The 144,179-nt window shown below is 38.8% G+C and overlaps 1 pseudogene; it reads right to left on the reverse strand.

The window, feature by feature from the left end:
* Window positions 1-21,844: 21,844 nt before the first annotated feature.
* Window positions 21,845-95,694, reverse strand: LOC119086612 (annotated as a pseudogene).
* Window positions 95,695-144,179: the final 48,485 nt, after the last annotated feature.

A 144,179-nucleotide genomic window follows, 5' to 3' on the forward strand; every position in this document is an offset into this window, starting at 1 on the left:
GCTTGGTCCAATTGTAGGACTCTTGACTGTGGGAACAGGGGCTATCTCAACACTTTCACAGGCTTTTGGAACCCAACTCCTCATTCTGGGTTGCCTTGCCCAGCTTTGGTGCATGGGGAGGTGGTTAGCCTTTCTGTAACTTGATATGCTATGTTTTGTTGATATTCATAGAAGACCTGGCCTTTCCTGAACAGAAACAAAGGAAGAATAGATTGGGAGGGTGGGAACAGAGGGGTTGGGGGAAGAATGGAAGGGGAGGCTGTGGCCAGGATGTAAAGTAAATAAATAATGAATTTATTTTTAAAAATAGTCATTAGGTGGAAAAACTTAACACATCACAGGAAACAGTTTTGCACATAAGATATATTTTCATGTGAGTATTTTGCTTAAAACGATTGCTTGTAAAATAGAATTACATAGCAGTATGTCTTTGAAACAAACAGGTGGGAGATATGCATACATTGTGATTTTCAAATAGAGTAGAACATGTTAAGCTTTTAATCATTTGGTTGCTGGATTTTAATGCCAGTAAATGATTAGCATAACAAGAAAGTATCAAGATGTCCTCTTCTAAACTTAAAAGAAAGCAACATCACTGAGAAGAGAACAAGAACAATCAAAACAACACCAACACAGCAACCATATCATCTGTGGCATCTTCAGGAGGATATGCAATAATCTGAACACTGTTCTAAGAGCGTGGCTGGTGCCTATGGCTTTTTCAGCCTCACAGGTTGGTGTTCAGCCATCCAGGTCTGGGCACTAAAGTTGGGACCACTCCATTTCTGATGTTCTGATAAATGCCCTGAGGACTGATAACTATTGTTCCAGCCTCTCCTTGTTCCTCTTGAGCTCTGAGACCTCCAACCTAAGGGCAGAAATGTTATATTGATAAGCTTGAGAATCCTCAAGGCCTCTTTGTCTACATTATATAAATGTGATGTCTCTTTGATCAGAGTGGAACTGTTGGACGCCTGCTTGGTAAAAGGGTAAAACCAGAGGCCATTTGGATAAGATATTAGTATAGATGTCTTACATAATGGGAGAGGAAGGTCTGAAGTTCTGTTGGCCAGAGGTGGAGGTGGAGACTCCATTAGTCAGAAAGAGTATGTCTGAGACACCCTTGGTCAACGGGAGCACTATTGAAGGCCTCATATTCATACCCTGAATGCCCCCCAACACTAATCAAAGATGTACAACTAGGGATCAATGGGTCAGAGGTGAGAAGTCTGAGGCTTGCCAAGAGGCATGGGTAGGAAATGAGAACTCAAGAGCTCTGGGGAAAATCCAAGGACCCAGGGTCAGAAGGGAAATGTTTGAGGGCATCTTGGAGAGAGAGCTGAAATCTGAGGACTCGCCAGGTGGTGGTGGTGGTGGTGGTGGTGGTGGTGGTGGTGGTGGTGGTGCACGCCTTTAATCCCAGCACTTAGGAGGCAGTGCCAGGAGGATCTCTGTAAGTTCAAGGACAGCCTGGGGTATAGAGTAAGTTCCAGGAAAGGTGCAAAGCTACACAGAGAAGCCCTGTCTCGAACCCCTCCCCCCCCAAAAAAAAAGAAAAAGAAATCTGAGGCCCCTTTAAAGAGATAGACTAGCATATTGGGCTGCATAGAGGTAGAAGTGTGCATACCCACTCCTTGACATGAGATTAAGGTCCCAGCTCACCTGATGCACTGGAGCACATTCCAGGTACTGCCTTATCAACTTCCAGCTCTTTGTCAGAGCCTGGAACATCTATCCACTATAGTGAATACGTGGCAGGGCAGGCAGCAGTCTGAGATTTTGTCCAAAAGTCTATATGATAGTCTCAAGCTGGTTCTCCTTCTTAAGAGTATGTTCAGCTGCTCAGGTCTAGGTATGAATGATGGAGGCCACATTATATTGTTTTCTGCCTAAAGGCAGTGGACTTTGGTTCTAGACCCTACTTGCTACTCTTGGGTTCTGATACTTTAAGACTACTTGGGCTGGAGAAAAAAATGGATGAAGAAAAAATGTTCTAGGATCACACATTTGTGTGGAGAATGTCTGAGGCCCCTGAATCAGAGGAGAACAACTTGAGGCCCTCTTTGGGCAGAAGGGCATATTTGAAGACAACTGGGGCATAAAGAGAAGGCCTGAGTACCTCCCTCATGGAGACAGTAGATTGAAACTCCTTTGGTTACAATGGAATGATCTGAGGCCCAATTACAGAGACCCAGTAAGTCCACTCCCACATGGGCATATTCAGGTCTGAGAACCCTTTGGATATTGGTGGACTGCAGCTCTATATTAGAACAGGCAGGTCTGAGAATCCTTTTTCCAGAAGACAAATAGTTGGGATGTACTTGGGGAGAGGGGAGAGTCTAAAAGCCACTTCAGTAAGAGAGGATAATCTCAGACTTCTTTGGGTAGGTGGGGAATATCCAATTTCCCAGTAGGCAGAAAAGGAATTTCTGTTATCACTTTGAGAGCAGGTGAAAGATTCAAGACCCTTTAATATAGAAGGATGAGGTAGTCACTTCCCAGTCCTGAATGGAAAAGTCTCAACCTCTCTTGGTTATATGTCTGCTGGCCTATTGGGCAGAAGCTGATGGTTGAATGATACCTTGAGAATTATAAGAAGTTCCACTCACTCACTCCTTCATCAGCACCAAACTTGAAATCACACTGTAGATTACACCTCTTCTGAATGTCCATGTCAGGAATGTCAGCACTCTCAAAAGTCTCCCAAGAGGCTTCATGGCAGTAGTTTTTGACTCTGTGTCTTTGTCCAGTATATATCCATCCACATATTCCTCTGCATGTAGGGCAGGACTTCTCTGTCTAAGGAATCACTAGAATGAAGACAGTAGTCTTAGTTACCATCATCTCTTATGTTGAGGGACCTTGGTCCATAGTGCTATAAGATCTCTTGGAACAGTACTTTCCAGGCCACCCAAATTATAAGTTGAGGTATGAAATCCACTGGTCAGATGGTGAATATGTGGGATTTCCTTGACCACACAAGACAGGTCTGAGGCACTCTTTATTGATGTGAATGTCTAAATCTATGTATATAAGAGAGGGGAAAGACCTTGGCACTTTGGACAGAAAAATAAAGACGATTATGCCCTTCATTAAAGAAGCAATGTGGCAGACTCCATGGGAATAAGGGGAAATGTTGACGCACCCTGGGCATAAGTGGAATTTCTGAGACATTTTGTGCCAAGGTGAAGGTCTATACCTATTTGCCAGAGGGGTAAAAATCTCTGGCTATGTACCATGAAATAGGAAAGAGCATTTCCCATGGGGCATCATAGTAAATACCTTGTGGAGCAGAGGAATGTCCAGAACTGCCTGGTCAGCTTCCAACTCTTCAGTATTTAGACTATCCGTATCTTTTGTGGGCTGTGTGGAATGCCAGGAAACAATCATTGCATTGTTTTCCAGCAGGTTGGATGGTTATCCTCAGTCTAAGAAGTCTTTTGTCAGATGAGATAAGCCCAAGGCCCCTTTGTTCAAAGTGGTCATGTCTTAGATTGTACATAGCGGGGAGAAAGCTGGATGTAATCCTAGATGGCTGGGAATATAGCAGGCATACACAGTCAATAGAACAAGATCTATGGACCTCTTACAAGAGGTGGTGAGCCTGAATCCTCCGTTGGAAAAAGAGGACATTTTCAGGCCAACTTGAGGATTGGGAAAAATTTCTTTTCCCCCTAGACAGTCTTTGTGAGCAGAAGTGGAGTGTCTGAGGCTCCCATGTGCAGAGGGAGAGGCCATGAATCCATTCTATGAAAGAAAGACATTTTTAGACCTCTTGGAAAGAGGGTGAGAATTTTGGGTCCACTGAAACCAAAGGACTAGTTCTAATGTCCTTTTCAGATGAGGTGTTAGAGGTGAGACATATTTAAGTAGAAGTGAAAGGTCTGAGCCCTTCTTCTCAGAGGGAATGATTGAATTCTTGGTCAGAGAGAGAAAATTTTGAAGTCCTTTTTTTCCTGGAAGTGGAAAGCCTTGGGGCCTTAATTATGTAGAGGTGCTCTCTGCCCCCCTCAGGCATGCAGGTTAGATATGAGGCCCTCTTGGTCATCGTGTGTGCATTTGGTATCTAATGGGCAGAAATTGATGATGTTTAGGAGGTAAAGACTAAATCAGATGTAGGGAGAGTAGCAAAGTCTCCAAACATGTAGGGAGAAGGGACTATCCTAGCCTACCTTGTGCAGTGGAGGAAGTACTCCATCACAGTTTAGAAGATTCACATCTTCAGGCACACTGGCAGGCCTGGCAGCAATCTGAGCATTCTTCATCAGTCATGATTGGGAATCTCAGGCTCTAAGTCCTCTTAATATCAGCTACATTGGTGTGTACATGAAGGATGCTGAAGGATGCGACCTCTTCATTTTAGTGACTAGAATGAAGGACGGATGACCTAAGTTTCAGGTTCTGTCAAGTCAAAGCAGAGCAAAGTGAAGTCCCTTGGGTCACACATGTATTTTTCTAGTGGCCATGGTTAGAGGAAAAAGATCTGAGGCCCTCCATTATAGGGACAATTTGGAGGTCCACATGTACATGGGGATGCTCTGATGACCCTTTGATCCTGGTACCCTTGGGTAAATGGAAATCCTGAGATTGCTATAGTAAAAGACAATCATTCATTCTTATAACCCTCCTTGGACAGAGAGGGAAGTTCTTGGGTATTAATTGTAATAGCAGAAAGGTCTGACAAGAATTTTAATCAAAGGAAAGCTCTGATAACCCTTCATCAATAGGGCATGATGTGTGATGCCTTGAGAATAGGGACAGTTTGGGGAGCCCATATTCAGAGGGGAAACTTCTGAGGTCATTCTGAACTGTCTTGCTTAGACAGAAAGTATCTTGCCATGTTTAACCAAATAGCAAGATCCAATCACTCCATTGTGCAGAATGGAAAGGCCTCGCTTACCTTGGGTGCTTGGAGAATGGTATGGTTCTGTATCATATGCTTCCAACTGTTCTTCCCAGCTCCCATCATCCATATATTATATTGGCTATTGGGAAGGGTACAAGAGGCAATTACAGCACTCTTCCAATAGGATGAGTGACTGTCTGGACTTTGCTTCATCGAGGTTGTATTGATTTGTGCTTATCTATGAATGAAAGATAGGAACATTACATTTCTACCAACCATCTTCTGGGCATATGGAATGACTATTAATTTTAGCTTTCTCTATTCTGTCGTCTGATCTAAACCTAGAATCTTGTAAGGTCCTATTGGTGACAAATGTGTTTGCCTAGTAATCTTGGTTACAGGGATTGGCACTAAGGTAATATGAGTTCAAGGGTCACATGTAAGGTGCACTTTGAAGGCAGGGAATTGTCTAGGGAATTCCAAAGGTCAGTGGCTAGATCTGAAGCTCCATTGAGTATAGAGTGAAGGATTGAGACCTCCTTGGCCATGGGAGCCAATTCTGAGGTGGCATTCATCATTGTGGCCAGACACTCATAGGCAAAAATGGCATCTCTGTAGTCTTTGTGGTTGAAAGGAGGTAATCACACCCCTCCTTTGCACTACAATGAATTGCATGTGGGCAGATCTTATTCTCACTTATACAGAGTGAGTAATGTAAGAAATACTTGGTCTGAGCCCTCTTTTGTCAGAGGGAAATGACTTAGGCCTGCTTGCAAAGAAACTGAAAGTTTGAGGGTCTTTTCCACAAAATGAGTACTTGAGACCACCTTGGGGAAATGGGGAAGGTCTGCAGTAGGCTTTGTCCTAGGAGGGAGGTTTGACATTCTCTTCAACTAAGTAAAAGGAGTGAGGTAACTTGAAAAGAAAGGAAGCACTGGGCCCCTTGTCAGAGAGAGAAAACTTTGACACCTGGTTGGGCAAAGGTTTGAACCATTGGAGAGAGAGGGGAAGTCCCATTTACAGTTCTGTTGAAGGTGAATGTCCCTGATACCTTATTTGGTGAAGAAAGGTCCCATCACTGCACTTCAGCTTCCAACTTTACTTTAGAATTTCCAAATCTTCTGTTGAGTCTTAGAGAGTTTGCGAGGCAACCAGTGCCTTCTTCAAAGAGCCTGGATGGCTGTCCCTAGCTAGGTTGCCTCTTCTTTCAGTTTGTCTTCATAGCCCATGTCTGGGCAGCAATCATGGGGCCACCTGATTTCTAGTGATTGGATTGAAGAGAATAGCATAGGATCCAGTCTCTAATTCTATACTTAGGAAGTGGACCCTCAAACCAGCATGGAGCAATGCATTTCCCTAGCCACCAACGTCAAAAGTGAAAGCTTTAAATCTCTCTTATTTGCAGTAGCAAATGTTGAAGGTACTTTAAAGACTTAAGGGGATGCTTGAGGATTTGTGAAATAATAATACAAGGTATGATGCAGTGTTATTCAAAAGAGCATGTTTAATGCCTCCTTGGGAATAAAAGGAGTGCATGAATTTCCTTGGGTCAAAGACAGTGGTTCCTATTCCCCTTTGAGCAGGTGGGTAATGTCTAAGACCACATTGTTAATGGGGGGAAGGAAGAAGGCTCAGTATGACAACTTCAATAAACAAGGAATATGTGAGGTCTTGTGGGAACAGTGGAGTTCTGAGATCCTCTTCTAGGGAATGGGAAGTCATGAGAACACCTTCTGCAAAGGAAAAATCCTGAACATCTTTGTTCATAGGGAGGAAGCCCTCAGCCATATTTGGTAGAATAGGAATATACAGTTCACCCATGGTCAGAAGGGGAAGGTCCCAGGCTGTTCTGGGTGATGGGAAAAGGTCCTGGCTCTGCCTCACTAGCTTCCAGCTATTTTTCCCAATACAAACACATATACCCTGTGTGAAATCTTTGAGAGTGTAAGGCAAATCTTATAATAATTTTCCAACAGGATAAGTGGTTATGCAAGCATTGATGTTTCCTCAAGGTGTGTTCAGTTGAACATATCTGTGAATAAAAGATAGGAATAGCGCATGTTTGATAGCCAGCTTTTGAGGCAGATGACTTGAAAGCAGATTTCATCTTTCTATCTGCTGCCTATGATCTAAAAGCAGAAAGTTGTGAGGTCTCATTGGTCACACATGTGTTTGTATGGCTATCTCCATCAGAGGGGTCAGCTCTACAGCAATCTTAGTTAATAAGGGAATGTGTGACATCACCATGGATAGAAGGGAAGCTCTGATGGCTCTTTAGATGTAAGGGTTGACCTGAAGTGCCAAAGAGCAGAGGGTAGAGGTCTGAGACATCCCTTGGATATGGGGGACAGTTTTGAGTGTCCTTTCAATAGAGTTTGATTTCCCAGATCTCTTTTTACAGAAACTGGATGTTTGAAATCATCTTGCTGGATGGAGGTATACAATTGGCCCACAACCTATTGGGAAGATCAGGACTGTCTGGCACTTGGTTGTATAGAGTGGTATAATGCACTCTTGGTCTGACACCCCTTTAATAAGAAAAGAAGACTCAGAGCCACTTGGTAGGAATGGGAATATATAAGGACCATGTAACACAAAATAAATGTTTTAGGCCCCATTGGAAAAATGGCGTTTAGAACAACCTTAATCTTAGGAGAGTTCTGACATCCTGTTCTATGTACTCAGAAGGAATAAGCTAATACTACTACTACTACTAATAATAATAATAGGAAAATTGGAAGCTCTGAGCCCTATGTAAGAGAGAAGTCTTTTGAAGCCCATTGAAAAAGGAAGACAGAATCTCCTTTGGGCAGAGAGTGAAGATGCCATACACACTTCTGCTGAAAGTGAATATCCCTGGTACCCTATACAGTGGAGAAAGTTTCCAGCATTGATCATGAGCTTCCAATTCTTATTCAGAGTTTTGTATCTTCATAGTTTGTGTTCATTCCGGGAAAGACAAGGCAGCAACAACTCACGTCTTCAGCTAGATTGTTTCCTGCAGTTTGTGTTCAGCTGTCCAGATCTAGGCAGAGATTTTGAAGTCATTCCATTTCTACTGACTGGCCTAAAGGCAGATGGCATGGGTTTCTTTGCTGTGATTGCTAAACTTGGCCTATGGGACCTCAAACCAAAGTGGACTGTTGCCCCGTGTTTATAGAGAGTCTCTCATAGACCTATGCGTGATCAGTTCAATGTGAGACCCATTTGAATATATGTGGGGAGATGTCAGGCCTCATTCTTGAACAGAAGAAAATTTTGGGTTGGTAGGGTTAGTAGGAATGAGCAGAACAGTCCTAGAATACTTCATGCAGAAGATGAAGCTCCCAGGTTACCTTGGGAGTTGGGTAAAGGTACAGGCAATTTCTTATCAGGTCCAAATGTCCTCACACTACAGAATACTCATGTGTTCTGGACTCTGAGCCTTGCTTGCCAGCACTCAGAACATTTTTTCTCTTACAGGTTGGTTGGCAATCCCTGGCTCTGTGTCTACCACAGCCTTTCATTGGCAGCACAGGCATGGGCAAAAAAGATGGGACCGCTCCATTTCTGGTGAGAATCTTAAAAGTAGAAGGTGACTAATCAGGGATCAGATTTTACAGTCATGTCCCAGAGTATCAGTTCAGAGTGATCTGACATCCCTTTGGTCATTTGGGAATGCCTGGCTACCAGGTCAGAAGGGAAAGACTGAGACCTCAGAGGAATACAGCTGGGGTTTCTGGGGATAGAAGTGGTTTCTCTGAGGAAGCCATTGTCAGGGAGTGTTGATTTGAAGTGTACTTCAGAAAAAAATGAACATCTGAGAGAGTTTCCATGTCACTGGCCCAGTCTGTATTCCCTTAATCATACGAGTTTGTAATGGTCCCCTTGAAATGAAATGGTGTGTCTAAAGTCCTCTTGTTCAAGGAAAGTAGAATGTAGCCAACTTCCTTGACAAGGTATTACATCAGAGGTTTTTCACTGTCAGTATTGAGCCTCCAGTTTATCTTGGACTGAAGGCCAAATTTGGGACCCATTTATTAAGAAGAATTTCTGAGACCCTCTCCATAATATCAGGAAGTGTGTGCCCCCCTCACACAAAATGAATGTCTAGGTTTCCTTTGGACAAACTGGAAAAATGTGGGTCTCCATTTGTTTCAGAAGGAAGATCAGATATCTCCTTATCCAAAGAGAGAAGGATTGAGTACCTTTGAAGAGAGAGGAGTTTCTGAAGCCCATGTGACAGGGGAGATGTGGTCAGAGTGTGAAAATCCCATACAAGTCTGAACAAAAATTAAATTAACTACCATACCTCATAAGGTGCTAGCATTCTCTCAACTTCTAACACTTCGTCACAGTTTAGGATGTCCATATTTTTAGCTGAATCTGCAAGAGACCAACTTCAGTACCAGGATTCATTAGCAGCTTAGGTAGGAGGCCCAGTGTGGTTGACCTTAAGAATTGTGTTCAGCTAACCAGAATTGGGTGGAACTGATGATGCCACACCATGACAGGTGATTTTACTCAAGGAAGTGACATGGGTTCCACATTTCCTTGCTCTTCTTCTGTCAACTCTAACCAGAGTGACCAATGCCCCTTGGTCAGAGGTGAAATATCACATGTGCCGTTGCTCAGATAGGAAAGTTCTGAGGGCCCTTGGGGCCAAAGGGGGGATTTTAAGGCCTAAGTTCTCAGATCAAAAAATAATAAGGTTTGGAGAATGGAAACACATGAACTATGAACCAAAGGCTGAGGGTCCACAAACTGGATCAGGCCCTCTGAATAGGTGAGACAGTTGATTGGCTTGATCTGTTTGGGAGGCATCTAGGCAGTGGTACCAGGTCCTGGGCTCATTGCATGAGTTAGCTGTTTGAAACCTGGGACTTATGCAGGGACACTTGGCTCAATCTGGGAGGAGGGCACTGGACCTGCCTGGACTGAGTCTATCAGGTCGATCTCAGTCCTCAGGGGATGCCTTGCTCTGAAGGAGGTGGGAATGGGGGGTGTGCTGGGGGGAAGGGGAGGGGGCCAGAAATGGGGAGAACAAGGGAATCTATGGATGTTATGTAGAACTGAATAGTATTGTAAAATAAAATAAAATAAAATAAAATAAAATAAAATAATAAAAAAATAAAAATAAATAAAAATAAAAAATAATAAGGTTTGGGAAAAGAGAACAGACCCAGACCTTGTTGGGCAGAGGGGAACAACACTGCTTACATTCTTTAGAGGAAGAAGGTCCAGACACTCCCTAGTCAGTCTCCAAGTCTTCAGTGAACTCTAGAAAACCTTATCTCTGAGGACTCTTTGAGGCTTGACAGCAATCAGAGGGTTCTTCTGACAAGTGTGTCACAGTCCCTGGGTCTGTTCCCTACTAAAACTCAAGACAAGCTGCACAGGTGTGGACATGGAGGACAGTCACCTTTCTGGTGAGCAGTTTGAAAATAGATTGCATTGGATCCAGGGTGAGGTTTTTATTCTTCTGCAGTGTGACTTCAATCTAGAGTTCCATGAGGTTCCTTTGGTGATCAAGTGTATTTCCTAGCCACTCATGTCTGAGAGAAAAGTTCTAGTCTCTCTTAGTTGTGTGATAGACCAGAGTCAGCCATGAACACAAAGAGAAGTTCCTATGTTTTCTTGGTAATAGGGTCTCAGTCTCAAGTACCAGTCAGCAGTGTAAATATTTGAGACATACCCTTCAGGCGCAGGGTCAGGTCTGTAGCCTTCTTCATCAAAGGGGGATGTTTCAGACCACTCCAGTACAGACAAAGACTAAAGTTTTCTTTTTCAAAGAGGGTATGTTACACCAGCCCGCTTTTACATATCTTGAAAGTCAGAGGCTTCCATGTTTGTAGGAAATAAGTCTAAGGTGCTCTTCAGAAGATGTTCCAGTGAGCTTTTAGATCCTGAATTAGTGAGATAGTTTCTTCAAAGGGACCATATCTAAGACTTGATGGAGTTATTAGCTGAAGGCCTGAATTATCCTGGTTCTGGAAGGATAATTCTAAAGCCCCATTGTAACTTTGCAGAAATTCTATGGCAAATTGATTTTATAGGGGTTGTATTTGTGGCCTTCTTGAGACACTAAAGAGGTCTCAGGCCACTTGCTTCTCAAGTTATATATCTAAGGCCCACTTCAGTCATTGAGAATGTGTGGGACATCTTTGTTCTGAAGTGGTAAGTATGAGGCCCATTTGTCAGCTAGTGAATGTCTGAGGTTCCATGGTCTCAAAGGAAAGATGTGTCAATGTCCCTTGACAATTAGTGAATGTCCGAGGTCCCCTGGTTCTCAAAGGAAAGGTATATCAATATCTCTTGTCAATGAGTAAATGTCTGAGGTCCCCTGATCTCAAAGGAACGATGTGTCAACATCCCCTGAACACTGGGGAATGGCTGAAGCTTTTAATGTTGAGGAGGTAGATCCAAAACCCCCTTGAGTTACTGGTGAAAGTTGTGAGTTACCTTGTTTCAAGACAGATAAGATTGTGGCCACCTGGGCCATTGGGGAAGATCTGAGATCCCCTGGTTCTGAAGGACAGATCAGAACCCACCTTAGTATATACAACAGTTTGAAGACCTGTGGTTCTGCAATGGTAGCTGTGAAGCCTGCTTGAGAATTAATGGAGTGCATTTGACTTCCTGACTCAGAGGAGATGTGCCTGAGCACACTGCAAGCCCCTGAAACAATTTGAGCTCCACTCCAGACGTTGGGGAAAGTATGAACCAGGAAGCCAAATGCACTTCATTAATTCTCAAGCAGGCTTCAGACCTACCACTTCAGAACCACAGATCATCCAAACTGCTGAACCTCTTGAGATGAACATCTTTAGAACTTTATTGGGCAGGCTTGTAAGGTCTGATGCCTCCATGGGCAGAATGACTATGTTGGGGGCTTCCTAGGGCAAAAGTTGAAGTTCTGACCCACTCTTATTTATGGGACACATCTCTGAATTCCCTTTGGTCACAAGGAGCACATCTGAGGCTCGTCTTGTTAGATGGGGTATGCTTGAGGCTCTCTCTTTCAGATTGAAACATTCTAAGGCTTCCTTGAACAGGGTGACCATCAGAAATTCTGAGGCCCCTTTGGTCCCATTGAGAAGGTCTGATACTTGCTTGGGGGGAGAGGTTAGAACTCCAGCTCCGTTTTTGCAGCGAGATTCTTTGGAGACTGCATGAGATTGAATGTGAATATCTGTGGCCTCCTAGGACAGAAGGGTCAAATATGGGGTCCCCATATTCATATTGGAAGGCTGTGCCTGTCCCTTGATAAGAGAGGGAAGATCTCAGGTCCCCTAGTTGAGATAGGGTATGTCTGAATTTCCCTAGGACAACAGGGAATGATGTGCCACTCGCTTTTGGAACTGGTGAATGTAGGGGTCCCCATTGGACAGGATACAAAGCCCTGAGCCCATCTCTGGCACTAGTGGAAGGTTTCTTTCCCTCTTGGACAGAAAGAGCATGTCCAAAGCCCTCTTTGGTAGAAACAAGGTGTCTGGCATCATAGATTTGGGGTGATGAGGAAAGTATGATACTCCCATTGGGATTGTCACCATGTATAGATGAGTTGAAGATTCCTTGGAATGCAGGGGAAATTTTGATGACTTCTTGAGTATAAGTAGCATCTCTGAGTCTTGTCCTGGTAGTAGTAGAAGTAGTATGGCTGAAAGTCCCGTGGGGAGAGTTGGAATGTCTGAGATTCTTTTCATGAGAGGGAGTGGTTCCCAAGCCCCCTTCTGTACAGATGAAAGGTCTTATGTTCTTTTGGGGAGTAGGCTTTGGTTTCTGGTTCCTTTTGGCAGATGAAGAATGTCTGAGCCAACTTTTTGACAAAGAGAATTGTTTACAGCCCTCGTGCTCTGGGTAGGAAGCATGAACATCTGCTTTGTCAGAGGGGGCCTTTTCCAGTTTGGATTTGGTAGATTTGGAATGTTGAGGGATGCCTTGGGGAGCTAGAGAACTTCTGCGGGCCTCCTCCTGAGATGGTGAGGATCTGCAGTCTCCCTTATCAGAAGGAGAAGTGGTGAGACTCTCTTTGGGCTCAGTTTTAAGCCTTACACCCTTTTGGTCAGAAATGGAATCCTTGCCCCCCATTTTGGAAGAACGGTGAATTTTCAAACCCCCATCTTCTGATGGGACAGATTTGAGGCCTGCTTCTTTAGAAGGATTTCTTGATTTTGTTTTCTCTGATTTAGAATGTATGGAGCCACCTCATGGAGAGGGAGAATGCCTGAGATCTTCTTTAGGTAGGGAACTAGATCTGAAGCTCAATTCTGATGATGTTGGGGTAGAATGCTCCTCTGAGGAGTAGAGGTAGGACGTGAGTCCTTTTGGGCATACACTGTAGATGTGAGCCTACCTTTGACAGAAAGAATAGATCTTAGCCTATCAAGTTCTAAAAGGGAATATCTGATATTCCCTTCAGGAAATGGGACATGTCTTGATACATTTTTTGTACAACTGGAAAGTCTGGGGCTTATTTTTGGATAAGGGCAATGCCTTGGGCAGTCTTTATGAGAAGGAATAGGAATGAAGTCACCAGGTGCATAAATGGACAGGCCCAGAATTTCTTGGGTAGATGGCATAGGTTTTAGAAGCCCTTGGGCTGCTTTGGGGTTTTTCAGAGTATCATGGACAGATGTCAATGGTCCCAGATTTCCTTGATCTGATACTGAAGGACCCAGAACACCTTGGTTAGATTTCAAAAGTCCCAGAGCCTCTAGTATAGATGGAAAAGATTCTAAAGTGCCTGATGTTGATTCTGAAGTTTTACAAATATTTTTGGTAAATGACAAAGTTTCAATTGTCTCTGGTGAAAGTGGGGAAGGTTTCAGAGTTTGCATACAAGGAAGTGGAAGTCCTAGAGAATCTTGGGAAGGTGGTGAAATTTCTGTAATCCTATGGGTAGAAGATGGTATTTCTAGAGTACTTTGAGTATGTGGCAATGTTCCTAGTGTCCCCTGGGCAAATTGAGAAAGTCCAAGATCTCTTGGGTCACATGAGGACTGTTGTAAGGGCTCTTCATCCAAACAAGTGCCTGAAGCCTCTTGGGATGACAAGGAAGTATCTGGAGACCCTGGAGCAGATGATGAATGTCCAAGAGATTCTTGTGCTGATGTAGACAGTCCCAGAGCCCCTTGTGTAGACAATGCATTTCCTAAATAGATTTTCTGAGGTAGTGAATCTTCTGGAGTCACCTTTTGAACCAAAGACACTTCCTGTAAACCTTGGTCTGTTAGTGAAGATGTTATAGGCTCAATTTGAGATGAGGCAGATTTCACAGACCCTTGGTCAGATAGAGAATGTTCCACAGTTTCCTGGGAAAATGTTGGTGATGCCAGTATCACTTTATCATATATAGAAGGGTCCACAGCACCTTGGGCAGATGTTGAGAGTTTCAGTGCAGCGAGGAAGATGCCAAAGTTTCTAGGGACCATGAGACAGATTTTAAAGTTCTGGGAACCTCTTGGTAATATGGCAAAGGTTCTGATGCCTCTAGTTTAAATTGAGTCCTCTCAATTTAAAAGAGTCCTCTCCAAAGGAGCTTGGATTCCTATAACACTTTGAACAGATGATGCAGACTCTACAGACTCTTGGGCAGATGATGGTGTTTCTCTAGCAGCTTGGGTAGATGGTGATGTTCCTAGAGTACCTTCTGAAGATTGAGAATGTCCACAGTATCCTAGAGAAGATGAATATTCTAAAGCCTCTTGGGCTAAAGAAGGGCCAAGATCCTCTTGGGAAGCTGTGGAAGTTTCTGGAGACCATTGATAAGATTTTGAATATCCTACATACTCTTGTGTTGATATGGAAGTTCCTAGAGCCCCTTGTGCAGATAGTGAATCTCCTAAACCCCCTTTCTGTGATGGTGAAGGACCTAGAGACCCTTGGGCAGATCTAGGCAGTTCTGGACACAATTGGGCTGATAACAAAGATTCCAAGGTCCCTGGTACAGATGGAGTAGGTCCCACTGAACCTTTAGAAAATGGAAAAAATTGTAGTTTCCTGGAGAGATTTTGATAATCCCTGAATTGGTTGGTCAGAATTACAAGGGCACACAGCACCTTGGGCAGATATTGAATGTCTCAAAGAACCTGGGAGAGGTGACAAGGTTCCTAGAGTCCCTGATGAAACCATTTGGGGAGATGGCAAATTTTGTGATGTCTTTGGAATACATTGGGAAGGTCCCAGATACCCTGAGGAATGAGACTGAAGTAGTAGAGTACCTTGCACATCTAATGAAGCATCTATGATTCTCTGGATAGAAGGTGATGTTTCTAGACTAATGTGGGAAGATGGCAAAGTTTGCAACATCCCCTGGAAAGAGGGAGAAAATCCAACTCCTGGGACAGATGGGGACTGTGCTAGAGTGTCTTGATCATAAGAAGGGCCTAGCACTTTGTGGGAAGATGTGGAATTTTCTGGACACCCTTGAGCAAATGATGAATGTCCTAGAGACTCTTTGCCCTGCGAAAATTGGGAAGGTTCTCGAGTTCTCAGGGAAGGAGACTTGAGTCTCAGATTGTCTTGGGCATATGGCAAAGGTTCTTTATTCCCCTGGCTAGCTGGTGAAAGTTTCATAGCCACTTGGGCAGATGTTGATGTTCCTAGAACACCCTGGGCAGATAGAGAAGATCCTAGAGACACTGGAGTAGATGGTGAAGATCCCAAATCCCCTATTGCGGAGTTGGATATCGTTAGATCTCCATGTGTACATGTAGAAACTTTCAGTGTTCCCTGTGAAGACAGGGAAGGTCCTCCAGCTTCTTGGAAAGATAACAAAGGTCCTGAACTCACTTGAACAGATAAGGAAATTACCAAAGGCCCCACGGAAGATGATGTAGGTCCTAGAGTCCCTTGTCCAGATGAAGATACTACCATGAACCCTTTTGAAGATATAGATCTTGAAGAGTCTGAAGCAGATTTATCTGTTTGTTGAACCCTTTGGTCAGACTGCAAAGACTCAACAGGTTGCTGGAAATAAACAGAAGGTCCTAGAGTACTTTGTGTATGTGTGGGCAGACCCAAAGTCCCTTCTACAGACAGGGAAGGTTTCCAAAGGCTCTGGGAAGAAAGGAAAGGACTCAAGTTTGCCTGGGTAGATATGGAAAGTTTCAGTGTCCCTTCATCAGATACAACATGTCCTGGGGTAGCTGTAGAAAGTTTGCATGCACCTGGTGCAGATGATGAATATCCTGGAGTCTTCCAGGGAGGTGGCAAAGGTTCTAGAGACCCTTGTGCAGTTATAGAAATTCTCAGAGACCCTTGGGCAGATTTCAAAGTTCCTACCATCTTCTGGGCATGGTGGGTATATCCCTTAGATACTGACATAGATGGTAAATATGTTACTGTGCTCTGTGGAGAGGTGTAGTATGAACCCGTACCTTGTGTATGTGAGGAAGTGCTTGAAAGCCCTTGGGCAGGCAGAGGATATTCTGCAGTCCTTTGTGTAGATGCAGACAGTCCCATAGTCCCTTGTGTAGACAGGCAGGAACTTATAGCTCCTTCAGCACAATGAGAAGCTGCTTGACTGCCTTGTTCTAAAGAGGAAAGTCCCAGGGGCTTTGAAGCAAAAGGTAGATATATGGAAGTCCCTAGAGAAGATAAAGTCTCAAAAGTCTCTCCTACATGTGACAATTGCCTATGACACCTCTGTGTAGATTGAAGTGTTCCTAGAATGTCTGCAGAAGAATATAAGGACTCTAGAGTTCCTTTGAAAGATGCTGAAGGACTCAGAGAACCCTGGGCAGATATACTGTGTTCTAGAGCCAAATGAGCAGAGAACAGAGGTGCTGGATCATTGGGGGCATTTGATGAAAGTCCTCTAGGTACTTTTTTAAAAGAGGAAGGCTCTCTAGGACCTGGGACACATGAAGAGGAATGGACTGGTTCTAGAGTCCTTTGAAAGGTTTTGAAAGAGCTTTGCACAGGTAAAGTTCCCTCTGCAGCTGTGGAGAGTTCCTCAGCCCCTTTAGAAGACAACAAATGTCTTAGAGTCTCTGGAGCAGTTAGAGACTGTTCCTGAGTACATAGTGCAGATGGTGAATGTTCTACATCAACTGGTGAAGCAAAAAAAGATCATCGAGTTCACTGGTTAGGTGGGAAAGGTACTGTATCACCTGGGGAAAATACTGAACCTTGTGAAGTATGTTGGGCAGATGGAAAAAATCTTGGAGCTACCTGGGAATAAGTTGGATATTTCAAAGCACTTTGAGCAAATGGCATAGTTCCTACAGTTTCGTGTGCAGGTGTGAATAGTTTTAGAGACCCTTGGGCAGATAGGGAAGGTCCCTGAGCCTCTTGGGCAAATGGCCAAGATCCCAGAGTTCCTTGTGTAGATATAGAAATTACCAGAGGCACTCGGCCAGGTGGACAAACTCCTAGTTCCTTCTGGGCACTTTGATTAGATCCCAGAGTCACTGAGGTAAAAACTGGATGCCCTTCAGTACCTTGTGCAGATCTGGGATGTTCCAAAATGGCTTTTGCGTAAAGGGAAGCTTGCCCAAGCACCTGAGTAAATGGGAAAGGTTCTAGAGAGCCTTGTGCTGAGGTGCTCAGTTTCAGAGTCTCCTGTTTGTATAGGCAAGATCCATCACTTTTTGGCAAAATGGGAATGGGGTTGGAGTTGCTTGTATTAGTGGGGAAAGTCTAGGAGTCATTGGAGCAGGTATCAATGTACTTGTAGTCACTGGGACACATGGAGACATTCCCAAAGAATCTGGGACAGAAGACAAATGTCTATGTGTACACTGGGCAGACTTGGATGGTCCCAGAATCTCTTGGGAGGGTGCTGAATGTTGTAGAGACTGTTGAGTATATGGCAAAGGACCCAGAGTTTCCTGAGCAGATATGCAAAGTTGAGTAGACATAAAATGTGCTAGATCCCTTAAGACAGATAAAGGAGATTCCTGAGGTCCTTGGTCATGTTGTAAACATCCTGTAGTCCCTGAGGGAAATGGCGAAGGCACTGTAGTTGCTTGGACAGATGATGATATATCCTCAGATTCTAACATGATAGACAAGTGCCCTAGCTTACTTTGGAAAGATGCTGGTGGTCCCAGAACTGATGAAGAAGATGTCAAATGTTCTGGACACCCTGAGCTGAATTAGAAAGAACCCACTGTACTCTGGATAGACATAGAATGTTCCTGAGGCCCTTGGTTAGATATCAGAGATGGCAGAGGTCTTGGAGCAGATGGAGAGGATTCCAGACCACCCATGGCAGAAGGAGAATTTTCCACAGGTTCAGAGATGGATGTCAAAATTTCAAGAGCATCTTGGGCAGATGTCAGATGTCCATGGATCCCCTGATGAGTTAGGGAATGTTTAATAGCTCCTATGCTAGGTGGCAAATGTTCTAAAACATCTTGGGCACATTGAAAGTGTCTTTTAGTCCCTTGGGAAGATGATGGGTTTATCAGAGCCACTTGAGCTGGTTCCAAAGGATGTGTGGTCCATTTTTCCAATGTGGATGGTTTGGGAGCTCTTTGAACAGACAGGGAATGTCCCATATCCCCTTGAGCAGATGGCAAATGTCTGAGAGTTCCTTGTGCAGATAAGGAATTCCCAACAGGATAATGGTCAGATATCATAGATCCTGGAAACCCTAAGACATTTGTCAAATGCCCTGCAGATCCTGGGGCATGTGAATGTGTTCCCACATCCACTTCCATGGATAACCATAGTCCTAGGGTTTTCTGGGAAGACAGGAAAGGTGCCATATCACAGAGACCAGACTGAGAATGCCCTGGAGTTTCTTGTGTGGACTTGGAAATTTTCATAGCCTCTTGTGCAGATAGGGAATGCCCCACAGACCCTTGGGCACAGGGCACAGGTGCTTTCCTCCCTTCTGAGGATGAGGGACTTACCTGATGCCATTGTCCAGATGGCATCGAATTTAGGGTGCTTGAGCCATATTGAGATAATTCTAGAACTCCATGAGCATGTGGCAAATGTGAAGGAGTCTCTTGAGACAACGCCAAAAGGACCAGAGGCAGTGGAGCTGCTGGAAGGGATCCAAGAGCCATAAACCCTGGAGTGGAAATTTCCTGAGCTGCTTGTGCAGAGTGCAAATATCCTAGCAGTTCTTGTGCAGATTCAGAAGTTGCTATTTTCCTTGGGAATGGTAACAAAGGTCCTAGAGCCCCATAGATAGATGGTGAAGTACCAGCAGATCTATGAGTAGATATGAAAAGATCCAGAGGCCTTTGCAAATACACCAAAGGCCTTTGCAAAGACATCCCAGGTAAACATGAAAAAGTTTCCAGAGCCCCCTGAGAAAGAGGGGCATGTTGTAAAATTCCTTGTTCAAATGAGGAAAGTCCCAGATCTCCTGGGAGGTGGGGCAAATGTCCTAAATAACTTAGTGAAGATGGAAAACTGTCCTGGGTCCCTTGGGCAGATAGCAAAAGTTCTATTGTTCCCTGGGCAGACTGGAAACAACACAGAGCTCCTGGGGCAGATGGTGAATGTACTAGAGATCCTTGGCCAGGTGGTGATGTTCCTAGATAACTCTGCTTAGATGTTGATGGTACTGGGGAACCTGGAGGGGATGACAAGTATTCTGCATCAAGAAGGCAGGAGGCAGAAGGATCTTTAGATGCTTTGGAAGACATGGGAGGTTCCTTTTGGACTAATGATATAAGTCCTAGTGTTCTTTGCACAGATGTGGACTTTCCCTCAGACCCTTGAGCAGATAAGGAAGGTTTCACAGTTCCTAGTTTAGATTTGGAAAGTGACAAAGCCCGTTGGGCATGTGGAGAACTTTCTGGAGCCTTTGACAGAGATGGAGACTGTCCCTAAAGCCCTAGGACAGATGGTGATTGCTGTAAACCCTTTTGGACAGACAGAGAAGACCTTTGAGCATCTTGAGAAGATATGGAATGTCCCAGAGACCCTTGGGTAGATTGGCAAGGTCCCAAAGTCTTGTGGTCAGATGTAGAACACTCCAGGGCCTTTTGTACAGATATAGGGGATGTGGGACTCACGTGAGGAGTACATGTAGCTCTTGGTGTTTCTTTGGGATCTTGAGAAGATGCGCATCCCCCCTTTGCATTAGGGAGAAGGTTGAAACTGTATTTCTCAGACAAGAAAATACTTAAGTCCCCTCAGTCAGAAGGATCAACTGTCAACCTCTTTTTGGTAGACATGAGATGCCCTGGGTCCACTTGATTAGAGGGAGAATATCTAATATTTCCATCCTTAGAAGGGATATGCATAAAAACCTCTTGTGTGGATGGGGAAGATTGTAAAGCATCTTGTTTGAATATGGTAGATATTAGGGCCCTTTGTGCAGATAGGGAAGATCTTTGACCCTCTTCTCTAGATGGGGACAATCCTGGAGTCCACATGACAGATATAGAAGCATTCAGAACCCCTGGGGAAGATGGTGAAGGTGCTAGAGCCCTTGGTGTGTGTTGAGAAGGCCCAAGAGTGCCCTGGGCAGACTTGGGAGTTCCTACCACCTCTTGTGTATATGTGGAATTCTCTAGGGCCCCTTCTGAAGAGCGAAAAGGTCCTTGAGCCCCTGGTATAGATGTGGATAGTTTTGTTTCTGCTTGGGCATGTATGGGTGGTATGAGGCTCACGTGGCAATTAGTGGACTGGCTTAGGCTCCTTTGGGCAGTAAGGGGAGACCTGAGCCCATTTTTTAATAGTGGAGGACATTTAAAGCCCCATTGGTTTAATGGGGAAGTTATGAATTTCCCTTGATCAGAGGAGGCATGACTCAAGATCACTTCAGCAGAAGTGGGTTGCTTAGGGCCCTTTTGGGGAGAGGGTAAATGTCCTCGACTGTCTTCATTAGAGGGAGTAGCTCTCCAGCCACCTTTGGCAGTTGTCAAAAGTGTGAAAGTCCCCTGAGGAGAGGTGGTGGGATTCATTCCATTTTGGGAAAATGAGAAATAACTGAGTCCCCCTTTTGGAGAAGGTTTGGAACCCTCTTTGTCTGATGGGGCCCGTTGGAGGCCCCCTTGACCAGAAGGGCCTTGTCTAAAACTCTTTGGGGGAGAACTGAAACGATTGGTGACCCCTTGGTTAGAGGATGGACTTCTGAAACCCCTTCTGGAAGAGGAGACATGTTTGATTTTCCTTTCAACACAACTGGGAGGTCTCTGGGATGCCTGGGCAGATGTGGAATGGCCCATAGCACATTTGTTACATTGGGGTCTTCTCAGAACCTCTTGGGTGGATAGGGACAGTTTCTGAGCATCTTGGGAAGAAGGGGAAGATCCCATAGCTCCGTGGGTAGGTGAAGACAGTTGCAGGGCCCCTTGAATATGTGGGGAAATTACCAGTCCACGTTGGTTAGTGGGAGAGTCAGCAGAAGATGGCCCAGGCACTGTGTTATCTTTGAATTTTTCACTAGCATCTCCAGCACAGTGTCCTGAAGATGTTGCACTTACTCTGGTGTCTAATTGGTCAAAGTCCATAGGTTCCTCAAACACAGTAGACATAGTCAGGCTTCTTTTTACCTTCCCAGGTATGGGTCCAAAAATGGAGGCCACTCTTTTTCTGGTGGCAGGCTGTAAGGCAGATGGTCTGGGTTCCCTGCTCAATGGGTTACTCCTGCACTCAGGAACCTCCCGCGAAAGTGGAACTTTCCCTCCCTTGTTCTCTTTCAGCTCCTTTATTGGGTTCAGGGTATTCTTACTGGATGTACTCTTTGAAAAAGCCCCAAGACTCTGCAGGCTATCTGCAGTCCACAAGTAGTGGACTTTGAATGTTTTGTCCTCATAGGGCTTCTGGCTCCTGAACTTATGTCTACTCAGTCGAATCACCCCCGGAGGTGCAAAGTCCCTTGGGCCTTTGATGCTGGTCAAGTGCTTCCCCCATTTGGGTGAGGTGTTCTCATCCCTTTGGAGGACACTGAAAGGGGTCCCAGGCTGGGAAGGCTGGGAAAACTGCGGTCTATGGTCAGAGGGTAACGTCCGGGCTGAGGCTTGCTGGCCTCTCTCCATACGTCTGGCCATTTAGCCAGTAAGATAGTTGAACAGGGAAAAGGGAAATGGGAAATCGCCACTCTCAAGGGGTAGCGAATGTACTTGCCAATGGTGACTCATGGCAAGTGGCATCTAAGCAGTATCCTCTCAGAGAGGCTCTCCTTTCCTGAGAACTGCGGACATGTCTGAAAGAAGCACACAAAATTCGAGTGACAGTTGGCCTCAGGAATCCAGCAACGTTCGAGAGGGGCCCTTAGAATGGCTGTCCTCGGGCCTGCACTGGCCAGTCCCGAGCTGCCTCACCTGGCCGTTCTGCATGCAGTAGCAGGGCAAACCTCCAAGTTTTCTGAATGAGGAGGGATGCTGAGGACCCTCTCTTCTCCCTTAGGTTCAAAAATGCTAGCTAGTCTGGTGCCCACTGTCAGCGGCCATGATAAGGACTGTTGAAGGGGCACCATGACTGGGAAAGGCTAGTCTTATGCCCCCTGTCAGAGACTGTAACAAGGATTGTTGAATGGGCACCATGATTGTGAAAGGCAAGGAATGCTTGGGAGACTGTGCTCTCAGGTCCCTCTTGCACCAAGATGGTATCTGCTGTCAGGAGGCCATCAGTGTTGCGGTGAGGTCTGATGGAGCCTCATAACTGAATGAGAAAAGGTGATTCAGACCCTTGCTCCTCAGAGACTGTGCGGGCCAGCCAATCACTGCTTATTGTGCTAGGGAAAGAACAAGTAATAGCATTTGGATAAAGCAGAGGATGCCTGGAATTGATATTACAAATGGTATTCTGCATTTTAAGGATGGCCTATCCAGGGATTTTCTAGCTAAATTTGTGCCTTCTGTGAAAGTCTTCCTGTATGCTGAAATACACCTCTAGATTGCTTAATAATACTTACTGCAATGTTCTTATTATGGAAGTACCTATTATACATAGATATTTATTGTGGGGACAATAAGGAGAAGAAAAACAATCTCCTTTGAGTACAGATGCAAGTTGTTTTTCCAGTACTCTTATATGCTTTTGCTAAAGTTCACAGATTCAGAACACACACACACACACACACACACACACACACAGTTGGACTCCTGAATGCAGCCCCTGTGGCCTTAAACAATTGCTCTGTCTGTCATGGTTTACATGTTGGGTCCTGTAACATTTACATATTTGGATTGTTTTTGGAAGGTCATGTACTTCCCCTGAAGGTACAATATGGCTAATGGTTCATATTAGTGGCTCTGCATGGGCCATTCACTTTCATTCCAATGACACAGCTGTGGCAGAGTTGAACAGAATGATTTTTTTGAAACCCTTAGTCAAGTTGATTCTTGGAAAGGTCATGTTCATATGGCCGCTGACATACTCAGAGAGTGTAAATTTAAGGATATAGATGAAGATATTATCTTACTGATAGAGAAACTTGGTTTGCTTGTTGCACCTTTTACCAGTTTTCCTTTGAGCAGTTTTTGTTGTTGCTGGATGAAAGGCTTTTGTTTATTTATTTCAGTGTTGTATTTGTTTTTATGAAGGATTTCTGTTTCCCTTTGCCTCCATAGACACTCAGGCTTGCATCATTCAGAAGCACTGGGGCAATTTCCTGTCCTCAAATTATCTTCCTGTGCCATTTCTTTAGTGATATGGCACATGCTTTCTCCTTGGAATTTCTAAACACTTCACAATGCTTTCCATTGTTTAGCCCCAATTTATGCCACTACTTTCAATTTTAAATGTATCTGGTTCCAGGAAACCCATTCCTTTCCTACAATCTGGGATAATTTGACTTCTTGTCTAATATTATAGCTCACTGTGTTTATCTGCATACTAGAACATATCATAACTCTCATAAATCTTTGACTAACTTATCTGAATTTCTTGTTGGTCTTTTGAGGTCCTTGAAAACATTGGATTTGCATATCATCATAATGCTGCTAGGCATGAAAAACTTGGTGTAGGGTAAAATGGACAGGAAATATGAATATCAATTCAGATAACATACACTTTTTGAGAATTAGCTTGGCAATTCTTTTTTATTTTTAAGTTTTTTCTTTTTTATAATTAATTTAATTTTACATATTAGCCACGGATTCCCCTATCCTCCCTCCTCCCGCCCGCTCCTGCCCTCACCCCAAATCCACCCCCTATTTCCACATCCTCCAAGGAGGCAAGAACTCCCCTGGGGATTCAGCTCAGCCTGGTAGATTCAGTTGAGGCAGGTCCAGTCCCTTCCTCCCTTCATGTAGGCTGAGCAAAGTGTCCCAGCATAGGCCCTAGGTTCCAAAAAGCCAGCTCATGCAATAAGGACAGGTCCTGGTCCTACTGCCTGGGGTCCTCCTAAATAGTTCAAGCTAAATGACTGTCTCACTTATCCAGAGGATCTGATCCAGTTCCATGGGGGCTCCTCAGCTATTGGTTCATAGTTCATTTGTTTCCACTAGTTTGGCTATTTGTTCCTGTGCTTTTTCCAATCATGGTCTCAATATTTATTGCTCATATAATCTCTCCTCTCTCTTGCCAATTGCACTCCTGGAGCTCCATCTGGTACCTGGCCATGGATCTCTGCAACTGCTTCCATCAGTCATTGGATGAGAGGTCTATCACAACAGTTAGGGTGTTTGGCCATCTGGATCACCAGAGTAGGTCAGTTTGGGCTTTCTCTCGACCATTGCCAGTAGTCTATTGTGGGGGTATCTTTGTGGATTTCTGGGGACCTCTCTAGTACTTTGCTTCTTCCTATTCCCATGGGGTCTTCATTTGTCATGGTCTCTCTTTCCTTTTTCTGGCTCTCTGTTCTTGATCCAGTTGGATCTCCTGCTCCCCTAAGCTCTCTTTCCCCCCCGACCCTTGCCCATCATTAACCCCCCATGTCCAGTTTGCTCATGTAGATCTCATCCATTTCTCTGTCACTGGGTGATCCCTGTGTTTTCTTAGGGTCCTCTTTACTAGATAGCCTCCCTGGAGTTGTGAGTAGCAGTCTAGTAATCTTTTGCTTTACAACTAGTATCCACCTATGAGTGAGTACATACCGTGTTTGTCTTTCTGAATCTGGGTTACCTCACTCAGGATGATTTTTTCTAGACCCATCCATTTTCCTGCAAACCTCATGATGTCATTGTTTTTCTCTTCTGAGTAATACTCCGTTGTGTATATGTACAACATTTTATTTATCCATTCTTCAGTTGAAGGGCAACTAGGTTGTTTCCAGATTTTGGCTATTACAAACAATGCTGATATGAACATAGCTGAGCAAGTGCCCTTGTGGTATGATTGAGCATTCCTTGGTTATATGCCCAAGAGTGGTATAGTTGGGTCTTGGGGGAGATTGATTCCCAATTTTCTAAGAAAACACCATATTGATTTCCAAACTGGCTGTACAAGCTTGCTTTCTCACCAACAGTGGAGGAGAGTTCCCCTTGCTCCACACCCTCTCCAGCATAAGCTGTCTTCAGTGTTTTTGACCTCAGCCATTCTGACAGGTGTAAGATAGTATCTCAGTGTCATTTTGATTTCCATTTCCCTGATGATTAGGGTTGTTGAGCGATTCTTTAAATGTCTTTTGGCCATTTGAGCTTCCTCTGTTGAGAATTCTCTGTTTAGCTCTATAGCCCATTTCTTAATTGGACTGTTGGGCATTTTGATGTCTAATTTCTTGAGTTCTTTATATATTCTGGATATCAGCCCTCTGTCAGATGTGGGGTTGGTGAAGACCTTTTCCCATTGTGTAGGCTGTCACTTTGTCTTGTTGACCATGTCCTTTGCTCTACAAAAGCTTCTCAGTTTCAAGAGGTCCCATTGATTAATTGTTTCTCTCAGTGTCTGTGCTACTGGTGTTATATTTAGGAAGTGATCTCCAGTGCCAATGCATTCAAGACTACTTCCTACTTTCTCTTCTACCAGGTTCAGAGTAACTGGATTTATGTTGAGGTCTTTGATCCACTTGGACTTAAGTTTTGTGCACAGTGACAGATATGAATCTATTTGCAGCCTTCTACATGTTGACATCCAGTTATGCCAGCACCATTTGTTGAAGATGCTTTCTTTTTTCCATTGCACAGTTTTGGCTTCTTTGTCAAAAATTATATGTTTTTAGGTGTGCGGATTAATGTCAGGGTCTTCAATTCAATTCCATTGGTCCACATGTCAGTTTTTATGCAAGTATCAAGCTGTTTTTATTACTGTAGCTCTATAGTAGAGCTTGAAGTCAGGGATTGTGTCGCCTCCAGAGGTTGTTTTATTATACAGGAATCTTTTGGCTGTCCTGGGTTTTTTTATTTTCCATATGAAGTTGAGTATTGTTATTTCCAGCTCTGTGAAGAATTTTGTTGGGGATTGCATTGAATCTATAGATTGTTTTTGGTAAGATTGTCATTTTTACTATGTTATTCCTGCCTATCCATGAGAACGGCAGATCGTTCCATTTTCTGACATCTTCAATTTTTTTTCAGGGACTTAAAGTTCTTGTCATATAGGTCCTTCACTTGCTTAGTTAGAGTTACCCCAAGGTATTTTATATCATTTGTGGCTATTGTAATGGGAGATGTATCTCTGATTTCCTTCTCAGCCTGTTTGTCAATTGTATATAGTGGGGGTACTGATTTTTTTTAGTTAATCTTGTATCCTGCTAATTGTTGAAGGTGTTTATAAGCTGTATGAGTTCCTTGGTCTAATTTTTGGGGTCACTTATGTATACTATCATGTCATCTGCAAACAGGGAAAGCTTGACTTCTTCCTTTCCAATCTGTATCCACTTGATCTCCTTATGTTGTCTTATTGCTCTGGATAGAACTTTAAGTACTATATTAAATAAGTATGGGGAGAGTGGACAACCTTGCCTTGTTCCTGATTTTAGTGGAATCATTTTGAGTTTCTCTCCAATTACTTTGTTTGCTGTTGGCTTGCTGTAAATTGCCTTCATTATGTTTAGGTATGTTCCCTGTATTCCTGATCTCTCCAAGACCTTTATCATGAAGCAGTGTTGGATTTTGTCAAATGCCTTTTCAGCATCTGGTGAGATGATCATGTGTTTTTCTTTCAGTTTGTTTATATGGTGTATTCTGATGGGTTTGCCTTTATAAATCACTTGGCCTTTTTCCTTTGCTACTCTTAATATTCTCTCTTTATTCTGTATGTTTAATTGTTTAATTATTATGTGGCGAGGGAACTTTTTTGGGGGGTCTAGTCTGTTTGAAGTTCTTTAGGCTTCTTGTATCTTCATAGGCATTTCCTTCTTTAAGTTGGGAAAGTTTTCTTCTATGATCTTGTTGAATATATTTTCTGTGCCTTTGAGTTGGTGTTCTCATTTTCCTACCCCTATTATTATTAGGTTTGGTCTTTTCATGCCCAGATTTCTTGGACATTTTGTGTTATGACATTTTTGGCATTAGTATTTTCTTTGATGAATCTATTTCTTCTTTTGTATCCTCTACACCAGAGATCCTCTCTTCCAACTCTTGTATTCTGTTGCTTATGCTTGCATCTATTTCCTGTTCATTTACTCAGATTTTCTATTTCCAGCATTCCTTCTGTTTGTGTCTTCTTCATTGTTTCTATTTCCCTTTTCAGGTCTTGAACTGTTTCTGTTACCTGTTTCTTTGCTTTTTCATGGTTTTCTTTAATGGATTTATTGGGTTTTTTTTTTCGGTTTTTTACTTGTCTTATCTTCTAGTTTTTTTATAGATTTCTTTCCATTTTGTTTGACTTTTTCTCATCTTCTTTATTAATTTCCTCCACTTTTTTGTTTATCTTTTCTTCAATTTCATTTTTTCTTGAAAGGCCTCTAGCATCTTCATGATGCTATTCTTAAGGTTGTTTTCTTCTGCTTCTTCCACCTTGTGATGTTCAGGTCTTGCTGTTAAAGGATGGTTCTGGTGATGCTGTATTGCTCTCTATGTTGTTGTGTGTACGGCCTTGATGTCTGCCCATCTCCTCATCTAATAGGTATAGGAGGTGACTGTGTCTGAGCGAGTTGCTGTTGGTCCACTCTGTGTTTGTTGTGCCTGTGTCTCAAGGGGCCCTTCTGGGTCTAATCTTAGCTCTTGGTCTGATTGGAGCAGGCAGCTTCTGTGTCTCAGGGAGCTGCTCTTGGGTCAACCCAGGCTTGTTGATTCTGTGACTCATGGATTCGTCTTGGTCTAGATATCAGGGTTCTTGGTCCAGTCAGAGCTGGCAAATTCTGCATTTCAGGAAGCCTCTGTTGGTCCAATGAGATGTGGCAGATTCTACTTCTCAGCAAGCCATTCTTGGTCTAATCAGGGCTGGCAGATTCCCTGTCTCCTGAGTTTACTCTTGGTCCAATGATGGCTCTGTCCAATGAGAGCACTCTCTTTCTCTGGGCTTGATAGGAGCTCTCTGGGCTGCATGGGAGTTGGGGGTTTGTCAGGGGTCTCAGGCAGATGGGTGTGGGGGCAGAGTGCATAGATTGCATGGTCTCCTGGGAGGTCTTGGAGAAGGGGAATCTTCCCACGAGAGCCTTGCCTGCTGGTCAGCAACTGGGGCCAAGTTGGGTGGGTCTTCCCCCGGAATGGCTGGGGCCCAGGGATGGGACCCAGCGGCAGGCCTCCCTGGGCCTGCTGCTTGGCATTTCTAAAGTCAGTGCAAAATAGCTTTCTAAATTTAACTTACAATGACTATGTTTAGTTCAGATAGTCAATAAAAGATAAATATAATAGTTTATACATACATGAATGACTGCTCTAAAATGGTAATATTTAAAAGATTTTACTTTGTTCAACTACAATAACTTCTATGCATAGTGAATTTAATAAGGAAAACATCTATTTGAATAGTATATTTTGTAGCATTTAACTCATTCATTAACATTCTTTTCTAAAGAGTTTATATTTTATTCACTCTGTCAGCATACAAAGACATGAATTTCACTACTGCACTTTCATACCTATGCTTTTATTGATTATTGTTATTATGTGTGTAATGGGAATGACCATTGTTGTCTAGGTGAGTGCCAAGTTCATTTCCTGGCATGAGCAACAAGTGTATGACCAGGAAAGACAGAAGGCCAAGCCTCACAGAAAACAAAATTAATAACTTATACATTCAGGCTGGGAGAATCTTGAGATAGGAAGTCAGTTAAACAGAAGCTAACATGGATGTTTCCTAGGGCCCCTAGGTCCTTTCCTTTCGAGTATTAGCCCTGTCTAGATACCCAGCCTTGTGGCTTCCTGCTATTTCTCCTGGCAGGTTCTTCTGGGAACAAGAAGACACTGTCTCAGGGAGACAGCCTTAGTTTTTCCTTTCTACTTATGTTCATCTAACCCCACCTCGTGTGTGTGTGTGTGTGTGTGTGTGTGTGTGTGTGTGTGTGTGTGTGTTATGGGCATGAATGTGTAGTGTGTCCATATACCATATACGTAGGTTCACATGTGAATGGGTGTACATGTGTATGTGTTTATGTGCGCAGAGACCACATGTTGATGTTGGGTGTTTTGGTGACTCTACAGTTTATTTACTGAAGTACTGTGTGGCTTGTCTAGCTAGCTAGCCTTTCCTTGGGTATCCCCAGTTTCCAACTTTCTAGAGTATAGTTGGGCAGCCTCACTTACTCACCACTTATTTGGGTACTGGTGGTCTGAACTCTTGTTCTCACATGTGTGTGGCAACTACTTTATCCATTGAACTATCTCCCAGCACCTATTAATTTTTAATGCTATTTTCTTTATTTCTTTCTCAGCACAGTCTTTTCTGACATACAAAAAAAGCTTCTGATTTTTAAATGTTGATTTTGTATCCTGCTGAACATGTCTATACATGAATTTTCTGCTGAAGACTTAAGTACAGGATTATACTATGTACAAATAGGGATAATTTTACTTCTTCCTTTCCTATTTGTATCCCTGGTGGAATGAAAACTGACGCCACACTGCATAAATCAGTACATATGATTTCAAAATTAAAAATAAAATTATTATAAGACCTAGCTATAACACTCCTGAACAAATGATCTAAGAAACCTAAGTCTTACCTCTGACATATTTGCACATCCATGGTTTTTGCTGCAATGTTCACAATAGCTAAGGAATGGAACCATTCTTTTCTCTTATGAGATCAGTAGATAAAATGTAGTATGTATATATAGAGAGAATTTTATTCAACTGAAAAGGTAGATGAAAAGGTGACATTTGGAGGAAAATGGATAGAACTGGAGATTCTTATGTTAGGTCAAGAGGCATAGATTTGGAAAGAGAGAACTACCATAGGTTTTCTCTCATATGTGGATTTGAGATTTAATTTTTATGTTTGTATGTATATGTGTGGTTATGTGGGGTAGGCCATAAAATAAGAAAATGAAGTATGAGAAGAGAAAAGAGACCTCCAGGGGAAAAATTAAAAAGTATAATAGAATACATAGGACATAAAAACATAAAGGGATGCATACTAGTTTCTCTTTTATTGCTGGGATAAAACAACATTATCAAGGCAACTTATGGAAGGGAGAAGTTATTTTCCTTATGATTCTAGAGAAATAAGAGTCCATCATGGTGGGAAAGAATGGCAGGAAACAGTAGGCATGGTACCAAGAATAGGAGCTGTGAGCTCACGTCTCCAACCACAAGTTGGATTCTGAGAGACTGACCCTGACATTGTGTGAGTCTTTCAGCTTTCAACACATGCCCATAATGACATATATCCTTTAACAAGTTCATACTTCCTAAAACACCCCAAACAGCCCCCAACTGGGGACCAAGTATTCAAACATGTGAGAATATAGGAGACATGTCACTCAAATAACCACAGGATGGCTACTGAAGGAAGCAATGAACCAGTAGAAAGAAGTCATGGGATCTGGGATGTCAATACAGGAGGATCAGCAATATGGAAAAGGACAATGGAGAGATGGCTTAGCACTTAAGGGAACCGGCTGCTCTTCCAGAGGACCTGGATTTGATTTCCAGATCTATACATTGGCTCACAATTATTTGTAACTCCAGTCCTTGTGGGATATGGCACCCTCTTCTGACCTCTGTAGGCACCAGGCATGTATGTGGTGCACAGACATATGTGCAGGTAAAATGCCAGTACACATAAAAATAAGGAAGGAAGGAAAGGGAGTGAATGAAAATGCCATAACAAGTCGCACTTTGAATGCTAACTTTTAAGCCTGGTAAAGTATGTGTATTGTTCAGCATCTGTGTGTTTGTATAGTTTCTGTTCTTTTCTTGTTATTGACTTATTATATTTTTATTTCCACTATATTTTATGAAATAAGCTGTGTTTATTGTTTGTGTTCATTAAGACTTAATTTGCACAAATTTGCACAATGTTGTATATTTTAGAGGAGATTCCATGGGGTGCCAAGAAGAATGTATATGTCATAACCATTTAATAAAGTATCCTGTAGGGATCTATTAAGTCCAGTCGATGTATGTTCTAGTCTAGCTCTGATGTTTCTTTGTTAACTTTAGTTCATATGATGTGATGTTTTATGTGGATTGTCAACAGGACTAATAATGAAGAAAAGGAGCCTGTGAGAGCTTATCTAGATAAGGACTAGATAAGGTATGCTTGTCAGGGATATTTTGATTGGCTTAACTGGGTTGGGAAGACTCATCCTAAATGTGGGAGTCAGCATTTCATGGCCTGGGGTCCTGGACTGAGTTAAAAAGGAAAAGGAGACCTGTGCTGTGGGATGATTTGTATGTCCTGTGGGAGCCCTTCTTGGGTTCTTTGTGGCGTTACCCAGCAGGTCCGTATAGAGGATGATTAGGACCATGGGCCTGAGTGCAGGTGTTTGAGATGGTCTGCACTTGGCTGTGCTGGGGGATGGTCTGTATGTCAAGTTGTTCTGATTGGTTAATAAATAAAACCTGATCGGCCGTGGCTAGGCAGGAAAGATAGGCGGGACTAACAGATAAAAGGACAGGAGGGCAGAAGGACTTGCTGCAGCCGCCGCAATGACCAGAGATGCTGCAGCCGCCGCAATGACCAGAGATGCTGCAGCCGCCGCCATGACCAGAGACACTGCAGCCGCCGCCATGACCAGCAGCCTGTGAAGACGCCGATAAGCCACCAGCTATGTGGCGAGGTATAGATTTGTAGAAATGGATTAATTTAAGATAAAGGAACAGTTAGCAAGAAGCCTGCCACGGCCATACAGTTTGAAAGCAATATAAGTGTCTGTGTTTACTTGGTTGGGTCTGAGCGGTTGTGGGACTGGCGGGTGGCAGAGGTTTGTCCTGACTGTGGGCAAGGCAGGAAAAACTCTCAAGCTACAGACCTCAATAGCAACATTCATCTCCCTCTGCTTTCTGATTGTAGATGCACAATTACGAGCTATCTAAAGCCTCTGTGGCCATGGCTCCCTGCAATGATAGACTGTACCCTGGAATGGGGAGCCAATACAAACCCTTCATTTCTTTTGATGCTTTGTCAGGGTATTTCATTACAGAAACCAGACAAGTAACCAGCTCAAATAACCTATCTAACGATGAGAATGAGGAACTGAAATCATTGATTAGTGTTATAAGTGGACCTATAGGACTTTTTCTTTAGTGCTTATTATATGAAATTGAGAGTCCCAAAATTTGGTATCTATATGTTCATAATAGTTACATATACTTGGTAGATTAGTAAAAGTTCACTTTACTAAAATTTATCTACTGTTTTTTACCTATTCTTGCTAATTTTGATTTGAAGTCTACTCTATCGTATACCAAAATAGCTATATCTGCTTGCTCTCCATATCTACTCAGTCAGTAGCTAGTCTTCTATCCTTTTGCTCCTTGTCTATAAGTAAGTTCTATTTCTTTTATATATTCATTTAAATTTTTTTAGTTTACATACCAACCCTAGTTCCCCCTCCCTCCTCTTCCCCTGGCCTCTCCACCTCCCCACCGCCCACCTCCCATCTATTTCTTTGAGACAACTAGACAGTTGATTCTAGTTTCAATTCTGTCAGCTACTCTTCATCTCTTTACTGATGATTTACACTCATTTATATTTAAGTTATTATTTAGAGATGTTTAAGAGTTCTTGTGATTTTGTTGATTCTTTTGGATTGTTAGATTATTGTTTCCTGTTTCTTTTTATCTTATCATTGGGGGTTTACTGCTTTCCTGTGTTGTACGTGATGGGTTTCTTCATGGTTCTTCCTTGTTCATGTACTCCTCCAATAAAATTATACTTTCTTCATGATTTAAACTGTCATCATCCTCTATGTGTTTGTCTTGAATGTCCTTATTACTTTGTAAGTAATAAAGGATGTCTCTTCTTGTTGGTAGTTATTCAATTTAAGAACTTCAAAGATGATCTGTGCTTTTCTAGCTGTAAGGGTTTCCAGTGAGAGTTTTGGTGTTACTGGGATGTTTCTGTCTTTGTATTTCAGTGTTTTGTTCTGTTTTCTGCTCTACAGCTCTTGATATTCTCCTTGATTCTATTTTTGAAATCTTAAGCATGCTATGCTATGGAGAGGTTCTTTGTTCATATCTATTTGGAATTCTAAATGCATCATGCATTTAATATTCATTTCTTTATCTAAACCTCAAAAATGTCTGTTTTAATTTCATTTACCACATTCTTAGTGCCTTTAATTTTTAATTCCAGCTTCTTCTTTTAACACTTGGATACTTAAGGTTTTGTTTATCTTTTTAAAAAATTAAATTTATTTGTGTATTTTACAGCCTGGCCACAATTTCCCTTCCCTCTCAGTTCTCCCCCACTCTGTTCCCACTGCCCAATCTACTCCCCCTCTGTTTCTGTCCAGGAAAGGACAGGTCTCCCATGAGTATCAACAAATATGGCATGTCAAGTTGCAATAAGACCAAGCACCTCCCCATGTACTAAGGTTGGAAAAGGCAATCCAGTATGAGGAGTAGTTCTCCAAAAGCCAGTAAAAGAGTTAGAGACAGCCCCTGTTCTCACTGTTAGGAGTCCCACAAGAGGGCCAAGTTATACAACTGTAGCACATGTGCAGAGTACCTAGGTCAGTCCCATCCAGGCTCCCTGGTTGTTGGTTCAGTCTCTGTGAGCCCCTATGAGCCCAAGTTAGTTTATTCTGTGAGTTTTCTTATTGTAATCTTGACCCCTCTGGCTCCTATAATCTTTTCTTCCCCTCTTCTGCAGGATTCCCCAAGCTTTGCCCAAAGTTTGACTGTGGGTCTCTCAATCTGTTTCTATCAGTTGCTAGATGAAGCCTCTCTGATGAAAATTGGGCTAGGCACCAGTCTTACCTGGGGTCATCCTGTAGATTCCTGGGAGATTCCCTTGTGCCAGGTTTTTCCCTGACCCAGAATTGCCCCCCCTTCTTGTAGTCTCTTTCGGTACTCTCCCCCCCACACACAACCTGATTGCTCAGGTTCATATCCCCACCTGCCCTCAGTCCACTCACAAAGTATCTTCTATTTCTCCTTCCCAGAGAGATCTTGATGCCCCTCCCACAACCACCCCATGAACCCTCCTTTTTACTTAGTCTCTCTGGGTCTGTGGATTGTAACATTGTTATCTGTTGGGGCAAAGTTACATTACATTTGTTTATGCTGCCTTTGTTAACAATATAAAGATGTGTTGCATTTGTTTATATTGAATTTGTTTAATTATGTAAAGACGTATTGCTATTTCACTTTGCTGCCTAAGGCATCTGATTGATCTAATAAAAAGATGAATGGCCCATAGCTAGGCAGGAGAGGGATAGGTGGGGTTGGCAGGCAGAGAGAATAAGTAGGAGGAGGAATCTAGGCTCAAAAAGAAGAACAGAGGAGAACAAGGGGAAGGATGCCTGGGGCCAGAAGCCAGGAAGCCACCAGCCAGCCAGACACAGAGACAGCAGGAAAGTAAAATAGACAGAAAAGTAAAAAGCCCTGAGGCAAGAGGTAGATAAAGAGAAACAGATTAAAATGAGAGCTGAGACAAGGCTGAACATTCATAACTGGTAAGAAGTCTTTATGTCATGATTTGGGAGCTGGTCAGTGACCCAAAAGAAAAGCCTGACATAGTTATCCTTTACTTTATAGCTAATATCCACTTATGAGTGAGTACATACTGTGTTTGTCATTCTTTTTTTTAAAAAAGATTTATTTCTTTATTATGTATATATTATTCTGCCTCATGTATCACTGCAGGCCAGCAGAGGGCACCAGATCTCATTACAGATGGTTGTGAGCCACTGTGTGGATGCTGGGAATTGAACTCAGGACCTCTAGAAGAGCAGACAGTGCTCTTAACCTCTGAGCCATCTCTCCAGCTGTGTGTTGTCATTCTTGGTCTGGGTTACCTCACTCAGGATGATTTTTTCTAGTTCCATTCATTTGCCTGGAAGTCAGTGTGGCAGTTTCTCAGAAAACTGGAAATCAATCTCCCACAAGACCCAGCTATACTACTCTTGGGTATCTACGCAAAGGATGCTCAATCATAACACAAAGACACTTGCTCAACTATCTTCATAGCAGCTTTATTTGTAATATTCAGAACCTGGAAGCAATCTAGATGTCTCTCAACCGGGGAGTGGATAAAGAAAATGTGGCACATTTATACAATGGAGTGTTACTCAACTGTTATCTTATCTTTTATTACATTTTATTTTTGAGTTCCTAGTCATCATTTTCATGCTTTTTTGTTTGTTTGTTTGTTTGTTTGTTTGTGTTTCTTGTTGTTTCTCATTTGATGTATCGATGTAGTATTTTTTTTTTTTTGCAGGTGTGGGCTGGGTGTGAATGTAGGCTCTATCCAACCCATCTGCCCTTTCCTCTGTTCCTTCACTTTCTTTCTGTCTTTCTTTAAGTTCTGTCTGCCTCCCTTGTGACCCTCAGGCATCTTACCATAAGGCAGCACTTGAACCACGATGGCTCAACATGCCCCGCCACCACCCCCTACCCCGCCCAGCCCAATTCCTACTCTCCCTTTCACCTGTGACACTTAAACCCCAGGGAGGGCCTGATGTTGAACTGGACAAGCAGAAACCCAGACAGCTATCTGGAGTATTCCAGGTCTGAAGGAGGAGCCTCCTCTTTCTCTGTTCATTTCCTGTCTCATGGGAGCTAGAAGGCAGTTAAGAAAGGGAACTGGAGACTGTCCAGGGGCTCCCCTTCCTGAGTCTGTGGAAGGCCCTCATGAGACACGAATATTCTTAGTGTCCAGATAACACCCCCATCAGCACAGTGATCTCGGCAGCTGCTCCACAGCACCAACTCACCCATCGAGACCACAGGTAAGGTCACCAGCTTAGCCATCCTGTCAGCCCTGGTTTTCTGGGATATGGATGAAAAGACAATTTGAAAACAATTACTGAGATACGTAGAGAGAGTCTGGCCATACCCCTTTTGGCTCTGTCTGTTTCACATGGGGTTTAGGAACAGTCTGTTTTGGGATTGTTCTGGTGGCCCTCTTTTCATTTCTGAAATGGAAGAAAGGGGAGCAGGGGGAGGAGGGTGATCGAATACTATCAGTGACTCCTGAACCAACTTGAACCTGACTTCTGAAGGCTGAGAGCTCCTCTTGGGTTTCCCCTCTTTCCCGCCTCCATTCCTACTCCTAACTCGGGGCACTCTGGAGGTGAAGCCTGTCCACAAAGGTAGGCCTAAAAATGGGAGAAGCTTGGAAGCCAGATGGGCCAAAGTTCTGAGGCATTGGGTGATCAGGGATGGGTCCTTCCGGGCTAGAGTAATAATCCCCTTTCTCTCCCATACCCAAGAGCTCCGTTTCCTCCTTCCTATTTGCCTTAGCAGGCACTTGCAATATTATAAGGTTGAATAAGAGGAGGTCCGACCTCAGGGCTCCCAAGAGTTGGCCTCAGCCTGATGCCCCTCCGGCCTTAGCCAGTGCGAGCCTTGCAGATCGGTGCCACTGCAGCTAACTGGATGTAGTATTTCTTTAAACTTGTAATTCTTCCTGGGATTCTTTCTTGTGCTTGGTTGAGTCACGTTGTGATCCTCAATATTTTTCACTTTGTTATTGTTGTTGTTTAAAGTCAGTTTATTTGTTGCTTTCCCTTTCATGTCACTAACTTCTCATCTATGCTGAATTTTACTCTTTGTTGTAGACGAATTTCTAAATGGTCTTATTAAATAAAAAAACACAGAGCCAAATATAGGGGTGAAAGGCTTTGAGAGATCAAGGAAACAGGGAAAGATACCAGCCAACCTTACCTCACCAACACTGCAACTTCCAAATGCGAGTTACTTCCTGTCTACCCATGCTATATCCCTTGTTGTTCTGCCCTCTCATTGGCTCTCTTAGCCCAGTGACATCACTTGCTCTTCCTACACAGCTCTGTCACTTTATGTCTGTCTATACAGACCTCCAGGTCTCTATGGCTGGCACTGGGATTAAAGGCATGTGTCACCATGCTTGGCTCTGTTCCCTGGTGTGGCCTTGAACACACAAAGATCCTGCATGCTAAGTGATAGAATTAAGGGCGTGTGCTACAGCTGCCTGACTTCTATGTTTACTTAAAGTGGCTTGCTATTTCCTTTGATCTCCAGGCAAACGTTATTTATTAAAGCACAAGTAAAATATCACATTTCAGCACAAATAAAATAGCACCACACACTGTGGCTGGCTTTCCTCAACAGTTCATGGATCTTCTTTCAGGCCATTTTCCATTTTTATCAGAAAGTCTTTGAAAAGTATATCTGGAATTTCATCCATTTCAGTATGTATGGGTTCAGTAGTTGAGGTGTTAATATTGTTTAAGAGAGTCATGTTAACTTGTATTCTCATGTTTCTTGTGTTTCCATGTTGTGATTTTTTTTCATTTGTTGGCTTGCACGTCTTTCCTTATTTTGTGTTCATTTAGAGGAAAATATTTTTTCTAGCACAGCCTATTCTTGGAGGTTGAATATCCAGTACTATCCAGTGAGGAGAAAACAAACTGCTCTAATAAGAATATTAAACCATATACAATATGGAAATACATTAAAAATTGATTGAAACTGAGTTTCACTTGACAAGATCTAAAATCATCCTGGAGATGGGCTTCTGTGTATACCTGTGTAACAGGTGATTTTGATTTCATTAATTGATGTAGAGAGAAACATTTCTTGATGCTCAAGGAAAGTTTTATTATATCTTAAAAGAAAAAACTTGGTTTGCCAAGATGTGAATACCAACATCAGTCTAAAGGAAGATAATAGAGGTGGGGAAGAAAACAGCCATGTTCTTTGACTTACTGGCATGAACGTCGACCATGGGGCAGCCCTCTGGTCGAGAGTTTACAGAGAAGCTCCAGAGAAAGATTGTAATCCCAACATATCAGAAAAAGCACACTTTGATTTTTGATCAACATCTGAAAGAAGACAGAATAAAGGAAAAGGAAAAGTTGCAAAGTTAAGAGACTCAGAAAGTTGAGCAGACCCAGTGAAAGCTCATGGCTTCTAGGGTTATAGGAGTTGTGTGGAAATTGTGGTTAGGAACAATTTAGTACTCTTTAAAAGAAGAGTTATTATTCTCCTATCTCTGTAGTGTTGCTCAATGAGAACCCACCTTCCAGAGGGGTAGTCCTGTAGTCAGGTCAATGACACTGTATCAGTAACTTTTGCTTGCTGTGATAAATACCATGACCAAAAGTGAATTGTAAAAGAAAGAGTTCATTTTGGCTTAAAGTTCTAGAGAAAGAGTCCATAGTAGCTGAGAAAGCATACTCACAGATGGACAGATTGGGAAGCTCAGAGATCACATGATTGTCCACATTCAGAAAGAGTAAGAACTAACTGGAAGTGGAGCAAGGCTGTAAACTCTCAAACCTTATGCTCAGTCCCCAGTGATGCATTTCTTCTGGCAAGGCTATGTAACACAAATCTTAAAAGGCCCTATTAATAAAAAAAAAATCTCAGGAGCCAGGTATTGGGATGAACGCTGAATGATCACAGAATCAGAACAAGCCACAGCAAACCTCACCTTGCCAATTCCTCAGCTGATCTTGTTTCCTCAAACTGGAAGCCTCCGTGTCCTCATCCAAATGGATCTCAGCTGAACTGCTGCTAAAATCCTAAAAGCTTAACAAGAACTCTAGTTCCTGGTCCTCATGCATTATATAACTTTCTGCTTCCTACCATCACTTCCTGGGATTAAAAGTGTGTGTCCTTCCCAAGCAGGACATGAAATCTCAAGCCCTGGCATTAAAGGTGTGTGCCACCATGCCTGGCTTCTATGTCTATCTAGTGGCTGTTCTGTTCTCTGATCCCAGATAAGTTTATTAGGGTGCACAATATATTGGGGGGACACAAAAAATTCCATAACCTCTCCAAAGAGTATCACCAACTGTTGAAATACCTGAGCCTGTAAGGGACAATTCTCATTTTAAAAACCACACTGTCCAAATGGAAGTTTAGATCTCCGCCCAAGTCAGAGATTCTATTCTCTTTGCCAGAAGGATCCTTTATATCTACTCTAACATTCCCCACTCTGAAGAGGTAAACTTAAAATCATTTAGGAACCAGATCAGTGATCAGATCCCCTAAACACTTCTTGCATCTCTGACCTCCAAAAAGGAAAAAGCTACCCCAAAGACCAAGAAGATTTGTGCTCTTTTGCCAAGAAAGAAACTACTTAATTTCTTCTGGGGTCTTCATATACTAAACTGCTTAGCCAATTTCCACCCCTTGTTCACTGTTCTCTCCCCCAAAGAGATACCTCTAACGGTTAGTATAGAACTGGGGTAATGACTAATCTGGCTTCCTAAGATGAATGGGAGCATTAGGTATAGGAATTGTGGTACTCCTCTAGTGGGCTTCTCTTAAAGATCACAAAAGTACATGGGTAGACTAATTTGTATAGTAGCCAGGAGAAAGAAGTAGAGGAAGCCCTTGACTAATGCCTGGAAAGAGATGCGAAGAAGTCAAAGCAAGAGTTATTAGCATTACAGGCCCTCACAGAGAATCAAAAGGAGCCAGAACAAGGGATATTTTTTTTTAATGTCTGAGTCAAAGTCCACTAGAGTATCTTAAAAGGCTTACCAAGGCATCCCTCTATTTGGATCTTTTTTTCTGCTTTGTGTTTTGGCCTCCAAGAATGGATTTGAGAGTTATGAGCCCAGGATCTGCTTTTAGGAAATTTGATAGTTGTTGGAGTAGCTAGAATCACAGTGTGAGGTCCTTCCAAATAGTTTCTGAAGTGGGAGGAAAAGAAGAAATTCAACCATCAATCAAATTTTAGGTTAAAACAATAATAGGCCTGTGTCTTTTGGCTGCAGGTAGGTGCTGCAGTATTGAATTGAGCCAAGATCCCAAGTCTTATATCTGAGCAGTGTTTTCCTTATCAAGGAAAAAATCATTAGTAAGAGCTATTTGTCTAAATAATTTATCATATGGATTTGAGTCTAAAGTATGGGGGTGGGGGTAGGCCCCTGGACATATCAATCATTTTAATCTGTGGTTATAACTTCCCAGTGAGTGCTTAAGATCGTACCGATGACAAAATTAGCCATTCTTATTTTTCTTTCAAGGCCAGTTAGGATCTTGTCCTTAGGGTCACTTGGGTTAGAAGGAACCTCTGGGTCTTCTACTCTCACTTTTTATCAGTTGTCCCATCTTCCAAAAATAAATAAAAAGCTTGACTGCAGCTTTGCCTGGAAGCATTGAAGAAATGTTGTCCTCTAGGTTTATCTTCCTCTTTGTAGACTTGACACCAGTTAGAATTACCAGATAGGCTCTCCATGATTACTCCAAACAAGAGAAGAGGGGACTTGCCAAAGTTGCAGGCCATTTTGAGTGATGTCCCACAGTTACTTGGAAGCTAGCTGACTTTGGAGGACAAGGAGGAACATATCGTCCTTATATTTCCTTTGGTCACATTAGTATAGGCCTTCAAATATGATTGTTGAGCACCCAGAGGTCAGTTACACAGGTCTGTTATTTTTAACTATTGTGCAATATTTGGATAAAGCTTGGGCAAAACTAAATACTTTTAAATGAACCTTGATTAGACATTATTTTCTACTCTTAGCCAGTCCTTGTAACTATTACCAAGAGCAGATATATAACTCCATTGATAGAAGTAGTAGAGATTTGATAACAATGTATTGATCTTTGTCCTTAGAATTAGATTTAATATCATACATATATCATCTCTAAATCTCATTTTATATATGTTATATAGCATACTCAGAGCTTTGTAACTCTCTTAGTCCTTCATGCTTTTTTTACCTTTCTAGAAGAAACATCCAGCTTTCTTAAACTTTATACACAAATCCTTCTTTGCTCAAAATATTTTTATTCTTATATCCTTCTAACATTCATTTGTCCTACTTCCTGGTTACCTTTAATTTTATTTTTCATACCATGAGATACAGTAAGAAAAATTTACCATCTGTTGTGAGAATTTTCTCTCTTACGGGACTAAGCAATAGGAAGACTCATCTTAATTAGGGGATGTGCCAGTTCCTGGGGAGAGCATCTCAGAATATATATAGGGTGAAGAATGTGAGCTGAGTGCTAACTTGGATTTGTCTCATTGTGTTCCTGAATGTGGATGCACTGTGACCAGATGCTTCAGACTCCTGGTGTCTTTACTTCCCATCTATGATGGACTGAATTCATGAAATGTGAGCTGAATAAGCTATTTCTCTCTTAACTGCTTTTATCCATGCATTTTTATCACAACAGCAGAAAAAACCAAGACAGAAACTTACTAAGACATCACCAATGTCTATAAGACAGAAAATATCGAAATTAGTGGAAAATGTGTTATTCAGTTAAATATTATGTAAGATAAGTATGGAAATAGTTAATGAATGACATAAATGAAGGTGAAGGAGTCAGTGAAAGGGAAGAAATAGAAGCCTCCCTGACCAACAACTCATAAACCACCTCACACAGGGGACTGAGAATTTTGTTTGATTAGCAAAGACTGCTAGATATAGCATCATCTGGCTGTGCAGGACACCTGCCTTCTCACTATTTTTAATACACCTGCACACACACACACACACACACACACACACACACACACACACAGTATTTTATTTTTGAAGATTTATTTTATCCTTTAATTGTGTGTTATTTGTATCTCCTTTGTTTCTCCTGTCCCCCAATGCCTATCCTTACTGGAACCTTTCTACCCCACTCTTTATCCTCTCTGCTTTCACAAACTTAAGACATTCCCCCAATGATCTTTTTCTAATTCAGTGACTTCTACAGCTGCTCTACATTAAATTTATCAAACAAAGATTTGAAGCTAGGCTCAATACCTAAGAGAGCATATGAGACATTTGTCTCTGGGCCTGGGTTACTTCATCCAGCATACCTTTTACAGTTCTACCCCTTTTACTTGCTTATTTCATAATTTCAGTTTTATTTAAAGTTGAATTGAATTCCATTGTGTATGCCCACAATATTCTCATTATTCATTCATCTGTTGGTGGATTTCTAGGCTCATTCCATTTTCTAGCTTTTGCGACTAAAGTATTATTGAGCATAGATGATCAAGTGTATCAAGAATAGGATACAGATTCCTTTGATTATATGACCAGGAGTGGTATAGTGGGGTCATATGATATATATATATATATATATGGCTTAAAAATTGCATGGCTGTTTGGCCTATATGTGTATCTGTGCACCACATGTGTGCCTGGTGTCAGCAGAGGCCAGAAGAGGGCATCAAGTTTCCTGGAACGGGAGTTACAGATAGTTGCAAGCAACCATGTTGGTGCTGGGAATCAAACCTAGATTGTCTTAACCACTGATCCATCTCTCCAGCCCCCCTATTTATAGCCTTTTGAGGAAACTCCACATTGATTTCCATAATGGCTGCATAATTCTACATTCCCACTAACAGTGAATAAGTGTTCACTACTGATGTTTCTCTAAACTAACATGGCACCAAACTGTAGCATAAATATTTGTGTTTATATCCAAATATAAATGTTAATCTCATCTATAATAGAAGAAACTTCACTTTGTAGCTAACAACAGTGATTGTTCATGGTTCTACAAAATGCTTAGAGTAAATTACAATTGAGTTCTCAGCCCTATAGGACATATATGCCATTCCTTATAAGGCTCCAGGAACACTGCCCAAGAGGAGCAGAAAGAATGTAAGAAATGAAAGACATGAAGAAGAGGTGTGGATGCTATCTTCAGGGTAGGACACGGCCATTATAAATATGATCTCACATCACCAGCAGTAGCCTATATTGAGACTGCAGAAGACTGGACCTATCATTGATGGACAGAGCTTAACGTAGTCCTTACCCCTTCCTGCAGAACTATTAGCAGCTGATAGATTCTTGGGGGAATGCAGTTAAGTTATTGTCTTCAGTTTTGTGCCCAACAGAATCCAATGAATAGTTCTAAACCTGTGGCCACACAGATGGTTCCAGTTATAATCAATGGGACATGAAAAAAACAAAAAGATGAATTTTAAAGGGACATGTAGTGAGGAGGGGAGGATGATGGAGTGGAAGGGGTATAAGATTGTGAAGGCCGAGTAAACAAAATGCAATATATCCATGTATGAAGTTAACAAAGAACAAATTTAATCAATAAAATATCTGGCAACATATTCCAGTGACTGCAAGTGTCAGTGTACTCTTAAAGCAGAATAATTAATATGCAATCAACTCATCTTCAGATGAGTAAGCTTGAATATCTCTAGACAAATTTCTAAACAGTCTTATTAAATAAGAAACACAGAGCCAAATACAGGGGTGAAAGCCATAAAGATCAGAGAAATAGGAATAGCTACCAACTAACCTTAGCTCACCATGCCACCATAGCTTCCCAAGAGAAGCAGCTTCTTCCTGTCTAACCTGTGCCTTTATTGCCTTACTGTTCTGCCTTCTCATTGGCTCTTAGCCCAGCCACCTCACTTCCTCATCACTGTCTGTCTGTACAGACCTCCAGGTCTCTATGGTTGGTACTGGGATTAAAGGTGTGTGCCACCACACTTGGCTTTGTCCTTGAACACACAGAACCTCTGCCTGCCATGTGATCAGATTAAGGGTGTGTGCTACCACCATGCTCTGATCTCCAGGCAAACTTATTAACATACAAATAAAACATCACCATATTTCAGCATGAATAAAGTATCACCACAAATATCTTCTTTGTCAGAATTTTAAAAAAGAAATGAAAAATAATTTAAATTTTCTTGGAGTTTAAGGTAGAAATGGAGAAATATTATTGAATTTACCTTCTAGCATTTCAAAAAATTCATTGAACTTACTGTGTTATAATCAGGTGAGTGAAAAACAGATACCCTATCAAACAAGTGTAAATGCTTGTAAGAAGAATGAGAACTACCAGGCTTTCATAAAAACCTATACCCCTGCACTCAAAACTTAGTTGTGTTACGTGAAGTTTGTCTGAAAGTGAAGGATAAGTCAGTTCTTTTTTAGCAGCAGAAAATTTTATAGTATGAGGCAGAGTATGGGATGCTGCAGTATAGATGTGGGGATAGGGTTCAGGCCTGGTGCTTTTAGAGAGCATGAAAAATGTTTGTTCTGCCCAAGAAATGGCTCACTGGGTGGTAGTAAGAAAGAGTAATACAGAGGTGTGCTGTGGATATCTCTCTGTATAAATAAAACACTGATTGGCCAGTATCCAGGCAGGAAGTATAGGTGGCACTAGCCAAGAGGAGAGAGGAAAAGGAGAGGAAGGCAGAAAAAGGGGACACCAGCTGCCGTTCAGGGAGCATCATGTAGAGGCAACAGGTAAAGCCACGGAACACGTGGCGACATATAGATTAACAGATATGGGCTTAGTATAAGAGTAAGAGCTAGACATAAGCCTGAGCTAATGGCCGAGCAGTTTAAATAATATAAGAGTTGGTGTGTTTATTTTATAAGTGGGCTCCAGGACTGGCGAGGCTTGGCGGGACCCAGAGAGAAATTCTCCAGCTACAAATGGTGCCCAACAGGTTGGCAAGAGTTTCCACCTAAAACCTGAGAAAAAATATTCTAAAACGGAACTAAAAACAGTTTCTAGTTGTCTCTCTAAAGTTAGCGGCAGCCTGTGTGTTTAAGCTGTTATGGCGGGTTCCTGGCGTGTGCACTCGACCTGCAGTATGGCAGGAATGAGGCCTCTACAAGTGGCCCATTAAGCTGCATGGTGGATTTAGCCTTTGCTTATACAAAACAAAAAAAAGAGGTTTCTGGGCTACATGCTGCTTTGATAAAAACATAGACCCACTATTTCTGAGTTGATGGCTCCCAGAGCTGGAGGAAAACATACCACAGCCATGTTGGGAAGCTAAAGTGGGCTGAGCCAGCAGCCACAGTACTGTTGCTGTTTCAGTCTTAGAATGCTGCAGTTTAAAACAATAGGTTCACAATAAGGCAGATTCAGATGAAAAAAGACTTTAAATGCTTTACAATGTGTGTAAAAATGTACATAGGCTTAAAAGAGAGAGAAAAAAGCAATATATACAGTTATATAAAGAAATATATAGTTTTAAAAATAAAGTATTTTAAAGAGACAGTAAAGGTAGTACAAAAATAAGCCACGTAAAGATGGATATTACACAGAGAATCTGGATTGTGTTGTCATTGTGTTGTCTTTGGGATTTTTAACTGTAGAAAAACATTTGATCGTAAAAGCTGTTGAGTTAAACAAATATGTATATTTTAAAGGTACCTTGACTTCAAAATTTGGATATAAGGATATGTTGCTTTTGAAAAGAGGCTCTGCTTTTATTTCCACAGAAAGCCAGAGGCTATGGATTTGTTCCAGATTAAGATACATCAGGTTTGACCAGCCAAGACTTCCTGACAGGTCTCCGATGACACCAAGGCCCAGATGATCCAACATCCAGAACCGTTTCAAGGCAACTGGCTCAGACAATACACCTTCACTAACTACTCCATAATCCTAAAATTTTCTTTGTGTCCCCATAAGATACAGTGGGCCCTTCCAGCAGGAAGTAGTAAGAAAAGCTATGCCTAAATTTCCAAATATACCAAGCTGGCTTTGGAGATGGAATTGGCTCACTCCCTCTCTAAACCCAGACATATTGCTAAAAGAAAAAAAAAGGTTAAAAGATTCTTGTGTCCCAAATCAAAAGAGCCCTCTTGTGTGGGACAGAAAAAAAAACAATATTTTTATTTAAAATAGATTGATTATAAATACAATCTCTTTCTAAAGAAGAAAAGGGGATATGATATAGATATGATAGGATAATGGGTAAATTGCTGAACCTATTTTAAAGAAAAACAACTTGTTTAAAATGTTTTACATTGGTATAGATTTTAGTTTATTGATACAAATTTAAAGTTAATTTTGTTATACTGTGTGTATATTTCTATTCTTGTTAAAGGTATTATGTTTGTACAGCTCATTTAAAATTGTAATGGATAATTAAAAAATAGATTAACAATTAGTCACCTATGATAATCATACATGTAGCCATGTTAGTTAAGTCTTCTAGGTATACATAGATATATTTCAGATAGATAAGTAATCTTCAAATATTTCAAAGACCTACAGAATATGGTATTAAAAATGTTTTAAAAATTTATGCTTTCTGGACAGTGAGACATGTCTACTCCTAGCAGCACCGGATTTACTTCAGAGAGGAGGATGGGCATTGAAGACACTCTATATGAATTTTATCTTCTTCTTGGCAAAAATAGCCATTTGGGCAAGAAACCGTTCTTGCCTGTACTGCTTGATCAACTGGACCCATAAGATGGTAACCACTGAACTTTGCTTGGCAAAATGGTCCTTCAGGTTCCTGCTTTGCAGAGGAAACTGTCAGACATTCTACAGGACACTGAGAAAAATGCCTGAGAGACTCTAGGACTGTTGGCTGAAGACAGATGCCCCAACTTTACAAGAGAACTTTGAAAAACACTCCAGGCTGCCAGCTGTCTCTGTCTACCCTGCAAGACTCCCGAAAGTTGCTTGTATACTTCTCCCATTTCTCAGGTAGTACTATATCCTTCTGAATTCTTTGATGTGGTTGAAGACTAGATGGTTATAATTTCCTCAGTTATAATAAAAGATGGATTAGATATAAAACCTTAGACTCACAAATATAAGATAGATAGGATATCTTCTTTAATATTGTAACTGTAATTCTTGCTTGATAATTGTTTTGTTATATGTAATTTTACTATGTTAAAGTTAAAACCTTCCTTTTTTGAAAAAGAAGAAAGGGGAAGTGCTGTAGATATTGCTCTTTATAAATAAAACACTGATTAGCCAGTAGCCAGGCAGGAAGTAGGCGGGACTAACAGAGAGGAGAGAGGAAAAAGAGAGGAAGGCAGAAAAAAGGGACACCAGCTGCCATTCAGGGAGCATCAAGTAGAGGCAACAGGTAAAGCCACGGAACATGTGGTGACATATAGATTAACAGAAATGGGCTTAGTATAAGAGTAAGAGCTAGACAATGGTAGGCCTGAGCTAATGGCCTAGCAGTTTAAATAATATAAGAGTTGGTGTGTTTATTTTATAAGTGGGCTCCAGAACTGGCAGGGCTTTGCAGGAGCTGGAGAGAAATTCTTATCTGGAGAATTTCTCTCCAGCTACAGAGGTGGAGGAAGGAAGTGGAAAAGTGACAGTAATAGACTTGCACGACTTTGAAATTGTATTTAATGCTGATGCCCTCTCTTATTCTACACTCCATAGGTTCTATGACCTGAAATGAGAATATTATCATTTCTATGGTAGCTCAGATATATGAAGAATTAAACAGGTGCTTGTAGGGTATCATAGTAAGTGCTGTGGCAAGTACCTCAGCCCATAGCCACCTCCATGTCAGACTCAAAGCCCTCTCATTCCCAGTTTCTGGCAGTTAACTAGCCCACAGCTTCCAATGAGAGATGGCCTTGAATAAAGACTATCTCATGTCATCCCAAACTGCAATTCTTCTCTAGTATGACCTTGCAGTAAATGACTAGTCAGTATGATATATTAATGGTATGACCGCTTGTCACATTTTATAACTTGGAAAAAACATCTAAGCTCTGTAACTCCCCATCAGATAAATGAAGGCTTTCAAGAATACATGACAATTCAACTTTTCTCAATTCCCAATCCTTTCTACATGACTTTCCTCTCACATTTGTTCTTCCTACTCCTAATTAGACTTCAAGAAAGCATACTGCTATCTCAAGTTCATTTTCCAACCTATAAAACTTAATGAGAATTTCTTTTACAGATCCGCTTTTGTTTGGAAATGAATTTCAAGTTTTAAACATCTTCTTGTGGGGCTGGGGGTGATCTTTTGACTTGAAGTCCACTTGCTTCTATTTTGGGAAGATACACTGTAGAACTAAGGTATCTTCTCTCAGCACATGTTGTCATTTTATATTAATATGTAGGATGACCTTGGTCAAATTGCTATAAATGGAAAGCACTGAAAATGTTATCCTTATCTGTTGCCAGGTGTAAGTAGTTCCTCCATGCCATGGCAATAGATATTTATTTTCTTATCCACATGTCCTTTGAGTCATCCCCTTTACTCCTCTCCAATGCATGTCATAGTAATAGCCACAATTAATTTCAAAGTTCAGTATTAAACTGATGTAAAATGTGAAGTTTAATAAGAAGTTGTCAGCAATTGAATCTTCTTAGCATCCATGTTTCAATTATTTCTAAGCCTTCCCTTTCATTTCCTGCCTGTTTTTTACAAGTACTTACAAAAGACTTGACTAACATCTCTTAAAACTTGTACTAACAAGAGCTCTAAGCATGTCAGCATCAAGAAAAAACATGCAGGGAAAAGAAGTAATAAGAGAAAATGAAATAATACTTCAAGTAATTGCAATCCAGAACCTACACAGCAATTCAATAAAATATGAAACTATAGAAACAAAACTTGTGCACGTAATTCCTTAACCATGTTGTTGTACAGTGGGGATTATGACGTTGTAAGAAAGAATATCTGTTAATTAGAGATCTAGGGTGCTTTTCTTTCTGTGTATGTGATGATATAAGATAGCAAAGATACACCAGAATTTCTCCTATAGGGATCTGTGGTCATAAATTATTTCTAATTCTTATTTTTAAAAGGCATGAAGTCCAATTTTGTCAAGCAAGCTAAATGGGAAATTTGATTTGAATTCACATTAGGTTTTATATGATTATAGTCCATGTCATCATCTTGTTTCTATTTGTTTTAGCAGGAATTCTATCACTGAGAAATTCAGCATGTCAGGAGTTAAGCTAATTTCATTTTGAGCACCAGCCTGTTTGGAATTTAATTGTTGTTTGTTAGCCTGAAATGACTACATGTAACAAAATGATAATTTATTGAAATATGACATGATCTAGCATGCAGATAACTCATCAGGTTTATTTGTGAGCTTGAATCTATGGGAATCAGCTATCAAGTCAGATGGTGTGTGTGTGTGTGTGTGTGTGTATGTGTGTGTGTGTGTGTGTGTGTGTGTGTGTGTGTGTATGCTAAAAAAGAGATACCAAAGTATTGGCAAGTAAGATTATCTAAGTGAGAACACCCACACTCCCTAGGTGTAATGATAAGTGTGGGTGCTTAAATTTCATGTTCTTAAGATTGACACTGGGAAAATAATCCTGCTCATATTTTTCATCTGTAATATAGCATAGAGAAATACTTCCAGTCTGAACTCTCAATGCAGTGTAGGGGACAGAAATCCTGTGGCATTAACTCCAAGGAATGGTAGCTTAAGTAGAGAAGAGAAACATAAAGGCTGGAATATATGCATATTCAAATTACCCATCTGTACTATCTACTTACACTTGAGGCATTTTTGCATGCATATTACCCAGGAACATTTTAATGAGGTACTCACTTTCAGTACCTGAGCTAAATTGCTTCTCTCAAAAGAGTGTTTGTGACATGATTCTAAAAGAAAAATGAGAAATGGATGAATATTTTTTCATAAGTTTATTTCAGAGGAATTGGAGTCTATGAACCATCTCAGTGGGTGTAATTCTATTTTTGGCTAACATGTAAGATTAATGCATGCCTCAATAAAAGGTGATACTTTAATTAGAAATGAGTAATACAAATAAGGTAAGAAAATTAGTTTTTGTTATGTTGATATGAAAATTATGAAATGATAAATAATAAGATACAATAGTATAAATAAAAATAAATATGTAAGTCATATAAATTTCCCAATTATCTTCTGCAAGAAATATACCAATAAATTTTTCAGGGAAGCCAGAACATTAATTAAACCATTATGTATGTATTAAATTATATATTTAAAATAAGGAGTAAAGAATTTTAAATCTTACCTCAGCAACAACCACACTGATCTTGCCACAAGAAGAAATATGACTTGAGCAAAATGTGAGCATAAATTTTCATAATGATTATCAATCTATATACAATGAAACTAAATCTATATAAGAAATATATTGAGGCATCAAAGTGAGAGATTTGCAAACATTTGTATGATTTATGTTTTTGTATGTTAAATCACAATGCACAGACCTCTAAGACTGTTTATGAACACAGGAGATAATTTATGACATCTTTTGAATGAAAGTTGTACTCATTATATACAGATTTTTTTCTCACCTCATTTTCATGCAAGAAATATTTTCTGTATGATCTCAGTTATTTTTTTTCTTAGTTCATTTTCTATTGTCATAACTGAATACCACAGGATGCTGAAGAGTTCTTTAACATGAGTTCTGAAAACTTCAGAGTCCAAAATCATAGTTCCCATATATGCTTTGCACTAGTCACAGGCCTTCTTATGTCACCATGGTGTTCTTCTCTTGTGATCTTGTGCAGTTCAATTTGGCCCATTGCCCAAAACTATTATTGTATATGGTCAAAGATTAAATTTTAAGGATGTGCATCTTGGGGAGATACATTCCAATGATAGCATAAGATGACCAGCATTCTTAGCTCCTCAGGTGTGATCTAAACATAAACCACTTTACTTCTGACACATCACATTCCTTGGTAGTGCTTCCTGTATTGAGCTTTCTTTTATAACTGGTACCCCATTAATATTCTGTCATCACTACCTAGTTAACACTGAAAGGTTTTATCTCCCACACATCATAAACATGAGTCTGGGGATTAAAAATGGACCCATGAATGTTTGGCAGAGGCATCTAAGTCATAGCAATTTTACACTGATGTGATCTAGATAGATATTTGTCAGATAGATATTTGTAGCTAGAGTTTTCCTGCCTTGCCCACAGTGAGGACAAATCTTTGTCATCCACCAGTCCCACAGCCGCTCAGACCCAATCAAGTAAACATAGAGACTTATATTGCTTACAAACTGTATGGCTATACCAGGCTTCTTGCTAACTGTTCTTATAGCTTAAATTAATCCATTTCTATAAATCTATACCTTGCCATATGGCTCATGGCTTACTGGCATCTTCACATGCTGCTTGTCCTGGTGGCGGCTGGCAGTGTCTCTTTCTGCCTTCCTGTTCTTTCTTTTGTCCTCTCTGTTAGTCCTGCCTATACTTCCTGCCTAGCCACTGGCCAATCAGTATTTTATTTGTTGACCAATCAGAGCAACACATTTGCCATACAGAACATACCACAGCAGATATTTGAAAAGTATTTCCTTGAATACTTCTATGTTTGAAAAGTGGATGATTTTTATTAACTGATAATGATGTAAAAAGCAGAAAAGGAAAAAAAAAGAATTACAAAGCAGGCACAATAATTAACAAGATAACAATGGTAAATTATTTCTATATTAGCAGTGTAAGTGTAAATGAATTGAAATATTTACATGGAAGATACAGTGGCTAAGTTGATAAAAATACAAGATCTAAATATATGCTACCAAAAAGAAACTCAGTTTAGATATAGTGACATACACAGGTAAAAGGTAAAAAATATAAAAGAGAGTGGGTACAGTACACTTCCATTAGACAAAATAGACTTTTTAGTCAAAATCTATTGCAAAAGAAGGGAAGGTAATTATATAATGATGAAATTATAAAATATTCAGAAATGTATAATAAATACATACATTTATATATCCAATATCAGAGAACTCACATATTTAAAAGAAATATTGACAGGTCTGTAGGAAAGGTAGATAATACATTAATCGTGGACTTCCAGTTGTCCACTTTTAAAAATGCATACAATGTCCAAGTCAAAAATTATTAAAGAAGCAACCATGAAAAATGATATTGACTAAATGAGCATAGCAACAGATGGGGAACATTTCACCAACCAATAGAATTCAAATTCTTCTCCAGACCATCTGGATTCTTCAGAATAACACATGTTGGGTCACCAAACAAGTTTTAACAAACTTACAGAAACTAAAATCAGAGCAAGTAATAGAATGAAACCAGAAACAACAGAAGGAAACTGGACGATTCATGACTATGTAGACATTAAGCAGCACACCATTGACTTACAAGTCAGTCAGAGAAGAAATCCAAAGGGAAGTTAGAATGTGTCTCAAGACAAATAAAAGAGAAAACACATCGTATGGGAGGAAGCTACAGCAGTATTAAATCTTGTTGTAGTGATATGTGACTACAATTAGAAAAGAAGAAAAATGGTAAATTGCTGACTTAAATTTATAGAAGAAACTATAAGTAGAAATTAGGCTCACCCTAAGCAGGAAGAAGGAAATGAACGAGATTAGAGCAGAACTAAAATAGGGACAAAAGCCTGAACCAGCCATCTTCTATATCAAGGTAAGGCTTCAAGGGGAGGGATTGGAAATCAGGGAGCCTACATAGAGCCTAAGTCTGAGTAATTTGGTATTCGTGTGGGATTCCTAACACTGGGTGTGGTCACTGACTCTTTTGACTGCTTATAGGACCCTTTTCCCCCTAATTGCCTTGCCGGCCTTGATGTGATGACATGTGCCTGGTCATATCATGCTGTGTTTGGTTGATGTCCCTGAGAGACTTCCTCTTTTCTGAGGGGAAACAGAGGGAGGGTGGATCTGGGAGAGATGGGAGGTAGAGGGGAGAGACAGGAGAGGAGAGGGAGGAGAAACTGTAGTTGGGATGTAATATATGAGAGAAGAATTTTTAAAAATTCTTTAAATAAAAAATAATGAAACTATAATGTTTCATTTGAGTTTATAAATAAAACTTTTATGTATTTATAATGACAACATGGTGTTCTGATGTATATTCTCAATTGACTGCACCAGGCACTTTAATTTGCATTATCTCCCATACGTGCGTGTATGTGTATGAGTGTGTGTGAGTGTGTGAGTGTGTGTGTGTGATGAAAACATTGACAAATCTACTTCACCCAATTTTCAAATGCACAATATGCTAATTGTAGTTATTATATTCAACAGATTTCTGGAATTTATTGTTATTGTCTAACAGAAATCTTGAGTTCTCCAGAAAGCGTCCCCCTTGTAGCATGAATCTTAGAAGGTTTTATTAATGAAATCAAACACAGAGCCAGGTATTGGGGTGAATGCTGAAAGATCAGAGAAACAGAACCAGCCACAGCCACCTCACCTTGCCAATTCCTTAGCTGATCCTGTTTCCTCAGACTGGATGCCTCTGAGTCCTCATCCAAATGGATCACAGCTGAACTGCTAAAAGGCTAAAAGCTTAACCAGTTCTAGTTCCTGGTCCTCATGCCGGATATACCTTTCTGCTTCCTGCCATCACTTCCTGGGATTTTAAAGGTGTGTGTCACTATGGCTGGCTGTTTCCAGTGTGGCTTTGAACTCACAGAGATCAAGATGGATCTCTGCCTTCGGAATGCTAGGATTAAAGGTGTGTGTGAGAGAGAGACACCATTTTCTGGCCTCTATATCTAGTGGCTGTTCTGTTTTCTGACCCCAGATAAGTTTATTAGGGTGCACAATATTTTGGGGAACACATTATCAACACACCCCCTTCATCTATGTCTCTAGCAAACAGCATTTCCTTTTGTTTTCTCAAGTTTGATATTTATTTAGGCTCCAAATATAAATGAGAACATGTAGCATCTATCTTTCTGTGTCTGATATTTTTCACCTTAAGAGTCCTTCAGGTTCATCTATCTTGTGTAAAATAACATAACCTTATCATAGTGGCTGACTATCAGTACATTGTAGATGTATTTGGAGACATAATATCTGCCAAGTTTCTTTATCATTTCTTCTGTTGCTATGAAATTCAATCAAATTCTTATTCTCAACCATCATGAATGCTGCAATGGGCCACAGAGTGCAAATATTTCTTTGACATACTAAGTTCCTACCTTTTACTCATGGGATTAGCAGGTTATATGGTGGCTCAAACTTCTTGAAGAACACCCATACTATTCCCAAGGTGCTCATATGAATTATACTCTCATCATGAGTCTGCCAGGACACAAGGTTCCCTTTTCTTCACACCCACAGCACTCGTTATATATATTTGATAATAGACATTTTAAGGTGTGTGAACTGATATCTCATCTTGTTTTTAATTTGCTTTTCCCCAGTTAAAATGTGGAACATTCTTTATTTTTGTTGGTCATTTGCACATGTCTCCTTTCACAAATATGTGTTCAGATTTTTTGTCCATGTTTAATTGGGTAAATTGTTTCTCATTTATTCAAAAGGTTTTCTGTAGTACCTTTGTGAAATTTTTGGTTGTAAATTGTGGTGATATTTATTTGTGCTTTAATAAATAAAGTTCACCTGGAGATCAGAGGAAAAATGTCAGCCATTATAAGTAAACAAAGAAGTCAGGCAGTCGTAGCACACACCATTAATCCTATCACTATGCAGGCAGGATTTCTGTGTGTTCAAGACCACACTAGGGAACAGAGTTAAGCATGGTGACATGGGCCTTTAATGCTTGTATCAACCATAGAGACCTGGAGGTCTGTACAGACAGACAGAAAGTGACAGAGCTGTGTAGGAAGAGTAAGTGACATAGTTGGGCTAAGAAAGCCAATGAGAGAACAAAACAGAAAAGGCATATAAACATGAGCATACAGGAAGAAGGTCTCTTTGGAAGCTGTAGAGTTGGTGAGGTGAGGTTAGCTCGTCATTTATCCTATTCCTCTGATCTTTCTCTCAGGCTTTCACTCTTGTATTTGGCTCCATGTTTTTTACTTATTAAGACTGTTTAGAAATTTGTATACAGTAAATCTTCAGGTGTATTACTGTTGTCACAAATGATAGGACTTTAGTAATAGTAATATGCTATTGAGCATTATTTGTATATATGTAGATATATACCCTTTTAAATACCCCTTCATTAGTTGATTGTGACATAGTTTCTTTGCATTTCTTTGCTATTATAAATAGTCCTGGAAGAATACAAGGAATGTTTTACTTATAGATACTTATTTCACTTAAGTATATAACCAATAATGAAAGTTTTGGCTCATATGGTTATCTCTCTGTCTTTTGATTTTTTTTAAAGAGATCTATTCTGTGTTTTATGACATTATATCTGTAATTGTTTGAATGTTCACTAAAAATATTCTGCTGTTTTCTTTTCTCCACATTCTTGCCAGTACCTGTCACACTCTAACCCTTTCATAGCCTCCATACCAAATGGATGAAGTGCCATCCTCCTGTAGTTTTTACTTCATTTCCTTGGTGATTGTTGGTGTTGCACATTTTTCATACTTCTAATGTCTATCTGTATGTCATCTTTTATTGAGACTGGATATCATGTAGCTCCAGATGACTTCAAATCCCACAAGTAGGTGAGGATGGTTTTTGATTCTTCTGTCTTTATCTTTTAGGTGCTTGGGTTATAAGCATGGATTACCATTCCTACCCAAGTCTCTGTGAGTATTAGGCAAGTGCTCTACCAACTGAGCTACATCCTCAACCTTCTGTACTAACGTTTGAGGAATACTATTAAGATTTTTCTGCCCACTTCTTTTTTGTGTGTATTTATTTGAGTACATATGTACAGGTCCATGTGTTGTATATGCATGTGTGTATGTTGTAGCTAGAGTTTTCCTGCCTGGCCCACAGTCAGGACAAATCTTTGTCACCCACTAGTCCCACAGCCACTCAGACCCAACCAAGTAAATACAGAGACTTATATTGCTTATAAACTGTATGGCCATGATAGGCTTCTTGCTAACTGTTCTTATAGCTTAAATTAACCCATTTCCATAAATCTATACCTTGCCACGTGGCTCATGGCTTACCAGCATCTTCACATGCTGCTTGTCATGGTGGCAGCTGGCAGTGTCTCTTTCTGCCTTCCTGTTCTTTCTTTTCTCCTCTCTGTTAGTCCCGCCTATACTTTCTGCCTAGCCACTAAGGGGCCAATCAGTGTTCTATTTATTGACCATTCAGAGCAACACATTTGCCATACAGAACATCCCACAGCAGTATGCAAATGCACAAGCACATGTGTGTATTCATATGTGGAGACTAAAAGACTTTTTGTACACTGTGAAGATGTGTCTTTGCTAAAGCACCTTCTGATTGGTTAATAAAGAGCTGAACAGTCAATAGCTAGGCAGGAGAGGATAGGCAGGACTTCCAGGGAGAGATAGGAACTTGGGAAAGACAGGTAGAATTTGCCAGCCAGAAACAAAGGAAGTTGGACATATGATACTGAGGAGAGGTAACAAGCCATGTGACAGAATGTAGATTAATATAAATGAGTTAATTGAAGTTATAAGAGCTAGTTGGGAACAAGCCTAAGCTAAGGCTAAGCTTTCATACTTAATAAGATGTCCCCATGTCATTATTTTAGAGCTGGTGGTACAAAGGAAGTCTAGCTACATTTGGCACCCCACATTGTTGTTTTTTCACTGGCACAGTGGCTGCACCTTAATCTACTGGTGTTTTAGCCAATAATTGCAGTTACTGGCCTGCTTCTATGTCCCGCCAGATCTACCTCCTGCTGCTGCCACCAAATGCAGTTTTTAACTGTCTATCATTTTATTTACCAACAAAAACTCAGGAGTCAGAGGCTAGAGGTAAAAACCTGCTAGCTCAGAGAGATTGAGGAGCAAATAGCTGACCCTCCCTCTTTGCTGACATGTCAGAAAAGAGCACCTCTTCCATTTCTCCAAACCAAAAAAGGACCACCATACTCATAGTCCTTCCCTACTACTTTTTGTGTCTATCCATTTTCCATACTCCCTCTGATTACTTTCTGTCAACTAGTTGCTGCCTCTGCCTCCTGACTCAAGGGTTCACTGTGTGGTCATATATCATGCAACAATTGAGTAACTTCTCATTATTGTCTTTGAAACAGGGTCTCTTATGGACCCTGGAGTTCTCTAACTCAATTACAGTGGTGGATAGCAAGCTCCAGTCATCTCCTTGTCTCCAACTACCTAGTGCTGGTGTTACAGATTTGTATGCACATGGCTGGCTTTTCATCAGTATTGGGTAGCTGAACTTGGGATCTTCTGCTTTTGAGAGTTTGTTTGATTTAGGTTAATGAAAATAGGAAGACCCACCTTAAATGTGGGCATGAAACCTTAATGTCCCAGACACAGGGAAGTCCCAAGGAAGAGATTTTGTGTTTTGTTTGCTTACTATCACCTCTGTTGCTGGTGAACTTATGTGTATTGCTGCTGCTGCTACTGGAACTTTTGGTAGCACCCTTTGCTAACATCAGAACCCAGCTTCTAATGGGGACTGAAGAGTGTAGCTTCTGGGCCTTCAGTGTCATGTTGGGACAGCTGAGTCATCAAGCCTCATGGACAGAGAAGCTTCCTAGTTATCAGCCTTTCCAGTATACACAGTCATTCATTTTTTATTAAGAAATTTTTGTTCATTTTACGTGCCAATCACAGATCCCCCTCTTCACTCCTCCCACCCCACCAACCTCCCCCTCTCAACTCATCCCCATTCCTTCCTCTATGGGGAGTCAGTAGAGCCTGGTACATTCAGTTGAAGCAGGTCCAAGACCCTCCCACTGCATCAAGGCTGTGTGAGGTGTCTCATCATAGGTAGTGGGCTCCAAATAGCCAGCTCATACACCAGGGATGGTTCCTGATCCTACTGCCAACAGCCCCTTAAGCAGATCAAGCTATACAATGTCTTGCTTATGCAGAGGATCTAGTCTAGTCCCATGGAGGCTCCACAGGTGTTGGTCTAAATTTCATGAGTTCCCACTATGGTGGTATTCTATTTGTACTGAAATGTGATTTTAATTGTATGTTAATAAATAAAGTTGCCCGGGGGTCAGAGCTATTAGAGCCATAGAAAGAGTGTGGTGGTGGTGGTGGTGGTGCACGCCTTTAATCCCATAGATCTCTGTGTGTTCAGGGATACAGCCAACATTGGAGACATACGCCTTTAAGAACTAGAGGGTTGTACTTACAGGCAGTGACGAGGCAGTCATGTGTTTGGGTTTACAACCAATGAGAAGGCAGAACAGAAAGACTATTTAAAGACATACACACAGGAAATAGGTCTCTTTCGGGGGGGGGGGAGCTAGGAGCACCGCAGGAGGACGGGTAAGATTTTAGCTCTGAGCTCTGACCTCTTGGCTTTCTCTTTTACATTGGTTCCGTGTTTCTTATTTAATAAGACGGTTGGTTACATCTACATCCCACTAGTTTTGTCTTGTTGTTTCTGTAGGTCTACCCATCATGATCTTGATTGCTCATAGAATCCCTCTTTTCTCTCTTTGACTGGACTCCTGGAGCTCGGCCTGGTGTTTCTACAACCCACAGCTCCAAAGAAGCTAACTAATAAGGAGGACCCAAAGAGGGACACATGGATCTCCCTGAGAAGGGGAAATAGATGAGATCTCCATGGTTAAACTGTGGGTGAGGGGTAGGCAATGGAGGGTAGGGGATGGGGTATGAGAACATAAGGGAACTGGATGGTTGAGCAGGAACAAGGATGGACTGGGAAAGCAATGAAAGCGATACCATGATAAGGGGAGACATCATGGGGATAGGGAGAAACCAGGTGCTAGGGAAGTTCCCAGGAATCCACAAGGATGAACCCAGGTTAGACTATTAGTAATAGTGGAGACGGTTCCTGAACTGGTCTACCTTAGTAATCAGATTGGTGAATACCCTAACTGTAATCATAGAGCCTTCATCCAGTAACTGATGGAAGCAGATGCAGCAATCCACAGACAAGCACAGTCATTCTTTTAAAAGGTGATTCATTCAGATAGATACAAGACTTCTCATAAAAGCACCACTTTAGCACAATCAAGTGGGACTCAACCCATAAATGTGCAGATGGTTTAACACACACTACCAGTATTGTATCATCTAAACCAATCTAATCAATCCTCTTTTAATATATATTCATTCTCTTGGTTTTGTTCCCCTACTGAATCCTGACTAATATAAGTGTTTTATAGTTTTATTGTCAAGATCTGTCACCGTAAGTTAGATTTACTCATAAGTATTTTGTTTTTATAGCTATTATAAATGGGTTTGTTTTCTTAATTTTTATTCACGATAACTCAGCATGCTAGGTATTTGTATGCTGATTTTTCTCCTACAATCTAAGATATCAGTTTATTAGCTTTAATAGACTTCTTGTGAAGTATTTGGGGTTTGAGCAGTGTAAGATCATGTTACCTGCAAGCAGCGGCAAAGTGGCTGCCTTCTATTTACATTGCATTGACTTCTTTTTCTTGGCTGATTACCTAAGGCTTGTAGTACAATATAAATCGTTAATGATTTAATCTTTATTACTCATTATTGGTCGGGTAAGGTTTCTATTTCTTATTTTATTTAGTTAAGATGTATGGATGTAGGAATTTGTCTATTTCTTCTAAGGTATCACATTTCCTGATATATATTTGCTTATGACAACATTTAAATTTAATTTGTATAACTGTGGTGCCAGTTATAATGACTCCCCTTTGACTTATGTTGACACTTATTTATCTTTTTTCTTAGAATAGCTAAAGGTTCATTAATTTGCTTATCTTTTCAAAGAACCAGCATCTTATTTCATTGGTGTTTAATATCTGCTTCTGTTAGTAAATATTTATTACATATATTTATAGGTTTTACCATAATGTTTCCATTAATGCATAAGATGCACATTGATTGAGCAAATGATTCAGCCTTCTTCCAACCCCAACCACAAGGCTCAGTTTCTAGTTTCTAATGATTACTACTCTAAATTTAGCTTGACCTTCAGTTGTTGTTGTATTCACATATGAAAGAGAAGACACAGTACTTGTCGTTCTGTGTCTGGCTTATTTTCTTTAATATAATGTCCTTCAGTGCCCTCCATTTTTTCCAGAAATGCCAGGATTTCATTAATTTTTGTGGACAAATAATATAGATTTGTGTGTATATGCTATATGTTCTTTATCAATTTATATTTTGATGGCCATTTGGACTGATTCCATAACTTACCAATTCTTTTTTTGTTTTGTTTTGTTTTTTTTTGTTTTGTTTTTGTTTTTGTTTTTTCGAGACAGGGTTTCTCTGTGTAGCTTTGCGCCTTTCCTGGAACTCGCTTTGGAGACCAGACTGGCCTCGAACTCACAGAGATCCGACTGCCTCTGCCTCCCGAGTGCTGGGATTAAAGGCATGCACCACCACAGCCCGGCCAACTTACCAATTCTTAATACTTGCACAGTAAATGTGAATACAAAAGCATTTCTTTGTATTTATGCCTAGGAGTGAGACAGCTGGATCATATGGTATTTCTACTTTTAATCATTTGAGGAACTTTCGTACTGTTTTTCATAGTGGTTGGCTTAGTTTACATTCCCACCAATATTGCATGAGTTCATTTTTATTCTCATATTCACTGGTGCTTGTTATTTTTTATATTTGTCATTCTACATGGTGAAAGATGTGATGCAGCATTGATGAACATTTCCCTGTTGAATAATGGTATTGGATGATTTTCAAACTTTTGTTGGTTATTGGTACTTAATCTTTTGAGAAGTATATGTTCAAATGATCTGGCTATATTTAGTTGTATTAATTGTTTTTGTATTATTTTAGGTAATATTATTTACTTTGTCTCCCATGCTTTCAGAAAAATCATTGCCTTTATCAATATTGTAAAATGTTCCTCCCGTTTTTATTTTCAGAAGTTAGGGATTTGGCATCTTTGATCCATTTTGAGCTTCCTTTGGAACAAGAGTAGGTGATAATATCACTATTAGCTTTCAATCTTCTGCATGTGGGTATTCAGTTTTCACACCATTATTTGTTTAAGAGACTTTCTTTTCTTTGTTGTATGTATTAGCACCTTTGTACAATTGTACTTAGGAGTGTGTGGTGGTGGTGTCTATATATATATATATATATATATATATATATATATAACAACAATTAATAAAAATGGAGGCCATGGATTTGAAAAAGAGAAAGGAGGGGCAATAGGAATGACTGGAGAGAGGAAAGAGAAGAGGGAAATGATATAATTATATTATAATCTTGAAAAACCAGTATGTTTGAACAAATCAGCTGGCTGTAGAGTATGGGCTTATTGTTTGGATTCATTCTGCCCCCATCAGCTTGCTTTTATGCTACTACATAGTTATTTATTTAAAACTTTATTTATTTTATAAAAATAAACTTTATTAAAAGTTTATTTAAACTTTGGTAGTGTTATATCCCCAGTGTGTTGGGTAGTTTGAGGGCATCAACATTACTTTAAATATTTAGTCTTTTTCCTCCTATAAAATTTTTAGGATTATTAGTCTATTTCTTTGAAGAATAAAATGAGAATTTTATGGGGATTATATTGAATCTTTAGATTATTTAGGACATTTATTAACATGTTAACAATACTAATTTTTCCAAATCTATGAACAGATGATTGCTATTTATTCATTTCTCTAATTTATTTCATCAATTTTTGTATTTTCCTTGTACATATCTTTCAACTTTGGTTAAATTTATTCTAAATTGTGTTGATAGTGCCACACATACAATTACTTGTTAAGTTATTTTTCAAATAGTTTGTTGTTAGATTGTGAAAATTCTTCTGCTTTTGAATATTGGCTTTGTATCCTTTGACTTTTATTGATTTTTAAAAAGTCAATTCTGACCATTTTGAGTGGGAGATTAAGTTACCAGCAAACATGTGATTTTGGTTCTTCCTTTCCTGTTCCTATGGCTTTTATTTCTTTTTCTGGTATAATTTCTCAAGATACAATATCTAATGTTATATCCAACAGAACATTAAAAATATCACTCTATGATAAACATGGAATTTATTCCTGCCATTCAAATTTTAGCTGGATAAAGGATAAATGTCACATAATTGTGTTAACCACAAATGCAGAAAACAGTTGACAAGATCTCAAATCTTCATGTGTTAAAAACTCTCAACAAATTAGGTTTAGAAAGAATATTCCACACCATCGGGGTTCTCTATGATAATCCCAAACTAATATACTCAATGGGGAAGACTCAAGGGCTTTCTCTTGAAAATAAGAAAGAATCCAAGGATGTCCATGCTCATCAGATCTTTACAACAAAGCTTTGACTTTTTGAAACATATAAACACATACCACTTACATAGTTATATTGTGGAATTATGCCAGTATACATATATAATAGAGAATTAAAGACTAGTACAATTTTTAACAAGGAACATAATGATTAGTTAGTGAAAATTCCTGTGTTACAAACTGGATTTTTGTGTCCTCTTACAATTCATCTACTGAAATCATAATCCTTAAATAATGGACAGTATTGAGAGATGGCCTGCAGAACACTCAGGAATCTGATACTTACAATGGGAAACCTAACATGTTTTTTGTCCTTTTGCCCAATAAGGACATAGAAGGTATCTTGTAACTGAGGAAAGGACCCCCATTTGAACCTGTGTTGGTACACTGCACTCAGACTTCTATTAGCCAGAGCTTGAGCAGTAAATTACATTATATATAATTCATGCAGTCTGTGGTACTTTGTTATTACAGCCAGAACTGAAAGAAACGAGGGTAGTGAGATTCAGAGATATTAACTAAAGTTTAATAAGACCACCTGCTAAGAAGGATAGCAGTAGATGTTTTTCTTTTTCAAAGTAGGAATGCCAGATCCTCATGACTTGATTTCAAATGTAGGCAAGAATATTCCAAATAGTTTGTTTTGCATCTCATACAGCAGGTGCAACTTACCTATATTGCCAATACTCATAATTTTTTCCTTAAAGGTAAGATTTATATATATATCCTTTTCAAAGAATTAGTTTCATATATATGTACTGTATTTGTAACATTTCTCTACTCTCTCTATTGCTTCCTGTGCCACTCCCAACTCCCTTTCATATTCATGACTTCGTTTTCTTCAATTATTACTGTTATAAAACTATAAAAAGGAATTAATATATAAATACAACACGGTGACTCCAATTAGTTCACATGCACTTTTATGACTGACCACTTTGTACTGGGTAGGCAATTAGGGGCCTCATCCATGGGAAATATGGATTATCCTCTCTCTGTAGTCACTAATTGCCTATAGCTCTTCATGTAGGAGTTGAACCTTGTGTGATTTCCTTTATCCATGCTGTAGTGTCAAATGGTGTTGTAACTTTTCAAGTCTTGTTCAGGCAGCCATATTGAGAGTCCATAGGGACAGCTTCCCTATCATATCTGAAAGATACAATCTCCCAGAAAACATCCTTTTCCTGTGGCTATTATCTATCTTTCCATCTTTTGTCCATGATGTCCCCTGAGCCTTAGCTGTAAGGATAGTATTGAAGATATATCAACTGGACCTGTATTTTCATGTATGTTGAAAGTTTACTAACTTTAGTCATCAACTAGGGCTTCAAGCCATGGAAGCCATTATGTAACTATTTGCACATTTATATTTTTGATTATGAGATTATTATTATTATTGTGATATATCTAATTAAATGAGATTATAAGACATGCTCTGTGGAAGGCCATTTCCTGCCTGTTAAAGGGTTCCTATGAGGAGAAGAGAGGGATAAGAAACTTTTAGATAGAAAGATGGTGAAGAGGAGACAGAAACATAGGATAGCTTCGGGAGGACCTGGATTAAAACCCACCAGCCCCATCTGTCTCTTCAAAGGGGCTTTTTATAACAATGACAAGGGGTGGGGCAAAAGACCTCCCCCTTGCTAGATTAAAGCACACCACACAGCAAAATATAGACCCTTCCAAACACCTGGTAACCCTGCCCATGGTCAAATTATCCTGTTACACATCTCTGCTGGGTAAAGCAAGCTCAGATTCTCGGACTCTAAGTAAGTTCTCACTAGGAAACCTCTGTGGGTCTCTAAATGCTCACTATTTATTCAAGAATGCACTATATATTTTATTTTTATTTTTATTTATTATTATTGTTGTTTCTGTAGGTGTGTTTGTATGCTACAGTACATATGTAGGTCAGGGAACAACGAGTAGAAGTTAGTTCTTTCCTACTATGAGGTTGTCAGAGATTGGAGACAGGTTGTCATATCAGGCTTGGTGACAAGAGTCTTTATCTGATGACACACAAACTACATGTATTCTGAACACTTATTTTCTATGAAGAAAAGGCACACAGAGAAGCAAGTGGATTTATGATCCAAAGCCCTCAAGTTGAACCTTAGGGACAAAACCATGCTGTGAGTCCTCTTCTTGTACTATGCCATTAAGACCTCTATACTTCATAGTATCTTCAAAGGAACTAACTGTAAATAATAATTTACGTCTTCATTTTATTCTTCCTCTCAATTTACCTTCCAAAACATATGCATACTGCTTTTGAGGACTGCCCAAAGGCATGCAGGACAAACAGGTGTAATATTTCTTCTCCAATAGGAGAGAGGATGCTAACTCATAAAGACACAACAACACAACCAGTGACTATTATTTTCCTTTCAATTACATGGGACGGGGTTCCAGCTGCAGTGAAAATTATAAATATTTAACTAATCTGGTACAATTTTTTAATGCCTCTTTCAAGACATCTTCCTCTAAAAGATAAAAATATCACCTAAACTGTATTGCCAAGAAATTACAAAAGTCTGTGTAATTCAGGACAGAGTGTATCAATATGGTTATCAATTTTATTTATAGTTTCTATTTACAAAATATTATTCTCTGGGGCTTCCGCAACAACTCAGGAATGAGTATAAAAACAAACAAACAACACACAAACCAACAACAGAAGAACTATCATATATTAAATGCTTATAAAACATCAAGACTTATTCTGCACCTTATGTATTATCATTTATCCTCACAACAATATCACCAGATTGGTACTTTGCTTTTGTTTTACAATTGAAAAAGTGGTATTTCAGAAAACAAGATGATATTTTCTAGGCCACAATTATATATCTGAGACTTGAATTTCATGATAAAGTTCATGCTTATTCTTCAAGAACATATATATTCTGTATATACTTGTCCTAAGTGTACACAGATTTGAATTGGGAGGGGTGTTTGCATTTCTCAGACTTGTAACCTCTCCATGATTTCTCATACCTCCACCAGTCATCCATGCTCCATAAGTCATTGTCTCAGTCTTGGAACCAATTTATCTGCATCTGGAAATGTATGAGCTCATTGAGAAGCCAGTATTCCCCATCCTCACTTGCCTTGGACTTCAGTTCATCTGCTAGTATATTTGTTTGACTGTTTCTAGTTCTGCTTTCTTTCTAGTCGTGCCATTTTCGACTTCTTCCTGCTATCATTGGATGACATTCTATGTACAACATTGCTAATTGACCCCAAGGACCAGAACAATTGGCGAGCCATCTGACTCATCAACTATATCCTTTCCTTGGGAACACTTGGGAGATGATCAGATGATTCCAAAACTTGTAGCACAGATGTGCATCCTTAACCCCAATAGCATTTTGTAGACCACAGAACTTCTACTTTAAAATAATTTTAATATCTACACAACAAATATTGTTAATAACAGTAATTCCCATTAAAAACTGCACTGCAGGCAGTATTATGATATGTGCTTCTATTTGGGGTGTATTTTAGAAGATGAATACCTAAACTTGAAACAAACCAGCAGATCCTCCCAATCACTTCACCTTTCCAGAAATATAATCATAAACATGTTTATGACCAGAGAAGATTGCATTCCTGTGGACTATGTTCTAAATAGGTCGGAAGTCTGGATGTTCTAACTCTTCTCCATCTATTGTGTACAACCCCTTGGAGAATAACTTCTTCCAATACATCACAATCTGGATTTTCTCATTACATAAAATACTATTCTCTGAAGTGTTATTATGTTTGATTTCATCACATACATCTTTGAAAAACTGGCATTGGCCAAATGTTTTTCCTTGAAAAGATTAATTTTCTTCTACACTATAAATCAATTTGAGAATAACCATGTGCTTGGATAAAGTAAACAACACAGCAATCAAAATACCAAAATATGTACCTCAATAAATGAGAAGGAGAAATACTGCCCAGAGAGGAAGCCATGGTATGAGAATGTAAGAACTTAGAGATAATTTCATAATGCAGACCAAAAAATTAAGGACAAAAATATGAAAAAGCTTGTTCAAATTTGTTAGCTGAGCCACAGGGAGAGCACATGCGATGCGAAAGCTGTTTATCTATGCACCATCCTTGTTTTTAACACTCATTATGCATTTCCATTACTTGGAGAGCTCTTACTTATCTTGGTCTCATCGTTAAAGATTTTGATTTAAAGCATTGGTGGTGAGATAAGTATTTGTATTATTTTAAGTGTGTGTGTGTGTGTGTGTGTGTGTGTGTGTGTGTGTGTGTGTGTGTGTACATGTTCATTGAGGTAAAAAAGGACATCAGATCCCTTGAAACATGATTTACGACATGGATGCTGGGAACCAAACTCTGTTCTTTGGAAGAGCAATAGGGCTCTTAACCACTGAGTCATCTCTTCAGCCCCAAACATTTGCATTTTTAAAGCTGCTTTTCTTGTTTCCACTTCAGGTATTGTCCCAAGAATAACAACTACCAAACTACATAAGGCAGCTCTTTAATGTTTTAGACTTAAATCACCATCTTTGAAACTGCAGTGAATATGCTCATTCTACAGAATGAGTCCAAAAAGGCCTTTTCTTGGTGGGCTATGTTGGAAGAGATGCTACAAGTGTTTATGAGAGGTCTGATGTGCTGCCCATGACCAATGAACAGCTGATGATTGTGTTCTGTTCATTTGTGTCAAAGCAGTCACCAGACTGCATGGAAGATTTTGACTGTTTGTTATACTACACTGCGAAAAATATGAGGGAAGAATTGTTATTCATGTTTTCAAAATTTAGTACTTTATCTGACAAAAATGGAAGCCAAAAATATCTGTTGAAATGAACTTAATTTGTATCTAGAAGTCCAGCTAGTAAAATACAAGTAAAAATGGAAAAAAAGTGGTACTAAGTGGACTGAAGGATAGTTGCCTCTAACTTCATAAGGAAAGATTAGATTTATTACATTATTTTACTAGTAACTTTGCACACATAGTCTCATTTCTTGCCCATTTTAGGTTGTTCTGTACAAAAGTAAAAGGAAAAAAACAACTGATGCTCAGAGAAATTTAATATCTAATCTGCCTAAAGTCACAGGGGTTGTAAGTGGTACAAGAAAATTCACTTTCTTATAGCTGTGCAAGACTCTTTGTGATTATTCTTCATAATTCCCTTCTTATCAAAAACATAAATTTCATTCCCCAGAGCAAAGGAGCAGAGAGGGAAATAAGGGAGAGAGAGGAGAAAACAAGACACAAATGATCTAGTAGTTTCACAACTGGGTGTGTAAAATGAAATGAAATCAGCGTGCCAAAGAGACATCTGCATTCCCATGTGTATTGCCTCATTATCCACAATAGTTAATATGTGGAACCAGTGTAAGTGCTCATGAACACACAGATGGATAAAGAAAATGTGAAATATATGCATAATAGAGTATTATTCAACCATAAAAGGTATGAAACCCTGTCATTTGCAGTGAAGTGGATAGAAATGGAGATCATTATAATAATACAAATAATTCAGACACATAAATATAAGCACTACAGGTTTTTAAATATGTAGAAGGCAACATATAGATGGATAAAGAACCCTTCCAAATATTGTATATTAAGAGTGAAGTGGCTCAGACTTTATCAGTGCATGTCGTATGTATATATGGAAATGTTACACAGCACCCCACAACAGTCACAGTTGATTCATCTTGGTGAACATTATAATATGAGCATGTGCTCCAAAATGCATGTTAGTGTTTTAATTCTCAAAATTAATAAAACGTTCATGAAAAGCTAAATGAGTATATGATGAAGGTATAAGACTTAATAGTCATTTAGATGGAGGATGGACAATGGGTACTAAAATGTCAAGTTCTAGTGTTCTCTAGTATAGTGAAGTGGCTACAGTTCATCCTAATTTACCATGTATGTTATGATGTTCTAACTTTAGGTTTGAAAGCTGGAAAGATAAATCATGAAACCTATGATTTCTGACTAGGTAAATATAAACTGACTGTGTATATTCAAGTTACATTTTACTTAACAGATAATGTACAACAATTATGTTAATAAAAAAAGCAAATGACAAACAGCTCAACTAAAATACAAGCAAAAGACTTTAGTAGACCTTCTCCTAGTGATCATGTAAAGTGACCAATAAGTACATGAAAGATATTTAATATTGTTAATGATTACAAAATGCAAATGAAAACAATAGTGAAATACCACTTGACAACCACTAGGAGGGTTATGATTTAAAAGGCTGCAATAAGCATCTGCTGGGATGGGGAGAAATTAGAAACCTCAAGTACTGATGGCAATAATGCAAAATATACAGTTACTTTAAATAGAGTTTGGGGGTTGGAGCGAAGGCTCAGAAATGAGCATCACTTGTTGCTCTTGCAAAGAATCTGAGCTCAATTTCCAGGCCCCACCATAAGTCTAGTTCCAGGAGATCCAGAATTATCTTCTGAATTCCTTGGGCGCCAGACATACACATGGTTCACATTCATACATGCAGGATAAATATTTATATACCTAAACTAAAACAAATAAATCTTAAAAAATGAAAGGAGTTCAGTAATCTTTGAAAAAGTGAAGTATAGAGTTGTCAGATAGCATAACAATTTCTTTTCCAGAGATTGGAAACATCTCTATAAAAAGACTTCACTACAAACTTTTATAGAGCTTTATTATGTAACAGCCAAAATTAGAAATAATTCAATAGTGATCAAGACAGACAAGCAAAATGTGGTATCACATAACGACTTATTATTTAGTGTTGTCCATCAGATGATAAAAAGTGTTATTTAGCAAAAAAGGAATGAAGCATTGATACACATATTGAATATAAAAAGTGAAATGTATTTTCCAACATGGTGGGTCATAAAAAGTATGTTAAGTGAAATAAAACAGTCATAAAGACAATGTATGCATATAAATTATATATATATGTACATTTATAAAAATGTACACGTAGTTAAGTTCATACATTCATGTAGATGTAATGGTCTTATTAAATAAGAAACACAGAGCCAAATGCAGAGTTAAAAGCCCAAGAGGTCAGAGCAGTACCTAAGAGCTGACACTTAAAACCTCCTCCTTGCCCTTCACTGCCACTGCCGCTGCCTTCCCCTGAGAAAGAGACTTACTTCCTGTGTGTCTGTCTTTTTATTGACTTTCTGCTCTGCCTTCTCATTGGTTGTAAACCCAACCATATGACATCCTCGTCACTGCCTGTCTGACAGACCTCTAGGTCTCTGTGGTTGGTATTGAGATTAAAGGCGTGTGTCTCCATGCTGGCTGTATCCTTGAACACACAGAGAGCTGCCTGTCATGTGATTGGGAATAAGGGTGTGTGCTACCACTGCCAGACTTCTGCTATGGCTTGCTATTAGCTCTGAACTCCAGGCACTTTTATTTATTAACATACAAATAAAATCACATTTCAGCACAAATAAATTATCACCATACATGCAGAAGGTAGATTGACATTTGGTATGGGGTATGGGGAGAGGGAGTGAAAAGTTATAAATCAGAGAAGCTTCTCTTTGCAGAGGGCAGCAGTTGGTGCAGAGGGGCATAACTGGATAAATTACTGAAAATAAGAAACTGAGTGCTCAGACCTAAACAGCCCATCTCCATTAATGCCCCCACTTCCAAGGCTCAAGGAACATCTCTAAAAAGGAGGCAGAAATCAAAGAGTGCAAGAACTGGAGAATGGAGAGGAATGCTATGAAATATTATCTTCTGGACACAATGGGGCTATTACAATCATGAACTCACATCAGCAGTGATCACCTGCAAATATCAAGTCAGCCAAAAGCCCAGAATAAAAGGGGTAGAGGATTTCCAGGCTTCACGCCTAACTGAGGGGCAATTACTGGCAATAGGCAGCTGTTGAAGGAGGGAGAGTCATACTTTATTGAAGATTTGGCCACTGGTAGGTTTCTCATGCTCCAGTGGATGGTGCTATACCCATGCATGTAGGAACAGCACTAACTGAACTCTGTGAGTTATAGTAAACAGATAGGAAGTTGGGAGGAAGACATGTAGGAGGCATATGAGGAAATTTTGGGTTAGAAATTGGGGCCATGAATGACAACATTCATTTTTTTTTTCAAAATAAAAAATAAATTATAAAAGAGTAACTGGTTGTGCATATAAGAGTCCTTCCTATGATTTCTGAAGTTTTCTGGAATTAGGTGGCTGATGATATTTTGCATAACTTCAAATATGCCAAAAACATTGAGTTACATATTTTAAAGGTTGTGTTTTTATTATTTGAATTATATCTCAATAAATCTGTTATTTTAAAAGTGAGAATTATTTATAAATCTTGTCAAGAATTATAAGTCATTCAGAGTGGATTTTTTTATGTTTCATAAACACTTACTCTTCCAGACCATTGGTAAAGCTCTCTTTCCACCCATCTATTCCAAATTAAATTCATGCATCTAAACACACAAAGTCTAGCATGTTACCACATCAGCAAGGCAGAAATCAAACACTTAGAGAAACATACTAAGAAGTTTTTATCTGTGTAGAAATATGGAATTTTCTTTGTCCTAAGAAGATAGGAATAACCAAGCTTCCTTATTTAACTTATCATGTTCCAAGGTCACTTGGGATAAAATGGGAGAGCCTGAAAATGACTTACAGCATCACTGAATATCTCAGTGAGTATTTAAAGGAGATATTTCCGGTCTTTTGGTTCAAAATGGAATTTTCTTTGTAACCTCAGTCAGGTGGTTTTATGAAATTTCATAGATGAAGGCAGAACACAAGAGAAAGAAAAAGACGTGTGTGTGTGTGTGTGTGTGTGTGTGTGTGTGTGTGTGTGTGTGTGTAAGTGTTCATACACAAGAGCCCATTGATTTTGAATATATAGCATTCATGCAATGGAAAAGAGGCAAATAAATGATATCAAAGACTCTTAATAGATTTAATTTCCCTTATCAATGTAGATGGAGCAAACTCACAGGGCCCTAGCCCTAGGTGAGCTACAGGCAATTAACAATTGCTGAGAGAGAGCAAGAATTAGTCCTAGTCTTCCCCAGGAATGAGCTTCCAATTAGTAATCCAATATCTAGTAGTCAGGTAACACTAAAGAGACTGAGCAGGCTATATTTTTTATATTTCTTCATTTATATGTATGTATAACCACAGTGGTAAAAGGAATCTGTGAATTTAAAAAAGAAGTGCTGGGCGGTGGTGGCACACACCTTTAATCCCAGCACTCAGGAGGCAGAGCCAGGCAGATCTCTGTGAGTTCGAGGCCAGCCTGGTCTGCAGAGCAATATCCAGGACAGACACCAAAACTATGCAGAGAAACTGTCTTGAAAAACCAAAAAAACAAAAAAAATTGAAGTATAAGTTGGACATTGGAAGGGTAGCAGGTAAGAGACAGGTAAGAAATGATGTAATTATATTTTTTATTTTTTAAAAAGGAAATTTTTCTTTTAAGCAAAGCACTCTGAAGACAAAGGCAGAAGGAACTCTGTGGGTTTGAGGCCAGCCTGGTCTACAGAGTGAGTTCCAGGATATACAGGACCCTATCTCAAAACAACAACAATAACAAAATACCACCACCACCACCACCATCACTCAAAAATATCAAAATCTTGAATAAGAATTAAAAGTGGTGGAGGTATGGAAAGACTCAGAGGGGAATGAGTAAGGGTGTAATTTGACCAAAATACATACATATATATGGTCATATATATATGAAATTTTGTGTTTATATGAAATTCTCAAACAATAAAAAGCAAAACTAACTAATTAAAACATAAATAAAAACCTTAAAAGGAACTCTAGTTTTTTTTTTCCTCTTTGATTTTATTTTATTTTACAATATAATTTAATTCTACATATCAGCCACAGATTCCCTTGCTCTCCACCCTCCCCTCCCCCCTCCCGCCTTCCCCCAGCCCACCCTCCATTCCCATTTCCTCCAGGGCAAAGACTCCCCCAAGGATTGAGATCAACCTGGTAGTCTCAGTCCAGGCAGGTCCAGTCCCCTCCTCCCAGGCTGAGCCAAGTGTCCCTGCATAGCCCCAGGTTTCAAAGAGCCAACTCATGCACTGAGCACAGGACCCGGTCCTACTGCCTGGATGCCTCCCAAACAGATCAAGCCAATCAACTGTCTCACCTATTCAGAGGGACTGATCCAGTTGGGGGCTCCTCAGCCATTGATTCATAGTTCATGTGTCTCCATTCATTTGGCTATTTGTCGCTGTGCTTTTTCCAACCTTGGTCTCAACAATTCTTGCTCATATAAACCCTCCTCTTTCTTACCAATTGGACTCCTAGAGTTCCACCTGGGGTCTGGCCGTGGATCTCTACATCCAGTTCCCTCAGTAATTGGATTGGGTTTCCAGCACGACAATTAGGGTATTTGGCCATCCTATCACCAGAGTAGGTCAGTTCTGGCTGTCTCTCGACCATTGCCAGCAGTCTATTGTGGGGGTATCTTTGTGGATTTCTGTGGGCCTCTCTAGCACTTTGCTTCTTCCTATTCTCATGTGGTCTCATTTACCATGGTATCCTATTCCTTGTTCTCCCTCTCTGTTCTTGGTCCAGCTGGGATCTCCTGCTCCTCGAAGCTCTCTTTCCCTCGACCCTAGCCCTTCATTACCCCCACTCATGTCCAGTTCGCTCATGTAGATCTCATCCTTTTCTCTGTCATTGGGCAATCCCTGTGTCTTTCTTGGGGTCCTGTTTTCTAGGTAGCCTCCCTGGTGTTGTGAGTAGCAGTCTAGTCATCTTTGTTTTACATCCTCCTATGAGTGAGTACATACCATGTTAGTCTTTCTGAGTCTGGGTTAAATCACTCAGGATGATTTTTTCTAGATCCATCCATTTGCCTGCAAACCTCATGATGTCATTGTTTTTCTCTGCTGAGTAGTATTCCATTGTGTATATGTGCCACAATTTATTTATCCATTCTTCAGTTGAAGGGCATCTACGTTGTTTCCAGGTTCTAACTATTACAAACAATGCTGATATGAACATAGCTGAGCAAGTGCCCTTGTGGTATGATTGGCATTCCTTGGGTATATGCCCAAGAGTGGTATAGCTGGATCTTGGAGGAGATTGATTCCCAGTTTTCTAAGAAAGTGCCATATTGATTTCCAAAGTGATTGTACAAGCTTGCATTCGCACCAGCAGTGGAGGAGAGTTCCCCCCAGCTCCACATCCTCTCCAGCATAAGGTGTCTTCACTGTTTTTGATCTCAGCCATTCTGACGGGTGTGAGATAGTATCTCAGAGTTGTTTTGATTTGCATTTCCCTGATAATTAGGGATGTTGAGCAATTCTGGAACTCTAGTTTTAAGCAAGAAAATCTTAAATATTCATTCTTTCTGGAGGAACAAATGTTCTCAAAGCAGCTGATTGTAGAGCATTACAGGACAGAAGATAAAATGTCCACAAGTCTCACAAATATCAACAACAAATCATTTTACTTATTTTCTTTTCTTTATTTATTTTACATACCGATCACAGATCCCCCACACTCCTCCTGTGACCCCTCCCCGCCACCTTCCCTATACTGCCCCATCCATTCCTCCTCCCTTTCCATTCAGAAAGGGGCAGGCCTCACATGGGAGTCAACAAGGCATGGCATATCAAGTTGAGGCAGGACCAGCCTCCTCCCCTTGCATCAAGGCTGGGTGGGTCAACCTAGCTTGGGGATTGGGTTCCGAAAGGCCAGCTCAAGTGCCAGGGACAGGTACTGCCCACTGCTAGAGGCCCCCAAACACACCAAGCTACACAACTGTCACACACATGCAGAGGGCCTAGGTCAGTCCTATGTAGGCTCCCTAGCTAATGGTCCAGTGTCAGTGAGCTCCCAGGAGTGTAGCAGGAATCTTCAAAGTTGTTATTAATAAAATCAAACCCGAGGCCAGTTATTGGGGTCAATGCTGGTAGATCAGAGAGACAGAACAAGCCACAGCTATCTCACCTTGCCAATTCCTCAGCTGGTCCTGTTTCCTCAGACTGGAAGCTTCTGTGTCCTCATCCCAATGGCTCTCAGCTGAACTGCTGCTGGAAAGCCTGAAGCTTAACCAGCCACATGCTTAATCAGCCAAATGCTTAACCAGCCAAATGCTTCTAGTTTCTGGTCCTCATGCCTTATATATCTTTCTGCTTTCTACCACCACTCTCTGGGATTAAAGCCTGGCTTTCTGGGATTAAAGGCGTGTGTCACCATGCTTGGCTTTTTCCAATGTGGTCTTGAACTCACAGAGATCCAGAGGGATTTCTGCCTCTGGAATGCTAAGATTAAAGGCGTGTGCTATCACTGCCTAACTAGTGGCTTTTCTGTTCTCTGACCCCAGATAAGTTTATTAAGGTACACAATATTTTGGGGAACACAATATCACCACACAGGAGCTCAGGTCAGCTGTCTCTGTGGGTTCCCCTGTAATGACCTTGACCCCCATGGCTCATTTATTTTCAATTTATTTAGATAAACTTTTAAAAATATTTTAAAATATTTATACAATTTAAAGTTTTTTGACTGAGTACATTCATTGTACATTGTAGTGTGTTACATAAGGTCATTTTCTTCCAAGCATACATTGTATGCTGAGCAGACTTCCACTTCACACATTCCCTTTTAAAAATAATAAAGATGAGCAGTATATAGAATATGTTCTATCTTGATAGCTTTATTGGAGTAGAACTGATATGTGATAGACTCACTATTTGTACTTGCAATGTTCATTTTCACAAAAGTCCCCATCTGTAAATAGCTACCATAATGAAGACAAAATAAAGTTTAAAAACCTCAGAAGTTACACTAGTTCTGCTTTGTGATCCCCCCTTCTCATCCCTCCCTACCCTCCTACCACAATGATCTCTGACTATCTCCATAGCAACTGCATCCACACTCCTACAGAAACTGCTGATTTGCTTCCTGTAGCTATAAGTTGCCTAGTATTTTGTAGTTTTACATTAATGTAATTTTTCTGAATGTACTCCTATTTTTCACTTTTCACATAATTATGAGATGCATATATATTGCTAATGTATATCAGTAATTATTTTCATTGCACTTATTAAAATTTGTTCAACATTTCCTATTTGTTGACAGTTATTTTTAGTTGGGGCTGTCTACCAAGCTCCTATAAACATGGGTATACAAATCTTTGTGTGGTTATATGTTTCCATTTGTTAACTAATATTTCAACCATTGAAACCACATTAATATGATGTCAAGAGTTGAAGTTTATCTTGACTTAGTAAAACTCTCATCATTTTCTTTCTTCAGTAACCTTCAGTGGAGTCATATAAATCCCTTGCCATCAAATGGTAAAACTAGTGCTTATTTGTATTAGTTTTTTTTTATAATAACCTTTCAAATCAAATCACCCATTAACATAATTAGAATCTTCTTTTACTAACAAATGTAAATCATTGTTTTTATTTAAAATTGTTTTTTATTTAAAATTCATCTTATAATAATGGTAGTTGACTTTGAGTTGTGGGCAAACTTTTTCTTTTTATTCTCTCCATTTTCAGTGTTTTATACTCCACTGTGTACATAATTTGGAAAAGAAAATATTTGAAATTATATGTCTTAGTTAGGGTTTCTATTACTGTGAAGAGACACCATGACCTCTGCAACTCTTATAAAGGAAAACATTTGACTGGGATGGCTTACAGTTTCAGAGGTTTAATCCACTATCATCATGGCAGAAAATATGGTAGTATGTAGGCAGATGGTACTGGATAAGGAGCTGAGAATTTTACATCTTGATTCACAGGCAGCAAAAGATGACTGCATGCCACACTGGGCATAGCTAGAACATACAAAACTTCAAAGTCCACACTCACAGTGACACACTTCCTCCAACAAAAGCTCACCTTCTAATAGTGCCACTTCCTATAGGCCAAGCATTCAAACACATGAATATATATGGGGCCATTGCTATTCAAACCATCACATTATATTTCTTCTCATTATGCCTTCAAAACAATAATTTTAAATTATACCATCGTATTACTATTTGTAATATACTTTTGTTTATAGTGTATCTATCATATTAATTTTTCCATTTTAAAAATGTTCAGGTTTTTAAAGGTCTCTTCAAATAATTAGTTTCTGTTTGTAATCAAATAGGAATTTTGGCCACAATTTTTCCAGGCAAGTCTTTCAGTGTCTCAGTTATCTATATATTTTAAGGCATTCAAACATATGGATTTGAGTAACTTGCTCTCTTTGAGAAACACTTTGTCATACAATATGAATGAACCTCATAATTCATGAGTTTATCACATTATACTTGACTGAAATTGGAATGCAGTTGACTTTTGAAAAGTTTGGAAAGCATTTTTGGAAAAAAACGTTGATTTTTATGTTATAATTTATTGAAGTTCTTTTCCCATATCTTTTCTTCCTTTGGCCATGAAAATATATTATGAAATATTGTTCCAATCCAGCACAAATTAATGTATTGTATTATGAGAAATACTTTGTGCATTTTCTATTTTTTCAAGATTTTTTTAAAAAATAAGTTTATTTATTCTCTCTCTCTTTCTCTCTCTCTCTCTGAATACGTGTGTGTGTTTGTGTGTGTGTGTGTGTGTGTGTGTGTGTGTGTGTGTGTGTGTGTATGTATGCATATGGGCCACAGCACATGTGTGGAGGTCAGAGGATAACTTGCAGCAATCTGTTCTCTCTTTCCATGTGGACTCCAATTGTCAAACTCACAGACTTGGCAGCAACTGCTTTTAGCCTCTGAGCCATTTTGCTGATCTCTATTCTGTGCTTTTCCATGAAGGGTTTAGTTTGTTAGACAATAAAGGTAACTTAATGCTGTTAGATGAAGAATGGAAGGAGAATGGTAATTGTTTTGCTTACATTTTGCACATATTGTGTTAGATATTTTTGAAAGGAATTTGAGGAGTATCATCAATAATATTTTACACTTACTGACTTGAGAGAAACTTCACATGAGTTACATCATACCTTTTTTATGCTCTCCATAAATATCTCACAGGATATGTATAATATCATGTTCTTTTTGTGAAATATTGAACTTAAAGAACTTCCTAGTTCACATGACTAGAAAGGTGAGGTGGAAATAAAAAATATCTTTGACAAATTCCATTGATGGAAATAATTCTTAATTAATCTTTACATTGGAAACTCTGAAATTTTCTCAAATTTTGACTAAAATGCATGGCTTTACAACCAAAGTCATCTTAGACAGTAAAAAAGTCAAGTACTTATTTTTTTGGTCTATGATCTCAGAACATATTCATGTGGAGTAGAATAAAAGATCACAGAATTTAACCAAAGCTTTTATTTTTCTTTTCATATAATAGGCAATAAATCAATGTAATTTTGCCCAAAATGATGTCAGTATTCAGGAAAATGGAGATAAATGTGACATTGAAAAGATCAATTAGAAAAAAATTGATGCATATGTACAGAATAGTAATGCTAAAGTAACTTAGACATTTTAATATCTAATGATAATTACTACCAGCAGAATTTTTGTTTAAAGGGGTATCCAAAATTTGTAGCCATATTAACCTACTTAATATTCAATACTGCTTGAGAATTCCCATGAATCCAATGTCTTAGATTCTCAAAAAGAAAAAAAAATCTGATATGGGATCAGATCCTAAACCATTATTTTTAAAAAAAAAGTAAGATATAAAGTAAAATTTTTGAAGGAATTGCTTAATTTATTTACACTGAGACTATTATTAGATGCCAATTAATAACCCTTGAACCATAGAAAATAAATATAAAATACAAGTCAGTGTTTTAGTAGTAAACCAAAGATGTTGTCTTTTCTTTGAACTTCACAGGTCTAGCTTTGTTTTCTAACAATAAAATAAACTGAGCTAGCATATCTAATACTACTGTTATAATCATATTCAAATACATTAACACCATCAAACTTATAATAATTATTCTGATTATACAATGGCTGAGTCTTGCAAATAAAATCATGTTTTATTTTACTTTTAGAATTTTGAATTAAAAGGACAATAAATATTGTAGTGAATTAGAAAATAATTTCAAAGTCCGTTTGACATTCTAAATCAAATTTCCTTTTAACGAGAAGAAAAAAACCTTTTCTTTTTAACATTACTGGTTTCTTAGGAAAGGAGAAAATGTAAGACGGACAAACATAAGTCATTTATAGTCTACTCGGTATCTGTCTCTATAGGGAATAGCCTCCTGCTTTCCTGCTATATATTCTCTGTTGCTTCTGTGGCTTTCGTGCTAAGTCTAGATGTGAGTTTCACTGGGCCATGTGCTGTTACTACCCCCATGTGGCTTCTAATTAACCTGCAGTTGAGTCCACTAGTAATAGGAATGCTACTACCTTCAAATAGAGATTTCATATTGCTACAGATTTGACCAAAAGGAAGGTTAATTTCTGGTCTTCCCATTTTATCTGACTTATCAATAAAATATTTGTCAAGGAGTTCCATTTTGTCTGCAACCCCTTATAGTGTGCTCTATACTGTAAATGAATTTCCTGTTTTTTCCCTTAGGTGCTCATGATCTTTCATATCTTTCTCAATGCTAATCATTTATTGCTGTGGCCCACACTCTGTCTTGAATTTCATGTCCATTCTACACTTATTCATTTATAATATATATAAACATCCAACTATAGAAATATATGCTTAGAGAAGAGAAGCAATGCCTCCATCAGTATTTTTCCAAACACTGACATAATGTGTCCTGTTCCTTGTAATTCTTTTTATGTAATATGTTTTTATTATAAAATAAACTAAGTGTATATGTCTTTTTAGGAAGCACTGTGCTCAACACTACTCTCAAGTAAAATATTAAAATATATCCAATAAAGTAGTTGGTTACTCCCATAATATTTGTGTCACTATTGTACCAGTATATTTTGCAGGCAAATAGCTGTTGTGGATGGCAGGGTTTGTAGCTGGATGATATTCATGATTACTTTTTTCTGACAGTAGCCTGCAAAGTATCCTCCAACACCATGAACACTAGTCATTAGGGGTGAAGCTTCTAGTGAAGCACCAGTTCAAATTCTCCATGCTTGATACTGTAAGCATTGTTTTCAACAATAGGGCTTTATTGTCAGATTGTGGTGGTTAACTAACAACACTGTCAATGTGCCTGTGGTATTTGGGGGATCTATGGGATCCATTTGGCCAATTGTTCAACAAGATGTAACTCATTCATAGCAATGGAGGTTTTACTTGATGGTATAAGATGTCTAGTTTGGACAATGTTTTCCTCATTATTGAATTAAAGAATCACTCTATGATAAGAGACACATTCTTGGCACTGTTAAAATAACCAAGAACTTGAGTATGGACAGGTCATGAAACAAAGGGAAAAGCCTACTATATTTGCTAAAGGAGTACATGACTGCTAATGACATATTGCTATATCCTTAGACAAGTGCATCTCTCAAATTTCATAAAAGAAGCTTTTTGTAAGAGATGGTAATTATCACACAGACTTACATTTGGACAATGTAAAGTCTGAAGCAGTCAGCTCGAAATAGGGTGTCTTTCTCAAACCCCTTCTATTAGAGCCCAGGGATCTATTCAGAAGAGGAAGCAGAAAGATTGTAAGACCCAGAGGTGGTCGGTGACTCCAAGAAAAGAGCACTTTCAAGATGCAACAGGATTGATACAAATATGAACTCAAAGAGATTGTGGTGGCATTTACAAGACCTGTACAAGTTCAAACAAGACAAAATCCCAGCACTGAGAAGAGGAATTGGACACAAAATCCCACCCCCTAACCAAGATGCTATTTGCAATTGACACCTATTAGGAAAGAGTTTCACTGGGTAGATCAACCACACTCCAGAGCAAGCCCCAGGGCCAGGAGAACGTAGTTGTTTGATATAAAATGCACTCCCTGGATTTTCATATGTTTTTGTTGTTTTGAACAATTTTTGTTTTACTGGTTTTGTTTGCTAGTTTGCTTGTTTTGATTTTTGTTTTGGATCTTTTTCTTTTGAGAGAGAGAGCACATGAAGTTGTGTGGGTAGGAAGGTGGAGAGGAGCTGGGACGAGTTGAGAGAGGGAAAAGATCTGATAAAATATATTGAATGAAAAAAATCTGTAAAAAATTAAAACAGGACTCTTTTGTGTATGCATGTGTGCATATTCATACAGATTCCCATGTGTTATGTGTGCATTTGGAGGCTAGAAGTCAACCTCAGGCTCGGGTGTCATTCCTCAAGTGTAGCCTACCTTGTCTTAGGAAACAGAGTCATTGGCTTTAAATAGCCCAAAGTAGGCTAGGCTGAGTGATCAGTGAGCTCCCAGGATCCTTTTCCTCCCTTACCAGCACTCAGGTTCCAGATGCATGCTGCCACACTCAGTCTTTTTACATGGATGTCCTCGTGCTTGTACCACAAGCACTTTAGTGACTGCCTTGTCTCTCCAGCCCTCAAGTAGGACTCTCTTGGATGTGGCTATTACCAGATGCACCTGAAGTTTTGTTCTTCAATCTTCTCTTAATATACTGTTGGTGAGCAGCGATTAGAAAATTTAGTGGTTTCTTATTCAGTGTTCTGGGAGTGTGAACATAACTGCTCACATTCTTCTCAGTTTCCATTAAACATATACCTCATGTGCAAATACTTATAAACTGGATGATGAAGCTTTTCTCAATAATAAAAAGCTATACCCATAGCCTTGAGAGGGAGGAATCTGTGATCATGACCAAATTCTTTAAGACACAATTTTAATACATATTAAGTTCACTACAGATAGAAATTTCCCTTAATGTGCTATTATATAAAGATTTCTTTCCTGTTCTGCACATTACCTGAAGGTGGCATCCTTTCCATAAACTGATTTTTCAGGTCCCCAAAAGAGAGGCACTTCCATCTTACATCCATATATAAAGTAAAAAGATCAAATAACTACAGCCAAACACAACAACACTTACCGGTGTCCATTGAGCCAAAAAATTTAGATACTTTATGTGCATCTCAAAGAAAAGAATGAAAAGAAAAATATAAGGAAATATCTCAGGTATAGCTACAGGACTAGATCATTAATAATAACCAGAACAGATAAATCCAGTTTGTGTCTTGAGAATTAATATTTATGCTCTATCAAAGAATAAGCTAAAATGACTCAAAAGTTTTTCATGATGATAGTAAGTATGAGCCAGAAGGAACTACCAGTGTATAACAGATGCAGCTTCAAAAGTACAGCCTCTAGGGTGCATACTGTCAATCCCAGCACTTGGGAGGCATAGGCAGAAAGGGGTAGCTCTGAGTTTGAGGGTGACATTTTAGGGTAGAGTTAGACATTATAACATTATGTGACACAGACACCATTGAAAAGCTACCAAAGCTGTAACTCCGAATATCTAGAGTTTAAAACAAATTTGTTTGATAATAAAAGACAAGATAGAATAAGAATTTTCTGTGATGGGCCTTATGTATGTTAATCATGAATAATACTCTCATGCTTCAAAAGAGTTTTCTATGCACCATCACTATGCAGAACCTGGAGCCTTGGAAATTGGACTTTACAAGCACTTTCTTGCTTTGAGGTAAAGAATGAAAGCTAAGGTAAATGAAGATCCACTTCTACAGTGAATGATAAAAGCTCTCCTTTTGTCCCAGTTCACTCCTTTGTATGTACCAAGATGGCAGATGGCAAACAGTAGCCTCAGCAAAATCTGACCTATCATTTTCCATGCAAATAAAGTTTTATTGGGGCTTTGCCATACCCATCCATTTCAGTACTCTCTAGTTGGTTTTACATGATTTCTACCCCATGTTTTAGAATTTACGATAGAGATTATCTGTTTACAAAGCTGGAAATATTTACCTTTGCAGTAAAAGTCTATGAACTCGACCATAGTTTGCAAAACCCATGTCCCTCTAATGCATGAAGATAAATGCCGTGTGGGAATGGTATTTATCAAAGTGTCTGATACACAATCAGTGTCCAATAGATTGTCAATGAATGCCACCCTGAGCACATTCTAGTGCACCATCTTTCTATTCATAGTTGAGTAAAATGTTTGCTCTACTGACCTTGTAATTGGGGAGGGGGTGCCTAAATCGTGAAACCTGACGGATAAAATTGAGAAAGCTTCCCAAGAAGTCACTGTAGTCACAGCAGAGGGAAACTCTTTAAAGTTTTCTACTGTGTAGTGCTGGACAAAAAGAAATAGAAGTCAATTTTTACTAGTCAATCAAACAATCAAATCACAACAATCCTAAGCCCTTTTCTGGTTGTTAGGAGAGTCATGAAAGTTGTACTGGTTCACTAATTTGGTCACTGTTTTGCAAAAAAAAAAAAAAGACTATTTTTTGATGGTTGTCTGTAACTCACTATGTAGCTCAAGTTAGTACAATTTTCCCGTTTCAGCCTCTGGAATGTTGGGCTTACAGTCATAATCATGTCCTGCTATGGAAAGCTGTGGACCATAAACATCAGCAACATCACTTTATGTCCTTGTGAAAAAAAGAATAATTGGGGGTAGTTCATAAATAAGTTTTCCATGGGAAAATCCTGTTAAAATGACAACCTAGAAGATGTAGGAATTACTTCAATGACAATGAAAAACTACTCTATCAAAGGTGAGTAAATGCAATGTTCACAACCTCCCCTTACTTAAGAGATAGAGGGAGAATTTCTGTACCTAACTAAATAAGTTTAAAAATAAGGATACATAAAAAAGAAAAATAAACTGAGTGGAAAGATAAACATATTGATCAAAGCACTTATGAATATGAAAAAAAAACACCTAAGCAAATGCTTAAAAAATTCAGAAGGAATATCTGTTTGAGATCCTTCCTGAGTTGGATACTTGGAGTCCACATAGGAGAGTACTGAATCCCACATGATATCCACATGTGTGCCATGTCATGCACTACCATACATTTACACAATCCTGCACACAGAGACACACATGTACAATAATTCAATGTAGTAATAAAATCATGAAACATTATAGTTTTCTAATCAAAATTACATGGTGCTGATATACTGATAGATATATCAAAGAGATGGCATTGAAAATAAAATTAACATACATTTATGATCAATTACTTGTCCATAAGGCTGTCAGGACAATTCAATGGAAAAAACAAAACTGTTCTCAACAAACAGTGCCAGGAGAACTGGATAGCCATATTCAAAATGACAGATTTGGAACTTTAGTATACAATACAAAACAATTAACTCAAAGTGAATTAAATAGATACAAAATTAAATCTCTCAAAAAAACACAATCTTCATTCTTCATCACCTTGCTTTTGGAAAGGTATTAAAAGCATAATAAGCAAAGAAAATTGAGTAGATGAATGAGAATTCATCAAAGTTAAACAAGATTCTGTTTCAAAGAAGACTATCAAAAGCAAAAAGGCAAACCTGTTGAATAACAGAAGACATTTGCAAATCAGATAGATAAGAAGAGTCTAGCATCTGGAGCATATAAAGATCTGTACACTTTATAAAATAAAGGCAAATAACCCAATTTAAAATAGCCATAGGATTTAAATCGATATCTCCCCAATGCAGACACAGATGGCCAACATTCACATGCAAAAGCTCTTGATCATAGTGATGTAAATAAAGTAGTCATGTATGAACAAATTGTTTTAATTTAAAAAGATTCTTGATCACATGGTCACAGGGTTACAGAAATCAAAACCACAGTGGAATATGATTTCCTGTTTACTGAAACTGCATTGCAAAGTCAAATAATAATGAACATAGGCAATAATGGGAGGAATTGAAATCTTCATTCTTTGTTATTAAGGATATAGATGTTTGGGGAAATAATTTTTCAGTTCTTCAAAATTGTTTTCATTTTCATTTATGTGTGCATTTTATGTATTCTTGTGTGTGCATGTATACAAGTGTGTGCATGCAGAGGCCAGAAGTCAACCTTAAGTGTTGTCCCTCAGGTACTATGCACCATTTAAATTTAGATGGGGGTCTCACACTTGCCTGGAGCTCCAGGGGTTCTTTCATGTCTCCTCAGCTCTGAGATCACAGAAACAGTGTGCCACAAGTGGCCTTTTATGTGGTTCTAGGGATCAAACAGGGCCTTATGCTTGCAAAATAAACACTTTATTGACTGAGTTGTCTTCCCAGGCCCCATTTCCTTCAAATTTTAAATGCATTACCATATGATCTACTAAGTTCTTTCCTAGGAATATAACCAAGAGAATTAAAAACGTATAATAAAACACAAACTTGTACATGAATGCCTATTACATCATTATTTAAAATAGACAAAAGGTGGAAACTATCCTAATTCCTATGCAATTCAATGCATGTATAAGCAAAATGTGTTATATCCATACCACAGAATATTACTTAGTCATGAAAATAAATGAAGTATTGATATAAGGTATAAGAATGAACCTTGAAAACATGATGAAAGAAGCCAAATCTAAAAGTGTGTATTATATGAAAACACGGCTTGTTGTCCAAAATTGATAAAACTGTAGGGACAGAAAAGTTTAGCAAGACTGAGGAGAAAGAATAATTAGATAGTGACTGCTAATGGATATGGGCTTCTTCATGAGGTGATGATAATACTCTGATATTAGTTAGTGGTCATTGCTATGAATGTACTAATACCCATTACATTTTACACTTACAATGCTAAGTAGGGCATGTTGTAGTGTGTGACCTGTATATCAGGTTTTAAATGAAGTGGCTATGAGAAGATGGAGCAAGTATAAGCACACAGTGTGCCTATTTGAGTATTCTCAGACTTGTTACAGAGATGTGAATCAATTCACCGATAGGAGATCATGGCCAACTAATAAAAAAATTAAAGTAAGCTGGATTCCCCATGTTTGGAGGTACAAGAGGAATCAGTACAGAGACAGCAGCTGAAAAGATTAGATGAAGACAAAGAACATGTCTAACTGGGTATCTAACTGCCGCAGTGAACATCAGAGATGTGTCTGTGCCATTGGTCTCTTTTTTATATGACGGAAGCAGCCTCTGAGTTCAAACAGAGGGAAGAACCAAATGAGCCAATTAATCTTTCTCTATGTAATATTTATGATGTGTGTGCACAACTTATGTTCTTTATAGAAAACACACAGTGATTTAATGGTGGTTGTTGTGTAATAGATATAGGATCAATGTATCAAAACAAGTGAAAATGAGGAAAATAGACCAAACTCAGTTTATTAATCTTGCAATTTGAAAGAGAAGGAAGAGTCCTTGCAAATATTGTATGTTGATGCTGAATGATAAGGGTAACACACTGCTATATTTTCAGAATCACATTTTTTCACACCACTTCTTGAAGTGTAAATAATTTATAGCATGTTTGCATTGGAAATTTTTCGATTATTCTGGAAAAAAGGCATTTTATCGATTTGCCTTAAAGCTGCACAGAGGTGAGATGAAACACTCTACATCCTAACTATATCCAGTGCTATGAACAGTCAGAACAGGAGGGAGCAGAGGTGTAGTCAGAATGATGCATACTGGCTTTTCAATTCTTTCCACATTAGTGATTTGACAAGATCAGTGCTCAGAGATCTGTTTGTATAGCATGAGCTCTGTGACTGTTACAAGAGCCACGCACTGTGAATTGTTGAAAAGATTAAATAAATAAATGTTAAACAAACAAATGTCATGGCATGCTAAATTTTTAACTCAGCAGCTCCTCCCTCACTCTCTTTTAAGGTTTCAGAAAATATAGAAATATAGGAAGATATGGTGGCTTTCTTGAATTAATGCATGCTACCATAAACAGGCATTAAGAACAGTAAGGAGCTAAACTAACACTGATTGTGTGTGTAGAATTGATTTCGCCTTCCCATGTCAATTACATCTCTGCTACAAAGAGGAGGGAAGGCAGCAGAGAGGGAGGGAGAGAAGAAAAAAGGAGGGGGTGGAGGAAAGGGTGGGGAGGAAAGAGGGAGAGGAGGAGACAATGGTTGTGCTCACAGGAGATCAATTTAAATGGTGAACAGTCTGGTTGTCTCACCTCGGAACTGCTTGGCAGTGCAAAGCAATCTGTATGTGGGTGTGCTGCTATGGTTCCTGTCACAGAATAAACCCAACAGATTTGAAGCCATAAAATTTAAAACCTCAAGGAGCTCTGAAAATATAACAGGGCTGATTTTTAAAAATTTTCTGATTAAGAAATTACGTGGGTAAAGCAGATTTCTCTTAGAAAACACTGCACTGTTTTGTAGCATTTTCACTGATTAAAGTGATTTGAAATGGAAGCTCATTTTCAACATTAAAAATTCAAACATCTATATATTACTGTTGCCCTGTCTCCTTAAATTTAGTTCTATATAATTATATTCTTAAACAATACATGTGATTCAGTGATACCTCACCTATTCAGATTTGCTCTTAATAACTGTGGGATAAGGCTTTTAAAATATTTTCATGTGTTCTTTAGCAATTTTACATGTATATGAATTATTTTAATCATATTCACCCCGCATTACTTTCTTTCTTGCCACTCTGGAACTTTTCTTCTTCCTAACACACCCTCCTCTATTTTCATGTCGTTTTTTGTGACCCACTGAGTTGTTAGGATTGCTTACATTAGCAAACATATGGCTTCCTTGCCAGAATATGAAAAACTTATTGGTGGCCACACCACAGAAAAAAGTGGTTCTCTTCATACAGTCAGTTAACTGCTAATGTAATCTTGAGTAGTGGATGGGCCTCATGAGCCCCTCCCCATTCACAATTGAATGTTGACAAACCCTATCTTGCACAGGTGTTGTGCAAGTAGTCACCACTACTATGAGTTATCAGGTACAGTGGCAATGCCAGGCACAGAAAAGAATGCTGCACAGCACTCCTTCCCATCCTCCAAATCTTACACCCCTTTCATGCCTTCTCTGCAGTGTGCACTGAGAATTGAAAGGGGTGTTGTATAGGTCCAAGTGCTGTGGAATATATCTAATGCTTTGACTACAGGTAAGAACAATACAGGAAGCAAATTGTCATTGGAGTCTCTAAAATTCTTTAATATCTTTTATTTAATTAGTATTTTATATTCCCTGATTATATCATCCCTTTATTTATCTCTGTGCATGTATATACATGCCTATCTATGCATCTGTGCATGGATGCATGTATATATAATGCATGCTATCTCTATATTATCTTATGCATTTTTTATATTTCTTTATATCAAGACCTTGTTTTAGCTGACTATTAAATAAGCTTATATTTAGTGTAGATGTATCTGTATGCTGTTTTAAAGGCTTCATTTTTTTCCTTTAAAAATTATGATTTTGATACAATAGTTCACTGTGTGTGTGTGTGTGTGTGTGTGTGTGTGTGTGTGTGTTTTATATGTCAGTTATAAAGCTCAATAAGATGAATGCCCATGTTACCTCGACAAGATCTGGAATATGCATCTGCTTATAAGTATTTCTCTGTCTTTATTCCTTCCTTCTTCCATATCAGATAACTGTCATTCTGAATTTGTATTTAATATTTTGTTTCTTATTTATGTTTATCTTCCTAAACATTTATTTTTGATACAGTTAAGCATTATAAATAGCACTATATTACTGATTTCTTTTTTTTTCATTAAATACAATAGTTAGAAAAATCCTTGCATGTTTTGGGGATAGTAGTTCTTAAGTTTTTCAACTATACAATTTTCATTTATGAATATGCCACAATTTATTTATCCATTTTTTAATTAATAGGTTTACAGGTTAGTCTAAATTATTTTTTCTACTTACATGAACTTGGGTGGTGATAATAGTACTGGATAAGTCCATAAATAGGTCCATACTTATTGTAACCCAAATCTTAAAACATCTTATTAATTAAAAAGAAACCCAAGAGCCAGGTATTGTGGTGAATTATGAAAGATGAGAGAAACAGAACAAGCCACAGTTAACCTCACCTCGCCAACTTCTCAGCCAATCCTGTTTCCTTAAACTGGAAGCCTCTGGATTCTCATCTGAATGGATCTCAGCTGAACCGCTGCTAAAAGCCTAAAAGCTTAAGAGCCTCTAGTTTCTGGTCCTCACGCCTTATATACTTTTCTGCCTCCTGCCATAACTTCCTGAAATTAAAGGCATGTGTCTTTCCCAAGCAAGACATGAGATCTCAAGTGCTGGGATTAAAGGTGTGTGTCACCATGCTTGGCTGTTTCCAGTGTGGCCTTGAACTCACAGAGATCCAGAGGGATCTCTGTCTCTGGAATGCTAGGATTAAAGGAATGTGCTACCACTGCCTAACCTCTATGTTTAATATAGTAGCTGTTCTGTTCTCTGACCCCCAGATAAGTTTATCGGTGTGTACAGTATATCAACCACAATTTATCACCCTGCACAAAACTCAAGTTTGAGTATATCAAAGACCTCAACATAAAAACAGATACACTGAATCTAAGAGAAGAGAAAGTGGGGGAATTGCCTTGAACTCATGGGCATAGGAAAAGACTTTCTGAACAGAACAGCAATAGTACAGGTACTAAGATCAACAATGAATGAATGGGACCTTATGAAACTGAAAAGCTTCTGTAAAGAATACCATCAACAGGACAAAACAGAATGGGAAAAGATTTTTACCAACTCCATATCCTAAAGAGGTCTACTATCCAAAAATATATAAAGAATTCAAGCAACTGGAAATCAACAAAACCAAATAATCCAATTAAAAATGGGGTAGAGATCTAAACAGGGAATTCTTAATAGAGGAATCTCAAATGGTTGAGAAACACTTAAAGAAGTGTTCAACATCCTTAGCCATCAGGAAAATGCACATTAAAATTACTTTGAGATTCCATCTTACATTTGTCAGAATGTCTAAGATTAATAACACAAGTGACAGCTCATGCTGGCAAGGATGTGGAGCTAGAGGAACACTCTTCCCTTGCTGGTGGGAGTGAAAATTTTATCTACATTTTATGGTTGGCAAGTTGTTCCTAGTTTAAAAGTCTAATGTTAGTTAGGAAATGTATTCTTTAATATTTTCTTCTAAGTATTTATAAAAGTGCTGATATTCACATTTTTGTTATTAATCATTCTAGAACAGATTTCTATTATCCAATTCCAAGTCTTCATATAAGAAGTATCTATATAGTATCATTTATTGAATAGTTTCTCCTTTATGTGAAACTTGTGATACATATCTCTATGGTATAATAACCACATTCACATTTTGGACTTTCACTATTTTATTGTTTCACAGTCACTTGACATTATTTTATTTTTATGTGTGTGTATATATGAATGCATGTGTACATATGTTTTTGAGGTTTATGTGAAGTGTATGCACAAATGTACATGCAGGTTTATAAACACAGCTGTAAAAGAAGTACACCAGATGTTCTCTCTCTCTCTCTCTCTCTGACTTATCCCTCTGAAGCAGGGCCTTTCCCTGAATGCAGATCTCTAACTTTTTGTCTAAGCTAGCACGCAACAAATACCAATTACAGTTTGACATGGTGCTGGGATCCCCTCTCTGCTCCTCATGCTTTTGCAGCAAGTGGTCTAAACCACTGAGCCATTTCTTCAGCTCTACTTCATGTATTTTAATAAACAATGTCAAGTGCTTTCCATCTTATTCTCTTTTCAAATATGTTTTGTCACTAGTCTTTTGTTCATAAACATATATGTGTACCAAAGCATACGTTAGGATCAATTTGTCAAATGACATAAATATTATTAATGAATGTATACTTTAGTTCTCATAGAATTTAAAGCTCTGGGATATTTTTCTACATACATAAATAGTACATATTAGAATAGTATTTAGATCTTCTTTCATGACTTCACAAAGATTGTATTATGTCTATAAACAGAAAACAAAGTAATTGCAAATGCCCTACAGATGATGCATATGTTAGTATTAGCCCGGAAGTCGTATATATAATATAATGGAATAAGATATTAAAATACATGGAGAGAAAACAAAGTCAAGAATAGAATGGGTACTTCCAAAAAGAACAGAGACTGAAGCAGCAAGTATGGAAGCTACAAGTATTTGTACCAGGTCCTCTGCATATATGTTATGGCTCTTAGCTTGGGGTTTTTGTGGGACTCCTAACAGTGGGAGCTGGTGTGTCTCTGACTGTTTTAACTGTTCCTGGGACTCCTTTCCTCTTATTGGATTGCCTTGTCCAGCCTCCAGGTAAGGGCCTTGGCCTTGTCTTATTGTATCTTGTTTTGTTGTTTTTGGTTGTTGTCTCTTGGAGGCCTGCTCTTTTCTGAAGGGGAGTAGATCTGGGAGAGAGGTCAGGTTGGAGAGAAGCTGGGAGGAATGGAGAGAGGGGAAACTGTAGTTGGAATGTATTATATAGAAGAATCCGTTTTCAAAAAAATTAAAAGAACTGGAATATTTTAAAAAGTCAAATGTAAAATTTAAGAATTTTTTTTTTGCTTTTTAGAACTTTATTTCAATGTAACTATATGCATAAGAAATACACTCATATTGGTTAATAGAATGCAATTATGTTTAACTTATCCTACACAATCTTGACCAGAAACTTGGTACATGGTTTAAATTTTCAAAAAAAGAAAAACATAACTGCAATCTGGTTTATTTCTATCTATTACAAATGTATAAAAGATCCTCCATCAACGCTGGTGATAGCAGCAGAACCTTGGGAAATATACCTTTGGTTTGCCTCAGAAAAGGAACACATATGGCACTGTAAAGTTTATAAAACATTGTGTTAATGTTACAATACCAGTTTTAAGAGTTCAGTGACTAATGGGGAGCCTATGGAATACATGCAGAACTGTGAAAGCAATCTCACTTAGCCAGCTGTACACGTAGACTCTAAATCTACATTCAGATCATTTCTGAACTAAGACTATCATCTCAGTTTATCTGTTGAGGTCAACCAGGAAACCCTAGAAAATACCTTGATTTTTACAAAAAACAAAATAGGGGGAGGGGTTTCTTCAGCATTTCAGCATTCCACGAGTAACAGTATCCTAACAGGCAAAGTGTTCTCTCACTGTCAACATAGAATGAACTGCTGCTGGAGGTCAACTTGGGCTTTAATTTGCATTAGCACTTACATGCATAGTAGTCCAAGTTGTTGACCTCATGACTTTAAAAAGTAACTCTAAAAAAGGAAAATGGCCCTTCTTGGAAGACTAAAGAAAAACATCCAGCCACAGTTGTAAAAAGTCTCATCAAAACAATATACCCTTTTATGAATTATGCCTCAATTTTAAAAAAAAAGTAGCCCCAAATAAGAAGCAGCTCTGAAAAAGAAAATATAACTTAAGATATTTGAAAAAAAAAACAAGGTGAATACAGGTTCAAAAAATAATTAAGATACATTTTCCTAAGGCTACCTAGAATTAGGCTTTAAAGAATTCTACCATTTCAAGTTTACCACTAGTTACTAGATACCTATTTACAAACAAGATGTTCACTTTTTTTGTTCCTTTATCAAGAGAAAAATCTACCTTCAGACTCTGTGGGTGGTGATGGGGAGGGACTAGAAAACAAGATTCAAACAATCCCATGCAAATATCACATTTTTCAAATGGAAGAACTCCAAACTGCACTAGAAGTTCCAATCACTAAGACACTTTCCATTGAAATGATTTAAGTACAAATACATGGCACCAAGGTTTAGGCCTAATATAGGCCTGACAACCAAGTCCTTGTTTTCTGGAAGAAAGGCCTCAAAAGTCCCACTCAATTCCACATAACAATACTTCAAAGATCAATTAGGTTTTCATTTCCTTAATATTTTTGTTTTTGACTTCTAATCTTAAAGACTAGTTTAAAACTTAGCTCATTTCCCAGAAGGCATTGCTTCCCTTTGCTCTATGAAAGAGTCCACCAAGACCTCTTCCTCAAAACCATCTAGCCCCCAGCCTCCAGCCTGTGCTTGTGATGCATCTTTCTCAACATCCTGAAAAGGTAATGTAGGTAAAATATGCCCATAAACATTAAAACTAGTTGTTAGAAAGATGTAACTAGCTTTATAATTTAAGTTTTAAAACATAAATACTTGCAGCTTGATCTGCACTGACAATGATTGTCGGAGCCTAGAATTCAACATTTACAAATTCTCATTCACACACACAAAACACACTATTATCACACAACTTGTGTCTTGAGAGAATCTTCTGCTTTTTAAATCTTTGGCCTCCCAGTCAATCCCAAGTTCAACCAACTTTAACTAAAACTTCACTCAGAATTTCACCAAGCTTTTCACCCACACATTAATGCTTGTCGTATCTTTCATCAACTGTCAAAATCTGAAGCCTGCTCAGAGATCGCCAGGTAAAAGAAAATAAATGAAATACACAGAGGTTATTTCAAAACAGAACATGACCATCATCAAAAAAAAAAAAAAAAAAAAAAAGTCACGATTCCTGATTGGAATCATCCTTTGTTTACTACCAGTAAGAAAAATCCCACGTTGGACTATTTCACACTCCGGCATTGGCCAAAGAACACAAGAGCTGGTTCTGGAGCATGCAGTTTCTCACACAGGTGTCCCCAGAGGAACACCAGGGACAAAGTCACGTGAGGCCTCTCCCGTACAGAGGCTGTCTCACAGGGGCAGCGAGGACACCCACTAGTTTGTGGAGATCCCTGAGAAAGTATGATTCTTAAAATCTGGACTGTACATAATTCACATCAGCCCTGTTCAGGTACTCACTGGAAGAAAGATGCAGCTGTTTGCCAGAACTCAGCACACCACTCTAGATCAGCCATGTGGCCATGATGGTTTACTCACAAGTGATATTCTCTAGTTTAAAGGATAATTATGTTGGGCTACAGATTTGCTATTTCCAAGGATGACTTGGAGTTCATCACTCATCACTTGATTTGAGTAACCATCCCAACATCAACCATCTATTGAAAAAAGAAACTCTTCAAAGAATGACTTCTCACTCTGTAAGAAATAAGCTAGAAACAGCAAAGTAAAAAAACTCTAATGGCTGATACTGAGATTAAATTGTGTTCAATATGGGATCTAGTGGCTTACTGCAAAAACCAGACCCGGAGAGCTGTAGAATTACACATATGCTCACCATCAAAATAACTTACATGAAACTGCTTCTGGCATAGATCAAGAGGTTAAGATTAAAAAAATAAAAACAATGGATTGAACCTGCATGTTCCATTGCTCATAAACTCGCACACACTATTGTTCTGCAAAAAAGACAACTGCAGCAAAGAAAAATGGTCCTTTTGCAAACAAGCCTAAAAGTAATCCCCAAAAAGAAAAAAAATAACATGCATATATGTATAAAGTGTTACTATTAAACACAATGCTATCTCTAGGGGGGGAATTAACTGCATAGGTTAAAAAAGAAAAACAAAAAACCATGTGCAACATCTTAAGCCACTAAAGCACCAAAATAAAAAAAAAATTAAAAACCCAACAAAAATCACTTTTCATGATGATTAACATAGAAGCACAAAATATCGACCATAAGTCAGGAAGCAATTACCTGGACAGTTACAATGTCCACTGTTGAAAGAATTTTTCTTCAATTTAAATGTCTTTTCTAATCTCTAAAGAAACCTTAAAGTGCTAACTTTTCTTATATAAAGCAGGCAAATTCTTCAAATAATTTGCTACGCCAATTTTTATCAGCCTAAACAAGGAACTAAAAATAGCAAGTGAAGTGAAAAGGGCAGAACACCCGACCGGTTCCACACAGGTAGACACCCCGGAGAACGTCACCTACCATCCCGCCTTTCTTCACTGCACTGCACAAGCTAACAGATTAAGTATCTGTTTTCTTACATTAACTCCCTAGGATTTGCTAAGGTTTTTGCAAGTCACTAGGTAACACATACAGTCCTAAGGAAATAATGTCCCTTAAAAATCAGCACACTTGGGCTGGAGAGATGGCTCAGAGGTTAAGAGCACTGGCTGTTCTTCCAAAGGTCCTGAGTTCAATTCCCAGCAACCACATGGTGGCTCACAATCATCCGTAATCAGATGTGGTGCCCTCTTCTGGCCTGCAGTCATACATGCTGTATACATAATAAATAAATAAGTAAATCTTTAAAAAAAAAAATCAGCACACTAATTAAAGCGAGCTTGTGTGTGTCTACTGCCTTAAACTAAAAGTGAGGCATTGCTTACAAACTGTGACGAGCCGCCCTCCACCAGCCGGCTCACTACTCCTGCCCCTCGGCTGGCTGCTTTTTCAAGGAAGTATACATTAACCAGATGGCGATTGAGGTGCTTGCTGTAATCCTTTTCCTTTCTGAAAGACCAATCACAGAAAATACAAACAAACTCTCCCTTGGTTATTTTAACTGCCAATCCCTTCTTTCGTCTTTTTGAACTTGCTTCTTGTGGCACTGGCCGAGCCCCATGCAGCCCAGAATCATCACTTCCCTCGGACATATTATCACTCAGGTCACTTCCATCATGGCTGTGGATGCCTTCGTCTTCATCAATGTCCGGTGACTCGTTTTCAGCCAAAGTGATAGGAGGCGAGGCCGTTACGGTTGGTGATGGGACCGGAGGCAATGGTGATGCCGGCTCCAGTGTTGAGGCTTTCACAGGGACACTGTCTGGGTTCTGCTCAGTGTCCACTTCCATTTCACAAAGCCCAGCTGAACCAGTCTGACACTTAGCATGTAACGTTTCACCACCTGACCCATTTGAGTTTTGTTCCGAGGATAAGACACTGGTAGATTCCTTGGGAGCAGCAAGCATAGCTAGACTCTTGCCAGGTTCCTCTGTTCCCACTTTCTTGAGAGGGGCCATTTTATTTCCTTCCCCATCAGAGCCAATTTCTTGGTCCTTGGGTGTCTTGTCTCTTCTTGAGTTTCCCTTTGGAAGATCCTGTGCACGCCTGCTTCCCTTCAGAAGCTGGCTATCTCTAACAGGCACTAAGCCAACTTCAATAAGGACTTGCTCCTGCCGCACCACCTCACTCCGCATGCCCGACTTCTCCTTGGTACTCTCTTTTCGAGGAGAAGACCTTTTGGTGACTGGTTTCACTTGAAGAGGTGGCTCCATGACAGCAGGAGGCTCCTTCTGAACAGATCCCATGTGAGGAGGCCCTGTCTGAGCAACCTCCACCCAAGCATGGTCCAAAGGACAAAGCAGCTTCTTCTGACAATGTCCCAGCTGAGACTCCATGGGAGGAGGCGGCCCCATCTGATCAGGCTCCATGGGAGAGGCTGTTCCATCTGAGTAAGCTCCATGGGAAGAGACTGCTCCATCTTTGGAGGCTCCGTGGGAGGAGGCGGCTCCCTCTGAGCAGGCTCCAGGGGAGGAGGCAGCTCCCTCTGAGCAGGCTCCAGGGGAGAAGGCAGCTCCATCGGAGCAGCAGGCCCAGTCTGAGCAATATCCATGGGAGAAGGAAGCCCAGACTGAGTAGAGCCTGTAGGGGTGACGACCACCTGAGTGAGCGCAGGACCAGAAGAGACCACCTCCTGAGCCAGCTCCATGGAAGAAGGCTCTGCCAGAGCTGTCTCCTTCTACGTCTCCCCAGCAGGTCTGCTGCCTTTCTTACTTGATTTACCTTTTTGAGATTTCTTCTTTGCACCTTTTTTAATGGAAGTATTTTGCTTTTTATTGTCCCCCTTAGTCTCCTCCATCTTGCTGTCATCCTTTGGCACCTCGGTACTATTTTTGGATTTGCTTTCCATCTTTTCTTTCTTTTTTGTCACTGGTTCCTCGTTCACAGGCTCATCTGACAGATGGGCTTCAGAATCCACCTATCTTTTGTTCTTCTTGGCTTTATTGACTTTATTATTTCCTGTATGTACATCTATGTGTTTCGTCTCTGCTGCCTTAGTCTCCGTTGCGGATTTCTGAGTTCTGGTAGTTACCTGGACCACTGAGGCATTGCCACAAGACTTCTTCTCTTTTGAAACATCCTTTTTCTCTAGATATTAGGATAGCTACACCAGCTTGTTTCTTAGGTCCATTTGCTTGGAAAGCCTTTTCCCAGCCCTTTACTCAGAGGTAGTGTCTGTCTTTGAAGTTAAGGTGTGTTACTTGTATGCAGCAGATGGATGGGTTTTGTTTTCTTATCCATTCTGTTAGCCTGTGTCTTTTTATAGGTGAGTTGAGACCATTGATATTGATGGATATTAATGACCAGTGATTGTTAATTCCTGTTATTTTTTGTGGTTGTGTTGTGTTGTCCTTCTGTGGTGTATGTTGGTGTGGCATTATCCATTGCTTGATTTTTCATGGATGTGTTTAGCTTCTTTGGGTTGAATTTTCCCTTCTAGTGCTTTCTGTAGGGCTGGGTTTGTGGACCGGTATTGATTAAATCTGGTTTTATCCTGGAATATTTTGTTTACTCCGCCTATGGTGATTGAGAGTTTTGCTGGGTATAATAGTCTGGTTTGGCATCTGTGGTCTCTTAGTGTCTGCATGAGATTTGTCAATGACCTTCTAGCTTTCATAGTCTCTATTGAGTAATCTGGTGTTATTCTGATGGGTTTGCCTTTATATGTTACTTGGTCTTTTTTCTTTGTGGCTCTTAATATTTTTTCTTTGTTCTCTGTGTTTAGTGTTTTGATTATTATGTGGCAAGGGGACTTTTTTTTTTTTTTTTTTTTTTTTTTTTTGGATCCAGCCTATTCGGTGTTCTGTAAGCTTCTTGTATCTTCATAGGTATTTCTTTCTTTAGGTTAGGAAAGTTTTCTTCTATGATTTTGTTGAATATATTTTCTGTGCCTTTGAGTTGGTATTCTTCTCCTTCTTCTCTCCCTATTATTCGTAGGTTTAGTCTTTTCATGAGTCCCAAATTTCCTGGACGTTTTGTGTTATGACTTTTTTGTCTTTAGTGTTTTCTTTGACTGAAGAATCTATTTTCTCTATCGTGTCTTCAGTGTCAGAGATTCTCTGTTCCATCTCTTGCAATCAGTTGGTTATGCTTGTTTCTGTAGTTCCTGTTCGTTTAGTCAGGATTTCTATTTCCAGCATTCCCTCAGCATGTGTTTTCTTTATTGTCTCAAATTCATTTTTCAGATCTTGGAATGTTTCTTTCATCTGTTTAATTGCTTTTTCTTGGGTTTCTTTGATTTCTTCCCATTTTTTTGTTCGTTTTTTCTTCCATTTCTTTAAGGGAATTTTTTAAATTCCTCTTTAATGGAGTTTTTCATTTCCTCTTTAAGGGAAGTTTTTATTTCCTCTTTAAGGGAGTTTTTCATTTCCTCTTTAAGGAAAGTTTTTATTTCCTCTTTACGGTAGTTTTTCATTTCCTCTTTAAGGAAAGTTTTTATTTCCTCTTTGAGGGAATGTTTTATTTCTTCTTTAAGGGCCTCTATCATCTTCTTTAAGTCATTTTTAGGGTTGATTTCTTCTGTTTCTTCTGTCATGGTATGTTTAGGTCTTGCAGGTGTAGAATCACTAGGTTCTGATGTTGCCATATAGGTCTTTATGTTGTTGCCTGTATTTTTGCACTGGCGTCTACTCATCTCTTCCTCTGTGCGGTGCAGGTGGTGTCTGTGTCTGAGAGTGCCTCTCTTGTTCTAATTTTTAGTCTTGGTTTAGTCGGGGTTCTTGGTTAAATTGGTGCTATTGGGCTGTTTCTTCAGGGACAGCTGATTTCAGTCGGTGAATTATATACTTATGATTCTGGTGATCTGGTTTGGTGGCTGGGTAGCGCCTTCTTCTGTGTTCCCAGGTCACGTTTTGTTCATTTGTCAACTCCTCAGCTGATCTTGTTTCTTCAGACTTCAAACTGTGGGCATCTGAATCCTCTCCCAGATGGGTTTCAGCTGAGCAGGGTAGTCTCACCAACACCTCCAAGTTGTTGGGTTTCATAGGATCAGCAGTTGGGACCTGGGTTGTCCCCAGACGGAGTGCCCAGATTCGTTCTGGTTCCGACCCACGGAGATAGCTTCTTCCTCAGGTGTTGGGGTTAGGGGCATCCCTGTTCCAAGCTGCGTCTGCTTGTCTCCGTCCCTGGGCCTGTCTACCTCTGCGGTCTGCTGCCACAGGCCTACCTGTGTCTGCTTGTCTCCACCCAAAATTTAAGAATTTTAATGGCAGAAAACATACAGCAGAAAATAAAATTAGTACACTTGAAGCCAGGTCAAAACAACACGGCTGGATTTGTAGTGTAGCTGTAGAATACTCGCCTAACTTATTTGAAGCTCTGGTACAGTAGTCATTTGATGTATAAACAAATTTGTAAGAGAGAGAGAGACAGACAGACAGACAGACAGACAGACAGAGAGAATGAAGTATAGAACATAAAAACTAGAGTATAATGACTTTAGAGGATATTTTTGCATTTTTGCAATATGATTGAACATGATTTTGGTAGATGATAATGTTGCTTCTCAGTGACAAAAGGTGAGATGTGCCTCACCATGAGATATCCTGGTATCCTGGCTAACTGCAGAGCTTCAGACTTGCCAATGTCTGTAACTAATTGTATATGTCAATTCCTTCTTATAAGTCAGTATATGTCTTTCACTTTTTCTAGTCTTCTGGTTTTTTGAAGTACCTTAAAAATAAACAACAATTGTGTTTAAAAAGTACTTGTATCACGTATCTGGAAGTAGGGTATTGCCATATAAAAATGTGACATTGCCTTGGGAATATGTGGTTAATGGAGAGATTGGAATGGTCTTAAAGAGTTTATCGGTTAAAGGATTATAGGCCTCGATGGGGGTACCAATGCGGGTTCAAGAAAAGGGAGGAAACTGTAACTGAAAACTGGAGGAAAGTAGAGATTTAAAATTGAGTCACAAGGTCTATCAAAACTATCATTCATGGCTATGTGAACAAGCAGAAAAACTTTCTTATGAATGGATGATTCAGGGTGAGTATTTCCAGGTAAGATGATAAGATCCACATTTATAGTTTTTGCTAAGTGTCATAGGCATGTTTAGAAAAATGCAAGCTGAAGAATGAATTATTAAGTTTTCACACAAAAAATTTTAAGACCTAAAACTAATGTTTGTTTGGTTTGGAAATAAAACTTTGTTGCTCTTAGTTTTATGAACAGAATTTTATCAAAATAAGAAAAGGCTGGGTCTGAAGAGATGGCTCAATGGTTGAGTGAGTGCTTGCTGCTTTTCCAGAGGCCAAAGGGTTTCCGGTACCTGTGCTGGTCAGCTAAGCACCGCTTGGGGCTCCAAAGGATCTGATGTCTGTAGTGGGTAGCCATTTCCTTAATAATTTCACCAACAGATGTCATCTTCTGGATTCCATGGATACACACACACACACACACACACACACACACACACACACACACACACAGCATACACTCACACACATACACATAAATAAATAAATATTTTTAAAAGGCTCCCATTAGTTAGGGTTCTACAGGGAAACACTACTAACAAAGTGCCTGTGTGCAGAGAAGAGTAAATAATGGATCGTAAAAGAAAGAGACAGTCAAATTGAAACAATCTTAGGCATTCGACCAAATACCAGGCTCAAGGTGCAGTCAGGAACAGAAGTATGAGCTGTGAAACACTTATGAATATCTCATGAAGAGTTAAGGAAGCACTTACCGTCTGAAACAGGTCCTGATACTTACAGGTATCAATGGAAAATATTCTGTCATGTATCTGTATCCTTTCTCTTGAGTTTAGAATCCCATCTTCCTAGTCAATATCTTATTTCCTAAGATAGTTTTCCTCCTGTCCTCATATTTATCAGTATAATGGATTGTTGTTCTGCTTTCTGTGGGAGAACAGAAGCAGAAGCTATGGGGGAATTACAAAACCAAATTCAAATAAGACTAGTTAATGTTTTGTCTTATGTTTTAATAAGCTTACTAAGTCTGCTATTTCCAAGCCCACCCATAGTAAATTAGGCTTTGAACATTGACAAAACATTTAAATATTCCAGTTTATGACTCATTTGTCTCATCACAACCCTGTGAACCTAAACTTTTTTCTTTTAATAAAAAGAGAGAAATCTACCAATTTAAATAAAATAACATTTGAAAAAGAAATATGTAAAATAAGAATTTATTGAGTTATTTACAATTCCTGACTATAATTACATTTTAAGGAAGAGTTCTTCTAAATATTTTTTTGTTTTTCAGATAGAGAGAGAGAGATGAGGATGAGCAAATGCTGTAGCACTCCCATGGAAGTCAGAAAACACCTGTACATGGATGCCAAGAATCCAACTCAGTTCCTTGGCTCGTACAGCAAACTCTCTACTGACTGAGCCATCTCACTGATCCTCTTTCAAGAAAATATATTTTTAATTATTATTTGAAAATTTCATACATGTATACAATGTATTTTGATCATATTCATCCTATTAACCTATGCCCATTGCCCTCAAGATTACTTTCATAAAACATGTCCCTCTCAAGGTCATGTCCTTTAAAAACAGCAACAACAAAACAAAACAAAACCCCAAAGAACTCAAATACAATTAGTGCTGCATGTAACTGCATGGGTATGAGGCCATCATCGGAACATGAGAAAATGATCAGTGTCCACACTCCTAAAGAAAAGTGACACTCCTTCAGTGACCATCAACTTCCAGTAGCTCCTGAGCTCAGTGCTTAGCACCACCTCCCCCATCAATAACTGAATTTTGACTGGCTTGATCACTGAAGAAAATCACCCTTCCTCAAGCAAACGTTAACAGCCAAGAACTCTTTGGCTAGGGGTGAGGGCTTATGAGGTCCTTCCTCATCCAAGATGGGACCCATCTTGTGTTGGTATTGTTTAGGCAAACATGACCACACAACTACTGAGTTTGTGAGTGTAATGGCCACGCCATGTGCAGAAGACAGTTCATAGTAGTTGTCCTCAGCTTATAGCTTTTATATACTTCACACCTCTTCTTCTGTTGTTTTCTTTGAGCCTTGGGTTTAGTAGAGATGTTCTATTTAGGCCTGAATACTCATTTGTACTCACTGATTTGCAGTACTTTAGCAAATTGTGGTCTAACTGTTTTTTCCACTTCCCACTGTGGTGGTATTGTGTTCCCCAAAATATTGTGCACCTTAATAAACTTATCTGGGGTCAGAGACAGAACAGCCACAATATTAAACATAAAGGTTAGGCAGTGGTAGCACACGCCTTTAATCCTAGCATTCCAGAGGCAGAAATCCATCTGTTCAAGGATACAGCCAAGCATGGTGACTCACGCCTTTAATACCAGAAAGCAAGCCTTTAATCCCAGGGAGTGATGGTAGAAGGCAGAAATATATACAAGGCATGAGGACCAAGAACTAGAAGCATTTGGCTGGTTAAGCATTTGGCCTGGTTAAGCATTTTGGCTGGTTAAGCTTTTAGGTTTTGATCAGCACAATTCAGCTGAGATTCATTCTGGATGAGGACTCAGAGGTTTCCAGTCTGAGGAAACAGGACCAGCTGAGGAACTGGCGAGGTAAGGTGGCTGTGGCTTGTTCTGTCTCTCTGATCTTCCAGCATTTACCCCAATAGCTAGCTCAGGTTTGATTTTATTAACAAGACTCTTTAAGATTCCTGCTACATCCCACTGCAAAAAAAAAAAGGAAGATAAATAAACACCTTCTGTGATTGAAGTTTAGAGAAGTACAGATCTATTTGTATAAAAATAAATATTAGGAAGTAGTTTGACAACATGCCCCTTCAGCAAAACAGTAATAATAGGTTCCCTCTTAAGGCCTATGATGCTCATCAGCTATGGGCTTTCTAACAAGATTGAATCCCTTCCTATGAAGCAGGCCTCAAATGCAATAAAACAGTTGCTTACCATAATCATGACAGTCATCAATATTGCACCTTGCCTGACAGATAGGAAATTGTAATGTGCAAGTTTAAATGCTTATTAGGACTGCTGATAAACTTTATTCTCCCAAAATCCTTCATAACACCTCATAGCACTATGGAAGCTAAACAACAGGGAAGAATTTTTCCATGATTTTGAGTTGATCTCTATATGTCCTGAAATGAAAGTGTGTGATTTCACCAGAAGCAAGACTTGCCATGAAGTTATGATGGGTAAACCAAGACAATGGCAATAACCTGTGCTGTTTTGGTAACCTCTGGGACAGTCCTGGGTAATAACCTGTAGAGGAATATTCTGTGCCTAGAACTGAGAGTTGTTTTTTTAATGTTAAGCTGTATTTCTGCTAAGAAGCTGAGTTATGAAAGAATATCCTTTACAGAGAGTTAATACTTAAATAAATAATAGACATCTTACTAGTTTAGTGCAAATGAATTTTCACTGTCATAGCCATAATGAGAATTATGGCTCATTTGCTTAGTGTAAAAGTTGACACATAACTAGATATATCTTATGGCCCTCCATTCACACTTATTCTTCTTTCTGTATATGTTTCTTTATGTCTTTAGCGCTCATAGTAGATTAGTCATGTATTACATAGACACTCAGAACACAAAAGTGAATGACACATGGTCTCTTGCTCTGAGAAGATTGTTACATAAAAGGAGAGACTAATAATAACTAAACAGACTTTAATGTGGTCTACTATGTAACTACAATGATAATGAGTGCATATTATGCCATGTGAATCCACAGGAAGACTGTTTAATATAGTTACAGGAGATGAGTAATTTTTTTCTTGGATGAGATAATATCTAGGCTTAATCATAAAGTAGAAACTATATAAGAACAGACGTGAGTATGTAAGCATTCCAATTCACAAACCAAGGCAAATGCTGAAATAGTAAATTATATATTATGTGAAAAATAGCAATGAGTTTACTCTTGCTAGGACAGAAAGTGAACATTTCTGAGTGATGGGAGAATTATTTTGAATAACAGTTTGTGATTCACTTGTGCAATACATACTATAGCATATAGTCTGCATAGGTGAGAACTCTGTGAAGTATCACAGTACAATGTAATGGAACTTATATTTTAGGAATATAGTTCTGTCCCCACTGTGGACAATAAATCAAAGGACAAAAATTGAGAAGCAGGGGAAATAATTTAAAAGAGTTTTGGAATAATGCAGGAGGTGCATGATGATAGTCTAGGCTACAGGCAATAAAATGGACAGGAACCGACAAATTCAGACTATACCTTGTTAGCTTTAAGATGATTACCAATGAATTAAATGTACACAGAGACTCTCAAGAAGGAAGGAGCCATGGGTTGGTAATTAGTGATTCCAACACTGCGGAAGCTAAGTGAATTTGTAATCCCAACTCTAAGGCAGCTGAATCAGGAATTCAGGGCCAACTTGAATGAAAAACTCTACCAAAAACAAAAACAAACAATCCTACAAAATAAAAAATCAAAGCAAGACAAAAATTAAAATAAAGGACTTCTAAGATTTTTCTTAGCATGGAAAAGTAAGAAAATATGAACACTATTATCTACCAATCAGATACTCAGGAAGGACATACAAGAAGGGAAATGTATTTTTTTGTGTGACATTAAAGAGATCATGGATTCACTTTCTAATAAATACTCATGAAGTGAACATATGTCCAGTATAGAATGAGAATAAGTAACTCATGTAGAAATTCTAGATTTCATCAGTATCTAATAGTTAAACAATGAAAAAAACATAAGAGAAACCTTGGGAATTGTGGATTAAGTGGAACGGTGAGGGAAGGAAAGAATCCTAGGCAACACCAATGTTAATTGACTAGGCAGGTTCAGGAAAAATGTGCAAGGAAGACAAAGACAAAATAAAAGGGAAGAAGAGAGATTAGTAGAATGAACACAAGTGCTTAAGCACATCAGTGAGAATGAAAGCTAACAACACAGTTTTTACTCTCTTCTTGCTTGGGAGGATTCCTTGAGGATTTATATTCCCTTCGCTGAGCTTTGGGGACTGGGGCAGTAACTAGTGGATCTGCTTATAACCATGAAAAAGCTACAATGTAACTAGGGGCTTAACTTTATAAATCTTTAGTATGTAGAATCACATCATGAATTTGTCCCATTAAAAATATTTGTATATTTTTACAGTTTTTTTTTTCCCATTTTTTAAGACAGGGTTTCTCTGAGTAGCAACGGCTGTCCTGGAACTCGATTTGAAGATCAGGCTGGCCTCGAACCTCAGAGAACCACCTGCCTCTGTCTCCCAAGTGCTGGGATTAAAGGCAAGTGCCACCATGCCCAGCATTAATTTTTTTGTCCTTTGAGAATTTCATGCATGTATATAATACATTTTTTGAAATCCATCCTGATTTTTCCTTCCTTTTCATCCCCCATCTTCCCGCTTTACAAACTAAAACTTAATGTGCTCTTTAACAAAAAACACCCTAATGAGAGTGCTTAGTGCCACCTGCATATACATGTCTATAAGACCATCTACTGGAGCATGGCTAACCTCATAGTGTCAATATCCCTGAAGAAAAAATGACTTTTCTTGGCTAATGGTGGAGTTCATAATCCTCCAATACATGTTGGGGTTTTGTTTGAGACTTGGGATGAGGACATATGATTTTTAGAGACACAAAATACTATTAGAACCCAGGTAAGGAAATAATTAGAGTTCACTGAGATGGAATTTTGAAAGAATAGTATATATAGTGAAAAGATATGAATTGGAAACTGAGAGATTGCTAAAGTTTGCCAGACAAAAATGAAGTGTTGTAGGTAAAAAAAATTAGAGGAAAATAGACTGAGGATGAAGAAAACAAGGCTAGGATTAAATCCACCATACTTGGCAAAACAAATAAAAACTTATGTTTTTTTTTTCTTTTTTTGTTTAAAAAAAAAACTTTTATTGATTCTTTGTGGATTTCTTTTTTTATTTTTATTTTTTTTTATTTTACAACACCATTCAGTTCCACATAATAGCCACAGATTCCCCTGTTCTCCCCTCTCGCCCCCTTCCCCCTCCCCCCAGCCCACCCCCCATTTCCACCTCCTCCAGATCAAGGTCTCCCCCGAGGACCGGGATCTGGTATTGTCATAAAAACCAACATGTGGACCTATGGAATCGAATTGAAGACCCTGACATTAACCCACACACCTATGGACATATCATTTTTGACAAAGAAGCCAAAAGTGTGCAATGGAAAAAAAGAAAGCATCTTCAACAAATGGTGCTGGCATAACTGGATATCAACGTGTAGAAGGCTGCAAATAGATCCATATCTGTCACCGTGCACAAAACTTAAGTCCAAGTGGATCAAAGACCTCAACATAAATCCAGCTACTCTGAACCTGCTAGAAGAGAAAGTAGGAAGTAGTCTTGAACGCATTGGCATAGGAGATCACTTCCTAAATATAACACCAGTAGTGCAGACACTGAGACAAACAATCAATCAATGGGACCTCTTGAAACTGAGAAGCTTTTGTAGAGCAAAGGATACAGTCAACAAGGCAAAGCGACAAGCCTACAGAATGGGAAAAGATCTTCACCAACCGCACATGTGACAGAGGACTGATATCCAGAATATATAAGGAACTCAAGAAATTAGACATCAAAACGACCAACAGTCCAATTTAGAAATGGGCTTTAGAACTAAATAGAGAATTCTCAACAGAGGAAACTCAAATGGCTGAAAGACATTTAAGGAATTGCTCAACATCCCTAATCATCAGGGAAATGCAAATCAAAACAACTCTGAGATACCACCTTATGCCTGTCAGAGTGGCTAAGATAAAAAACACTGAAGACACTTTATGCTGGAGAGGATGTGGAACTAGGGGAACTCTCCTCCACTGCTGGTGGGAATGCAAGCTTGTACAACCACTTTGGAAATCAATATGGTGCTTTCTTAGAAAATTGGGAATCAATCTCCCCCAAGATCCAGCTATACCACTCCTGGGCATATACCCAAGAAATGCTCAATCATACCACAAGAGCACTTGCTCAGCTATGTTCATATCAGCATTGTTTGTAATAGCCAAAACCTGGAAACAACCTAGATGCCCTTCAACTGAAGAATGGATAAATAAATTGTGGCACATATACACAATGGAATACTACTCAGCAGAGAAAAACAATGACATCATGCGGTTTGCAGGCAAATCTAGAAAAAATCATCCTGAGTGAGGTAACAGACTCAGAAAGACAAATATGGTATGTACTCACTCATAGGAAGATGCTAGATGTGGAACAAGGATGACTGGACTGCTACTCACATCACCAGTGAGGCTACCTGGAAAATGGGACCCCAAAAAAGACAAGGAGAAATGGATGAGATCTACATGAACAGCCTGGTCATGAGTGGGAGCAATGAAGGGCGACGGTCGAGGGAAAGAGAGTGGGAGATCCTAGCTGGATCAAGAAAAGAGAGGGAGAACAAGGAATAGGAGACCATGGTAAATGAAGACCACATGAGAAGGGGAGGAAGCAGAGAGCTAGGAAGGCCCACGGAGATCCACAAAGATACCCCCACAAAAGACTGCTGGCAATGGTCGAGAGACGGCAGGAACTGACCTACTCTGGTGATGGGATGGCCAAACACCCTGATAGTTGTGCCATAAACCCCATCCAAGGACTAAGGAATCTGGATGCAGACATCCACGGCTGGGCCCCTGGTGGAGCACTGGGAGTCTAATTAGTGAGAAAGAGGAGGGTTTATATGAACAAGAACTGTTGAAGCCAAGGTTGGATAACGCACAGGGACAAATAACCAAATGAATGGAAGCACATGAACTATGAACCAAAGGCTGAGAGGCCCCCAACTGGATCAGGCCCTCTGAATGGGTGTGACAGTCATTTGCCTTGATCTGTTTGGGAGGCAGCTGTGTGGTGGTGCCGGGTCCTGGGCTCGTTGCATGAGTTGGCTGTTTGAATCCTGGGACTTATGCAAGGACGCTTGGCTCGGTCTGGGAGGAGGGGACTGGACCTGCCTCGAAAAACTTATGTTTTAAGGGAGGAAATGACATTATCAGATTTGTATTTCAGAAACATTATTTTAGCCATCGATTGGAGAATTCATTGAATAATTTGAGACTACACACAGACAGACCTACTTAGAATCATTTACAATAATTGGAGTGAGAAATGATCATACCTCGAGTCATGAGAAAGAGAATATAATTAGGAAAGAGCAGACATAAACCTTTGAGGAAGAATTTAAAGACTGAGACATCTTTTACATATATATATATATACATATACATATATTATATATATATATGTATATATATATTACAGTTACCTTCAGTAAGAGATTTCTTGCTTGTTTGATTACTTGTTTGGAAGATAATGTGTTTATAAAGACATGAAATGGCTGAATGAAAAATAGATGTGCAGTTTTACATGTAGAACTTGTTTTCATATATCCTGAGCCTGAACTTTTTGTTCTTGTTTCATCCGACTTTTTGTACATCTAATTAATGATCACACTACACTACAGCCCTGCTTCAAATTCTTCAGTGATTATCCCTTGTTTAGTATTAATGACTAATAGTAGTTTCTAAAATGCTCCACAATTTGGATCTACATTTTAAACACTATATTTTATCAATCGCAATTCCCTCTCTGTTTTTATTACAGTCTATGGAAGGCTAAAAAGCCATATATTTTTACCATTGAATATATTTGTATATTTTGAATTCTATATGAAACATGCTTCCTTGACTCTTAAGTTAACTCATATATCATTTAAAATTCATCATAAAAATCACACCTTCTCTAAACTGTCTGAACACTTTTTCTAAGTACTTCCTTCTCCAAGTATAATGAGGTAAGGGCCTTAGTTCATTTAGATATTTTATTACTGAGCTAGAACTGAAATCTTCTTCCATGAGGACTAGCTTTCACAGTACTAGCATAATCCCAACTACATTATAACTATGTGTCCTTATACCAATAGATAAGTGTAGTACTCACCACTCATCGAGTAAGGAAACTTCTCTTTGCAAGAGATAGAGATCATTACAGAAAACCACAATGAACCAAAATGCAGAATTGTGGAGCCTGGTCCCAACTGATACATCTACAAAACACTTCCACACCTAATGCTCAGGATCATTGTGAAAGAGGAGATGAAAGACTATAAAGAGCCAGAGGACCACGGCATTTGCTTTGAGATTGTGTCTTCTAATAATGTCATAAGCTACACTCAAAGTTTCACAAGAATGAGTGCCTAAACATGAGCTGAACAAGGACAACAACAATAAGCATGCAAGAGTGGATGGGGGAAATTTCACAAGGCTTCAACTCTATACAAATAACTACAGAAAACTAAGGAGTGCTGAGAGCAGGAGAAATAGTCTTCCCCAGGGAATAATTCCCCAACTGGTTGTCCACTACCAAGTGGTTAGCTCTGAACCATGCACATAAGTAACATCATAATATAGACTGAGCAGGTTGTGCTTACATATTTAGCAATATGTGTGTGTACAAACACATATCATTTATTGTGTGTATGTGGGTATATATAAATGTTTATACACACACATATGCAACAATTAATGAAAAAGAGGCCATGATTTTGAATGAGGGGTATATGGGAAGATTTAAAGAGAGGAAAGGGAAGGGGAAATGATGTAATTATATTATGATGTCAAAAATATAATAATTTCAAGATAATCTATAGGGTAGGGGCAGGTGAGACAACATCTAAAAATGATTGGTTATTCCCATAGTATGTACCACTATTGTGCCAGCAGTACAATCTTGCAGACAGGGTAAAACTGATGATTACTTTTGTCCTCTGGTAGTGTTCACAGTACATCCTGCATTATGAACACTTGTCACTAAGGGTTAACCTTAGAGTTAGTCACCTGCTCGATTTCTCTGTGTCAGATGATGCAAGTCATTTGTGTCTTCAGCAATAGGGCCTTGCAGAGACTGACAACACACACAAGACCTGCATATGTTCAAACCAGACAAAATCCTAGCACTGAGGAGGGAGAACAGACACAAATTCCCACCAGCAATAAGCTGTTTGCAATTGATACCCTCTGTGAAATGGAGTATCAGTTTTCTTCAATGGAGTGTCACTAGGTATAGCAAGAACACTCAAAGGCATGCCCCTTGCCTAGGAGTAGTTGAACAAAGCAAAACTGATTCCACGCTTTTTATGTATACATGGTTTTTGTTTTGTTTTCCTTGTTTTTGTATTTTTGTTAATCTGTTTTGGTATTCATTTTTTTGCTGTTTTCCTGCTTTTCTGAGGGGGGGGGTCATGAAGTAGGGTGGGAAGTGATGTGGGATGTGGGATGTGGGGAGGCTCTGGGAGAAGTTGAGGGGAAGTATATGATCAAAATACATTTTCCTTACATTATTTAAAATTTTAAACTGTATTTAACTTAGTATAGACATTGTTGGTATTTGAAAGCTTCTAACATTTCTATTTTCTTACTTTGTCACTTAAAAAAATCTATACAGAGCTTTAAAACATATTTAAAGCACATATGATTCGCATCCCTCTTTTTGTGAAAAGGACAACTTATATATGAAGTAATAAACCTTCCTCGAGGTCATTTCAGTGAAAAGTAGAATGCTACAGAAGAGAAATATATTTCCCAAAGTTTGGTTTCTTGACATTTCAATATAACATGCTATCCTATACTCTTTTTCACAGTCTTGACCCTATTATTGTTCATTTTATACTTTGAGATATTATAAAATGTATTTCTAATGATCCATATTTTAATGTGTGTTTATTATTCTTTTAAAAATCTTTCTTCCTACATATATACACAAATGTTAGTATATAAATACAACCTTCTGAGATCATTTAGTGTTGCTCTTATGTACATGATTTTTTTAGGAGTCCCTATCTGGCATTGAACAAAAAGTTATGAGGCTCATCCCTGAGTAATACTGGTTCTCCCTTTCTCAGCAATAATTAATTGACTGTAGCTCTCCATTTAGGCTTGAGACCTTCTGAGATTTACCCCACCCATGTTAACATGACAACTGGTAATGTTGTACAGGTATTCTTTGGGCAACCATATTATTGAGGTTTCATGGGTTTAGGTTGCCTACCATAAATAGGAGACACTCTCTCACAGCAGATATTCTGGTCTTTCTTTTCTTAGAATCTTTCTTTGCCATCTGTTGGAATGTCTTCTGAGTCTAAACTGTGTTGTTTATGTTATAGATGTGGCAATGGGCATTCGACAGTGCCTTTTGACAATTTGTGGATTTCTCTATTGGCCTCTGTTTGCTGCAAAAAGATGCTGCACTGATGAGGTGGGACCTACACACATTTGTTGGTATAAGGATGAAGATTTAGAATGTCATTAGAAATTATACTGGTTCAGGGAAGTGCTGAAAATAGGTTCTTCTTTAGGGTCCATGGACTTACCAGTCACAAGTAGTTGGCTAGTTTTACAATACCAGACATGACTATCCTCCAACTGAATGAGTATGGTTTAAGTCCTATTAAAAGACTGTTGGTTACCACCAAGATTTATTATCCACTATTGGGAATATTTTATTATGCTGGCTATTATTGAGGTTCATAGGTTTCCCATTAGTAAGACTGTAGATTGTTTTCTCCTTGGCAGTTTGCACAGCAACTTCTGATACTATGAGAGTTAGTCTTCAGGGAAGAGGGGCTTCCATGTAGATTCTAGCTTGATTCCTCTAAGTCCTATGTCCAAAGTATACATTGCCTTCGGCAAATAGGGCATTGCTTTCAAGTTCTGTGAGGCAACCAAATACAATGGTAATAGCTAGTACCGTTATGGGAGTCTCTTAGAATCCCCTGACCAACAACCTGAAGGCAGGTTTCCCATGCCTGCCACTAAAGGTTTTGTTAGATAGTCTCCTAGAAAAAGCATCACCATTCTAAGTTCTGCAACTTCATTTAAACTATTTATGCATGCACACACAGTTACATATTATATGTCTTTAATTAAACTTCAAATACTGTTTCCCTCTGGCTTTCCCAAACATCTTTAGTTTTATTTTCCTTTCTCCTTCTTTCTCCATCTGTGTTGTCTTCTCCTTCCACATTTCAAATAAAGCCAACCCCCATCTTTTTTCATTTTCCATTTCATAACACTTGTGTCCATCTATCACCTTATCTAAAGCCCTTTCTCTCACCCACACTCATACTTTTTTGCTTAACTGGTTTCTGCAGCTACTCCAGATTATATACACATATCTAAAGATCCCCAAATAACAGCGAATGTGGGGTATTTGTCTTACCTCATACGTATAGTATGTTCTGGTTTCATCCAATAACCTGCAAATTTCATTTTTTTCCTACAGCTGAACAGAATTCACATTATCCATGCATTATTTGAAGGTTTGAAAAGATGATAAAAATGCACACTGAAGATAAAACAGCATCTTCAACAAATGGTACTGGGGAAACAGAATGTCCATATGTAGAAGAATGAAATTAGAGCCATATTTCTCACCCTGTAAAAAAATCAACATCAAGTGGATCAAAGACTTCGATGTGAAACTTAAAACCCTAAAAATGCTAAAAGAAAACTTAGGCAGCACCCTAAAAGATATATGGGCAGCAAGGGCCTTTTTTTAAAAAATAGGTCTTCATTTGCTCAGGAATTGAAGCAAACAATTGAGAAATGGAACTTCATAAAACCAAAAAATATTCTGCACAGCAAGGAAACAACTGAGTAAAGAAGAAGTCCACGGAATGGAAGAGATTTTTGTCAGCTATACATCCAGTAGAGGATTAATATCCAGAATTTATAAAGAACTAAAAAAAAAAATCAGGAGATCATGTTGAAAGACCAAGGCCTCAGCAGAATTGCAGGCATAGCAAAGGGGCATAAACAGGAAGCCCTCCCACTCCTGACCTCCTGACTGCCTCTGTCTTTTTGGCCTAGCTACAGAGAGAGCCATGAATTCTTCACCCCACAGAGAAGGCCCAATCAGAGGAGGCCACTGCCTCTTACCTTTTGCCCTAGCTAACAACCCACCAGGGAAGGGCCTATCAGGAGCCAGGTACACCTCGGGAGGGCCAATTAGAAGCAGACAGACAACTCCAGGTACTGAAGTTACAATGATGCAATTCCCTAAACCCAAGAGAGCCAATCAGCTCAGCCAAGTACTCCTGACCAGGACGTGAGAGCCAATTCCAGGTCTATAGCTAGGCAGTCTTGGAATTTCCCCAAAGCACCCCCTTTGTATATCCACTATAATAACCCTCGCCCAGTGTAGCTTGGGGTGTCTCCTGCTCTGCTGTTTTGTCGGTTGGATCAAGAGACTGAGTTAACCCCTATTAAAGACTGTTTTTGCATAGGATTTAGTCTCTTGGTGATCTTTTGGGGATCTGGACTTTGGACACAATAATGTGACCCAATTAAAACATAGACTATCCATCCATCTGGACAGACCAATCTCAAAAGAAAAAATTATGGCTAAGAAAAATCTTCAAAAGTATTCAATATCCTTAGCAATTAAGGAAGTGTAAAATAAAACTACTTTAAAATGCCATTTTACCCCAGTCAGAATAAGGAAGATCAAGAAAACCCCTGAAAACTAATGCAAGAGTTGAGACAGGGAAAGGGAACCCTTATTTACTTTTGTGGAATTGCTAACTGGTGAATCCAAAGGACCGAATATCCTATTCCAAAACAGACCATGTCCATTGCTACTCTACTCATAGTAGCTAGGAATGGAAACTGCTCCAGCATTTATAAATTCATTTCTGAGAACATTTGTTAAATGTCTGCCTCACATTCAAGTAAGGTCACACAAGGTAAAATCCATTCTTGTACATAATCCTATTTCCTGAATGAGAGGGCTTTCAGTACACATGTGTTTAACAAATATTTATTAAACTAATAACTGTGTAAGTCTTGCCCTTGTAGTTAGGAAACCATATGGTATTAAACAGATTAAAATTATTCAGTTGGAAAACATAAAAACCTTGGTGCTCATAAAGTAGAGTGGAGGTGGAAATGAAGGGGTGTGGATGAGGATTCAGGAAGAGGTGTGTAACTGAGATCCTCAAGTCCATGTATGTTTGACACCCAAATCTATTTCCACATTTTAAATCCACATCCAGAAATGAGCATGCCATATGAACAAATTTTTAATGAGGACTGTACAAGGAAACATCCCTGAAATTATTTTTTTCAGTGAGAAAAGTGATACGAATGTCCCTGACAGTCTGGTGGAACTAGAGTTGAAGCAAATCCTAAGAAGCCATGCTGAATGGAGAAGGTTCTAATTCTGATTCTGCCTTGTTGTTAAATGTGTGACTTCCCACTTCTTACAGTGTTTGTATTTTTTAAAAAAAAAAAACACTTGTTTATGAAGTGAATGATGGAGGTTGAAGCCAAAGCCCTCATTTTTAAAGAACAAAGGAGGAATTAATGCTTTTTACATCACACGTTTGATGAATCTGTTTATTGCTGTGGGATGTTCTATATGGCAAATGTGTTGCTCTGATTGGTCAATAAATAAAACACTGATTGGCCCGTGGCTAGACAGGAAGTATAGGCGGGACTAACAGAGAGGAGAAAATAAAGAACAGGAAGGCAGAAGGAGTCATTGCCAGCCACCGCCAGGACAAGCAGCATGTAATGCCGGTAAGCCATGAGCCACATGGCAAGGTATAGATTTATGGAAATGGGTTAATTTAAGCTATAAGAACAATTAGTAAGAAGCCTGCCACAGCCATACAGTTTGTAAACAATATAAGTCTCTGTGTTTACTTGGTTGGGTCTGAGTGGCTGTGGGATTGGTGGGTGAGAGAGATTTGTCCTGACCGTGGGCAAGGCAGAAAAACTCTAGCTACAGTTTATAATCTATGCTTTTCTCACAATCGTTTTTTTATAGAATCCCAACCCCCTTATTCTCTTTTTCTATTCATTCCAATGGCCTTGTTCTACACCCAGTTAGGCAGTGACCAGGGCACACCTCCTGCTGTCCAGGATGATTCTACCAGAAGGCCCCTGATTATGAGGTCTCGTGTTGTAAAAAAATGAGGAGTGCTGACCTCATCTGTGATGTATAAGGCAGGGCAGCAGGCAGCTCATGACAGTTATCACCAGGCAATGTAGGGAAAACAGGTCCCTAACCCTAGACTATTCCAGCTTGCCTGATAGATTCTGGTGCCTGCTTTCCAAAGAAGGTCCCAGAGAGGGACCATGAACATCCTTCTTGGAAGCATTATCTTCATTTTCATCTTTTTCATCCTGAAGATACTAGTTCTGGTAAGCTGTGTGCAGGAGGAGACGGCCCTAACATTAAAGTAACTCAATACATGGATATGAACGTGTTTTGTAAGACCACAAAAAGAGGAAAGGAACCCAGGGAAGAATTTCAATTGCCACTTGCTGTCTCTACAGAGTCCCGGCATTTGCTGTCTCTCCCACATGAGCTTCTCAACCTTTCAGCACTGTACTCAATAGTTGTGGTCAGTTAGAGGATAGACATGAAAGTCTCATCTTAAAAATGGGTCCTTTCTCTTGTCCTCTCTCATTTCTCTGATGGTATCTTGTCTAAACGTGAGTTCCCTGGTGTTAGTATAAAGTTATAAGTAAAACAATTTTACAATAGGATTAATGACTCATATCAAGGCTACTATTGAACTTCCTAAGGCAAGAAGACTTTACAAGGTAACCGCTATGATTTTTCTTGAATCTTTGTCTGCACAAAACATCTTTATAATTTTCTCATATTTTGTCCTTTTTGTATAGAAATATTTTAATTTAATTTAATTTCATGTAGTTTAATTTATTGATTGTTGAAATTGTTTCCTGTAATATCAGAGTCCTGTTCTAAAAGTCCCTCCCTATACTTTCAATCTTGGAGTGTATTCCCTATCCTCGACGATGTACAAAAATCAATTCAGTATCTAGATTTCAAATCATGGTTCCATTTAAGAACCAGTCCCTTTTCTTTCTTCATTTCTCTCATTGCAGCCTACTCTACCTCTCCCTGGATTCAGGTTACTCTTTTCTTCTCCAAACTTAGGAGTATTCACAAGTATACTCAGCTCTACATATTGGGTTGTTTATTTTATTTTTTATTTTTTGTTTGTTTTGTTTTGGTATTTAAAGTTGCAAGTGAAATGCTTTTATATAAGTACCAAATATAGGATTTGAAGGTACCTACTACTGAACTTCCCAAGGCAAGACATTTCAAGGTGACATCCATTTTTTTCCTCAGTCTGTGCTTATGCAAAACATGCATGTCAGTCAACGTTACCCTTCAACACATTCAAATCTATATATCTTGGGGGAAATCTGTTCATTATCATAACCAAGTTATCACAGTCAACTTATCATGCTCCAAAAAACCCACAGAGTTGTAATTTCTTTTACAGATAACTGAGTATGAAAGACCATCCAATTCAACACCTCTTATACTACAAAGAGCAACTATTATTAAGTCATACAAGAGTACAACTGTGAGTGTCCCAGTCAACAACTTCAACCAGGCTATGGTAATACCTTTTCCACAGGCATTACTCTTGCACAAACGAATACTGGTTAATCTGAACATCATAGAATGCCAGCTGGTTAAACTGGAGCAATTTCTGTCTGCGAGGGACCCACCTGGCTGTACAGGTGGAGAGCCACTGTCAGAAACCCAATAGAAAGGGACAATGAAAGCAACCAATAACATCCTGGAGTGGGATCAACTGATTTTGTTTCTTGCAAATGAGTTTTTATTTAAAGGAGTGGGGTGTTGGTCAGATACTCCAGACACATGCTTGTCTTTAAAGAATCATTGACATGTATTTGTTAAGACATAGTTTATGGGTTAATGATTTAGAATCACAGTACAGAAAAGACAAATTGAGTATTTCAACTCATGTATCATCCCTGACAGAAAAGAACAAAGAAGGCTCTGAGGATTTGAGCCAGCAAGTCAACAAGAGTGCTAGAGCTTTTTCCTACTGAGCAGTGAGACTTCTGGAATAAAGGCAGTTTACGCCCGCTGTGCCCATTGCAAATTCCTGGCTGGAGTGTCTTGATAGTTATGCAATGACTATTCTCTTATGAAGTCACTCTTGGTGGTGGTTCATTCTGTAGCAAGACAAAGACAGATGTAACAAATGATCCGTGGGGCCACCATTTCTTACCCTACTCTCAGAAGAACCTTGATGCCCTAGAAAACGTCACTACATTTTCTCTGAAGAGAGAAATGAAGATGGCTGCTTGTTCAATGGTCGCACACACTATAGCTCTTTCTTAAAGAATATTACTGTATAAAAGAGAAAGCTTATGGTTTTGAGATATCAGACGCAGCAACTACCCGCTGCTATCACCAGCATTCCTCAAGTATCTCTGATACTAGACTCTTCTTGGCATACCACACAAAATATTCCCAAATTAACTCTAGCTCCTGTAACAATCTGGTGCACTGGGCTACAATAATTTAAATTCACTAAGCTAAAGTCTCCAATGCTGGCCGGTTATTTTGCTGGTAAGGCCTTGTACTCAAGACAGTATTAGAAGAGCAGATAAAAGCAGCCAGGTTGTGATGGGAAAGCTCTGCCTGCATGCAGTGCTTATAACAGAAGAACTTCCCTTTGAGCTGAGGAAAGGAATGGTGAGCATTTGACAGGACCTAGTACATCCACGTCCCTGCAAAGAGTGTGCAGAACCCACTTCCAGCTCCACTATCAGGAAGGTGACAAGGAGTGGTAGGTCTGAAATTGGAAAAGAGAGAAACACCTGCACAAAGAGATTACATTTCCATACAGGAATATATATATATATATATTCACTACCTGTGGAGCCTCCATGGGACTAGACTAAGCCCTCTGTGTAAGTGAGACAGTTGTATAGCTTGATCTGCTTAAGGGACCCCATGGCAGTAGGAATAGAATCCATCCCTGGTACATGAGCAAGCTTTCTGGAGCCCACTACCTATGGTGGGATACCTCACACAGCCTTGAGGCAGGGAGAGGGGCTTGGACCTGCTTCTGTTGAATGTACCAGGCTCCATTGACTCCCCATGGGAGATCTTACCTTCTTATAGGAGGGAATTGGTGGTGATTTGGGGAAGGAGAGGTTGGAGGGGTGGGAGGAGGGAATAGGGAGAGATCTGTGATTGGTATGTAAAATGAATAAATAATACATTTTTTTAAAGTTGGGTATTTGACAGTATGTTGCAGTTTACAGCTGAGATATAACAAACAGAAATTCAACCAATTTGAAAAGTTTTATAATCAAAAGATTGCAGCATAATACTGTAGTTGTCTACCAGCTTTATTAAAGTGAGAGGAATTACATTGACCTGTTTTCTATCAGGAAAACAACTATTTCTGTCACTGAATGTCTGTAGTAAAAGCCATCATTAAGCACCCTACAATACATGTAGTTTATAAATTATGGCATTAAACTTTGTTTTTCACATTTGAAGTTAATGATACAAGTCTATAACTACTCTTTTTGGTCAGTTTTTGAATACAACTACTTCTGTTTCAAATCTTCACATTCTTAAATTGTTTTTATCTTTTAAAATATGTCCAAATCATCAATATAACACAAGAATAGCCTATATAAAGGAGTGCCTTTTTAAATTGGTGAATGTTCACCTTGAATAGCATCCAAATATGGAAGGATAATCCATTTAATAGAATGTTACTTCAAGTTCAGAAAAGGTATTTCCAAACCATAGTTGTCTATTTCTTTTTTTTTTCATTAAGAAAATTTTTTTTATTTTACATACCAACTACAGATACCTCTCTCTTCCCTCCTCCTTCCCCCAGTCTCTTCCCCCAACCCATCCCCATCTCCTCCTCCAAAAAGGTAACGCCTCCCATGGGGAGTCAGAAAAGCCTAGTACATTCAAGTTGAGGCACATCCAAGCCTCTCCCCCAGCATCAAGGTTGTGCAAGGTGTCCCACCATAGGTAATGGACTCCAAAAAGCCAGTTCATGCACCAGGGATAGATCCTGATCACACTGCTAGAGGCCCCTTAAGCAGACCAAGTTATACAACTGTCTCACTTATGCAGAAGGCCTAGTCCGGTTCCATTCAGGATCCACATATGTTGGTCTAAAGTTTGTGAGTAGTTGTCTATTTCTAATAATGTATTATAAAATCCTGTTACTACAAATTAATCTCTTTAAGCTTGCTCATAGCATGTGATCTACACTGAAAGAAAACTCTTAAATTTTCAATCACAAGTTCATCCTATACACAAGTCATTTTGTGAGTCACTTCTAAGTTATTTCTGTGTATTTGTGCCTACCACTCCTCAGAATCAATTACCAGTATAAATTAAAGAATTGTCCTAATCTTTTTCTCTGTTCATCTCCAGTCAGAAGGAAGAAATGGACATATGATGGATAAGAAGATTATACTTTCTATTGTCATTCACTTTCTAAGTGTACAGCCAGCAGTGTGTTTGTGGCTCTTAAATATACTTTGGTCCACAGGTCCCTTTGACATTTTCATGAAAACAATGGAGTGACTCCTTAAAAATTGTACATCTATATATACAAAATGTCCATAATATCTAGGAAATTGAATAAGCCTAGATGTCCATCAATAGACAAACTGAAAATGCAAATACATATACACAGTGAAATTTTATTCAGCTATAAATGAAAAACAAATTGTGAAATCTGCAAATAAATGGATTGAATAAGAAAAAAATGTAGTAAGTGAGGTAATCCAGGCACAGAAAGCCAAAGCTACACATTCTCTTTCATATGTGGATCCTACTTTTGAATCCTTAGACTTTCATGTTTATCCTGGAATACCTGTAGAAGCCAGGAAACTAGATTAGGATCATCAGCATGGAGGACATACATCACAAGCCCTCCCTGAGTTGTAGTCAGCAAATCTAGGATCATCCTGTTCTGCAACACACTTTCTTGTCTTTATGGTCTAATCCATAAGAAGAGTCAGAGCCTGACAGGTCTGAGTAGTACACATGCCCAGTGTTCGGGTTTTTTGGTCTTTTAATGGTTTTGGGGTCTGGGATAATTTTCATTGTTTAGGGAGGTTCGTTACAAGTTGTTGTCAAGGGTTAGGAAAAGGGCTAAGCAAAGTAGATTAGATTTAAGGTTCTTGTTTAAAACAAGAAGAAAAAGACAATTACTAGTTTTAAATACTTTACATTGGATTGGATTGTTTTATATTATATACAAATTATATATGTTGAAATTGATATTGTTAGACAGTGCTATATGTATATTTCTAACTTTGTTTAAGATAGTGTACTTATACCATTCATTTAACAATGTAATGCAAATTACTGATTCTTGAATGTTATTATTATCAACTATTAGAATATAAAGAAATGAAAGTTAGTAGTTAGACATTATAATAGAACTTGTAGCCACATTAGGTATGTTTTCAAGATTGAGCAGATATATTTTAGATAGACAGGTCATCTTCAAACCCTTCAGACAGCTACAGAATATGGCATTTAAAATGTTTTAATAACTTAGAAAAGTTTTCTTTTTGTTATGACTATGAGACATGTCGGTTCCTGGTAGTACCAATCTACTTCAGAGAAAATATGGGCATTGAAGAAACTGCATATGGAGTCAACTTTCATTGTGGCAAAAGTTAGCCACTGGACAACAAAGTATCCTCGAATCAACTGCTGACAAACAGGACAAAATGGACAGACAGGACACGAAACAAAGGACTACTGATTCTTGCCAAAACAAATGTGGTTATGGCTTTATCAAAAGTCATCTTCTAAGGCCAGGACAATATGGCACCATCCCTGAAGTGGCCTTCGCAATCTGGAAAAGGTACAGTGCCCTTTCCATTGAAGGCAGCTGAACAGGCAGTGGGCCGATGGCTTCTGATGTGCAGTGGAACGACAGCTGACACAGTTATTCTTGAAGAGTAACTATACTCACACCTCTCAATAGTAGACTGGCATTTAATAGAGGGATATGGAGAAGAACAGGATGCTGAGATGAAGCCACACACACACATAGCAAGAAGAATGGATAGCTGAATTCAAAAAACATCAACAATTTCCAGAATTTAAAATCCTGAATCATGACATGACGCTAGTGGAATTCAGGTGTTTCTGGTACATGGACTGCTCTCACCCAATGTGAGGTCAAACTATTGACCTTGTGTACATCCTACTTCACAAATGAGTCTGTCAGATACACTAAGCCTATAGGCTGAAGATGATGCCCCAACACTGCGGAGAAACCTCAGGTGACTGTCCAGGCAGCTGGTTGTTTCTGTCAACTCACATTTTTTTTTTTTTTTTGGAAGCTGCTTGCATGCACTCGCTGTTTTTATTTTTTATTAGGTAATATTATTTCCTTCTTGGGTCTCTGAGGGAGTTGAAGTTTAGTTAGTTATATTTGAAGATTAGTTAGTTATAGTTGAAGATTAGTTAGGATAGAAAGTGAATTAGGTACATTGTGGACTTACCAAAATAGGATAGATAATGGAATTATTTTCTCTGAATTTGTCAAATACAAATGGACTAGACATTGTTTAGGTATTTATTACTTGTATATATGGTATATAGTTATTGTACTTTTGTATATAGTTTTTCTTATGTTAGTTAAGAAAAGGTGAAATATGGTGATATTTTAATTGTATGAAACGTGATTTTATTTGTATGTTAATAAATAAAGTTGCCTGGGTCAGAGCTAATAGCAAGCCATAGCAGAAACTGGGCGGCGGGGGTGGTGGTGGTGGTGGTGGGGTGGGGTGGTGGTGGTGGTGGTGCACACCTTTAATCCCAGCTCTTGGGAGGCAGAGCTAGGTGGATCTCTGTGTGTTCAAGGATACAGCCAACATGAAGACACACACCTTTAATCTCAATACCAACCATAGAAGACCTGGAGGTCTGTACAGACAGGCAGTGACAAGGAGGTCAGGTAGTTAGGTTTACAACCAATCAGAAGGCAGAATAGAAAGTCTATAAAAAAAGACAGTCAGGAAGTAGGTCTCTTGCTGAAGAGGACAACAGCAGCAGTGAAGGGTAAGGTTTTTAGCTCTGAGCTCTTGGGCTTTCATCTCTGCATTGGCTCTGTGTTTCTTATTTAACAAGACCATTCTTCTACAGTGTTCTGCTAGGCCTTTGCCTCTATTTATACTTCTATAGTCCCTCCACCAGGCAAAAATACTGCAAAGGATACAACCATCATGATATGTGCTTTTGCTTCTATGGCACCATCAAAAAGCACACATCATGATGTACATGACATCCCAGTTGTGGGGTATCCAGGGCAGTTTGAAATTTCCCCAGCTAGGTATAGGTGTTCCCAGTTGCAACACCCAGTCTAGCCACCTTGCAGATATAGGGTGCTGAATCACCCACAAACATGAATCCTGGGGAAACTCAGTATTCTGGGACCATAGCAATGTAGGATGATATATTCCACCACCTTGGAGTGTTTCTTACAGTTAAAGTAGCACAAAGTTCAGAGGCTGTGCATCCCAAACACAAAAACAACAACAAAAACCCCAAACAAACAAATAAAAAAAGCAAAATGACGAGGTTCACAACAACAACCCCACTTCTGATACAATTTTCTGTATCAGTTTATTTTATGTTGCTGTGATAAAATACCCAGTCAGAAAGCAACTTAAGGAAGTAAATGTGTATTTTAGCTTACAGTTCCAGAGGGATAGGGTCTATCATAGATGGGAAGGCATGAAATAGTGGTATGAGCAAGTCTGGCTAATCCTGTTTTCATACACACACAGGAAGCAAAGAGAGAACCAAAAAATCGGTAAAGATATAAACCTTCCAAACACTTTCAAACACATTTGGAATATTTCCAAAGATACACAATACATTGAGATATAAAAAAAATAAATACCAAAGAATTGGAACAAATGCCAAGGGTTTTCTCTGTCTGCATTGGAGACAGATTGAAAATTAATAATAAAATAATATCAAACACATGGAATAGAATCTAAATATAATAGGCACACATAGCTCATTGTTTTACAATGAAGTCTCACATAAATCAAGTTTCTTAGTGTTCTGTTGCTGTGAAGAGGCACCACAACCATGGCAAATCTTATGAAAGAAAGCATTTAGTTGGGTTTCTTTATAGTTTCAGAGGTTTAATACATTTTCATCATGGTGGGGAGCATGGAGGCATGCAGGCAGACATGGTGCTGGAGAAATGGTTGAAATCCTGATCCACAGGCAACCAGAAGAGAGAGAGACTCTGGGCTTGGCATGGGCTTCTAAACCTCAAAGTCCACCTTCAGTGAAATACTTCCTCCAACAAGGCCACATTGACCCCAACAAAGACACGCTTCCTAATCCTTTCAAATAGTGCCACTCCCTAAGCAAGAGCCAGTATGGGCTATTCTTATTCAAACCACCACATCAAGAAATACACTGAAGACAGCTGGCAGCCTGGACAGTCATCCAAAGTTCTTCTGTAAAGTTGGGGCATCTGTCTTCAGCACACAGGGCTAGAGTCTCTCAGTCACTACTCTTCATGTCCTGTAGAATGTCTGGTAGTTTCCTACGTGAAGCAGGAACCTGAAGGACCATTTTGCCAAGCAAAAGTTCAGTGGTCACCTTCCTATGGGCCCTACATGTCCAGTTGATCAAGCAGTCCAGGTAAGAACAGTTTCTTGCCCAATAGGCTATTTTTGCTAAGAAGAAGATAAAATCCATATAGAGTGTCTTTGATGCCCATCCTCCTCTCTGAAGTAAATAGGTGTTGCCAAGAGCAGACATGCCTCACTGTGCAGAGAGTCTAAGTTTTTCAACATTTTAAATGCCATATTCTGTAGGTCTTTGAAGTGTTTCCTTAGTTATGATAAAAGATAAGTTAGATATGAAGCCTTAGACTCACAAATATAGGATAGATAGACTATCTTATTTGTTTTGCCAAATATAATTAGATTAGCTATTATAACTATAATTCTTGCTTGATAATTGTTTTGTTATTTTATATTTGTAATTTTACTATGTGAAGGTTAAAACCTTCCTTTTTGAAAAAAAGAAAAGGGGAAGTGCTGTGGGATATTGTCTACGCTGTGAATGTGTTGCTCTGATTAGTTAATAAAGTGCTGATTGGCTAGTAGCCAGGCAGGAAGTATAGGTGGGATAAAGAGAGAGGAGGAAGCTGGGAACAGGAAGGCTGAGGAGGGAGACACTGCCAGCCACTACCATGAGGAGCAGGATGTAAAGTACTGGTAAGCCACAAGCCATGTGGCAAGGTGTAGATTTATAGAAATGGGTTAATTTAAGATATAAGAGCTAGATAACAAGAAGCCAGCCACAGACATATAGTTTATAAGTTAAAAAAAAGAAAAGAAAAAAGAAAGAAATACATTGAAATTACCAAAATAAATCATAATCATAGTACTGAGATTTGTGGGATAGAGTCCAAATTAGTATAGATATAGAAATGATTGGTTTAAAAAATGCCATATATTAGAAAAAATAGAAATTCAAAACATTGTGATCTATCTCAATATAAGAGAAAACAGAGCAAAGAAAACCCCAATTAAGCAAAAAAAAAAAGGGGATTAGTAATGATCAAAGAAGAAATAAACTGGAACAAAACACAGAAAGTTGATCATCTATTGTAAGAGAGGATGTGGGGGAATACTATAAAATACTTATAATCATCGCAATAGTGAACACAGCAGCTGTGAACACCTGGACATAAGGAAGGAACAGAATGACATGAAAATAGAAAGAAATAGGAAGAGTACTACTTTATAGGAATGGTCCCAATTTTACATTTAAGAATGGGAGGGAGATGGGCTGGGGGGAAGGGGATGCGGGCGGGAGTGTGGAGAACAAGGGAATCCATGGCTGTTATGTAGAGCTGAATGGTATTGTAAAATAAAATAAAAGGAAAAAAAAGAAAGGGAGGGAGATAAGAGGGATAATGGGAGGGTGAATTATTGTCATAATAATCATATGCATGTATTAAATTACTAAAAATGAATTTGGTAAAATATATTCATTTAAAATGTCATAAAATTCACAATCATCTTCCATGATAGACAGGAAAATAATCCAAGAAACATAATTTTGGCAAGAGAGATTACCACAACACATCATACATGTCAGAAGTGTTATTTGTAGAATACTAGTGTAATCTTTATCTTTTACTTGTTCATCCATACTTAATTCTGAAACTCTTCAAAGTCCTGAGTTCAATTCCCAGCAACCACATGGTGGCTCACAACCATCTGTAATGAGATCTGGTGCCCTCTTCTGGCTTGCAGGGATATGTGCAAGACAGAACACTGTATACATAATAAAAAAAAATTAGAGCATTTCCTTAGAAATTTATAGACAGTTAAATATCAGCAACAATTTTACACAATCACTTGTAGAAAATAATAAAATTGGGAATGGGAACACTTATCATTCTTTCTTATGAAGGTAGCATTACTTTGCCCTTAAAACTTGGTAAAAAGCAGTATAGGAAAAACCCAAAAGTCCACAAAAACATGACAACCAAAAAGACTCAAATGACATCGTTTTCACCAAGAAATTTTTTATTCATTTTACATACCAACCACAGATCCCCTCTCTTTCCTCTTTCCACTGCCTCCAGCCTTCCACACAAACCCATCCCCCATGCCCTCCTCTGAAAGGTAAGACCTCTCATGGGGAGTCAGCAGAGCCTGGTGCATTCAGTGGAGGCTGGTCCAAGACCCTCCCCCTGCATCAAGGCTTTCCAATACATCCCACCATAGGTAGTGGGCTCCAAAAAGCCTGCTCATGCAGCAGGGATGCATGACATGAACAAATGTGATTCACCAACATAGAAGTAGAATTATCTACCACAACGATTGGGTTTATTGTAGGAATATAATGCTCATCCATTAAAAAAGATGAATCTATGTAAGCTGCAATATTAAGAGACTAAAGAGGGAAAATTATTGTCATATCAATTGATGAAGAAAAGTTATTTGACAAAATGTGATGCCTGTTGATAATAATTCCAAGAAACCCAAGAAAAGAGAACTTTCCTAACTTGATAAATTAATAAAAATTACACAACTGGTGTCATATTTACAGAAGAATAAGTCAAAGAACCATAACTGCTGTTGTATTCTAATTTTGCATAGTACTGGAAGTGTTAGCTTGTGCAGTTAAGTCAAAGGATGGAGAACGTAGGAGTTGAGGTACCTGTCCCCAGCCCCTACCCAGGGTTCCTTAAGAGAAATGCTTCCAGGAGCGAGGGAAAAAGATTTCTATAATAATTTCATACACACAGGCAAATGCTCTTCATTCTATGTGCTCTTTACTCTTGTGTTCTTTGTTTCATCCATCTTTATTCTTCTCTTCATTTTTATTCTTCTACCCATTACAAATTCCCAAGCGCATATATGTACACACACACACACACACACACACACACACACACACACACACACACACATTCATTAGTAACTTATTACTAAAAACTGCAAAGCAACTCTCAGGGGCAAGCATTCTGATAAGAGTCACACTTGGCAAAGACTTGGTCAGTTTAATTGGTGAGTGAAAACAGCTGCAAAATGTAAAATGTTCTGGCTCATCTCTTAAAGGGATAGCTACAAGGGTACAAGGGAAGAAACTAAACAAATAAGAGATTTAAGGAAAAGGCAAAGAATACGTGTACTATTCTATATTTCTTAAGTGTGGTTAATAATATCTGGACATGGTTAGTCAGTTAACAGCCTTTTCCTATTAATTACCTGAATCTCAGGACCTAAACAGTCTACTGAGTCTAAAATCTTGCATTAAAAATTGGTGTAGAAGTATATGCAAAGTGTTCATTGCTTTTTGGATCGGAGTGGGGACGTGCCAGTGGAGGAAGCTGAGGGCAGCATAGGTGCTATTGATCTCTTGAAGGATATAAGAAGGCCAGACGCCTGCACTATCACTTCTAGTTTGCTGTAATTCTTCTGAAGGGTTTGGATCCAACAAGGCCAGGCACCTGCTGTTCCACTCTGTGAGACTTCCTCAAGGACATTTCATTTGGCCAATTTGCCTTGTCAGTGACTGAGGATGGAGAACAAAACTTCCAAGTGTCTACAGTCCACATGGAACAATAGATATAGTTATGAAGCATATTTTAGTATTTTTCTATTTATCAAACTTATACAGTGAAATGAGAAAACATCTTCTTGACTATCCACAATTATGTGTGCCCATAAGACTGAGATGTAATCATGAGAGTACATGTACACATTACATGAAAATGCATGGTGATGGAGAGCTACCACAGCTGTTATTGCACAAGAAACTACAGATAGGAGCAACAGTATTGAGAGTCAGTGGCCAACAAAGCCTTGGATGAACAGTGTACTCAATCTGAGAGACTGGTGTGTCAACCTGATGAACACTAGTTGTCACCTGCTGTATACTCCCATGGCCTTTTGCTGCCAGCAGCTCTCAATAGAACATACTAATGGGAGAATAGAGAAATTAGGTAAACTCTAATAGTCTTTCTTGATTGTCAACTTGATGGGAGTTAGAATCACCATGGAAACCTCTCTCCTAACATGTCTAGGAGAAACTTTCTAGACTGGGCTAATTGTGGTGGGAAGACCTATTCTAACTACAGGAGACACCATTCAGTAGGCTGGGGTTCTGACTAATTCAAAAGGAGAAAATCAAATCAACTCCAGCATTCATTTCCCTCTCTGCTTCCTGTCTACAGATACAAAGTGACCTCTTACATCTAGTTGCTGCTACCATGACCTCTCTGTCATCATGGACTGTGCCCTGAAGTGATGAGCCAAATAAACCAATCCTTCCTTAAACTGTTTTTTTTTTTTTCATGTATTCTGTTACAAGAATTGTAAAAGAAACTAATACACTATTTCTTTTTGCAGAAAACAAAATAATTTCAGGGTAAGTTCGATAGAGTCTACATAATTATCCTTCTACAATCAATATGTAAATTCAGTGGGATCACAAAATCAAAGATTAAAATTCTGTTGTGTATCTTATGTATTGGCAATAGTAGATGGAAACCAAATAAATAGCAATATTTATAATCACTCAAAAGTAAAATTAAATACTTGGGATTTAATTCAGTAGACATATAAGCTAAAAACTTTGATAAAAACAGAAAAAACATACGTAAATTTAAAGGCATACAATGCTTACAAATGAAAAGATTTGATATAGAAAAAGATATAGTTTTCTAACAATATATACATATTAAGTACATTTCATATAAATATCATAACAACATTGTCATAAAGAGATTAATGAAAGAAAGTAAAATATAGAGGCAGAATTATTTGTATAACTGAAATAATTTTGTCTTCTACTTGATCCAATCTACTGATACAGCTTTCCTCCTGAGTTTTCTTTTCAATTCCACTTAATTTTTGCTCATTTTCTTCAGTATTTCTGTCTCCTTCCAGAAATCAGTTTTCAAATCCTGAACTTTCTTCGTCATTCAATTCATCATTTCATTTGTATTTGTTCAGTAGTATGCTTCTTGTGAAAGTGTAGAGTTTGGTGCATATGTGTTTAACATTGTTGTCTCCTTAGTCTATTAGTCTTTGAACAGAATGAAGTATCATTTATCTCTTCTGATTCACTTTAGTTTGAAGTCTATTTTGTCAGATATTAGGACATTGTTCTGGCTTGTTTTTTGGTCCCATTTACTTGGGATAGTTTGTTCCACCCTTTCCCTCTTAGATGGTGCCTGTCTTTGAAGATTAGATGAGATTTTGGTAGAGATAGATTTTGGTTTCTGATCCCTTCAACTAACCACATGTTTTGATTAGGTAGTTGAGGCTAAAGGTGTGTGTTGTGTGTTTGAGTTTTTATTGTTGTTTTTTGCTGTTCTTAGTTTTATCTCATAATCTCATAGTTATAGCTGTATTTTCTTTCTATAGCCTCTTGGCTATGCTCATTCCTCTCTTCAGTCCCAAGTATTACTTCCAGTATTTTCTGTTGAGCTTGTTTGGTGTACACAAATTTCTTCAGCCTATTTACTTCATGGAAGTTTTTTTTCAATCACAGGCAATTTATTTTGTTCTATTCATTCACAGTTAATACAGAAAATACTTGGAAACATTTCCATATAATGTTTGACACAGAAATCATCAAATAGAAGTATACAATGTTGACAGGAGACAGTACGTTTATAATTTATAACCCCAAATGTATTTATAAATTAGAAATGGAAAGATCTACACATGAAATTATGAAGGTTCACCAAAGTCATTTAATCTGTCAGTTTCTCATTCATTTTTATGTCTTAATAGTATTCTATTGTATGAATAGGCCACATTTTATTTCTCTCCAGTATTTGATAGCTATTTGAGTTGTTTTAACTTTTTTACTATTAAAAACACACTGCTGTAAACCTTCATGTACATGTTTCATAGGTGCACATTTTCAGTAGTTTGAGGATATATTCCTAAGGGTAGAATTGTTGAGTAACAGAGTAACAATATTTTGCATTTTGACCAACCACCAAACTGTTTTGCCAAAGTGGCACACCATTTTACAATCTCACCTAATCCTTGTTTTTAAGGCTCTGATTTTTGTACAAAAGCATTCAATCATTCTGTCAGACCAAACCAGGAAACGTTAGCTATAGTTCAGAGCTGTTCAATTCCATTTACTATGCAAAGCCATTCTTGGTGTTTGCAACACTCAGCCCTTTTGAGTATTCTTGCAGTGTTCACTTTTTCCTCCACCACTTTTTTTTCTGGTTTATTTCTATTACAAATGTATAAAAAATCCTCCATCAACGCTGCTGATAGCAGCAGAACCTTGGGAAATATACCTTTGGTTTGCCTCAGAAAAGGAACACATATGGCACTGTAAAGTTTATAAAATTGGCGCAAAACATTGTGTTAATGTTACAATACCAGTTTTAAGTGTTCAGTGACTAATGGGGAGCCTATGGAATACATACAGAACTGTGAAAGCAATCTCACTTAGCCAGCTGTACACGTAGACTCTAAATCTACATTCAGATCATTTCTGAACTAAGACTATCATCTCAGTTTATCTGTTGAGGTCAACCAGGAAACCCTAGAAAATACCTTGATTTTTGCAAAAAACAAAATAGGGGGAGGGGTTTCTTCAGCATTTCAGCATTCCACGAGTAACAGTATCCTAACAGGCAAAGTGTTCTCTCGCTGTCAACATAGAATGAACTGCTGCTGGAGGTCAACTTGGGCTTTAATTTGCATTAGCACTTACATGCATAGTAGTCCAAGTTGTTGACCTCATGACTTTAAAAATTAACTCTAAAAAAGGAAAATGGCCCTTCTTGGAAGACTAAAGAAAAACATCCAGCCACAGTTGTAAAAAGTCTCATCAAAACAATATACCCTTTTATGAATTATGCCTCAATTTAAAAAAAAAAAGTAGCCCCAAATAAGAAGCAGCTCTGAAAAAGAAAATATAACTTAAGATGTTTGAAAAAAAAAAACAAGGTGAATACAGGTTCAAAAATAATTAAGATACATTTTCCTAAGGCTACCTAGAATTAGGCTTTAAAGAATTCTACCATTTCAAGTTTACCACTAGTTACTAGATACCTATTTACAAACAAGATGTTCACTTTTTTTGTTCCTTTATCAAGAGAAAAATCTACCTTCAGACTCTGAGGGTGGTGATGGGGAGGGACTAGAAAACAAGATTCAAACAATCCCATGCAAATATCACATTTTTCAAATGGAAGAACTCCAAACTGCACTAGAAGTTCCAATCACTAAGACACTTTCCATTGAAATGATTTAAGTACAAATACATGGCACCAAGGTTTAGGCCTAATATAGGCCTGACAACCAAGTCCTTGTTTTCTGGAAGAAAGGCCTCAAAAGTCCCACTCAATTCCACATAACAATACTTCAAAGATCAATTAGGTTTTCATTTCCTTAATATTTTTGTTTTTGACTTCTAATCTTAAAGACTAGTTTAAAACTTAGCTCATTTCCCAGAAGGCATTGCTTCCCTTTGCTCTATGAAAGAGTCCACCAAGACCTCTTCCTCAAAACCATCTAGCCCCCAGCCTCCAGCCTGTGCTTGTGATGCATCTTTCTCAACATCCTGAAAAGGTAATGTAGGTAAAATATGCCCATAAACATTAAAACTAGTTGTTAGAAAGATGTAACTAGCTTTATAATTTAAGTTTTAAAACATAAATACTTGCAGCTTGATCTGCACTGACAATGATTGTCGGAGCCTAGAATTCAACATTTACAAATTCTCATTCACACACACAAAACACACTATTATCACACAACTTGTGTCTTGAGAGAATCTTCTGCTTTTTAAATCTTTGGCCTCCCAGTCAATCCCAAGTTCAACCAACTTTAACTAAAACTTCACTCAGAATTTCACCAAGCTTTTCACCCACACATTAATGCTTGTCGTATCTTTCATCAACTGTCAAAATCTGAAGCCTGCTCAGAGATCGCCAGGTAAAAGAAAATAAATGAAATACACAGAGGTTATTTCAAAACAGAACATGACCATCATCAAAAAAAAAAAAAAAAAAAAAAGTCACGATTCCCGATTGGGATCATCCTTTGTTTACTACCAGTAAGAAAAATCCCACGTTGGACTATTTCACACTCCGGCATTGGCCAAAGGACACGAGAGCTGGTTCTGGAGCATGCAGTTTCTCACACAGGTGTCCCCAGAGGAACACCAGGGACAAAGTCACGTGAGGCCTCTCCCGTACAGAGGCTGTCTCACAGGGGCAGCGAGGACACCCACTAGTTTGTGGAGATCCCTGAGAAAGTATGGTTCTTAAAATCTGGACTGTACATAATTCACATCAGCCCTGTTCAGGTACTCACTGGAAGAAAGATGCAGCTGTTTGCCAGAACTCAGCACACCACTCTAGATCAGCCATGTGGCCATGATGGTTTACTCACAAGTGATATTCTCTAGTTTAAAGGATAATTATGTTGGGCTACAGATTTGCTATTTCCAAGGATGACTTGGAGTTCATCACTCATCACTTGATTTGAGTAACCATCCCAACATCGACCATCTATTGAAAAAAGTAACTCTTCAAAGAATGACTTCTCACTCTGTAAAAAAACTCTAATGGCTGATACTGAGATTAAATTGTGTTCAATATGGGATCTAGTGGCTTACTGCAAAAACCAGACCCGGAGAGCTGTAGAATTACACATATGCTCACCATCTCTGCTGCCTTAGTCTCTGTCGCGGATTTCCGAGTTCTGGTAGTTACCTGAACCACTGAGGCATTGCCACAAGAATTGTCTTTTGAAACATCCTTTTTCTCTAGATATTAGGATAGCTACACCAGCTTGTTTCTTAGGTCCATTTGCTTGGAAAACCTTTTCCCAGTCCTTTACTCGGAGGCAGTGTCTGTCTTTGAAGTTAAGGTGTGTTTCTTGTATGCAGCAGATGGATGGGTTTTGTTTCCATATCCATTCTGTTAGCCTATGTCTTTTTATAGGTGAGTTGAGACTACTGATATTGATGGATATTAATGACCACTGATTGTTAATTCCTGTTATTTTTTGTGGTTGTGTTGTGTTGTCCTTCTGTGGTGAATGTTGGTGTGGCATTATCCATTGCTTGATTTTTCATGGATGTGTTTAGCTTCTTTGGGTTGAATTTTCCCTTCTAGTGCTTTCTGTAGGGTTGGGTTTGTGGACAGGTATTGATTAAATCTGGTTTTATCCTGGAATATTTTGTTTACTCCGCCTATGGTGATTGAGAGTTTTGCTGGGTATAATAGTCTGGTTTGGCATCTGTGGTCTCTTAGTGTCTGCATGAGATTTGTCCATGATCTTCTAGCTTTCATAGTCTCTATTGAGTAGTCTGGTGTTATTCTGATGGGTTTGCCTTTATATGTTACTTGGTCTTTTTCCTTTGTGGCTCTTAATATTTTTTCTTTGTTCTCTGTGTTTAGTGTTTTGATTATTATGTGGCGAAGGGACTTTTTTTTTTTTTTGGATCCAGCCTATTCGGTGTTCTGTAAGCTTCTTGTATCTTCATAGGTATTTCTTTCTTTAGGTTAGGAAAGTTTTCTTCTATGATTTTGCTGAATATATTTTCTGTGCCTTTGAGTTGGTATTCTTCTCCTTCTTCTCTCCCTATTATTCGTAGGTTTAGTCTTTTCATGATTCCCAAATTCCCTGGACATTTTGTGTTACGACTTTTTTGTCTTTAGTGTTTTCTTTGACTGAAGAATCTATTTTCTCTATCATGTCTTCAGTGTCAGAGATTCTCTGTTCCATCTCTTGCAATCGGTTGGTTATGCTTGTTTCTGTAGTTCCTGTTCGTTTAGTCAGGATTTCTATTTCCAGCATTCCCTCAGCATGTGTTTTCTTTATTGTCTCAAATTCATTTTTCAGATCTTGGAATGTTTCTTTCATCTGTTTAATTGCTTTTTCTTGGCTTTCTTTGATTTCTTCCCATTTTTTGTTAGTTTTTTCTTCAATTTCTTTAAGGGAGTTTTTTATTTCCTCTTTAATGGAGTTTTTCATTTCCTCTTTAAGGGAAGTTTTTATTTCCTCTTTAAGAGAGTTTTTCATTTCCTCTTTAAGGAAAGTTTTTATTTCCTCTTTAAGGTAATTTTTCATTTCTTCTTTAAGGAAAGTTTCTATTTCCTCTTTGAGGGAATGTTTTATTTCTTCTTTAAGGGCCTCTACCATCTTCTTAAAGTCATTTTTAGGGTTGATTTCTTCTGTTTCTTCTGTCATGGTATGTTTAGGTCTTGCAGGTGTAGAATCACTAGGTTCTGATGTTGCCATATAGGTCTTTATGTTGTTGCCTGTATTTCTGCACTGGCGTCTACTCATCTCTTCCTCTGTGCGGTGCAGGTGGTGTCTGTGTCTGAGAGTGCCTCTCTTGTTCTAATTTTTAGTCTTGGTTTAGTCGGGGTTCTTGGTTAAATTGGTGCTATTGGGCTGTTTCTTCAGGGACAGCTGATTTCAGTCGGTGTATTATATACTTATGATTCTGGTGATCTGGTTTAGTGGCTGGGTAGCGCCTTCTTCTGTGTTCCCAGGTCACATTTTGTTCATTTGTCAACTCCTCAGCTGATCTTGTTTCTTCAGACTTCAAACTGTAGGCATCTGAATCATCTCCCAGATGGGTTTCAGCTGAGCAGGGTAGTCTCACCAACACCTCCAAGTTGTTGGGTTTCACAGGATCAGCAGTTGGGCCCTGGGTTGTCCCCAGACGGAGTGCCCAGATTCGTTCTGGTTCCGACCCACGGAGATAGCCTCTTCCCCAGGTGTTGGGGTTAGGGGCATCCCCATTCCAAGCTGCATCTGCCCGTCTCCGTCCCAGGGCCTGTCCACCCCTGCGGCCCGCCACCACAGGCCCACCTGTGTCCGCTTGTCTCTGCCGCCGGGCCGTATGTCCCTGTCAGCTGCCGCTGGGTCTGTCTGCCTCTGCGGACCACCACCGGGCCTGTATGCCTCTGTCGGCTGCCGCTGTGCCTGAATGTCTCTGGCGGCCGCCACCGCCAGGCCTGTCCACCTCTGCCTGCCTGTCTCTGTCGCCAGGCCTGTCCACCTCTGTGGGCCGGCGTTGGGCCTGAATGTCTCCGCCGGCTGCCGCCGGGCCTGAATGTCCCTGTCGGCTGCCACCACCTGGCCCTTCCTCCTCCGCCGGCCGCTGCCACAAGCCTACCTGCGTCTGCTTGTCTCCGCCATCTTCAACTCCCATGGAAGGTTTTTTTATGTCTCTTTCAACTGTGGCGGATAGTTTTGATGGGTACAGTTGTCTGGGTTGGCATCTGTGCTCTTCTGGAATTTGGAGTATATTGCTCAAGGCTCTTCTGGCTTTCAAAGTTTCCACTGAGAATCATCTGTCAATCTGATGGGTTTTCCCCTTGTTTGTGTTTTGTCTCTTGCAGCTTTCAATACCTTCTTCATTCTCTGTATTTAGTGTTTTGAATAAAATATGTCACAGGGAGTTTCTTTTCTCGTCCTGTCTGTTTGGTGTTCTGCGTGCTTCTTGATTCTGTGAGGGTTTGCCTTTCTGTAATTTTGGAAAGTTCTTCTATGATGCCATTGAACTTGAATTCTTCATATTCAATGCCTATTGTCCTGGTTAGTTTCATGTCAACTTGACACAAGAGTCATCTGAAAAGAGAAAACCTCAACTGAGAAAATGCTTCCATATGATCCAGCTGTAAGATATTTTCTTAATTAGTGATTGATTGTGGGAGGGGTCAGCCCATTGTAGGTGGTGCTATCCCTGGGTTGGCTGTTTTTGGTTCTATAAGAAAGCAGGCTGAGTGAGCCACAAAGATCAAGCTGGTAATCAGCACCCCTCATGACCTCTGCAGCAGTTCCCGCCTCCAGGTTCTTGCCCTGTTTGAGCTCCTGTCCCAACTTCCTTCAGTGACTATGATGGGAAACTATAAGCCAAATAAACCCTTTCCTCCCCAACTGTCTTGAGGTCATAGCATTTCATTGCAGCAATAGAAACACTAAGATACTTATAATTCATCAATTTTGCCTTTCTATAGTGTTATAAAGTTTTACATAGACATTTCATCCTTTTATATTTTTTATATTCTTTGGTCCAATGCCTCTACTTTATCTTTAAGTCCTGATAATCAACTTTCTACTTGATCCATTCTATTTGTAAGGTTTTCCCCTGAGTTTTCTAAGTGAGTTTTTGTATTTTAATTCCATTTTCATTTCAGCTTGAATTGTCTTCACTATTTCTATGTCCTTACTGAACTCAGTTTTCAAATCCTGAATTGTCTTTTTTATTTCATTCAGTCATGTATTTGTGTTTTCTAGGACTCCACACTGGAATCAATTTCTATCCTATTTCAGGCCATTGATATTTTTGTTTCTTCTTAAAACTCCTCAAAGTATTTGATCAGGTTCATGATTGTTCTTTTAAATGTTGTGCCCTGGGGTTCATCTAGATATTTCTAATTGAAGAACACTTCTATAGTACTAGTAGGTTTGGGGAGGACATAGTGTCTTAGCCTTTCATATTGTTTGTGTTTCTGTGCCATAACCTGGTTGTGTGGAATATATTCATTGGCTGGTGTCTGATGTGAGATTCCAGCCTGCCTCAGTTGAGTGAAAGTTTGGTTCTGCTTGTCAAGAATGGTAGGCCAGTCCTTCAGATATGTGGTGTAGATTTTTATTCAGTGATAACAAAAAAAGCATGGGAATATGACTATTGCATGGGTCTGTCTGGGTGTTTAGTCTGAGCTTCCAGAGGTAGATCTGGGAGTGTGAGGAGGGTGCAGAATGCAGGAATCTGGGTCACTAGACTGTACTATTGTTTAGGCTGCACAATCCCACTGAAATCTGGGAAGGTGAGGACATGGTGCCATTGAGTGGGAATCTGGGTTACTCTCCTGCTGAGTTTATCAGTCATCTATTCTGGATTAGAATTTTAATGTCATCATGTGGTAAGTTGAGAATTAGTAGGCTTCTAGTGAACACACTACAGAATAAGTATCACCAGTAGTGTGCATTCAGTTTTTACATATTCACAGTGTATTGTTTTGATTCATGCATGTCTGTATATACATCTCTTATGTCCTAGTGTAACACATTGCAATGTCATGCCTTGATACAAATTAGTTCAGTTATTGCTGCCATTATCATGGAAGGCCATCTGCACTGTGAGACATATATACATTTATGCTCTGTGACATATTGATGCACATAGTTATCATTATCATCTATATCTATGTACATAGATATTTGTAATACTCATTACTGTAGGCTATGCCCTTTCAGTTAAAATTCAACACTCTGGAATGACTTTTTAACTATTTATTTCTTTTATCCTTTTAATATTTAGGAAATTACTTTGTGATACATAACAGATTCCCTTTCACCACAAATTTATATCCTTCTTTAATATAAATGTTTTTTTAATTTAGAGGATATTTATCTCCATATATACTTTTGTAAAACTCATTTACATGTCATTTGTGAACACAAGATGACTCAAATATAATGGATATTTCCTTTTATTGGTGTGGTCTTATTTAAAGCACTATAAGCTAAATGTATACTTTCACTGTTCTCCTTTCAATTTAGATCAGCTGAATAGATACTGTGGGTAATGTTAGGAAATAGTGATGGTTAGGTTTTTTGCCACAGTGACACAAGCTAGAGTCATCTGAGAAGAAGGGACCTCAACTGAGAAAATGTCTCCATCAGATCGGCCCTTAGGAAAGCCTGTGGGTTTTTTCATGATTAATGGTTAATGTGGGAGGACTAGGTCCACTGTGGTTGATGACACCTCTAGGTGGTCCTGGGTTCTATAAGAAAACAGGATGAGCAAGCCAAAAGGAGCAAGCCAGTAAGCAGCACTCTTCCATGACCTCTGCCTCAGCTCCTGCCCCCAGGTTTTCTCCTTGATTGAGTTTCTCCCTTGGTTTTCCTCAGTGATGGACAGTGATAAGGACATGTAAGCCAAATAAACCCTTTGCTGCCTATGGTCATGGTCTTTACCACATCAACAGAAAGAAAACGGTGGTAATGCTTTTACATGTGTGTCTTTGTGTAGGTGTGTGCTTAGACTTTATAAATGATTATGCTGATGCTATGCTTGGTACAGTTCTTGGCACACTTTCATGCATAAAACCATATGTACACACATAAAAATCTGCCATGCTTATTAAAAGCAACAGAAGGTGTGTACCAATCAAAGTATTCTCTTGAGTAATTTAAATATTAGGATCAATTTTCTCTTTTAATGTATTTATTTTTGGTTGTGGTGATTTGAAAGAAGCAGACTCATATGATATATTTTCTATGATATTCTTCACCTTCTAGCCAAAGGCCACAAAAAAGCACATCTGGAGTTGAGTAAGTTGGGTTTATAAACTCACTTTAGCAAGGTAGCATTCACAGCATAAGGAACTGTATTTCCATCTCATTCTCCATTTTTTCTGAATTTACACCCTGAGATTCTCCTCTCTTTACCTAACATAAACCATACACACAACACACACACACACACATACGAAAGACAGAGAGAGAGAGAGAGAGAGAGAGAGAGAGAGAGAGAGAGAGAGAGAGAGAGAGAGAAGAAAGAGAGATGGTTTGCATAGTTAATTAGTTATCAAGTAAACCTGGTTTTAAAATCCAATGTGACATTAGCATTGAAACACTCTGAATTGGAGCTTTGCAGTTTTGGAAATAAGTTTATATTAGTAACTCACACATGAAATTTAAACTCTTTATAATAAAAGGCTATAAAGTACATTGTGCACAGCTCAAGAAATGACAGCTCTCATTTTTATCATTTACCATTATTTTTATAATTATTAATGTATGTCTCTAGCCTATGCTCTTATTAAGAAATCGAGTAGACATGCTGCATGGCCTTTAGCCAACAATAGCAGATGGTATTCTGAAAAGGATTTTTGGACAAGGATTACATGTTACTAAGTTGGGTTTGATTCTATAAACACTAAAGGTTGATCCTATGGTTGTATAGTTTCCTTTGAGAATTTCATCTTATCCATGTATTAAACAGTGTTGTATAGTGTTTTATTTAAAACTGAATTTTGAATAATTTCCATCCATAGAAACAAATGTAATAGTAAGGGTATGAAATTTTTGTCTTAGTTGCCTACTGATATGATTTTATCTCTGAAAACCAGAAGAGTAGCAGCCTAAATGATATCCTATCTGAATCATAAAAAAATATTTAAATAATTGTATAGTAAATATGTGTTTCAAACAATGCAGTTTCTATGGTACTGTTCTGCAAATTATGTACTCACATAAATATAAAATTTGACATAGAAGTTTAAAGTGTGTCAATTCAAGAAAGTAACCATTCCGAAATAGGATTGTGAATGTCTGTAATTAGAGATGGTAGTGAAATTTGAGATGTTCCTTCACTTACTTGCCTGAAGTAAAGGTAGCAGGCAATATTGCTACATCAAAACAAGAAACTGGGAAACATAACACATATAGATTGTATAAAACAAGTGTTTCCAATGAAAAGACCATTATATATAGCTATCTGAATTTCACCCAGTGATAGGCTCTGTTCCTATTCAAACTTTGGTATTAGTTTTATTACTTCATTAGAAATCACAGGAAAACCTAAAACATTTGGAAATGTTTCTAACTTGAAAGATATAGACAACAACAACAACAAAAATAAAAGCTCTTGGGAAAACATGGTATGCTGAGAACAGAGAAAAATAATATTAAAACTACAATTAATATCCTTACTCAGAACATAGAACTATGAAATCTTTTTAGAGCAAAACAAGCTATTAAAACATGTTAGTAATTTTTTTCAATCAGTAGAAGTGAGAGCACATTAAATTGAGGCAAACTGCCAAAGTACAGAGTAAATTGAGGATAATCAGAAATAAAGATCAAAGAAGTTAAGAAATTATTAACTTACTTTAGGATATGTGACATTGAAAAGATGGTATTTTCTGAAAGAGAAAATACAATATAAAAATGATCAAAGAAGTGATTGAAAGTTATTTTACAATTCAAAAAGTCTTCATTACATTTCTATTGCTGTGAAAAGACACCATGACCAAATCAACTGATAAATAAAACATTTAACTGGAGGCTCACAGATCCACGGGGTTAGAGTCCATGACTCTCATGGCCAGGATCAAGGCAGCAGGCAGGAAGACACTGGAGCAGAAGCTGAGAGCTTACAACAAGGTGGCATTGGAGCCGTCACTAAAATCTTACACCCTGGTTTGCAAGTTGGAGGCAGAAAGAGAGGGGGAACTAACTGGGAATGTCATGGACTTTAGAATCTCAAATGCCACCTGCAGAGATATACCTTCTAATCCTTCCTAAACAGTTCCACCAACTGAGGACCAACTATTCAAATATATGAGCCTATGGGGCCATTCTCATTCAAAAATACCGCAAAAGGTATGAGTTTCTGAAAGAAAAAGAACCATTTAATGGAAGTTCTAACAAATCAAAAATATTTTAGAAAGAATATTTTAGAAAATTGGATTAAACTAATGATCCTAAAAGCCATTAGAGGGAAGAAAAGTGAGGGAAAAATAAAGTCATATCAAGAATAGGAAACAGAGCAGAGAGATTTGGAATTAAGATTTGATTGTGATTTTTGTTACAGTTTCTTATTTGGTAGCAGGGGCATCTCTCTTAGTAACTGCTCTATACCGAATAGCACATCTCTAATGGGAAATCTGATGGGACAAAAGTCAGGTTCAGGGTAGTGTGTCAGACATAAGGAAACCAAAACACAGGAAACAAGAAATGTACTGGCCTGGTCTAGAGAGGTTAAAGATGATGAAGAGAAGCATGGAGAGCTTAATGAGCAGGGAAGGAGAGGGGGCAGTGATGTTGACTTTATCATGAAATAGTTGGGGATTATGGTGGGTTCTCCATCAGTGAGATGATAAAGGAGTGGGCTTTATTGAAAACAACCACACAACAAAAGTTTTAAGAAAACCAAAGGTGCCAAGATAGAACTGGGTTTCAACCATTATCAAGGTCTAAAAACTGATGTTGAGGCCAGTAACTATCTGAAATAAATTTATAAAATACTTTGTAGAAGCAAAGTACTAGATGTTTTGGGGAGGATTTCTTTTAAACCTTAAATTATTTAAACCTTCAAACATTTAGAGATATTGAATTTTCAGATACATGTTTCTCAAATGATTTGCCATACTCTCAAATGATTATATCACATTTAAGAAAGTAGTAGATCTAACTTGTCAAGATAACTTGTCAAGAATGGAAGGCATCAAGAAATAGGAAAACTAGAATCCAGAAAGATGGGAGCAAAGAGAAATGAAGTCTTACAAGCCAACACTGCCATTCTGAAACTGGAGGAGAGAGAGTAGTAGCAAAGGTATTTCTAAGTAAGATATAAAATTAATAGGTTACTAAAAGGATGTTTATGGATTGGGAATACATTTTTGCTTCTAGGGTTCTAGTTGTAAATTAAGTCAAAAATAGTCACAAGGCAATTTCTGGAAAGTGAAATATTGAACAAGAAAGTCTAGGCATGATCATCAATCTGTGACTCTGATGTGAATATAATTTAATCATATCTTTATAACTTAGTGTCAATACAGCCATATTAATGAAGTTTTGTGGAAAATTTCATAAATGACCTTACAGGAGTCTGTTACTTTTTAATAATTACTTTAATAATTAATTGAAATATAAAATGTCACCCAAGAAGTTTAGTTTAGAATTTATGCTATTCTAGCTCAATGTAGTGTCACAAACTTATAATTACCACACTCAGTACCTTGAAGTAGAAGAATGCATCATGATTCTAGGCCAGCTTGTGCTACAGGGCATGACTACCACAAATTATAGACACACACACACACACACACACACACACACACACACACACACACACACACACGTTTTCCCTTGTGAGAAACCACACTTTTTTTGCCATGGAGAAAAAATCACTAGGATCTTCTGGTCAATATGGCTTAGGGTGATTTTATCTTTTTAAATAAATATTCATGCTCCATATCATTTCTACATAACAAACAGATTTCTCTGTGTCTTTCTTTGTTTAAGAGAACAGCGGTTATCTTCTAGCTTAGCCTTTAGTTTGTTGTTTTTCCATGTAATCAATAGAATTTCATTTAGAATAGTTTGTCATTGTAATTTGATGAGATTGAATTGGAAATGTCAGTAAAGGAACTGTTAAAAGCATATGTAAATAGAAAATATCATTTGCATATTTAAGCACCACAAAGCCAGGATATATAAACATAGGCTTTCTTTTCAATATCAATTTGCATAAAATTAGAGCCACCAACAATCTATTTATTTTTAGAGTATAGAGCTGGTAATCCAGGAAAATTCTGAGTGCTTATTCTTTGGTACCAGTGAAGAAATTAGTTAGACTACACACACTTGAATTTTTATTTTGCTATATGGAAATATGAATTTTCATTACAGATAAACTAATTTTCTATTCTAGTATTAACACAAGAGGCACAGACAAGGGAAAAACCTTTTCAACTCTAGGGACATAACAAGTCACAGCTGTGAATTTGCACTGACTAGGGCTAACCTCAAAGGTAGATACAGCCAATGGTGTTTTTTTTTTTTGTTTTTTGTTTTTTTGTTTTTTTTTACTATTGATACAAAACACAGCTCACATCACAAAGAGAATAAGAGAGTTTACTCTGAGCGAAAGAGGAAGCAGACACAGACTCAGGTTGACCCAAATTACCTACTTTAATAAGGAAGTAGTGAAATAAACTTTTTATAGTCACAAAACAAAAGTCATTTATCAGGGTATTTATCAAGTACATTGGCAAGGACATCAGGTAGGAGGCTTATAGGAAAGCAGAGAAATCTTTCCTAGAGACTTCAGATGCTATCTAATGACATTTTTAACTTGTAGGTTTGTGGAAGGTGATGATGTTCTAAGAAAATATAACAAAAGTTTTACTCGATAATTACAAGAATATAAGGATAGATACAAGGAAAGGCAATAAATAGCTAAGAGGACTCAAGATAACTCAGATTCTTTGATTTGTTTTGGGACATTTGAACTCTAGTCACAAAGTTCTAATCAGTCAATTCCTTCTGGTATCTTCTTCAACACAGACGTAGCAATTTTCTTGGGAACTTCATTTCACATTACCTACTTCATATGATTCCACAAACTTACTATAGCAGTCTCCATCTCAGCAGATCAGGAAAAAAACCCACAATTGGTTCAGTAATAAATATTTATTTTCATTTATTATATATATATATATATATATATTAAAATCATTTTGAAAGTGAGAAAGGTTTGAAAAATATTTCCAATTGTGAATGATCTCATAAGATGTATTTCTCCTGACATGACCCATGGATCATGTAACATGAGACTGTGAGTATAGCCTATGATAGGTTACCATGAAGTGGAAGGATGGCCAAAATGGATGAAAGAAAACAAAGACTGGGATCAAGGGATACAGCTTAGTTGTTAAAGTATTTGCCATTCAAACAAGAAGACCTAGGTTTGTATCACCAGAACCCCTGTAAATTCTGGATGAGCATGGATGCCCACCTGTAATTCCAGCCTCCAATGTTGGTGGCAGGGAACCCTGGAGGAGCCGGGCCATCTAATGTAATAGAAGAAGACTCCAGGATCAATTTGGACCCTCCAAACCCTCTTGTACATGCACATACAAGTTTGCCAAAACACTTAAGGCCATGCTTGCACGTCCTCACATACTGCAAATATATACATATGAAAAAAGAGAGAAAAGAAATTCTGGGGGCAAGAATAATTTTGTCTGTTTTCTGATTTTTGTTTGTAGTTCTATTTGAAGACTATCTCAAAATAAAATTATAATATAAACTGTGGCAATATATATCACAAGGCACATGCGATTATACAAATCGATATCAAATGGCAGCGACCTATTAATACCATCTGGACAGTTGTAGGGTAGCTGCAAATAAATATATTGTCAATCATCAGGAAAATTCTAAGTTGTGTTATATTGTTCAGGTTCTTATTCTACAATCTCAACACACACCTTGAAAATATTCTCTGACTCCTACCTATTTCCCACATCCTAAAGATAATATTTGAATGGACTAAACCTGTCCTTAGTTAAACACTTCTGTGTTTATGCTGCGGGGACTATCTAATCCAGACCTTGTGTGTGCACTATGCAAGAAATGTACCACTGAGTCCACTCCCTACAACACCAGCAATGCAAGCACATGGACAACAAGCAAACAAATTAGTCCTAAACTAACTCCTTAAGATACAGTGTTGCTGCTTTCCCTTCATAATTCAAATCCCACACATTCTTTCAAGTTCAGAGAAGTGTGATGTTTCTGTCTTTAAAGCAGGCAAAGTGGAAATGAAGCACTCTTGCCTCATTCACTGCCACCTTCAGTTATAGAAGTTCCTCCACTTCCCATGGGAAACAAATATGTATCTTGCTCTGATAGCCTCCATAGCTATGGCAATTTGGGTTTTCAAAAACGTCATGAATCTTAAACACCCTGTCCTAATTGCTCCGTAATAACATTCACATCTTTCAGATTACATGTTGACAATAGAGGTTTGGAAAATATGGCTACAATGTTCATAACCATGGATGACCGAGACTGCTGATTTTTCTGCCTCTCTGAAATCAAATATCTAGCAAAGTTTAAAATGTTGCCTCACTTGAGTATTGCTTGTGATTTCCAATCATCCTACTCCACCTTTGATGTTTTCCTCTTACCCAAGAGTTTCACAGCACTCAAGAAGCAGAAGCAGAAGGATCTCTGTGAGTTCAAGACCAACCTGGTCTACATGGCAAGGTCAAGGACAGCCATGGCTACATAGAAAGACCATGTCTTAAAACTGCAGACTCTCAATCATGTCTTCTAATAGTTAATGAAATGTCTGGAACCCTCAACCTCAGAGCATACTGTTCATTCTTTCTCTTTGCTTGGAAAAGTGTCTCCCTTAAGGATCCTGGATATTTGTTTTGTCTCCACTTTAAATAGAGTATTGAAATAGAGTTAGGAGATCCAAAGGTAGAATTATCCCGTTATTTTCTCCATTGCAACATTAATTAATCTTGAAATGAAAACACCAATTAATTTTTTAACTGAACCAAGTACTACATGTATGCTATATGCTAAAATTTCAAAAAATGACTTTCAAAGTTAAAGTTTACATCAAATTTCAATTACAATAATTTTTAGGTAATATAACTTGAATTTCTACTACACCCAAATACCATTTTTTTTATTTAAACATATTTTTTGAGAATTTTATCCCTCATTATCCTCCCTCCAACTCAAACCATGTCCCCCATTCCTTCTCAAATTATTGATTAAAATTGTTTAATATAACTTTTATAGACTATTACTGCTATACGTACATATATACATACATACACACACATCATCATCATCATCCTGAGTTCATTTAGTATTGCTTATATATTTATATGTTTAAGGTTGACCACTTGGTAATGAACAACCAATTAAGGGCTCATTCCTGGGAAAAACTGGCTACCCCTCTCCCCACAGCCATTGATTGACTAGGTCTTCATCTATGGGTAGGGCCTTGTGAAGTATTCTTTCTCCTCTGGGGTCTATGACCTCACCAGTAGTTGGCTAGGATTCCAGTACCAGGCATGAATTCCCTCCTGTTGAGCAGGCCATAAGTGCAATTAGAAACCTAAAGCTGTTGGCTCAGCCGAAGAGAGAAGTGCCACTATTGCACCATGGGAACTACTTTGTAGACTAGTCATTATGTCATTGTTGGGGTTTGTAGACTTGTAGCTGGGTAGGGCTATTGATCGCTATTCTCCTTTGGCAGCTTGCATAGCATCTTCAGATATTGTTTTACCCCAAAATCTGTTTTCTTTTTTGTTTTGTTTTGTTGTTTGTTTGTTTATTTGTTTGAGATAGGGTTTCTCTGTGCAACACTGGCTGTCCTGGAACTCGTTCTGTAGACCAAGCTGGATTTGAATTCAGAGATCCACCTGCCTCTGCCTCCGGAGTGCTGGGATTAAAGGCACGCACCACTATGCCTGGTTATATAACTCAAAATCTTATATGACCCTCTAGAAGCAAAAAATAACTTATTGGAATATGATAATTTATATATAAAAACTAAAGTAGCTGCATGGCAAAAAAAATTGTCTTAATATTCGGTGTTTCATCTAAATTTAAGATATAACTATATTTTTAGCCTGATGGTACTATTCTGAATTAAGATTTGTATAATTAAATAAAATTTAAGAAGGTG

This window comes from Peromyscus leucopus, chromosome X, assembly GCF_004664715.2.
Source record: "Peromyscus leucopus breed LL Stock chromosome X, UCI_PerLeu_2.1, whole genome shotgun sequence".
Classification (NCBI taxonomy): domain Eukaryota; kingdom Metazoa; phylum Chordata; class Mammalia; order Rodentia; family Cricetidae; genus Peromyscus; species Peromyscus leucopus.